Source organism: Pristis pectinata, chromosome 6 (assembly GCF_009764475.1).
Source record: "Pristis pectinata isolate sPriPec2 chromosome 6, sPriPec2.1.pri, whole genome shotgun sequence".
Lineage (NCBI taxonomy): Eukaryota > Metazoa > Chordata > Chondrichthyes > Rhinopristiformes > Pristidae > Pristis > Pristis pectinata.
Window position 1 is genome coordinate 81,063,954 of NC_067410.1, and position 140,395 is coordinate 81,204,348.

The window sequence follows — 140,395 nt, forward strand, 5'->3', positions numbered from 1 at the left end:
ATAACATCGCAGCTCCTGTACTCAATGCCCTGACTGATGAAGGTCAGCATGCTAAATGTCTTTTTCACCACCCTGTCTACCCGTGACACTGCTTTCAAGGAACTATGCTCTTGTACTCCTAGGTCCCTCTGTTCCATTACACTCCCTAGTGCCCTACCATGCATAGCATAAGTCCTACGCTGGTTTGACTTCCAAAATGCATCACTTCACACTTGTCTGTACTGAAATCCATTTTTCACTCCTCGGCCCACTTCCCAAACTGATCAAGATCCCCCCTGTAATCTACGATAACCTTCTTCACTACAACACGACCTCCTATTTTTATGTCACCTGCAAACTTACTGATCAAGCTTTGTGCATTCGCATCCAAATTATTTCTATAAATAACGAATAACAAGGGTCCCAACACCGACCCCTGCGGCACACCTCTAGTCACCGGCCTCCATTCCAAGAAACGATCTTCAACCACCATCCTCTGCTTCCTACCTCCGAGCCAATTTTGAATCCACCTAACCTGCTCTCCCTGGGTCCCCATGGGACCTAAACTTCCAGACCAGCCTACCACATGGGAACCTTGTCGAAGGCCTTGCTAAAGTCCAAATAGACAGCATCCAGTGCCCCACCCTCATCTACCTTTTTGGTTACCTCTTCAAAAAACTCTAAAAGGTTCATATGGTAACTGCCTGAGATTTAATCCTAAATGTTTCTCATTTTTATGTCAAACAAGTCTAAACTCAACTGTGAATATATAATCAGCAAGGATCTGTAGCTGAGTTGCTGTGACATCACTATAAACTCACTGTCATTATAAACTGTTATTTATTCTGTAAACAAATTCCTTGACTTGCATACCTTGGCTGGAATTTCCAGTAGATCAGGCTAGTCATTTCAGCATGGTTCACCTGAAGCTTTCAAACCAGCAAAAAGGTGCAAGGCATTTCAAGTGTAACCTCATGTGGTGCAAATCAAATTTCCATAATCATTGGTAAATTGGTTTATTATTGTCAGATGTACCAAGGTACAGTGAAAAACTTGTCTCGCATACCATTCATACAGACCAATTCATTATACAGTGCATTGAGGTAGTACAAGGTAAAACAATAACAGAATGTAGAATAAAGTGTTACAGTTACAGAGAAAGTGCAGTGCAGGCAGACAATAAGGTGTAAGGTCATAATGAGGTAGATTGTGAGGTCAAGTGTCCATCTTATCGTACTGGGGAACCATTCAACAGTCTTATAATAGCAGGATAGAAGCTGACCTTGAGCCTGGTGGCATGTGCTTTCAGGCTTTTGTATCTTCTGCCTGATGGGAGTGGGTAGAAGAGAGAATAACCGGGAGGTGTGGGGTCCTAGATTATGCTGGTTGCTTTACTGAGGCAGTGAAAAGTGTAGACAAGAGTCCATGGAGGAGTGGTTGGCACTTTTCTACATAGGAGCAAATGAAATTATGAACATAGCAGTAGGAATAGGCCTTTCAGCCCTTCAAGGCTGCTCCACCAAGTAACTAGATTACAGTTGATCTGATTGTAACCTCAACTCCACATTCCATCTATCCTGATAGCTTTTCATCCCCTAGTTTGTCAAGTATCGATCTACCTGGTACTCCATCTCCCTTGGTTCACCTTCCCTATCCTCTCCCCCTTCCCCACCTGGTTCCATCTACTCATCATGCCTCCCATATCTCTTTCCACTATCACCTACCAGTTTCTGTCTCAACACCCTTCCCCCACCTGGCTCCATCTGCTCGTCATTGCCCTCTCATCTGGTTCTACCTATCACCTAGTACCTGTCTCTCCCCTCTGTCTCACTTCTATGTACTGGCTATCTTCCCTCTCCACTCTCAATCCTGATGCAGGGCCCCAATCCAAAACATCGATTATCCCTTGCCTCCACAGATGCCGCTTGACCCACTGAGTTCCTCCAGCAGTTTACTTTTTGCTCTGGATTCCAGTATTTGCAGTCTCTGATGTCTCCACCTGTTTAACTGTACCTTCAAAGTATTCAAAGACTCTGCTTCCACTATTTGAGGAAAAGAGTTCCAGAAACTCATAACCCTCTGAGGGAAAGAATTTTACCTCATCTCTGCATTAAATGGTGACCATTATTTCTAAACAGTGACCACTACTCCCAGATACTTTAACAAGAGGAAACATCCTTTCCACATCCATCTTGTCAAGATCCCTCAGTCAAATCCCCTCTCACTCTTCTAAACTCTGGCATATAAAACGCTGGCTTATCCAACCTTTCTTCACAGTCTAGTAAACCTTCTCTGAACTGCTTTCAATGCACTAACACCCTTCTTTATACAAGGACACCAATACTGTACACTGTGCTCCAGATGTCCGAAGCATAACCTTCCTATTTCTGTATTTAATTCACTTAGCAATGAACAAGATAGCATTTTGTTAGCTTTCCTAATATTACGTTATGTTAGACACTACCCCGTCAACAAAACTGGCCACACCCCTAGTCTTAACCAATCACCATCATGTGTCTATTGTGCCCTTTGGTATTCAGACAGGCTCTAAAAATTAAGCTGTATTTCTGGATACAAGAACACCGAAATTTCCATGAAAAAAGCCAGCAGTTCCCCACAAAACTGTGGGCATTAACTTCCTGACCTGAGGGGAAGTTTGGGACCCCACAAAGCAAGTATGAAGACCCAAACTACTACACAACTGATTGTCCCAGTCAAATCTACTGCACTCAGCTATTGATGCCTTACACCATCCAGCAGTGGAGTGTAAACCTCCTGCAGTTTCCTGCAGTTATGCTGGTTAATCTACCCAGTGAACCTCGGTTAGATCAGCCTGACACAAGTTCAACAACACCACACACTTCACTGGAGATGGTTGGCTGTGAGGAAGAGGCTAGTTTCATGTCATCTACATTTTGTTGAATTGAGTTAGTTCAAATCTATTTTGTTCTTAGTGTTTTCATTTATTTCTTTCGATTTTGCAATAAATCAAAGCATTTTTAATAGATTATTAATTTCTAGTAGTTTATCAATGTTCCTGAGGGCTTGTGAATCTAGTATTTATTGGTATGAAAACCTGCATGTGACTAAGTTTGGAGTTGGCTTTTCTAGGGCCTTGCTTCCGGGGGAATTGCTCATGTTTAGTGGACAAGTGAGCAGCAAGCACGGGGTGCAGGTGCTGGTGGTAGGAATGGAGAGCTTGAGGTGCTCTGTGGAATATAGCTCTTAAAGATATGTTCAATTAGGATACTCATGGGTAGCTGAACACAGTTTTGTCATAAATGCTTATTTTTATAATAAATCCACTTTCAATTGTATTAACTAAACCACATCAGGATTGGGTCATGGGGGAACAAGTGGGGGATGAGGGTGTGATGGTGTTGGCTATGGATGGTGGTATGGAAGGGAGGGATGTCAGTAGGTGGAGACTGTGACCTTGAAATTTGGATAAAACATCAGACATAGGTGTGGGTCAAGTCAGGCTGCAGAGAGTCAGACAAAGTAAGACAGCAGATTAATGCATGTCAAATATGAAAAAAACAGCAGATGCTGGAAATCTGAAATAAAAGCAAAGAAACAGAGAATTCAGTAAGTACCAAGTTGGTGAGGTCACAACTGTGAAGAAAGAAATAGAGTTGATGTTTCAGGTTGACGGTCTTTCATCAGTAACAGTGAGTCCCAACATGTGTGTTTTTACTTAGCATTTGATTTCTTTATTGAAATTGAAACTTATTGCACTTAAATACGATGCAAAACGTGCTCCAATTGAGGCTTCAGCTATTGCCACTGATAAACTTTCTTGTCAGGTTATCAATCTCAGTTTTCTTAAAACTTCCATGTAAGTGAAATCTGGAAGGTTAAGTATAATACAGTTTCCCTTAAGTGAAAGCATTTGAGCATGGATGCCCCATTAAGTTTTCTTACCAACGATATAACAATCATTCTTAAAGCTTCAGAAAACTCAGAGAAATGCAAAGCATCTCAAGCATGAATTGTAGATTCATACAATGTGAACAATGTTGTATCAAGATTGATACATTTACAATCAAGAAGAGCAATGAAAAACAGAAGAGTAATGAGGGCCAAAATGTACTGATCTTTCGATTTGCAAGATTTGCAAGACAGCCACTCTCGAGGTCCTCCTTTTGGGTTTGCGCTGTCCTGAATACAATACCTGAGCATTTCTGACCTCTGTGTTGCAATGCATGAGAGCGTGTGCATTTGCCTCCTCCAGATACCAGGGGCAGATCATCAGGGACATTTAAAAATAACTGAAAAAGCCTTTCACTCATGATGTCAAAAGGCTATCAGGGCATTCTGGGTAAAGAGCCTCATAATCTACATCCTGACGCCTGTTCACTGCTTGTGGACCAGTCCAACTTGTGTGACAGCCGTGGCAGTGAGACATCCAGCTCAATGGGGTCAATGGGACTGTACAATGTTAGGTCAGTTGTTGGGACTGCACAGGCAGTGAATGTGAGGTGCAGGGTGTGACAAACGCAATGTGATCCGTCCTTTGTCGGTTGTACCCCCTCAGGAAATGATTTCTTGTTCAACTCTCTATTAATTGTTATTCACATGATGAAACTCTACTTGGATTGTTTGTCTGCACAAGTAGCTTTTTTTTCATATATCAGAAGTTAGATATTTGCTTGGAGTGAAGAAGTCTGAGCTAATATATTGCTAAAGGGAATCCATGCAATTCAAGAGGGAAGGAGCAATGTCAAGAGAGAGAACATGGTCAGCACCAATTTCACAGATGTTCTTCTTTACTCAGAGACCACAGCAGCTGGGCTTCAACCTGAGGAAGCAGTGGATTTTAAGCATGAACAATTATTCTTAGCAAAATGAAATATTTTCTTCCAGTTAAACATATTCTCAGAAATACATTCACTTTCTGAGTATGTTGTTTCTTTATAGTCTTCCTATTGTGCCAAGTTTCAAGTGCTCAGATGTCTGGCATGTGTTCTATCAAAAATTGTGAAAAGTTTAACTGTAAAACTGCTGCATTTCAGCAGGGTTGTGAATATTATTCACTAAGCATAATTTTTATAGGGGTCTGAACTGGACAGTGCCAGAAACTGGGATTGTGATGTTCCCAGTATTAGAGCCCCAAATGTATGCTGTCCGCTCCATTGGGCAGACCATGTTGTTCACTTGTTATGCCTGTCACTAGACTCCTGAAGTAGTCATTCTATTTCCAGCCCTGCCTCAGCAGGATATTACCGTGGTAGACAGAGGAAATAACTCAAGGATATTCTCAAAGCTTCCTTGAAAAAGTGCAACGTCCCAATGACATGTGGGAATCCTGACCCATGTCCACTCAAAATGGAGGAGCATATATGGTGGAAGGAGTGCACAACCTCACGAATTGTCCTGGCAAACACCTCTTGTCCCACCTGTGGCAGACTCTGCGGATCCCACATTACCCTCAGCAGCCCCAAAACCCACGTGGCTCAACCCCGAGGCACTGCGTAAATGGGAGATCAACTATTTGCCCTGTGTTTTTGGGTAGGATATCAAGGTTATTGATAATGTTAGTGAAGTGAATTGGGAAGTTACCACATTCCTAATATTTCAACCACATTTATACTTTGTAAGCTGGTAACTTCAGTTGATCTCTTTGTTGATAAATCAAATAACTTGGCTTTCTTTAAAAAGACAAATCTACTGAAAATATTTTTAAATTTTGATATTGTTAGTATGTATTATTGTAAAACAGTAATGGTTTCAGAATACTTAAATTTGAAATTCTATCCAATATTAGCTTAAAATGGTTACAAATTTATGGTGCTTTCCCAAATAAAACCTGATGTGCATATTTAATAGTTTATATTGATAAATGTAAGGCTACCTGATAAATATTTCTGTATATTGCAGAATAAATTATGTAAATGAGCTGAACTGAATTGGAATAATCAAATTATATCTTCATTTGCTTCAAGTCCAATATCTGACGGCATGGTCCATGCTCCACCAGTCACAAAAATGGCCATCACTAAATGTAGCAATTAGTTGATAGGCTTTACCTCAGTAAACTCTTCCATGTGTTGCTTCAAATATAATATCACTATTCATGGATTCAAATGGATTCTTTTGTCAAACCGCCCCAGATCCAAACCTACATTTTTGGAATGCACCAGAATGCAATCTTGAGACCCAGAAGCAGCTGAATAACAACAGATGATTTTACTTTAAAATTGAGGCTTTAACTTATTGGATGCTGAAGAATAGGAAAATAATACTTTTCTTTTTAAAGCTCATAGAATTTTCAGTGTGCTTTTCATATTCCAGAAATCTGTTTGTCAAAGTTACATATGATTTCATTGGTCTCTTTTTTTTCCCCATTATCTTTAGCTGTTACATGATAGGATCTTAAAGCAAATTGGGAGTTACGCAGTTAATTTGCACTGTAAATAACAAACAAGATTTTTATTTCCATTTCATTTGAAGACTTTTATTTAAAAAATGTACTTTTTGTTTTCATCCATTCATCAAGTATTTTAAAAATATTCATCATTACAAACTTTAAATATTTTAACTAATTTCATAATGTGACCTATACAGTTTTCATGGCTACAAGGAATTATTTTGGAAGATCAATTTATTTTTGGTGTAATTTGGCAAGGACAAGCTCAGAATTTATTGTTGGTTTTATTTTATTGTCAAAGTAATTCTCAATTGAGAAATCAGAATAGATATTTGATATACTGTATCAGTAAAGTTATATAAGAATTAAGATAGAAAGAGGAAGTTAATAGATATGCAAATCAAATTTAAAAAGTATAAAATTTGTATTGGATGGATTACATTTATGCATATTCAAAGAGGGCAATAAGGGAACAGTGTCAGAATTGGTAGGAAGCTAAAGTAACACTTGTCTTTATAAAAGACAGAACAAATCTAGGATGGTTCAATGTCAATAGGATAAATAATGGAATCTTTACTCAAAGTTTAACAGAAAACTTTCCAGAACCCAAAAATATAAGAAAAGGATATAGACAACACAGATTTCAAAAGGAAAGGGTGTGCTAAGCCATCTGTATTGAACTCATTGAAGCAGCAACAAGTATATAATGGTACTGCAGTCCTATTGGCCTGGAAATTCTTTGGCACTTGAAAATGAGCATTCAACACGTAGTGCATGGCAAGCCAATAAATATTCTTATCAGGGCCCGTCACTGCAAAGTCCTGTTGCATACAAGTCAAAAGTGGTTTGCCAACGGACTTCATAGCCAGGGTCTTGCTGAGGTTCCTTTCCTGTAAGTTATGATGAAGCAGGTCTCACATATGTTATGAAGATGCATTTCCATATGATTGCCAAATCAGTGGGTTTGGAGAAGAGCACAATAATAATGTGCAGTAAGAGATTAGAGTTGTGGAAAAGGCATATATTTATAAATGGGGTAAATGAGCACAGGGATCTGGAACAGAGGCACCAATTATCAAAACTTGAGGTACATGTTGATAAAGATTAGAAGTGAATCCCAGTGGTTTGCCTGGATATTTTTAAAGGAGACAGAATTGGAAACTGTAAACAAAAATGACATAGATGTCTAGTTAGAACAAACTTGTAAGTAATTTGTATCTCCCCACACTAAAAATGGAAGCATACAGGCACTGCAGAATGTACAAGAAAGAATTCTATGCAAGTGGACTTGAGAGTGATAGTATTTGTCAGCAAGCAGTTCCGTGATTTGTCAGAATCATTAGGTTAAACTGTAATTAAAAATTATTACTGGATTTATATGAATGCATAACAAATTTGTATTCTTTGCAGAAAATACATGGTTTAAGTTTGAACCTAATATATTGAAGCATGTACAAGTTGATTTCTTTCTCAAATAACAGCACCTTGAATTTGGAAACAGATTTATTTTCTTTTTACAGCTGCTGCAATCCTCTGTTTGATTTCACTCACAGATGATGTCCTCCCTTTAGATGGATGTTGTACTGGAATGACCGGTAAGGTAGTGCATCCAGCACTATTTAAGGGAATGGCTTTTGTTGGGAGTCCTTGAAAACCATTACCTTTAGACCCACTGCTGTTAGAGGGAGATCTTTGAGTCTTGTGTGCCTGATTACTTGCAAGTGAGGAGGAAGAGCTGAGACTTCTTTGGCTGACTGTATGGTGTGAATGTGGAGGTTCTCTACTGAGTCTTTTTAAATCCGTCAACTGTTCTCTGGCTTGACTAAGAGCCTTGGTGAGCTCATAACGTTCCTCGCACTCTCTGCGCACAGTTTCTGCAAGGAAAGTATTCTGCAAGTAGGAACATACAGAGGTTGAATAAATTGAACTGGAAATCTGTACGTTGTGAAACGCAAAAAGAAGCCAAGATTACAGTTAAAAGTTGTTAAACTACCCATACTGTCCATTTTGAATCGCATACTTAAATGCATTGGACTTGTAAAATAGAATAACTGTGTTATTTAAAAATATCTATTTCATGATATCACTGATAACAGAATGCATTTTCAAAAGAAATCTGTTTTCAAAAACTGGGAGAATAACAAATCCATCCCCCATTTTCTGACCTATGTTTCCATTGAGGAAGACCATATGTTAACAATAGTATCTCAGAAAATGTACCTTAATCTTTATTTAGTGATGCATTAAAAGATTTAGAGAGGAAAGCTAGGCCAGCAACCAAAATATATGGAAAGTGGAAAATAAAAAAAATTGGAGCCATTTGCATGCTGGATCAACATCTTATCTCTCTTTCTACTTTACTAATCAATAATCACTTAACTCTTCCTCATCTCCTGAAGATATTGAGCCTTACTAGAAAACTATACTATACAATTCACTCTGGAATCATACCTTATGTGTGGCCATTATTCAAGTGTAAATATTGGCACGTTATTTGACTGACAATGGCACCCCCAGCAAAATACATTCAGTCCTGTCAATATGTTAACATAGTTACCGTCAGCAAGAAAAAACACTTACATATGCTTAAAGATTCATCTCTGGGAAATATGCTACATAGCAGCAGCTAAGCACCCTGCTTCTGCTTCTTAAATTTGGCTCCTCTGAAATCAATAGATACAACATTTGGAAAGTAATGATATCACTTCACCTAATGTTTCAGATGCAGTTAACTTCATGATTGCTTGAAATTATTTCCATAAACACAACATTTTAAGATGTAGGTTGTATTTTCCTCCTAATGTAAAATTACAGCAAGAATATAGAACAATATAGCACAGGAACAGGCCCTTCGGCCCACAATGTACTGCCGAGCTAATTAAACACCTAACTAAACTATCTCTTCTGCTTGCACAATGTCCACACCCCTCCAAATTGACACACACATTCCTGTGATAACCTTTCATTAGATTGGAACTTTGGCATATCACTGTCAGTATCCCTCATCCTCCATAAGATCAAGCACTATTGAATATTTTGAGCAAGGCTTTGTGGGATGCCCACTTAACTTTGAAAAGTTGAGTGGGAGAAGGGGTGAGAATGCAAGACTTTGGAGCTTTCTTCTGCTGGCTTTAATCAGAAATCATTTCAGAAATCAACAAAAGTTATCAATATCTTCCCCGAAACCCATAAATTCTACCCCACTTAAGATCCCAGCAACATCAGAGACTAAGGACTCTTGTTTGCCTTGTTTGGGGAAAACAATGGAAATTTGCTGTAGTACAATTCCTTACACTTACAGTGGATAATAATATGCCCATTCATATTATAAGCTTGTACTTGAAAGTACTGTAATTACAATAAGTTAGAGGTTGGAAACCCAAACTCAATTTTTGCTGTTATTGACAATTGTGCCACGAAACCAATTTCCTCAGTCCCCTTCACTTTCAGATAAATTCTCAACTGCTGAGGACAGAAACCTGTGCATTCATAAGCATTTTTTATAATACCTATGTTTGAATGACTATCTTTAATGTCCTTACATATGTTGACAACTGATATCAAAACATGGATGCTCCCAGTGATTAGAACTCAGCACACAGAGGGTTAAAAATTTGAGTTCCTGTTCTGTGCAGCACAACTACTTTACAAGTAAACTTGTTGAATTGTTGGGTAACTGTCTCAGAAAAATATTTTTAAGGGAAGGGTTTCTTATAAATATATGGAACCATACCTCTTCTCAGCCTGGCCCAGCTCCTCTTTTAGTTGCAGTATCTCTTGTTGTCTTTCTCTTATCTCTACAGATTTCTGCTGCATTTTCAGTCCTCAGTTCCTCATTCATGGATTTCTACTTTGTTCTGTTCTTGTTTTAACTGAGTCTCCAGCTGCGAGATTATTTTTACCAGTCTACTGATTCATCATCTTTGCAATGCTCTTTCTGCGTTATCTGGCACTGGGTCTCCTGAAGTTTTGTTTCATCCTGCTTACTTCCATCTGCAATTTACTGGTGGCAGCACTGACTAAGTCGGGAACCTGATGATAAAACATTGAAAAACCTTAACTTCCAGAAAGGTAGCTGAAGTGATTATAAAACAAGATTTCCCATTGCTTGGATCTTATTGCCTCCAAGTTACAATTAGATAGATGTGTACAATTGTTTTAATTATAATCTCTGAAATACTAATGATTCAGCAGACGTGTTTTTCAGTTAACGAGGAATAGTTATCATTTTTGGAAGGTATCATGGTCATGGATTAATGCTAAAAAAAAACAAACAAAAATAAAAATAGAAAATGCTGGAAACGCTCATAAGGTTAGGTAGCCCAACATGAAAAGAGAAACAGTTAACGTTTCATGTCAAAGTCCCTTTGTTAGAAAAATAAATACTTAAGAAAAATAACTAGATCTTAAAATAAGAAATGATTATTTTTGACATAGCTCATAAAAATATAGTAAAAAATCTACACTTCATCAAAGAACACAGCATATGTTTTACATTATCTACAGATCACTCAAAGAGTGAAAGGTTTCAAGTCCAGTTTACTAATACTCTAACTTCTTAATATAATGGGGGATATTGTTAAAACTTCCTACTGATTAGCTTGGCGCTTCTTCATATGAATCATTATTTTCAGCTTTTGGAATTCAGTTACACAGAAAGTATTGAAATCTGGAACAAAGAGCTAAATAAATGATGGAAACAACCTAAAGAATGAACTGAATTATTTAAACATACATTCAATTAAAGAAGCTGTGTAGAAATCAACTGAGGAAAATAAACAATATATCAAGGGAAACTCTGAGAATAATTGAAAAGCAGACTGCATTGGCGGCCCATTGTTTTAAAATATATTTTTAAACCATGGGCAACATTTATGACTTCAGCAATACTACCATCTTTTATCTTATGGCAGTTAATAAGCTCTTGCTATTTCTAAACTCTGGCTATGTCATGTATCCCTCCAGGGCAACGGTGCCCACATTGTTCATGAGGTGCTTTAGAAATCCTGAGGATGTGACAGCTCAACATTTTTGGAGTTTTTTTTCTTTTCCTCTTAAATGACCAACAAGATTTCATAACAAATGGTTCAAAATTTTCAAAGTTATTTTACTATGCTAAATACTTAAGACATTGTCATTCCCTAAAATTTTCTTCAGCAAGCCTTGTGATGTTCATAGATTGATGATGAAGTTATGCTGTGATGGTGTAATCTCTATCAAATATGAAAAGTAATTTATGGAGATTGCAGCAGGTACAATATAATCCTAATGTAAAATCTTTTATGAGATTTGTGCACTTTAGAAATTTGGCTGAATAAAAAAGACATTGAGACAGTAGTCATTTTTTCACACTATTTTCAAACACTTCAAATGAACATTGAGGACTAAGGTGAAGAAATTCATCCTTGGCCGTTTGCACCAAACAAGCATGTATTAATAACTATAGAACAGAATACAGTTGTTGAGACGACAGGATGTTAGAAGCCATTTTGATCAAAATGTGTTGAAAACCTTTGCCTGGAGTGTGCTTATATTCTTCTCTGTATTTAGTTATGTAGCTCCTGATGTCTTTTCTCTCTCAATATCTATTTCAAATTTTGCCTCTTCCTTCATTTGCTGTGTTAACTCCTTAAGCTCTATGGAGTGTTTCGGCATGCTGCTTGGATAGCTCTGAATCCATCTGGAGACAAAGCAATATAGAATGCTTACTGATTAGCTTCATGCCCTTACAAGTAATCACCATTGCATTTTTGTGCTAACAATGCAAAATTTACCTAACAAGAGAAAAGTTTTCCTTAAGTATTTCCTTTTTACTTTTGCTATTGTTACACAAACAGATAATTGATGCATTTTACCAATCAAAGCTTGATTGTGATTACAATTACATTATCAGTTATACTCGAATTAAACTAGTAGTTATTTGTTTGTTTGTATGAATTAGGGGGAAAAATGTTAAATACTCAAGTGAATCACCACGGTCTAGAAATTATTCTGTGCTGCTAAAGCTGTTACAATGGCAGTGCATAAGAAGTCTATGTATGTATTGTAGGTGGGCTCCTTTCTGCAATTTCTCACTGCACATTGAGGCCCAAGACATCACACTCAATAAAACCAAACTTAATCTGCTAAAAGCACACAAACATTTACAGTACCCTCCATTAGCTCCATTGTGTGGAGTTCGCAAAGGAATTCGGGCAGGGTTGCAGCTAAGAAAGGTTGGGGTGTGCTGGATAGGGAGGCTCAGAACTTCATTTTGGGGGAGTAGAATCAGCACCTCTTTGGGTCAGGATAAGATGATTCACAATCAGCCAGAGGTGGGGAGAAGTGTCAGATCATTATCAAATACTGGATAGGGGAGGGTGCAGTAGCAAATGAGCTAGTTGTTGGGTGGCGATGTACTCTGAAGAGGTTCTCAGTGAGGCTGGAGCCCATGCTTGGTCGGTTGCACATTCAGGAGACCTGCTTATACAAGGGAATTTGGCAGAAGTGACATCAAAATGTGCATTTACTGGCACAGAGGCACAGCTAGTAGAAGCAGCTGCCTCATTGTGCCAGAGACATGACCTTGGGTTGCTGTCTGCATGGAGTTTGCACATTCTCTCTGTGACTGCGAAGGTTTCCTCCAGGTTGCTTTGTTTTCTCCCACATCCCAAAGACATACTGGTTGATGGACTTGGTAGGCTGAAGGGCCTGTTTCTGTGTTGTGTCCTTCTATGACTTGACTCCATTGTGTAATACTAGACAGTTCCCTATATTAGCATATTCCGTTCACAGAGAACTCAAAACCAATTTGTTGAGTGAAAATGGTAGAGTAGGTATTCAATCATATTTTCTGGTTGGGATTTTTGCTTAAATTTATTTATGCAACTTACAAAACATATTTGCAATATGCAAAAGAATTTCACTTCTAGACCCTGTTGTTGCATCTGAATAATCATAGGTTTTCAAAGGCCCACCACTGGGAATATAATCACACAGTATGTTTCTCTCTTTTCCTAATATTTATTTTCTATTTTTTATTATTCACCATTCATAATCACACAGGATACTGCCTTTCAAACTCAATTACTTTTGCCTCAAGGTTTGGGCAATCACATTCCCCAAAACAAGTTCTACGTGTAGCATATTTTGAGTATGTATATACCTTTAAGAATTGTATGTCCCATATAGTATGACTTTTGATGCATTGTACTTTTGTCAATGCAAGTAGATAAGGTGGTAAAGAAGGCATATACGCATGCTTATCTTCATTGGTCAGGGCATTGAGTATAAAAGTTGGCAAGTCATGTTGCAGCCTTATGAAACTTTGGTGAGGCCACATTTGGATTTTTGTATGCAGTCTGTTCGCTGCAATTACAGGAAGGATGTGGAGGCTTTTGAGAGGGTTCAGAAGAGGATCACCAGGATGTTGCCTGGATTGGAGAGTATTAGCTATAAGGACGAGGTTGGACAACTTGGATTGTTCCGCTGGAACTTAGGAGGCTGGAGGGGCCATTTGATTGAAGTAAATTAAATTTTGAGGAATACTATGACAGATGGTCAGAGTCTTTTTCTCAGGTTGGAATATTAAATACTAGAGGGCATAGGTTTAAGATGGGGGGGGGGGTGGATTACAAGGAGATTTACAAGGCATGGTATTTTTTTTATATACACAGAGTGGTAGGTGCCTGGAAATGTGCTGCTAGGGTAAGTTGTAGAAGCAGATATTGATAGCAATGTTTAAGAAGCAGTTAGCAGACAATGAACGGGCAGGGAATAGAGGGATATGGACCTCATGCAGGCAGATGGGATTAATTTAGATTGACATCATGATTGTCACCTGTTCCTGTGCTGTACTGTTCTACGTTCCATATTGTGTTAACCACTAAGGTAGTTGAAACCATGGACTTGTCTCTGGTCTTTTTTTTGCACTCACATTCTTGTTTTTTGCACAGTTATTTTTTCCTCTCTCTTCACTGTCTTGTATATTTATGTATAATTTTATATTCTGTGTTTGTCTGTACCTATGTGCCTGTGATGCCGCTGCAAGCAAGATTTTCATTGTACCTGTACCTCGCCATACTTGACAATAAACTTGACTTGAAAACATGTTTCATGAGAAGCTTTGTGCCTTAATAAATAGAAACACAGAAGAATCTACAGAAACTTACAGATGTTACACTATTACATTACTGACACAGAAAAATCACCAAAATATTAATGGTGCTGTTTTTACCACCTAGCACAGTACTCATCTCTGAATTAAAATGTTAAGTATAACAAATGCCGTGCCCGATCTATGCCACAGACCCAGCTTGAACAATGTTTTTGATTTCCATAACCATTGTTAAATGTTCACACTTGAATTATTCTTACATTCTTGATTTGAGCATTAACAATTCTGCAGCATTTCATTCTACTTAATTCAATGAGTTCACCCATTCTGCCTGAGCTAAAATCTGAGCAAAGCACCTGCTTCCTCCTCCCTTCCCAAAGATAAAGCTGGAATGCTCAATAACTGCCAGTAATGCTTCTAAAATAGAAGTCCAGCCACAGGAATGGTTGCATACTTAGGGGTGCTTTCAATTTCCTGTTTTCACCTTCCAGAGCTGAATTTTAAAAAGTATTATGGCTAAAGATTTACAGGCAGTAGTGTGAAGCAGGAAGATGAATTATGCTGGAACACAGCTAAACTAGCTCTTAAGAAACTCTAGAAACTCTGAGAAAGATTAAAGGACACATCCATGCCCCCTTGAAACAAAGTAGTAAAGGATTGGATGGACAACATGGTGTGATTCCATTTTTTTTTTCTCTCTCCATTTGCTTGGAGTTTTTTCTCCCCCAGCAGAAGCCAGTGCGCAGGCGCGGGAAGTGGCAGCAGCGGGACAGAGAGCGGAGAGGTCACCTGGCCCGGTGAGCTTTTTTCTCTCTCCTTGCTTGGGGTCTTAACCCATAAAAGAGAGGTAGAGTCTAGCGGATCGGCCATCGTTGGAGCGGCTATCGTTGGAGTGGGAAATTTAGAGGCTTCGACAAGAAGAGGTCGAAGCAAAAGAACAGGTAAAGAAGGTAAGTTTGTCCTTTTATATGGCTGCTTTGGTCTTACATTTCCCTTAGTACAGTGTAGGGAGGATGGCAGATACAGCAATGGAATGCTCCTCCTGCAGGATGTGGGATTCATGGAATTTGATGGTCTCCCTGATGACTACACCTGCGGGAAATGCAGCCAACTTCAGCTCCTGGAAGACCAGATTAAGGAGCTGGAGCTGGAGTTGGATGAACTAAGGATCATTCAGGAGGCTGGTGGTTACACCCAGAGTGCAGGATTCAGGTAGTGGATGGGTGAGCACCGAGAGAGGTAGGGGGGAGAAAGAAGTCAGTGCAGGGTCCCCCCGTGGCCATTCCTCTCAGCAACAAATGTACCCCTTTGGATACTACTGAGGGGGATGACCTATCTGGGTAAGGCAGCAGCAGCCAGGGCAGTAGCACTGTGGTCGGCTCGGAGGCTCAGAAGGGAAGGGTGAAGTCAAGCAGAGTGATAGTCATATGGGACTCGATATTAGGGGGAACAGACAGGAGATTCTGCGACTGCAAAAGAGATGCCAGGATGGTGTGTTGCCTCCCGGGTGCTAGGGTCCTGGATGTCTTGGAGTGGTTGCAGAATATTCTTAAGGGGGAGGGTAAACAGCCAGAGGTCATGGTGCATATTGGTACCAATCACATAGGCAGGAGAGGGGTAGAGGTCCTCTGCAATGAGTATAGGGAGTTAGGAAGGAGGCTGAAGACCAGGACCTCCAAGGCAGTAATCTCCAGATTAGTCCCAATGCCACAAGCTAGTGAAGGAAAGAACAGGATGTTAGCACAGACAAATGAGTGGTTGGGGAGATGGTGCAGGGGCAGGGTTTCAGGTTCTTGGATCATTGGAACCTTTTTCTGGGGAAGGGGTGACCTGTACAAGAGGGACGGGTTGCACCTGGAGGGGAACCAATGTCCTGGCAGGGAGGTTTGCTAAGCTACTGGGGAAGGTTAAACTAGCTTCGCAGGGGGATGGGAACCGGAACAACAGATCAGTAAGTGAGGGAATGGCAGGAGGGCTGATGTCAGGGAATGTAGTATTAGGAAGATTCCTAATAACAGATGTGATGGAACGCATGGTTTGAAGTGTTTGTACTTTAATGCTAGGAGTATTATGGGCAAGAGTGATGAACTTAGAGTATGGATCAGTACATGGAACTATGATGTCGTGGTCATTACAGAGACTTGGTTGAGGGATTGAGGGAGGGACAGGAATGGGTGATCGATGTACCAGGGTTTCGAAGTTTTAGGAAGAATGGGGGGGGGGGGCGCGGGAGTTGCAATACTAATTGCAATAATATATCAGCTGCACTCCAGGGAGACATAATGAAGGCTTGGACACAGAGACTATATGGATAGAACTCAGGAGTAGGAAGGGTGCAATCACTCTCTTGGGGTGTACTACAGACCTCCCAATAGCCACCAGGACATTGAAGAACAGATATGCAAACAGATTAGGGAAATATGTAAAAATTACAGGGTTGTGGTCATGGGAGACTTCAAACTTCCCTAATACAAATTGGGACCTTTTTAGTGCAAGGGGGTTAGATAGGGCAGAATTTGTTAGGTATATCCAGGAGGGGTTCTTAAATCATATGTTGACAGTCCAACAAGGGGAGAGGCTATTCTAGACCTGGTGTTGGGTAATGAGCCTGGCCAGGTGACTCACCTACCTGTGGGTGAGCATTGGGGAACAGTGACCACAGCTTATTAACTTCAGGATAAGCTATAAATAAGGATAGGTATGGGCTAGCGGGAGGGTTTTAAATTGAAGCAGGGCTAATTATGAAGACATAAGGCAGGAAATAGGTAGAGTAAACTGGGAACACCTTTTTGCTGGCAAGGCCAAGTAGAACATGTGGAAAGTGTTTAAGGATCAAATACATAGGGTACGGGATAGGTACGTCCTGATTAGAAGGAAGGACATGAATGGCAAAATAAGGGAACCTTGGATGTCCAGAGAAATGATGAACTTGGTCAAGAAGAAAAAGGACAAGTATGTAGCACTTTGGAAGTTATGATCAGATAGAGCACGTGAGGACTATAAAGAAGCTAGAAATTAACTTAAGAAAGGAATAAGGAAAGCCAGTAGGGGTCATGAAGAGTCCTTAGCAAGTAGGATTAAGGAGAATCCAAAGGCATTCTATACCTATGTAAGGAATAAGAGGATAATGAGGGAGAGGGTAGGACCACTTAAGGATAAAGAAAGGAACCTATGTTTGGATGCAGAGGGTGTGAGTGAGGTCTGAATGAGTATTTTCTCTTCAGTATTTACCCAGAAAAGGGACATACAGGATGCAGAAACTGGAACTGAAGGCGTAAATACGTTAGGGCATGTGAGGTCAAGGAGGAGGTAGATGTTAGGTCTCCTAAACAGTATTAAGGTGGATAAAGTCCCTGGGGCCAGATGGGATATATCCCAGGTTACTGAGGGAGGCGGGAGAGGAAATTGCTGGGGGCCTTGACCAGTATCTTTGTGTCCTCTTTGTCCACGGGTGAGGTCATGGAGGACTGGCAAGTGGCTAATGTTGTTCCTCTATTTAAGAAAGGATCAAGGGAAAATCCGGGCAACTATAGACCGGTGAGTCTCACGTCAGTTGTAGAGAAATTGATGGAGAAAATTCTTAGAGATAGGGACATATGAGCATCTGGAATCCAATGGCTTGATTAGGGAAAGCCAGCATGGCTTTGCGTGGGGCAAGTCGTGTCTTACTAACCTGGTGGAGTTTTTTGACAAGGTGACGAGAGAGAGACTGACAAAGGTAGAGCTATGGATTGTCAGCTTTCTAGACTTCAGAAGGCATTTGAACAAGGTCCCACATAATAGGTTAAATCAAGAAAGTTTGGATGCATGAGGTCAGTGGAGAATTGGCTGTGTGAATCAAGAACTGGCTTGAATCAAGTGGTGGTTGAAGGGACTTATTCGGGCTGGAGGCCTGTGAGTAGTGGTGTTCCACAGGGATCTGTACTGGGACCTTCTGATGTTTGTAATGTACATGGATGACCTGCTTAGTAAGTTTGCAGACGATACCAAGATTGGTGGAGTTGTGAATAGTGTAGATTACTGGCGGTGGATACAGCGTGATATAGATCAGTTGCAGATGTGGACAGAGAAATGGCAGATGGAGTTTTAACCCGGATAAATGTGAGGTGTGGCACCTTGGTAGAACTAATGTCAAGAGGCAGTACACTCTTAAGGGAAAGACCCTTAACAGGGTTGAAGAGCAGAGAGACCTTGGGGTGCAAGTCCATGGTTCATTGAAAGTGGCTACACAAGTAGATAGGGTGGTTAAGAAGGCTTATGGAATGCTTGCTTTCATTAATCAAGGTACTGAGTATAGGAGTCAAGAAGTTATGATGCATCTCTACAGATGCATCATAGGATGCTGCTTGGATTAGAGAGTATGGATTATGAGGAGGACACTAAAGGAGCTAGGCTTTACTCATTGGAGAGAAGGAGGATGAGGGGAGACATGATAGGAGGTGTACAAAATATTAAGCGGAATAGATAGAGTGGACAGCCAGCACCTCTTTCCCAGGGCACCAATGCTCAATACAAGAGGGCATGGCTTTAAGGTAATGGGTGGGAAGTTCAAGGGAGATGTCAGAGGGAGGTTTTTCACCCAGAGAGTAGTTGATGCATGGAATGCGCTGCCTGGGGTGGTGGTGGAGGCAGATACATTGGTCAAGTTCAAGAGATTGTTAGATATGCATATGGAGGATTTTAAGATAGAGGGATATGTGAGAGGAAGGCGTTAGATAGTCTTAGGTGAGGTTTGAAGGTCAGCACAACATGGTGGGCCAAAGGCCCTGTATTGTGCTGTATTGTTCTATGGTTCTAACTCTGTTTAGGCCGCATTTAAAGTATTGCGTGCAATTCTGGTCACTTCACTATAGGAAGGATGTCGAGGCTTTAGAGAGGGTGCAGAGGAGGTTTACTGGGATGCTGCCTGGATTAGAGGGCATGTGCTATCAGGAGAGGCTGGACAAACTTGGGCTCTTTTCTCTGGAGCGGCAAAGGCTGAGGGGTGATCTGTTGGAAGTCTGTAAAATTATGAGGGGCATAGATTGGGTGGACAAGCAATATCTTTTTCCCATTATTGAGCGATCCAATACCAGAGGCCATGCATTTAAGGTGAGAGGGGATAGGTTCAGAAGAGATGTGAGGGGCACGTTTTTTATTGAGAGAGTGGTGGATGCCTGGAATGTGTTGCCTGATAGGGTGGTGGAGGCAAATTCATTAGGAGCTTTTAAGAGAGGCTTGGATGGGCACGTGATGGAGGGATATGGGCATTTTGTAGGTAGGAGCGATTAGCTATATCGACACAACATTGTGGGCCGAAGGGCCTGTTCTGTGCTGTACTGTACTGTTCTATGTTCTAGTTATAGTATATACTTTTGATGGCAAGAATCCCTGGAGAGAGGGTAAGGTCAGAAAGTTATCCCTTAAAAGTAAAGTCCTTTCAGCATGTACTGTATATAGAATGCATTTTGTCTATCTTGTAAGTAACACTGCAAGAAGATGAACACATACCTAAACAATGCTTTACATGGAACTTGCATTTTCTTACATATGTAGTTTATATAAAAGACACTACTTTGTTTAGCTAGTCCCAGTCATTAAAACTTAAATTGCAATTTTGACTAATCATAGCAGCTGTTCTCCAGAAAAAAAAATTGAAATAGCCAGTCAATAATCACAAGACAGAGGCTTTGAACAAATCATGGGAAGGAACTTAGAGAAAGAATGCCACCATCTCCCCCTGGAATAAGCCTGATGTTGGAACTTCAACAAATTTTATATATCATAAAAACTGGCACCAACCCCCTTGGCCCAAATTAGCCATTTCTTTGCAGTAGCATTTTATTTAATTGTAGCATCCTAAAGCCTGGCTGCACCTTGAGTCTGTGGATAGAGGAGATTATAGGGTGCACAGCTAGCTCAATGAAAACAAACTCTACAAATGTTGCTACAGCTCCTTAGTTTTACCCTTAAATATAAGATGCTGAGAATATGTCTGGATATTTCTCAAACTTAACAAAAAGGAATCACTGTAAGCATAACTTAATTCTTACTCCGGTCTATATACTGAAAAGCAGAAAAACGTATCATATGAGGTGTTTATTTAAATCAGTATAAACGGGTTATGAAAGTAAAATCGAACCGTTTAAAAGGAGGGCGCAATAATATACTGAGGGGTGGAAAAGAGATTTATAATCCATTAGTTTTAATATTTATAATGACATATTGTATATGTTTTCATCTTCAACTATTTTGTTTCCAATTATTGTATATTGACAAAACACATAGACTTATTGTCTGTAAATACAAAATATATTTATGCAAATATAGCCTTCTAAATCTACCCATTTGTTTGCTGAGGCTAAAAGAGCAGGTCATCCTGTGACATCTGACTCACCTCCTCACAATCCATAGCCCACAAGGCACTATCAGGGACAAATCAGGACTGTGATGGAATACTCTCCATTTGCTTGGATGAGTACAGCTCTGAAGCCTGTCAAGAAGCTGGACTCCAACCAGAACAGAGCAGCCTGCTGTATTGGTATCCCATCCACTGCCTAAATATTCATTCCCTCCGCCACTAGTGTCGTGTACCACCTAGAAATGCACTGTAGTTACTCACTTGGGTTACTATGTCAACACTTCAACCACCTGTGATCTCAACCACCAAGAAGGACTAAGAAATATATTTCAGTTTCTTCATTGCAACTGGGTTTGTTTATTGGAACTTCCATTCCACAAGCATTGTGGAAGTATCTTCACCAGGAGGACTTTAGTGGTTCAAGGCGTGGCTCACCACAACTTTCTTAAGGACAAATAGGGATGAACAATAAATGCTGGCCTTGTCAGTGAAACCAAAGTCTTAAAAAACAAATAAAAGAAAAATTCCTATTACTGGACCTTTTAGACTCTCCTAAGTCAAGAAGTCCATCATTAAGGACCCTCAACATCCAGGATGTGCCATTTTCATCAAGGAGGAGGTACAGGAGCCTGAAGACCCACACTCACTGTTTTAGGAACAGCTTTTCCCCCTCCGCCATCAGATTTCCAAATGGTCCATGAACCCAGGAACACTAACTCATTATTCCTCTTTTGCACTATTTACTTATTTTTGTAACTTACAGTAATTTTTATGTCTTACACTGTACTGCTGCCACAAAACAACAAAGTTCACGACATATGTCAGTGATAATAAATCTGATTCTGCTTCTGAAAAATATAAGGAATTTTGATGAGAAGCCACAAGCCTCAGTAAGGCAGCTTTTCTAACAGCTCAATCATTTAATATGTCCAATGGAAAATCAGTCAGGCTCAATTATGGTTCATATGGTCTTCTCTGCATGGTTTTTCTGTATTGAATGTGCCATCCAATCCAACAGTTCAGAAGTAAGAACAAGACAATCCGTCCCAGTTCTTACTTGTTTATATAAATTCTTTAATCTGCCAGTGAGGAGCATTCTATTTACGCACACTATTTAAAATAATCTATAAGCAATCCATTAAATCACTAGTTTAAAACCAATTGAACTATTAAATAAAACAATCTGGGGCAGAATGACATTTATTATATGGCATGAAAGATAATCTCTTTGTTAACAGGCTGCACTCTTTCACATGTGAAATTAAAAGTAATGTACTAGCAGAATAATAAAGTCTACCCAATTAAATGTAATTTTTGGGATACATTAAGATGTAGGTTCTTACGAATATTTATCTGGTGAAGTAGAAAGAAAGTGTTGTTATATTTTGTATTTGACTTCTTTACTTTCTTTAATGCAATCTAGGGACACCATCAATATCAAAGATCACTCACGATTACCTCACTATAATTCAACTTTAGATTTATAATACAACTTATTTGATCATTTTACACAATTAAATATGGATCACTTATTTTCATTCATTGTGTCATTTGAGTTCAATTTTCAGTAACATTCAGGTTGAGTTAGATATGGAAGTAAATTATCTTGTGGCAGTAGAAGTAATTTATCCTGATTATGGTTATGATGATTGAACCATAGTAGGGTGCTAAAGTTTTGCATGACCTGGTTCAGTAACTTACTAGGAAAAGGTAAGAGCAACACAGACTGTACACTGTGAGTTTACAATGAAGATTACAGGCAATGGCTCAACCCTAAATATTCAATTACAAAATGCTTGGTGTACCCAAGACTTTATTTCAGTGCACACATAATTGTGTGCGAGATTAAAAGGAGTATAAGAGCATTAGATTGGTAGATGGACTTATGCAGTAGCAGATCAGAGTGCTGAGGACAGCATCACTAAGGTAAACCTACTTTCTACAGAACAGACTGTAGCTGTGAATATGTTTAATTCAATGCAGATGCAGTTGTATTTGCGAATGACCTGGAAGGGTACTAATTGGGCAGAATCATCCCAGCTGTGGCCAGTGGTTCCAAATGGAATAACTATTGAATCAGAGCTTGAAGTAATTTTCAGAATTACTTCAGTAAATTGGGGTCTGAATATCCCACTACATGCTGTTGCTGGATTCCCCATGGGGTCGAAGACCAGGGACCAGTCTTGCTGGGGTTCCCCAGCACTGTATTGAGGAATTGCCTTGAGAATTAGGTCAGATAAAATCATAGAGTCAAAATTGTACAGCACAGAAACAGGCTCTTTGGCCTACCTTGTCCATACCAACCATGATGCCTATCTACACTAATTCAATTTGTCCACATTCAGCCCGTATCCCTCTCCTTTCCTATCCAAGTACCTGTCCAAATGCCTTTTAAAAACTGTAATTGTATCATTTCCTTTGGCAGCTCATTCCATATAACCACTACCCTCTGAGTGAAAAACTTGCCCATCAGATCATCTTTAAATTTCTCCCCTCTCACCTTAAACTTATGCCCTCTAATTTTAGATTCCCCTAGGAAAAAGCTTCTGACTATCTGCTCTATCAATGCCCTGCAAAAAAAGTGGGTCCAAATCCTCATCGATTGTAATGAGGATTACAAGCCTGCAAATTAGGAGGCAGATGTCGAAGAAATTTTAAAACTGTCATACTCCAATGACAGATTTGACAGAAGGCCAAGCTCTGCCCCAGTCTTGCCTTCAATCAAAGGCCAGCATGTCATTTCAGGGCAGGACTCTGCACTACACTGCCGATGATCTAGTCACCATCTGTATCTTGGTGGCTGATTTGAGGATTCAGAGGGCAAGTGAGATAGATCTTCTGCATCTAACCAAAATTAATATGATTTGGGCAGCAGGCTCAGCCCAAAATAGTCTAGCCCATGGCAATTTTAGCAATTTTGTTTTGAAAATCCAAAGCAAATTCGAACTTTTGATGTCTCATATTTCCTTACAACACAGTAGGAAGCCATTGTACCAGCTGTCAGAGTTATCCCATCAATCCCATTCCCACTCTCATGTGCCCATTAACACCCCCCAATTCTCCCACCAGACACTTACAAAAGGGGTAATTTACCCTAACCTATTCACCTAACAGCCAGTACATCTTTGGGATGTGGGAGAAAAGTGGAGCTCCTGAGGGAAAACCATACGTTCACAAGGAGATTGTGCAAACTCCACACAGGCAGCCCTCAAGGTCAGGATCAAAATCAAGACACTGAAAGTGTGAGGCTACCTACAGTGCCACTGTGTTGGCCCATAACAACACTGTGCCAACTTGATCTTGTTCATCTTAAATGGACTGCAAAGAAAATTCTCTTTTGCTAATAATTCTAATTTTTCTTCTTAAATGTTAATCTCGGTTTTATATTGAGACTTGCTATTATTACCTCTAGAAAATTACATAACATAGATTTCAACTCAATGGAGATTCAAATCCAGCTCCTTATAACATGGCCATTCCTCACTAAAATGCTGGGGAATACTGGCAAGACTGAGCCCTGCTGTTGGATTCCATGAAGAAATCCAGTAATAGAGTGTCGGAGTAGATTCAGGCAAAATCTGCTGGAGCATATGAATCAATGTCAAAAAACTGCAGATGCTGGAAATATGAAATAAATATGAAAATGCTGGAAATACTCAACAAGCAGGCAGCATTTGTGGAGAGAAAAACAGGGTTAATGTTTCAGGTCAATGATATTTCATGTGCATCATATATCAGGCACATTTTGAATATCACTTTCAACTCATAACCACGTTCCACAATTATATGTAGGATGTTCATATCAATGGCGCTGAACATTTTATGATGGAACACTTGACATTTCTTTTCGATACAGGATGCATAAATACTAGATGGGGTCAGGGCAAATCTTTATTTATATATGTGGATTAATTAAGATTTCCTGAAAAGCAGAATTTTGCAGATGTCAGTGTAACATTTTCAGATTTTTTTATAATGAAGAAACGAATCACTGAAAATAAATGTTGGCTTATATGTGTAAATTGTTTGATAAGGGCAGCCCTAAACACTTGAACAGTCATTCCAGAGCAGCAGTGACATTGGGTCCAGGTGCTCTAAATCTAAATGTCTGCCAGTGAAAGTGAAATATGGCAGCCAGGAAGAGAATTATACCAATTAACCAAGCTCTTGTAAAGGTTACTATCAAAATAATGATATACAGAAAAATCTGGTGTCGCAGGGCTGTTTACTTCACTCCAAGTGGGACCCTTCTGGTCGCACTTGCTAAGCTCCCTTCACCCTTGAACAGGGTCACCTAGATGTCTACTCTTAAAATTAGAGCTTCAGTTGAGTTATAGATACTTTACACTGTATAGGAATTACTGATTTGACAAAGGAACCAAAAAAAAAATCACGTTATAATACTCACATTGTGACAATACAAATGTGGAAAAAAACTAGCAGGTTCCTTACTTTTTCTCTCCAGCTTTCTTCATTTCTTAACTTCTGTCTAAAGCTTTCTTGTAGTTGCTCAATCCTGTTTTGATGTGAAATTATCATCTGTTCCCTGTAAGAAGGCAATCAATTCACTGTTAAAATTCAAAACTAACTTGCTCTTAGCATCATATTCAATACATTATTTAACAAAATAAGTAATGCAACAATCATTTGTTTAACCAAAACATTCTGCTGAAAAGCAAATAGAAGGGTAGCAACTCAAGTTAACAAAAGATCAGTGGAAAATGTTGTTCAATGGATGGAAAAGATGGTGTACTATTGGCAAATGATTCTTAATGTAAATAAGTATGAGTTGGTTCTGTCTAATTGGGCCAACGACTTATTTTTGAGCTGTAAATTCTATGTGAAAAAAGTAGGTTGGAACACAGTTGATTGAGAATCTTTCAGTTTGTGGGGATGGAGGACCCCTTTTCTAAACCCAGTTGTTAAAGATCTTGGATGACAAGTATGAGAAATACGATTCTCCAGAGAAAAAATAATTTAATTTTAGGAAAACTCAGTCTTAAGATGATAAAAAGATTAATGGGAAATGACCAGATACATCTAACAGAAGGACTGGTGATATGGAAACTTAGGTTTGCCAAGACTACAAACACACATGGTTAACATTGATTAGAAAAAAGGAAAAAACAGCAGAGTTCTTAAAAGGATAGGTTGCTATAGACACTAGTTTGCATTATGGCTGCTTCTCTGAGCAAAGAGCATATCGATTTCACAGTGAAACTGCAAGAAACTTAAATCTGCACAGGCTCTTTTTTAAAGATCCTGAACAGGAGATCTCCTCCAACTCCACAGGACTTGTGACACTCCAGGAAGCAATCCATGTGGCAGAATGAATCGTTTTGACTGATTACATTCTAAATTACGTGACCAATTTTAATGTCTTAAAAACTGGACCCATTTGTGCAGTTCATTTTTTCTGCAAATAGCATAAAAAAGCCACTTTGTACCCAATAGATCATGTTAGGTGATTTTTTCAGAGACAATTAGCAACCATCAGGAAATTGACCAGGCGCTCTGTAATTCACAGCTAGTAATATCATTGGTGGGCCAGTACACATTTCCCCTACAACAACCAGAAATTGAACCTTCTGGAAGAAGCCTGTGGCCTTCATTGTTAATTCACAAAGAAGCTAAAAACACATCCTGCAGAGCTGGGAATAAGATGACAAAGGATCTGGAACATAGAACAGTACAGCACAGGAGCAGACCCTTCAGCCCACAATGTTGTGCCAAACTAATTAAGCTAATGACACCTAATCCCTTCTGCCTGCACATGGTCCATATCCCTCCATTCTATGTATATTTATGTGCCTGTCTAAGAGCCTCTTAAACACCTCTATCGTATCTGCCTCCACCACCACCTCTGGCAGCACATTCCAGGTACCTACCGTGTGTAAATAAACACCCCACACATTTCCTTTGAACTTTCCCCATCTTAAATGCATGCCCTCTCATATTAGGCATTTCAAACTTGGGGAAAAGGTAAGGGTTGTCTACTCTATCTATGCCACTCATAATTTTCTAAACTTCTATCAGGTTTCCCCTCAGCCTCTGCTACTCCAGAGAAAAAGACCACAGTTTGCCCAACCTCTCCTTGTAACACATGCCCTCGAATCCTGGTAAACCTCGACTGCACCCTCTCCAAAGCCTCCATATCCTTTCTATAATGCAGTGACCAGAATTGAATTAAATATCCCAGATGCGGCCTAACTACAGTTTTATAAAGCTGCAACATAACTTCCTTACTCTTGAACTCAATGCCTTGACTGATAAAGCACGCATGCCTTACACTTTCTTTACAACCCTATCGACTTGTGCAGCCACTCGCAGGGAGCTATGGACTTAGACTCTAAGATCCCTCTATACATCAACACTGTTAAAGGCCTTGTTATTAATAGTGCACTGTCCCTTTGCATTTGATCTCCCAAAGCGCAGCACCTCACCTTACGACCTTAGATGCTACCATTATGTGTTGCAGTGTGCCCATGGCTAAAATGGTCATCGGCCAGTTGTTGCTATAGCATTGGGCAGCACTAGAGTTTCCAGGCCAGTGTGATATTAAAAACTAACGAGATCATCACTCCAGCAAGTTAGTTAACCCAAGTGGGAAGATGATGACTTGATGAGGAAATTCACTGACCATAAATGGAAACTGTCCCTACAGGTAACTTGAAGCAGTCCAGATGTGGTGCTCCACAAGCTTAAATGTCCGAGTTACTTTTATATGGCTGTGTACATTTTCAAGACGAATAGCCTAAATCTAGAAGCTTGTAAGTTTATCAATAATTTGTTGGCTATAAATTGCAGCATATCCTTGAGATCATTCTACACTTGTGGACATTTAACATAACTCTGCAATGCAGTTATAAATGAAAACCTTGCGAGTGCGAATGAACAACAATGTACATAAACCACAATGTCTACGTAATGGCTTAGACTATTCAGGTAAATCTGTTCAAGCAATTTATACACATCCAAATGCCAAATCTTCAGTGGTCTCAATTGTATTGAATACACTTGTTGTCAATTAAAATAGATAATAAATGCACCTCTGTATCCCATGTCAATTTTGACTGTGGTGATTACAAATTGAACTTCACAATGTTGTACTGTGTCCCTATTTGGGTTTTCTGCAACTATTAACACACATTGGACTGCATTGTGTGAAATAGTTCAAAACTCAGTTCAAGAACCTTCCCAACCTAGAAATGAATGTAAATTGCATTTAATGATCAATTATGTTAGAATAGAGAACATTTTTGATACCTTTTAACTAACATTCTGAATATTATATAGATTTACTATATAATACACATTCTTACAGTGTTCATAATCCTGCACATTGCTGACATACCAAATACTCAGTCTTATTGGTCTGAAGAAGTACTGGACAGAATATAAGCATTCTCCATGATAATTATAATTAAGTAGTCCAGGCAAACTACACAAGATATACATCACTCAAAAACATATATTAGTTAATTTAAATAGCTTCTTAATATCAATGTTTGGTTTATTCCAAATTTAATGGATTTTCAGATAGCTGAGAGATGCTATTTGTGGGTAATACTGTTTGACAAAGATCAAATCCTACTGGCTTAATAGATAGGTTCACCAGCACTGATGCCTCTTAGGGTGGATTAAACAAATTTTGAATGGGAATTGCTCTCCATGGCTCAAATGAAATAGGGATCCAGAGGATCTGCTTACGTTCACTTGATAGTAGATCACGAAGAGCTACAGCTTACCATTAAAGGTGATACTCTAATGGTGACAGAAAGTGGAATAATTTAAACTTAGGCAAAACTTTTCCTTCTTTATGTTGAAAAATTAGAAGTACAGATCCTTGGAGAGTTGCCATATTTGTGCCTGAAGGTCACCATCCAGTAATTGCAGAGATATAAATCACCGCGAGATATCTCTGGCCAAGTTAATACAGTCGTGCTGGTCTCTTTCTTGTGGGTTGCAGATGAGAATGATTTTTGCTGCTATCAAGAGAAAGTGAATATTCTTCACCTTCACATACACTTTTCGTAGGAATCCGTACACCCTTTAGTAGGCAGCTTTTTAATTGCTGTACATGACTACATCATTTTATGGTACCTCTTTATTTGCCTAAAAGCAAGACACATCTATTTTCCTGCAAAGAGAACTAACAGACACGAGACAGTAAATAGACGTTAAAGCTTCCACGCCTATACTTTCCTCTGCTCTTAAACTTGTTAGCAGGGTCAGCACCCTGAATGCAGGTCAATAACAGTTTCCAAAAAGACAATCCCTAGATTTACTGAAATGAAGACTCTGCCAAGTACTGCATAATGAAAGAACTGTGACCTCTTCCTGAATAATGGATATTGCCACATATAATAAAGTTTCTATGATCAGATACCATTTTAATGTTAATTCAGTACAAACTTACTACTGTTCATGCAGGACATATGAGGAGTCTTGCAATCAAAGGAACAATGTTATCAGGTAGAAGCACTGTGATCTAGTCACCTGGGGCACCTTTTGTTCTCAATATAATGGGTACAGAATTTTGCTGAGACCCTAGGTACTGCTTGCAGTTTCGGTCTCCTTGGTTAAGGAAGGATATACTTGCTTTGGAGGCAGAACTTGGGGTTTTGATGAGGATAAATGCTGTATGGATATTTTCCCTGGTGGTGGTGGGTGGGTGTGTCTAGAACGAGGAGACATAGATTCATAATAAAGGGATGCCGAATGAAAGAGATGAGAAATTTCTTCTTTCCGAGGATTGCAAATCTTTGGACATGTGCACATCAAGGGACTAATTATTTTAAATCTGAGGTAAATAGACTTTTGAGCTAGAAGCCATTAATCAGATCAGGAATGACCTTGAATGGAGGAGCAGGCACAAAGGGGGAATCTGGCCTACTCCTGCCCTGGCTCTGTTTTAATGTTCCATTGTAAAAGCAATGGAGGTGTTATCCCTTGTACAATTTGTTTTTGTTAATTGCTTTATGCACTAACTATCCTTGAATTGAATTTGAGGAATTCATTAGCATGAAAAATTAATTTTATGAAGCTTCATCACTTCTATGAGGTTTAAATAAACTCTGCAGAACACTGCAAGATTGTCACATTCAATCCTCTGAAGCAACGGCATGGATAAAATTGGCACTAAATGATAGGGAGTTGTAGGATCTCTAAATGGAGGTTTCTGGATAGATATGAGCCTAGACAAAATACATCAGATGTGTATGCACTTTAATTTGCTAGCCTCCATGAATTTATCTCCATCATCTAAATAACGCTGCCATTTTTGAAGCACCAGTGGAACTTTCATTCTCTTTACATTACATGATAGAGGCTTACATGCTAACAAGAATGAAATGAATGGGAAGTGTTGGTGAACAGAGGAAGTGTCAATGACTATGGAAAAAAAATAGTCAAATGTAGCTAAACATAATTGAAAAAATAAAAAAACCACTAACTTCTGCAACTGAAACTGTGACTCCTGGTGAGTTCAGTTTATTTGGGCAAAGGCCAGTTTATGTGGCAAAAGCTTTGGCTTAACTCATTGGATTCTCAGTGGAACCTTAATTTATAAAAATCATAATGTTTGACAAAATATTTGACAAATTGAGGTATCAGAGGACGACCACAGTTTATGAAAAAGTAAGGGGGCAATTACTTTCTTGGCTATGGGTGAGAGGAAGTGATAATTGAAGAAAGAAATCAAGAAAATATTATAAAATGATTACTGACAGCTTCATATATGTTAAATTGATCAATAAACCTATTTTTGTCACTGACATCACTGAGATAGTGATCCAAGTTTTTCCCTGCATTAACCAAAGAAGTAAGCACCACCTTCTGTGTGCAGAGCTGATGCCCCTACAGGTATCAATGGTGCTGAGGTGGAGATGGTTGAGAGCTTCAAGTTCCTAGGTGTAAATATCACTGGTAGCTTGTCCTGGTCCAATCACATAGATGCTATGGCCAAGAAAGCACACCAGTGCCTCTACTTACTCAGAAAGCGAACAGAATTCTGCATACCCCCATGAACCCTTACCAATTATTAAAGATGCACCATAGAAAGCATCCTATCTGGATAAATCACAGCTTGGTATGACAACTGCTCTGTCGAAGACCATAAGAAATTGCAGCTTAGTCCATCATGAAAACCAGCCTCCCCTCCATTGAGTCTGCCTCTAGAAAGTAACCAACATAATCAAAGACCCTTCCCACTCTAGATATTCTCTCTTCTGCCCCCTTCCATCAGGCAGAAGATACAAAAGCTTGAAAACACGCACCATCAGGCTCAAGGACGGCTTCTATCCCACTGTTATAAGACTCTTGAACGGACCTCAAGTACAAAAAAATGAACTCTTGATCTTTCAATCTACCTTGTTGTGGCCCTTGCACCTTATTTGTCTACCTGCACTGCATTTCTCTGTAACTATAACACTATATTCTGCATTCTGTTATTGATTTTCTCTTTGTACTACCTCGATGTATTTATGATTTGGAATGATCTGTATGGATGGCATGCAAAACAAAGTTTTTCACTCGGTACATGTGACAATAATAAACTGATTACCAATTACCCAATTTTCACCCATTGTATGAGGCATAGCGTTTGAGGGATATAATTTTGTTTGAGATATGGAACAATTGAGCTGCCATTTTTTTTCCTAGATCTGGCATTGCTACCAACAGTATGACTAGAGCCAGTTCAATGTAGGACAGCCCTATTTTGACAACTAATCTCTTAATCCCAAATACTTCATTCTATGCTTCTGACCTGCACTTTTTGTCTTTAATTTATAACTAGCAACTCACTTAATGTTCAGGCATCTGGTCAAAATTATCTCACTGATCACCCAAAATGGCCAAGTACATCAACATATGGACTTTGCATAAGAAACATTAACAAGTTTAAACTGAACATTTACAGCCACAAAGGGAAATAACTGTTTCAAGAAGTAGCTGATTTTCCTTTAATGCCAGACGAATGGCTAACCACCAAGGACACAAAAGTCAAAAACATTCATGTCAGAAATTAGTGTTTTCCTTTTAATTTTTTTTGCATATTTACACTAAAGCATAGAAAGAATAGTAGAAAGTTTTGTGACTCAGTGTCCAAACAAGGAATAAAAGAAGTCTGAAACAGAGGCTATTACCGATAGTGAGGTTTTTATCCAGAGTTAATGACAAATGAGGCATATAAACACTCCACACTATAAATGTATGTTTTGCATCATTTACTATTACAGGATGGAAGGATGTAAAAAGAATTCCAAAAAATTACTCCTGCTGTCAGTGTAAATCGAGGATGTCATGACCTAGGATATGTGCTTTATAGTCTTGAGGAACACTAGAATGGAACTATGTACCTTTGGCCAAATCACAAAATGCTCATGCTATCAAATCTTCACATTTGTAATTTTAACTTTGGATTGAGCAATAAGTGGAGAAACGTTAACTATCTTTGTTCAATGGAAATCGGACAGAGATGCAGTAAAGTTTAGTTACTGTGGAAAAATTAGTCAGTGGATGTTTAGACATAAAGTGGGAGACATTTTATTCATATCTATAAATTAAACTCCTTTTAAACTGAACTTTAATAAGACATTGATGGCCTTTTAATTGCAGCATTATGTGAATGCCCCAGTCGGTAATTAATGTGCTAAAGAATGAATAGGCCACATAAAACAAGTGTTACGCTCTCTGTTACGGGAACAGAAGAAGCAAGACTGCTTATCCATAGCCCCACAAGGAAAGTATTAATCTGTGCTTCCCAGATTTCTTTTCACCTTCTCACTTCTAAGTCCCTTGGAGACCATGTCCCCACCACACTGTCTTCAGATCTTGCAATTTTCTCCAGCTATTCACCCACTAAAATGTTCTGAGTTACATCCAATTTACAGCACTTTTAGGTGAAATGGGTTGGAGAGCCGATATGACATCTACACTCCCAAGATCCTACTCATATCTATACCTTTAATGATTTTCTGGCATAATTTCTGCTGGACACTGAAAGTGGCCATCTGAATATGGGTAGAAATTTTCAAATAAGGCAGTGTTGAAATATTCAAGTATGGAGGTTAGATCAAAGAAACGATGTCAATCACATTTTCTATCATTACTACCTTAGCAATATCAGATGCTTGTCGTGCTAATAATTTAATGATGTCTAGCATTCCTAGAGACTGGTTGCCGAGTACAGTGACAAAATTTAACCTGGCCATTCCAATTCATAACGTAGAGTCCAACACCATCAGATTCTTCTGGGAAAGGAACAGACCAAACATTTCTCTTTATAAGGGTGATTTGGGTAAGAAGGCAGGAGGATGCTCAGGTGGAGAACACCCGCTTGGACTGGCTGAGCCAATGTCCTGTTTCTGTGCTGTATGTCCTATCTAATCCTGTAACTGAGCGCTTTCCATTGCTGCAGAAGCTAGAGTCTTGTAGAACAAGGAATCATCTGTTTTGATCATTCACTTAAGTGTTATGAGTGAAAAGGCAGGAATATGAATGAAAATCCATCAAAGCAAATTTTACTCAGGAGGGCTGTGAAGGCTCAGTGACCGAGTATATTCAAGTCGGAGATCATTAGTATTTTTTGGATATTTACAGAATCCAGGGAAATGAGGTTAATAAAGGAAAAGTGTCATTGAAATAAAAGATCAACTGTGATCTTATTGAATGATAGACAGGCACAAGGGCTGAATGGCCAACTCCTGCTTCTCTTTCTTATCATAGTCAGTTTCAAAGTAGGTGAATAAAGGTCCTTCCTACCCTACCACGTTTTTAGTAATTCTTGCCTCTTGGTACAAGGGAAATGGAATATTGTAAAGGTAGAGGTGAACAAAATTAAAGCATTGGTATCAGTAGTAAGAGGTGGGCATGCCTCTTATTCCACTGCAGATTTCACAATCCAGGACATGGCAAACTAACAAGCAAGCAAATTAAGATAATAAAACAACATATATTTTAAAAATTGGATAAATAAGAAAAATCCATTTCATTGCTAGATCTCTGATATTGGCCTTTCAATAATTATAAACCTCTGGAAAAGATCTGGAAATGATCTTACATGCACCTAATGTAGAAGAAATTTTGTTCTGTGGGGATTAGGGCATGACATTTAAATATGAACTCAATGTTTTGGGAAGAGTCCAAATATATCTTTACCCTTTCAAATGAATTAACTAAAGCCAAATAAAAATGGTTTCAAAGCTAACTGGGGTTGAGAATTAACAGACCTACAGATGTATATGGTCTTAAATGTCAGGCCCTTCAGTAAGTCAATTGATCAAAGCAACCAAATATTATGCATACCTGGACAGAAAATGACATATTAGGGGTTGGGACCTGAACAATGCTCTGATCTTTGTGGGCAATGACCTTCTCAATTATAGAAGAACAATTACTGGATGCTCAAAAATGGAACTTTGCCAAGTTAAGTTAATCCTTAATATAGATCAGTCAGACTTCAGATGGCCAGAAGGCCCTTCTCGTGACTCAGCCTGATAATTCCAGCAGTGCAACCAAATCATTATTTTTGCAGAAATGCCCCCTGGATATTGTCAACATTTTGGTCCTGATGCAATGCTTAACCCTGTTGTGAGTTTTATTTCATAAATCACTCTTCAGAGGAAATAGCCAATCAGGTGCTACATTTGTCAACCAAAGTTTGAATCCAGAATCTGGTCATTAGTTGATTTATTTTAGATCTACAAAAGATGCCAGTTGTTTATCAAGACTAGTAGGTTATTGTTTTAACCGATGATTTACCAATTAGTCTAATCTTAGAAATGTTTCATGCATTATAAGTGTGTTTAGACAGATAGATTTGACTGAAAACTTGTGCAAAAATTTCCTTCCTGAAATGCATGGAGTTTGCTGGAGGTTTGGGAGACATCTAATTTAGACGTCAATCTAATATGTTTTTTAATAATTTATCTATGGATATGCAAGTCAACAACATGTGGATACTGAATGCATATTAGGGTTAACTTGGTTCCTGTTACCAGCCATAGTGTTCTTAAAATAAGATGAAAGATCACCCATCTCTGTTTCTGCCCTGGGACATCTCCTGGTGAGACATTCATCTGTGCCTTCATTACCTCTGGACTTCACTACTTCAATGCTCTTCTAACCAGCTCCCACCTTGTACTCTCTGCAAAATCGAACTCATGCAGACCTATTCATCATTCATATCCTAATTTGTACTATGTCCTATAGACTCTGTGCTTGTTGATCTAACAGCTCACTTTTTAAAATTTCTGTCTTTATTTTCAAATTCCTCCATAGCTTTACTATTCCCTTTTAATGTAACACGCTCCAAAAAACAGTCCTCCAACAGTCCAAGATCTCTCTACTCCTTCATTTCCAGCTCCTTGCTCAACCCAGCCACTGGCAGCTAGCTATCGTTTTATGATAATATTTCTGTGAAGTTCCCGAGGGAATAATGGACCTGATTGCGCTGGACTTGGCCTGTATCTTGCCTTCACCTCTTGCTTGTGCTGTCAGAAGGCCTTGTTCTTAGTTTCTAAATGACTCTGATGCCTACTAATGACACTTAGGAATAATTGAAAAACATATAAAAGTTTTTTAAAAAATAGCAAGTAATAAATATATTTAACGTCACATTCAACATCTATAAATTAATTAGAATCATTAGTCCTAATGAAAGTTTTTTTTAAAAAAGACCAAGCTTCCTTTATTGTTTTAGTGAAGGTCAGCAACCCCTCTGCACGAGACATGCCATCGATGACTGGCATAGATTTAAGGGGCCAGATATAAAGTGTACTGCCCCCTTCAGCTCAGTACGTTATGGAGACCAGCAGATTCCAGTGGTGGTCTTGGAGGTCAGATGTGTCAACTGACCTCCAGGTCAGTCTGTACCTCTGCACTGCAATGTGCTGGTGCGGATGTCCAAAATACATTGACACACACTCAGCAGCTGGCTGGCATTTCTCTAGTGAATTGCAGGCAAGCATTGTTGTGATCTCACCCTTTATTATATTGAAAGTAGTATATAAATGAATATAGTATTTATCACACTTTATCACACTGAAAAAGATCCAATTCTTTTCTCAAGGAGGACCAGAAATATCAAATATTTGGGATCAAGATTACAAGTACAATCCAATTTTCATCATTCTAAGTAGCTGCTGGCATAACTATCATAATTTTGGCAATCAGAATTGAAAATAAAGGAACTGTCTGTTTTGGAGGAAACAGCATCCTGCCCCATGTGGACTGCATTAATGATGAGTATTTCAGCCCAGTACTGAGAAACTAAGAAGTTTTTTGTGTTGGAATTGAGTACTCTGTCACACTCCTGACTACCACATCTGATCCTGCTTATGCATTAGTTTGAACATTTTCTAAGGATGATGTGAGCACTGGATTTTTACCCTGAACATTATACAGTATTTGAAGCTTAGTAAAAGCAAATTTTAAATTCTGTAATGAAATAAAAAACATATAGGAGTTATAATCAGAAGTCTTCAATTACCACTAGTTACTACATCAGTAACCCTGATGTTTTGTTTATCTCAAGCATTGAACATCATGTGCACTATGCTGTTTTGATTATTTGCAGAAACTGCATCTTATTTAATATTGAGAAAGCTCTACAAAAATAAGAGAAAAGCAGAAAATGAATAGTATCATGATGCTAATAGAAAAAAATGGCACAGATGAACTTATTTACTGAAGTCCAAGAAGATATTATTATTGTTTGGAATAATATATGGTATAGATAAGGCAGCAGTAAGCAGGCTACATAACAGGTAATGAAGATGAAAACCACAGGCCTCAAGCAAGAATTTTTAGAAATTTTTTTCTATGTTTGGGTATGCGATACCAACTACCAGAACATTATAGGCTAACTGATGTCTTTAAAATGAAAATAGATCATGTACTGCAGGTAAAATAAATGAAAGGTCACAAAAATATAGGGAATCTCCTATGACATTTCTCAAAGAATGTGCTATTTTGTTGGAAATAAACCCTCTAAATCGGATGTCCCTTTAATGCTAGAAGCTGTAATTGCTATCACTTCTAGAACTAGTGACAAGGTGAGCTGAGTATCTAAATTTTGATTTTGTTTTCTCTTACTACAATTAAATAGGCCCCTGGTGAGACCCTACATAGAGTATTGTTTGTCATTTTGGTCCTTTTCTAAGAAAGGATTTATTTTCCATCAAGAAAGTGCGGTAAAGTTTCACTAGTCTGATTCCTGGGATAGCAGGACTGCAAGACGAGGAGATCTTGGGTCAATTAGATCTAGCATTTGGAACAATGAGTGGGATTTATCTGAAACTCAGGGCTAGACAGACTGGATGTAGGGAAGCTAGTTCCCCTCACAAGAACAAGATTCACAGTCTTAGAATATTGGGTAAACTATCTAGGACTGAGATAAGGAGAAATTTCTTCTCTTAGAGGCTGGTGAACCTGTGGAATTTATTGGCATAGAGATCTGTAGAGGCAAGTCACTGACTTTGCAACAACTACTGAAATGTCCTGCTATCTACAAGCAAAGTGTTAGGAGGACTACATGAGTTGCTTATTCATGCGACAATTTGGAAGTGGACAAAGAATTAAAATGCTATTTTGGAGAGTTGAAGCACTTGCTATTGAATTTAGAAGATCTTGCTCATTATAATCCAGCAAAGTAATTGCTGCTGCACTGTGATGCATCAGTTTAACACCACTGTTGTAATTTTGTCTCAGTCTGTGAAAAATGAAGGTAAGCAATTAATTTGTTTTGCTTTCAAGGCAGAGCAATCCTATTAGACAAGGCAAGTTTTGCTATTGTCTGCAGAGTAACCAAGTTCCATAAACATTTGTATAGCTAGAAATTTATAATTTTCACAGACCCTATGCCTCTGTAGGGTATTTTTGGCATATTCATGGACCTCAGGTGGCCTTAATGAGACCACAGAAATAGACGTTAACATTGCAAATGTCTACATTCTGGAGAACAAAAGCAGACAGTACAAACAGAATGTGGATGCATTCCCTTGACTGCCAGTTGGTGTACTTGTATGTGAGACACCAGCATCAAATGAGATTGTGTTATTACTGGAATACATGGACAGTAGTCCAGTCACAAGCCAATAACTTGCTACAATAACAAGATATAACCCAACACTAATGGGTGTACAAACATATCTAGTATGGATATGAAGGAGAATTTGAAGATAGTACATTATTACCACATTATAGAAGATGGTATGAACTAAGCTTCTAGAATGACACAGTTGTTTGGAGACCTAGAGTTGCTGTTCCATCAAAGGGAAATGAAGATATTCTGAAGCAGTTGCATGAAGGGGACACAAGTATATATCATATTGAGTAAGCTGCCAGAGTTTTTGTCTGTTGGCCTAGAATAGACAGGCAGTAGGAAAACACTGTGAAAGAATGTCGAAGTCCATTTATGGGAAAAATGACGGTGACTGTCATAGTGGCATCAGCTTAAGTGACAATTTCAAAGTCGAGAAAGCTCTTCGCCAGAAATGTTCTTTCTGAGTTGCTTATGATGGACAATAGAAGTAACTTCACTCATGCTGAAGTTGACAAATTCCTCATAAGGAACAGATCAAGCACGTGCATATAGCTCCATATTACCCACGTTCAAATCGTTTGGAGAAAAGAGCAGTTCACTTGGATTGATGGATGATAAAAGGTGAAATTGAGACAAAAGTTGCACAATTCTTATTTCACTTCTGGAATACATTATAGACAACTATAGAACAGTCAACCAAAGGGTTACTGATAGGCAGATATGTCAGACTGCAACTAGATTTGACAAAGCCAGAGTTTAGTGCCACTGCATATTTTAAAATAGACAAAGCAGAAAAAACGATGAGGTGGTAAAGTTATGATCATTATTTCAAGTAGATGATCCTATACTTGTACGAGGTATACAAAAGGAATCTGGTCATTGGAACATTTCTGTGATTGCACTGGACTGGTCTCATTTGTGGTTCATCTAGACAACAAGAGATACTTGATACATCACATGACTGATGTAAGGAGGGAGGACATACCTCCAGATGTTATCATCAACATTGTTTTCAATAAATATGAAAATTGCCAAATACATTGAATTTGTATGTAGGGAGATGTGAGTTTATTGTTAGTTTTATGAATGTAATATCTTATGTATAATCTTCATCCAAATTAAAGGGATTAAGACTCACATAAACAGTGAGGAGGACAGTTAATTATCGTAAATGCTTTCTTCCACCTTTTGTGTGAAATTTGGTCAAATACTTTCTGGAAGATCCATAGAGATGACATTCACTGCATTCCCCTAATCAAAATATTTTGTTCCCTAAATTTAAAAAAAAATCAGATTCTCAAATGTAACGTCATTAAAAAGTCCAAGCTGGCTCTGCTTTATTAGCTCATACTCCTCCAAGCACTTATTGTTTTCTTTATCTCTGATTATTTTTTAAAAGTTAGGTCACCAACCAAGTTAAACTAATAGGTCTGATATGGCCTCATTCTCCTTTGGTACAAGGGTGCCATGTTTGTTTTTCTCCAGTCCTCTAACACCTCTCCGATAGGTAGCTGGATTGGAATATCAAGGCAAACTTTTTTGCAAGTTCCAGTCCAATTTGCCTCGGCAGCCTAAGATGGATCCCATGAAAACCAGTCAACGTTAAGTATAACCAACATTTCTAATACCTGCTCCTTAACAATTTCCACCTTATCCATTATCTCTATCACCTCTGTCTCTACAAAGATTTTTAGCAAGAAACTGTTTCTTAAACAGGGAAATAAGTGTGGAATGGGATTAATGGGATTGTTCTGAGCCAGTATAGCCTTGATGAGTTGAATGGCCACTTCCTAATATTGTATGGAAATAAAAGATCTTAAAATAAAAATTTCACAGGTAGAGGCTTATAAAGTAGTGTTAAGCACCCCAGTCCTATTCTCTACCCCAATGTTATGTAGCAGGGTACAGCAGCAAAGTTTAGTACAAAATAAAGATCAAAAATTAAAAATCTAGTTATTAATAATATGACCATGAAGTTACCTGACTTTTGTAAAAACCCATCAGGTTCCTCAATATCCTTCAGGAAAATATATTTGTTATATTTTGCAATTTAAAAGGCATAAGGGTTGCTTTCTTTTTTTAAATGAGGCACAGAATAAAACTGCAGAGAGTTTATGCTAGAACTTTAGACAAGGTGAGTTATACCATAACTTGAATACAGGTTATAGTTCAGGTCACCACATTACAGAACCACTGGACAGGGTATAGAAGAGATTCATGACAATATTGCCAGGACTGGAATAGTGCAGCTATGTGGAAAGACTGGGAAAGCTAGGGTTTTATTGGAATAGAGGAGGCTGAGATGTAAAAGGTTATGAAAGTCCTATAAAGAGTAAAGAGGAAGGACCTATTTCCCTTAACAAAGGAATCAAAAAAAAAGAGGATAGATTTAAAGTAATTGGTGGAAGAATTAGAGTGGTAATCAGGAAAAATGTTTGCAAACCAGAGGGTGATAGGGGGATAGAGCTCACTCCCTGAAAGGGTGGCTGAAAAGTTTCTTAAATGCGATGAGGGTACTTGGATGTTACTTGAAAAGCCATGATCTGCTGGGCTATGGAATTATGCTGGGTAGAATTTCAACTGACTAACACAATGAGCCAAATGGCCTCCTTTGGTGTCATAATTTTTTTATGATTCCATGATTACCTCCTTGGTATCTAATCAGTCCCACCTCTCATTTTACCAACCAGTTACTGTTCACATTCACATAAAATATTTTGTGTCTTTTATGTTAACTGCTATTCTATTCTAATATCTTCTCTTTGCCTGACTACTTTTTTCCTTCCACATCATTTCTCAGCTTACTATATTCTGCCTTGTTTTCATTTTAATTATCCACCTGGCATGCATTGTACATCCCCTTTTCATGTTTTATGATATTCTCTATCTCTTTTGTCATCCAAAGAACTCTTGGTTTGATCCCCCCCACCCTTCTGTCCTGTGGGAATCTCACTAGCCTATGCTTGAAACTTCTTTAATTAAGAAGTTCCTCATTAGATTACTCCTTACCTTTCTCCATTATCAATCTGAATATAGTGATAAAATGATCATCCTTTCCCAAATGTTTTCCCACTGACACGTGGTCCACTTGGCCCATTTAAATCCTCAGCACCAGATCCACCAATGTCTCTTTCTTTGCTGGGCCAAACCATACTGATCAAGTATGTTTTGGCCCAGCAAAGGACAAATGTTTGATGTCCACATTTTGAAACTTCTGCCCCTCCTTTGACCTCTACTCTAACCACATCTCAATCAATACTGCTGTAACTGAAATTGCCCAGTATCATCACTGCACATCTCTGTAATTTCACTGCAGTTTTGCTCTCTCAACCCCCGCCCCCCCCCCCCCACCACCCCTTCACATTCAGTAGCCGAAAGAGTGCCCTTCTTAACTTCAACTAAATGAATTCTGTCCCTGATTCCTCTGGAACATCTTCTCTCCAATACTATAACATCATCTTTAAATCAAGACATTTACCCCTTAGTGGAAAACAAATAAAAATGTAGATGCTGAAATCTGAAACAAGAACAGAAATGTCAGAAGAATTCAGCCAGTCAAACAGCATCTGCGAAAAGAGAAACCTGTCAACATTTTGAGCCAGTGACCCTTCCTCATAAGTGTTTTGACTGGCTGAGTTCATTCAGCATTTCTGTTTTTGTTGATATTGCCTCCTATGTTTTCTGTACACCTTGCAACCAGGTACACTATGCTCAGCCCTGCTCTTCTTTAGTTTCTTTCATTTATCACTGCTACATCGTATTCCTACTCAACTATTTTGGTGATGAAACTGGGTTGCATACATGATCTTAACAACACTCAGGCAAGGGCTGAAATGGCATGTAAAATTTGCACTGCACAACTGCCATGCAATGACCATCTCCAAAAAGTTAGCATTTTACTGATTCTGCAACATTCTATAACACTATCATCTCCAAATTCTATCACCAACATCCAAGACTAAAACACAAACTCAGCCATAAACCTGGGCAAGGAAAATAACTATTTGAGGTATAATATTTTTGGAAGGGACAGAATGGGTAAGAAAGGAGAAGGAGCTATTAATACTGGTCAAGGATGAAATTCGTATTTACCTTTAGTCCTCTTCTAATTCTGGTAGACATGATCAAAGTCTGCATTGTGCTGTTTCTAACAAAATCCTGTCCAGGACTGCAATCTGGATCCAATTTCATACAGGACCCCAATTTATATATTGAAAAGGCCCATTATCTGAAACTGATGAGCACTTTGGACATTCATTTTAGGAATATTTGTAAAATGGTATGAGACACATTGCTAATGATAACTATACGTAAGCCAACCCCCACCATTCTGAGGTTACATTGCACTGTTAATATTTAATAAGAACACTTAAAATCATCCCAATGTATTTGAAGAACACAGTTGAAGGGATTGTTAGAGTAATACATTGCCCTTGTTGTCAGAAGGGCCATTTTTAAAGTTTCTAATTGGTAGTAATACCAAAAGTAAAATGCTATATAGTTAAAATCATGCAATCATTCAACTGTTATGCCATGAAAGGAGCCCAATCAGTTCATCACATCTACAGTATGTTGGCTTCTAGTCAGTCAATTTCTTTCTAGCTGCATTCCAATCACCTTATTATTATTTGTTCCATTATTTGTTCAAACCTTGATGTGAACATCACAAATGTTGATAAAGGAGATAAATGGCAAATAAAATGATCTGGAATGTTTTAGCATTTGACTAGTGTGTTTGGCTTAATTTCTGCTCTTCTAACAAGTTCCTTTATGATTGAATTCCAAAAAATAAATTTGCATGTTACCTGATCAGTTAGAGGAAACTTGTACATGACCCAGATTTATACATGACCAAGTTAACTGTAGGAGATTTGTAACATACAGTGTATAATATGAATAAATTTGAATTTTGTAGTCTCAAGAAATTACAAGACTCAAAGACTTGAGTTTCAAGGAATTTGTTATAGAAAGTACGCAAATATAATATGCAAATTGTGCAAACATTGCAATTTATCATAGGTAGATGGATGGAAAAGTGGATAGCTGTTAGCATCTACAGGCATGAGGTAGGGACTTGCCAAAGTTGAAGTAATTTGCATGGATAGAAAGACATGCCATGATATAAATGATCTTTTTACATTTTGATGATTATTTCCTTATGTGACAGCAAAGTCACATGACTGTACCTTTCCTGTTTTAATGCAGCAAGCTTCTCTTCTGCTTGACTTAGGGCAGCCTTTAGAGTAAGAAGTTCACTTAGTGATTTTGAAGTTTGGTTTTCTATTTCTGTCTCCTCACGGACTTTCACTTCCAGTTGTTCTTCTAAGCTTTTGTACTTCTGTTCACAATGCAGCCACTTTTCTTCTTTTTCTTTTATTTCTTTACAATATCTGTAAACAAAAACAGGAAAATAAAGTGCAGGCAAGTAAAGTATAGGCAACCCCCCACATCACAGGGGGTGGGGTTGCATTCCTAGAAAACAGGTCACATCGCAATTTTCCATAACACAAAGCCACATCATCTGCGCATGTGTCAAGACATGCGAGTTGAAGAAAATAAAATCTGTGTTGATTTATTTACTTTTTTTATTCACACACATTCGGCAAGAGCAAATTTTGGGAAGTGACTTTTTAATTCTGTAAGGGCAAGTTTCCGTAACCCGATCGGCCATAATATAGGTGTTACCCGTAATCAATATTACTTTATGGGTACATTATTAGTAATACACAACTGCAAATGAAGATCTATCATGTACCTGGATCGCTGTTCTTCATGTGCACACTCGAGTTCATTTATTTTTGACAGAACATCTGCCACTTCTTTTGATTTATTCCTGTGATGGGTGTAAAAGGAACAATGATTAAGTTTAGCAACACCAACATTTTTTTCTAAACATTCATCTAAGAGCTCTGCTTTCCCTAATTCTGGACTCCTGTGCAACCTAAACTTTTATGCCCTTGCCATATCTGAGCCTTACAGTAAGGAGGTTCCTCCCTCATCCACCTTGTTTTTCCATCTCCATCTCATCTTTTAAATTGCTGTTTTAAACACAACTCTGACCAAATATTTGGTCGCTTGTCTAATGTCTAATTACATGTGTTGTATAGTTTCTTTGATTATGTTCCTGTGAACTTCTTTGGGATATTTTACTATGTTAATGATGCTACGTAAATGTAAATTGTTGTTTTCGCATTGTATTTGCAGAGAAGTTCTAACAGTGAGAACTAAAATTCTATGTTTAAAATTATAGCGTGGATAATGTTAGGCAAATACAGAACACTATTGTTCTAGCTTGTTGATATAAATGAATTTTGATTTGTTTAATGATGGGAACAGGAAGGTACTTGAATTGCTTTAAAACAGCACAAGGAAGCTAATCATAGCACAACAATTAACGCAAGAGCATAATGCTATATTCAGAGCAGAATATGTTAATAAAAATTTTGGTATGGATGCCAAACACATTCTATTTATATAGACGAAGTGTGGCATCAATAAGGGTACACACAATGGGCTGGATTTTGCTGGACCATGGATGCCTGTTAGTTAAACTTGCAATTGCATTAGTTTTTTTTATCCTTAGGCATTCAGGAAGTGCAAGCTGATAATGTAAAAGCAAAGGCAACAGGGTGTCTGAGGTCATAGGATAATGAAGTAAACAGAGTTAAAAAATGAAGAGTTTGAATTAGAATGGGTGAATCTGATGTTAAGTCAAGCACAAAAAAGACAAAGTAAGATAAAGAAAGATTGCATTAAGAGAGAGAAAAAAGTTAATGGAAAAGGAAATTAAGACATAATACATTTCACATTTATATCTGCTTACTTTTCGAGCTCATGAAGCTGTGACACTTATGAACAATTATCATGTTGTCAGAAGAGTGCTTACACTCATAATTACTAGATAGCTTGCTTTTGTGAGTTTAGTGTACTATTCACGTGCAATTTGCAGCAACTCCAGAAAAATCACAGTGACTTTCAATGTAAATTGCTATTTTTGCAAAGCTAAGGCATCACAAGGCAAGTTTACTAGCAAATAAGGCTAAATGTCCTGCCTGATTCACAACAGTTTTCTGGAATATTTGGAAAATTTGGTGGGAACATAAGACTGGCATCAAAAACACAATTTACAAATAGACATGCTAATTATACTTTTAAGAGCAAGGACATCTGAAGGAAAAAGATTCCCTGAAGTACCCATTTTAGTTCATAGTATGCTGTTAAGACTCTTTTACATTGGAATGAATCACCCCAGGTTATGTATTACAGGCTATACTCATGAAACATAATGTACAACTGAGGCAATCAAACAGCAGTCAACACAAAAGTCACATTATTTCTCCCATAAAGCATTTTAAATAACTTAACTGTTAATTTGGCTTTACACTTTTCAAATTTTAAGTTCTATGCATATGCAATATTTTGTTTTATTTTTGTAAAGCTTTCTTTCTACCTTCCCAGTATCTTTGTGTGATGCAGTATCAAAAAAGAAGCCATAAGTTGGCATTTATCTCTGTAACTATGCAGAAGTTCTGAACTTCTGCACAGTTGATACCTAATTGTGCTTCAGAATTGGACTCGAGCGGAGGTGTGTGAACTTCTGCACATTTCCAAGCAATTATGCTTCCCTCCAGTTACAAATTGTGATTGTCCTTTTATTGAAGTTGGGAAGGGGTAGACTTAAAATTGCAAACTAAAAGCCACATGCATTTCAGGTAAAGGCTAAAGGAATCTATTGAATATTTATGTTCTTTTGCCATCTTACAGGAGAGACAACATGGATTTACTTTTAAAAGTGTTTCTTAATTCATTTATGTTAATATCACACACGTTTTTTTCTGCACACACACACACACACACACACAATCATTTTTTCTTCGCTGTTCTTTAAAAATAGGTGCAGCTGTAAGTTAAACATGGGAAAATTGGATATTTTAGAGTCTTTGGCAGTTGAGTCTGAGTGTGCTGACTGCAGGGATGAATTGTTCCTGCAAGTTATACTATTGGTATGAAAAATAGCTGGTAAAAACTCAGCAGCTGTACAACCTTCAAGGAAAGCATACATGCTGACACAATGTACTGGATTTGAGCTGGCTGTAGCCAGTAGTTCCAAAGAGAACCACCAGTGTTCAGCTGCTCTCACAGAGCTAGGTCTTGGACTTGCAGACCCACTCTAACGCAGCGACTTAATGAGTGATACGTTATGCTTCCTGTCACTCCACTCTGTATAGAGTCCAGCAGCAGTGCCCAGTCATGTTGGGGTCATTCACTATTATCCTGGGAAACACAGCTTTCCATTTATCTGCCAATCAGATCTGGCTGTGAATCACATTTATTTCAATAGGGATTCTCTACCTGTTAAAGAGGAAGGTAAATATCTTATTTTATTATTTTGCCTTACTTAAGTGTTTTTTATTGATTGGTAAGTGTTTTAACAAGCTAGATGATCTGACCTGCCAGTTCCTGTATTTTTGCATAATATTGGCTGTGATGCCATAACAACATACCAATGGAGTTTGGCCATCTACTTCTCTGTAAATGGTATTTGCAACCGCCATTGACACAATTTCCTTCAATTCAGAGGTAACTGACAATGGTGTTTCTCAGCTGTGCGCTTCTTTGGGATAGGGGTCAGATATCTGGCCACTTATCTGAGCTCAGCTCTGCACAGTAAAGCATTCAGTAGGGCAAAAGAACAAGGCACAGCATTGGGGTCACTTTGAATATATGGAAAGGAGGAGAAAGTTAAAAACTATTTAGGCCCTGAAACTGTCTTGTTTTAACCATTTCGCCAAAATACAGGTCCTCCCCAGGTTAGGATAGGGCTCCGTTCCTGAGAACTGTTCGTAATCCAAACAGTTGGTAAGTCGGAAATGTGACCGCGAACCAGAAGATGCCTGCAGAGGTGGATTATCCCACAGGAATGGATAATCTGGACAAGCATTTTAAATCTCATTTTCCCATTCTTAATAATAAATCTTATATTAACAAATTTAGCCTGAGCCTATCTTGGGCTAATACTGATATTCTTTTAAAAGATTTTACCGAAGACAAGGTTTTAAGTACTATTTACAGTACTGGCCCAGACAGCGTGTCACAAAATGGACATCAACGTCTTAACCAGAACGTTTTTTTCTTGGGTCAATGAGGCAAAATTCCAGTTAGTGTCAACAACAGTCACCTGCAGCCCTGCAGCAGCCAGCAAATCCATCCCAGCAGTCTCCCAAACACTCACTTGTATGTACAGACTGTACATAAGTCAGGCATTTGCAACCTGGGGAAGACTTGTACCTCTGACTGGTTGGGTGGTTATTTACTGGTCTCTTCTCAGATATTGTCTAAATGGGTTTTGGATAATGGCAAGTGGAGACAAATAATGCTGGAGACATCATTAACAGATAAGAAATTTCATTTCCCCACTCTCACCCATAACCCAGGCTGTGCTAAAGACCATTCATTCCTGAAACTCACTCAGCCAGAGGCCTCAGCTATTCAACAGTCAAGTGAGCCAAAGAATTTTGGCACTGCCTGGATTGCCAGTAGTGGAGGCTACCCGCTGATACAAAGGCCAAGAGGTTCCAAGTTCTATGTAAGCTCAGCAGTGCAATGAGGGATGAGCTTGAATTACCTGAGGCAGGTGGAAGGTGGGAGGAGAAGCAATCAGCATACACCTCCACTGAGGTGATCATCTTCCACCTTTAGTGCAGGTAAGTTCCAGCAGTTACTTTCATAATTATTGGTCAGTGGGTCAGTTAATCCAACTCAATATGTATGCAATGAACTTTGTTTTTTTTTATTATTTTTAAGGTTTTTTTGAGTGCTTACATCATTGATAATGGACATTTAAGAATGATTAGAACAAAAACTTCATAGGCTTTGACAAAAGGTAAAACACAATCCCTAGCTTTGCCCATGTCAAAATCTGTCAGGCATTGTGGAAGTGGAGCCAGAACACTTGAGGTCTGCTCTTCACTGAGGGCTCACTTTACCTCAATGCTATGAACAAAGCTATGCTGACTATCCCTAATCCAAATGTTGGATCACCCGTTTCTGTGCTGTATAATTCTATGAATCTCTATGAATAAGATTGGCACTCTGCATCCAAACTAGATCAGTGCAGGAGGTTAGGGTCCTTGGGTAGTAATTTCATGTGGCATTCTAGCCTCAGTACAATCTGGCCCATTGTTCGTTTTTGCTTCCTATTCCAAATGATTTTTCTACTGTTATCAGATGGGCACAATATTTTCTACATTCTTGTTCTAGCTGACACTAACCCATGCTGAAGTACTGGACAATATGCATACATTTTGCAGAAAAAGAGTTTTTCCTAATTTTTTACTTTGTTATACAAAATAGTGAATAACAATCAGTTTTTGTTGGCTCTTGCTATTGCATTCTTATACATTTGTGATGTAGTGCCACATTCTAAACTGAAGGCAGAATGACAGTAAGGCACTCTCTTACACTTCTAAATGGAATATGTTGGCCTCATTTCAATGCTAGCACTCTCTCGACTCAGATACGATGGATTCAAACTCTGTTCCAGGATTGAGCATCTAAATTTGAGTTCCTAATCTAAGATGATACTTCAGCGCAGACAGATGAGACAATAAACTGTGCCACCATCTGCCTATTCAATTAGATACACAAAATCACTAATTCAAGACAAGCGGGGAGAGGGCAGGGGAGTGGTGGAGGGTTCTTGTTAAATGTTTAATCTTTCAATAGCAAGCAGGTTATCAGGTCACCTCATTATTGTTTGTGGGGCCTCTCAAGGTGAAAATTAGTTACCATTGATTACACATATGTAAAGGTACTGTGCCATTGCAAAGCCTGCACAAAAGGCAAAAAGCTTCTTTTCATTTCCTTACCACCCACATTCTTTGTATCATCACTTGAATGTCAAGGAAATTGACAAGCAAATAGAAACCTATGAAAATAGTAGAATGTCTTGATAGCTCTTAATTATTCCCAAAACTCTGATTAATAGCCAAACATAGTTTAATTTCACTTTTTTCATCCATTACATAGTAGTATAATACATTTTCTAGTGAACCTGTTGAGGTTAAAGGAAACGGAAAATTGGACCCCCATTCTGGTCGCAAATCCAGTCACATTCCTGACCCCTGGTGTTCCAGACCCCAACCTGGCTCCAGCACAAATCCAGTCCACAGTGTGGACGCTGGCTCCGGATCTGGCCAGATCCATTGCTTCTACTCTGGACCCCCAACTCATATTCTTGACTAATGAGTGTGCCAGATACCAGAGCATTAGGATTTCTGAACAATTGGATGCCAGATTATTGGAATTTATATATATATATATATATATATATATATATATATAGATATAGATATATATATATAGATATATAGATATATATATCAATACCTTTGAATTCAGTTCATACTTTGGAAAAGTAATTCTAGAGAAAAATTAATTATAGTTATTTATGGTCATGCTCTAAGAGTGATACAGCTTCTGCAGGGCATCCTGTGCTGCAGCTCAAGAAGATTATAGGTGTGCCATCCCATTTGCCATAAGGGGAATTATAGGCTGTGCTGCAACTTCCTAAAATACACATCCCATAAAGGCTGCTCCCAGTTTATGAGTGGAGAGTGAACTACAGTTTAATTGTCTGTGTAAAGAACTTCATATTTTTCATCCTGGAGGTGTACAAAAGAACTCTGCATTGGTTACAAAATTTTCAGTGGTCTACCTTGGTACTGTTGCAGTATTGTGATGGTTAGGAGATACATGGGGGCTGGGATTTATAAATCCATAATCAAAAAGAGCTAACCAGGAATATCTGAACTTACTGATGATAAATACTTAAATTCTAGAAGCAAACACCATAACCACAGGATTTGATAAAGCCCAATATTTCTGCCTCCATTATTTGTGAAAAAGTATCAAAATGACATGTTTGTAACAAACTTTCTGTGTATCAAGAAGTTAAAAGAAATGGATTTGTAACATACCATGGTCAGGTGACAACAAGAAATTGATTCACAGATCTTTTATTTTTGTATAACTAAAATTTTTAGATGCATACTCTGCACTCACAATAACAACTCCTTGTAATGTTCCATTTCTTCAGTAACTTTTTGGAAATTGAGCTGCTGAGTAATAAGTTGATTTTCTATATCTGTTGGAAACAATAAATGCCAATGTTAACAACATTACAAATATACACAGAAGCATGGCATATGTGGCAGAATTAGGCTCATTCAAGATCACGTAAAGAAGTCTAACCTTTGCATTTCCATTTAACATACTATGACAGTCTATGATAATTCACTGTGAATTAGCTTGTGTAACAGAACATTCTCCAAGTTCACCCTTGGCATAGAGAATTCTCATTGACATCTATTATGACATATGCTTCCGTTTCACTCATCAATGAAGCAAAATCACAAGCTGTTTTCTAATTCTTAATTCTTCATGTATTGTAAGAAATCAGTAAATTACCATCAACAAAGAATTGTTGTGGAATAAGCTAACACAAAAGGAAGTTATATGACTTATTTTGCTTCTGTTAGCTCTGTTGAAAGAGCTTTCCAAATAGTCCTATTTGCTCTTTTTTCCTCATAACCCAACAAATTTTCCCCTTCAATTATCTGCCCAATTCACCCAAGGTGGATTAAAAATAGTGAATGATGAAATTCACCTCTTCTTTCCTGATTCTTTTACTGATCAGATTAACCAACCCATCCACCAGTGGGAATAGTTCCTCTTTATTTACTCCATCAAAATTCTAACTGAAGTTCCTAATTAAAAGTATCATTCAGGTAAATTTCTTCCATGACCACTCCAGGGCCTTGACATTCTCTTCCTTATGTGCAGTGCCAGAATTAGATATGATACTCTATAAATCACTGGTTTGGTATTAGTTAGGGTGCAGTATGACTTCCTTTTAGACACCTTGAGAACAACTGTAACCCCTAAAGATGCGCAAGGAAAGTGGGACAGGAGAAGTTAAAAATCAGAAAACCCAATGCCAATCTGCCTACAACTTCTGCTTTTAACAGAAATGGGATGGAGTGCCTTAGATTTTATCTCTGTTCTGGCTGACTCCATTTCCTGGACCCCAGAAATGAAAGGAAGTGAAAATTATTGTATAGAACAGATAAATGTTTCTGCATTGTTTCTGGACCAAGTAAAGCCGGACCTAATAACCTACTATACTTGCCTTCTTTGGTCCCTCAAATCTGACTCCATCCCACTCCTAATCCTACTCCCAATGTCTGATTTTTTTAAAATGTTGTCTTGGTGCTAAACCTTCCTCCAATCCCCTGTTATTGATGGCGCTTATGCTACTATTTGTAAAACCAAGAGTCCTAAATACTTATTTATTGCCTCATTCAACTTGACCTGATTCAGTCAAAGAGTTGTTCATTTGAACCACCAAGTTTTCCTGTTCCATTCCATCTGAAAATGTATCATTTAATTTATTCTCTTTGTCTTCATTCCTTCTCCCAAATGCATCACCTTATCAGTTAAATTACAAATTGGTGGGAGGGAGAAAGGAACACAAGTGGTGTGGGTTACCGGAAGTTGGATTTTCTGGTCCACCAGTTCATCTAGGTTCTCTCTCCTTCCATTTCCCCCTTGCACCCCCCCCCCACCCTGTTAACTGGATTCGTCATCCCTCCACCCCACCCCATCAACCACACACTGATTCACCTAGGTTTCTTCCCCCGACCTTTCCTGTCCCCTACCCCATCTGGTTCCACTTATCACCTTCCAGCCTCCATCTCTACCTTCCCCTCCCCTTCCCCCAACTGGTTTCATCTGCCAATTATCACCCACCTGCTTCTACCTATCACCTACCAGCCCCTGCCTCACCTCTCCCTCCCAGCTTTGTGTACTGGCTATCTTCCCCCTACACTCTCAGTCCTGATGCAGGGTCTCAACCCAAAACGTCAACCATCCCTTTGCCTCCATAGATGCTGCTTGAGACGCTGAGTTCCTCAATCATTTTGTTTTTTTGCTCCAGATTCCAACAATTCCAGTCTCTTGAGTGTCCTGCTCCCACATTCAAAGATTAAATCTGAGGAATAATGCAAATGTTGTCCAACCTTCCACCCTTTCCATTCTTCCCTTAAAGAACCATGTAAGACACTTTAAAGATACAATTTCATTATAAACAACTGTTACTAATCTAGAAATTGAAAATCAAGAACTACAGATGCTGGAAATAAAAATGGAAAGTGCTGGAAAAATTCAGCAGGTCAGGCAAAGAGAAACGGAATGGAAGGAATGAAAGGAAAACAAATGGAAAGAGAAACAGCATTAATGTTTCAAGTCAAAGACCCTTCATCAGAACTGGGAGTGTGAAAAGAGAGGAAGGGGGCAAGATGGATAGCACAAAGAGAAAATTTCTGATAGGGTGAGGCCAAGGCCACAGTTTATGGAGCTGTCTGGCTGCAGGTCAGAGCTGTTGCTGAACCTGAAACCACAAAGGGAATACTAGAAATGTATGGCACATTAGGCAGTCTTTGTGGAGAAAAACTGCATTTCACAGCTTTACAAGTCCCTTTGTTCGTTTTCTTTCTCTCTCCCTCTCTCTGTTGCTCACCACCCTCATTATAATCAGACAGCTCAATAAACATTGAAATCAGCTTGGCAAACCTGGCTTCGTCCTATCAAAGATACTCTGTTTGTCTTATCCATCCCTCAACTACTGTCTCTGCAAATCACCTTTCCCAGTTCTAATGAAGGGTTTTTGACCCAGAATGTTAACTCTACTTCTCCTTTCCCCAGATGTTGCCTAACCTGCTGAATGTTTCCAGCATTTTCCATTTTTATTATTAAAATAATGTGCAAATGAATGTATTTGCAATAAATACATGGCAATTGATTTTGCATGTTTTGTTTATTCTGCTTTGAACTGCCTTTTACTTTGAAATATGCTACCAAAGTATCTTGTTAAATTCTGATAGCTGCAGCCTGTATGGTTAGCTCATAACTGATGGAAACTTGTTACTAAGACTATGTTGGCCTTAACACTAAAACCAATGCTTGGATCAAATTCTTATTTGCAAATTCTGTGCACTAGATACTAGTAGCAGGGCAAGTTGCCCTAGTCTGGCTGGGACTTCCAATAATATTTTGTATAAAACATTACTTGCTCTAAATGCCAAACAGCTGTGAGGACAGAGCAACTGGGTTAGTTCCAATACCAGAAGCAACAGTGCAGTGTTATGAGAATCCTATTATTACAAAGACTAACTTAGAAGTAAATCAATTTCGCAATAAGGACCAGCCAAACCGATAACCTTGGAGAATCATTTCCCATTTTAAACAGCTGTTAACATAAAAACTTTTCATTAACATAGGACTTGTGTCATGTTTAAGAACTAAATTATTTTTGAAGTTTTAACCATAACATCAGCAGTTTGAGATCTACACACAGCAGAGACGAAAGTTTTTTCACCTTACCACTACCTGAATGAATTTTGGAAATGAAATAAATGTATACAAAGATGTAATCCTATGAATGAAATATTCATTGAGATTCCATCGGCACATACATGACACGAAATTGTTACTTTTACAAATTTTTTCAGCGGAGAGGTGGTTTGAAACTTGATGATAGTTTAATTAGTTATGCAGATGTTTAGAAGATACCATTGAAGTAGGACTTCCAGACATAGGGAAGTAGTAGGGCTAGACATGGGGTAGCAGTAGTATGTAGGGCTAGCTTGCATATGAAAAATGAAAAAAACACAGTAGGAGAAAAGTGTTTTTCTGTCTCACCAAAGTCAAACTTGATTTATGTGACTGAGATTTCAAAAAACACGATTAAGACAGAAACTGCCCACTGGAATAATCTCTTGAACTCGATGGAGGTCATAGGATTATGGCAGTCATTGCAGTAATATCCATAGTTAATTAGGAGCCTGGATCAGCAAAAAGACATCTTAAAGTAAGACACCATAGACGTAGATATAAAGACTAGATCAACACTGTACACCATGTTTTCTCAGAACATATAATGATTGGTCCTGTTCCCAGAAGAGAAGGCACCTAAAAGATTATGGAAAAGATATAATTGGCCACTGTGGGTAGATAAAAAAAAATTGTCCTATGACAATTAATCTCTGTAGAAATGCAGAATGAGGTGATAAGTCTGTTGAACACAGGTGGGCACCAAGTGGAATGTGGCTAGTAACACCAGGACTACTGGCCTCTGGGAAGACATTGTTACTAATCAAGGCATTAACTGATTGAATAAAAAGGGATGCTTGTCAAGGGACCACTCAACACTAAGCAAAGCCAGGGTTCTCTAAGGCACATAATTATTATTCAGGGAGACTGATGTCAAAAGATGCTGATCATGCACCTTTTTGCTTCAGATTGGTTAAGAGGTATTAAACTGAACCTCTATACTGTATATAGGTGGAATCAATATACCTCATTTCCAAAATGTGTATAAACATGCCATCAGGGAGAGGGCACGGACTGTACCCTTGAGGTGAATGGGTCTTCCTTCTCCGCTGCAGTAGATAACAAAGTACTCCTCCATTTGACCAGAGTATGAATTCATACGAGTGATCCCTTTGCTGCATAACACCACAATTCTAATATCATTCCATCATGTTTCCCTCAGTTGTAGGCACCACAAATCCAAACGGCATTCTTTGTATACTTAATTTCACAAAATGTTTTCTGGTCACTGACAACCTTAGTGCACTGGGATTTAGGCTTAAGCTTGCTGCGTTTTTAAAATCAGACACATCTTACATAACTAAGTCCATATTCTTCAGCTGAATTTTCACTTACCAACTGCCTTTTCCTGTAGTTCATGACATCTGATTTGAAGTTCAGCCTTCTTCTGTGCTAAATCATTAATTTGATGGGTTTGTAATGCAACTGTATTTGTTGAAAGATGTAGCTCTTTTACTTGATGCTGAAGGACAGCCACCTCTTCATTAGACCTCTTGAGACTTTCTTTCAATCCAAACATTTCTGAAAATAAAGAAAAAGAATTATAATATTATCATAGTCCCTTCCATTTTGTTCATCTTCAATCCTGCTTATATGCAGATTTTGATTTATGGCTTTCTTGTACAAATTCAAGGAATGATTCATAAGTAAGTATCCTGATACTAATTCATGTAGGAATGATCATTTGGCTAATTGTGCAGTGCACTGGCCTTTCCAGCTGAGAAAAAAAGTCACTAGAATATCTCCCTTCTATGGCAAGAAACAGACGTCATTATTTGTCATAGTTTCACAGTGCTTTTTCGCAAGCAACATATTTAAGTATGCCCTGTTGTCCAACCCCTTTCATGAATCATGACTTAAACAAGTATTCTCGAATGTGGCATCCGCCTTGTAAAATGGGATATACACAAATAATAAACGTGAAACAATCATGCCCAAATTCAAATTGATATTTTTTTCACATCTAATGTCATGGTACCAAGACATCACTATTAAAATAAAATTATTTAAATGAAACAGGGCAACCTCTTTAAAACGTAGGTTGTCTTCTGCACTAGTACACCATATTTCCTTTCTTCACATCTACCAAGCCCCAATCTTTTGCTTCCTTTCTCCCAAATGGTCTCTAGGTTCAGCATCCTGCCACTGGTTTTACTGCCCAGTAAATGGTCTGCTAATTTGCCTAAACACCAAAGAGGAAATGGAAGGAATAAGATTGTAATGAGGTCTTGTTGTTAAACTTGGCAGGATCTGTGAGTTCTCGGTCTCCATGCTTCTCTGCAACATTCCTTTCATCCTGGAATACTGGAGCCATTGTATTTGTGCTGTTTTGGTGGACAGCAGCTGTATACATCAGGTAATTAATCTGAATATTAACTCCGGTTCTCCCGCCACATATGCTGTCTGATCTGCTTATTATTGTTTTCTGTTTTTATTTCAGTTTTCCAGATACCACAGTTTTTGAGTTTCAATATGTAGTTCCATATCAGGTTATGACCTGATTCAAAATCATGTTTTTAAGTGCGATGGAATGAGCAGTTTTATTGCGACAACAAAAGACAAATCCTTTTTAGGGTCAAAAGCTGCAGCAAACTGACAGTTCCCAAAAGCTAAATGAGTTTTATTTTCAAAGGAAACAACAATCTGGAAAAAACATATAACATTAAGAAAAAGAAATAAAATCCATCATTCTCCATTCTCCTTCCAAATAAAAACAAAAGATTCCGAATTACAATTAATGCATCATAATAGCTGAAAGAAAGAATCAAAACATTATTACTTTGGCAACAATTGGTCTGGGCAATTTTTCTGTAAAATATTTTGTTTACTATGGAGAGACTTTAGCACTGTAGGTATGAGATTCTATTCCAAAAAGAGCATTGTAATGATCAGTATTATTGTTGTAAACAAGTTCAAAAAATGATTTTCATCTAAATTTTAGATAATGTACAAAAATATGGTTTTACTGTGGATCAGCTATTTATGATAGGATACTACTTTCATCTATCTACTAACCTATAATGTATAAGGTATTTATTTATTAATCACATGTACATTGAAACACACAGTGAAATACGTCTTTTTGCGTTACTGAGAATCTGCTGGGGGCAGTCTGCAAGTGTCGTCACTCTTCCGGCGCCAACATAGCATGCCCACAGCTCCTAACCTGTACGTCTTTGGAATGTGGGAGGAAACCGGAGCACCCGGAGGAAACCCACACAGACACGGGGAGAACATACAAACTCCTTACAGGCAGCAGCGGGAATTGAACCCAGGTTGCTGGTACTGTAATAGCGTTACGTTAACCGCTATGCTACCGTGCTGCCCCAATGTATTAATGTATTAAGAGTGTTGCACTGCGCAGATTTCCTCCTGATGTATTTATTCCCTTTGTCGTGATTTAATCTGTTGCTGCAATTCTCAAAAAGTGTGTCATTTTGCAGTAACACTTTAATATTACAGTGTCTAGAAGCACTTTTCAACTGATGAACATTCCATTATTTGTCTTGAAGGCTACCACTACCAGGAGGAACTACTGTCCTGCCTATTCCATCTCCCATGCGTTCTACCTCTGTGAGCATCATTTTTCAGTGCATCACTTACACCTACTTCTTTCTAGCAAACAGTACCATGAGTGTGCTCACACACACACACACACACACACCCACACACACACACACACACACACACACACACACACACACACCAGTGTAGATGGGCAAAAAATGTCAGCATGAACACGGTGTACCGAGAGCCCAATTCTGTCCTGTATGACTCAATGATGCATGCAAGTAAAGAATCAAATAAGCAATAGTTATATTTCATATAAAAAAGCTCCAAAATTGGGTCTGTACACCCATCATGCAGACATTTCATATAGAAGTGCTCAAACTGATTCCATTACAAGTAAAATTGTTTGACATTCTAAGTCTTATAAAAAAGACAGTATTAATCCATTGTCAGAACAGAGAAAGGAAACAGTAGGATGTTTGCATGGAACCAGGATATTAAAATGCACATACTTCCTGTAAACTGAGCAAGGTGAAATGGAGAAAGATCAATTTGAATGTATTATTCAAACTATGTGCAGTCTTGTTTAAAAGGGTACAATGCAAAAGTCTCAAAATCTGGAAGAAAGCCAACTTTAAAGATATTTGCCTCTTTAAAGTCATAAATCCACCTTATCTACCTATTCATTTTCCCATTTCTTTTCTCCTTTACTTCACCCCTCTGTGCATGTTGCATGAGAAGAAGAACAAATTGTCAGTGACTCTGCACCCTCTTCACTGCAAATTTATAGCTGGAACCCTTGCCACCATGATTGGACTCCAAGATCATTGTCATATCAGCTCGGGTCCTAATTCTTGTGGAAAAGGGTTAACCATGCTGAGAGGAGTTTTTTTTAAAGAATGACTTAGTGTAATTCTTAAGGTAACAGGCTCTGGTTTTCTTTTCTTATGAACCTAGAAAGTGCTTAGTGCAAAGTTGAGGAAAAGGAAACACGAGCTCTATGTACATCTGGATGGCAAGTTGAAAGTCTATACAGACTGATAAAAATGTACTTAAACTATTTATGTAAAATGAATTATGCTAACCAAGTATAGACAACACACAGTGGCTTAAAAATTCAAACATGCAGCTAATGTTTATGTGCTAACAACGGAATATGTTTGAAAACCCGATCGGGTACTTTGTACATTGGTGGTGCATTTCTGAATTTTTACAAGCTCCACTCATGTATAACGTATATGCACACAGAGGCCATTGGATGTCAGTTACATAATGGTATACAGCATTCGTTTCGATGTTGATCATGCAAAGTTCTACCATGCAAATGAGCCCTGTAAATAATATGTGGATCCAATATTATAAGAACCCTGCTGGGGTCTTAACCGAATGGTATATTTCAAGGGCCTGTCCCTACCTGTCTTTAAACCAGTTAAAGGGCCTCTCTCTACGTGGCCACTCCTTGGACTTCGTTGTCTTTGAGGTGTGTCACTTTACAGAGCTCATACTTAGTGACTGCCACCATTCCACTTTCCCTGTTGACATCTTCAGTACAAAGGCATTACACAATTCCTCTACACACCAATCTCTTCTCCTTGAGACAATCCATCCATTATAGGTATTAGTTTGGTGAATCTTCCCTGAACTGCTTCAATGCATTAATATCTTTGTTAAATAAGAACAATACTGTATACAGTGCTCCAGATGTGGTCTCACCAATGTCTTATAACTGAAGCATTACCTCCCTACTTTTGTATTCAGTTTTCCCAGCAGTAAATGATAACATTCTGTTAGCTTTCCTAATTATTTGCTGTACTTACATTCTAGCTTTCTGCACCTACTATATTGGATCTTTTCTCAGAGCTCGACAACCTCTTACCATTCAGATAAAATACCTTTTTTTTAATAATTTTTCCTGCCATATTTTCCCACATTGTACTCCATTTGCCAAAATCTTTACCCACTACTTAGTAAATCTATATTCTTTGTATCCTCCTTACAACTTATGTCCTCTTCACAACTTATTTTCCTTGTGTCATCAGCAAATTTAGCAACCATATTTTCAGTGCCTTTATCCAATATAAGTTATAAAAAGTTGATGCCGTAGCACTGATCCCCATGGCACATCACACATTACAACTTACCAGACAAAGATCCATTTACATAGGCTTACTCTATTACCTCTTAGCCAGCCAATCTACTATTCACACCAGTTAGAGCAATTGGCCAAAATACATTGGTTTTAAGGATCATCTTAAAAGGAGGAAAGAGGTCTAGGCAAAGGAGAAGTTTAGTGAAGAAATTCCAGAGCTCAGGTTCTTGGCTACCAATGGTGGAGTAATCACAACTAGGGACAAGATGATAAAACTGCACAAGTGCAAGAATTTAGGTGGATTTTAGGGGTGGAGATGATCATTAAGGTAGGAAGATAGGAAGAAGGCAAGTCTTCTTCTGGAGAAACTGAAAACACAAAGTTAAAATCGAGGTGAAACTTACCTGGGCATTAACATAGGTCAGCAAGCACAGAAATGAAGATAAATGGAAAAGTGCAATTTAACACACAGGTAGCAAATTTTTCAATTGTCTGGAGTTCAGACGGTGGAAATTGGACGACCCCAATTGATCAAGTCTAAAGGTAACAACAGAATGGATGAGGATTCCACTGGCAAATGTATTGAAACAGGGAAGAAGTCAGAAGATTTTTGAAGTTTGAAACAGTTGGCTTTAACAATGTCACAGATATGTGGTTGGAACCCCAACTCAGCAGCAAACACAACTCCAAAGTTAATTCTGCTCAAAGTTACCAGGGACAGAAGTCAGTAGCTTAGTAATAGTATCTTTTGATGTAGATAAAAGAGAATGGCTTTGATCTTTCCTATAATTAGTTAAAAAGACTCCTCCAGCACTAGACTTGTAACAATTTAAAGTCAATGGAGAGTTTAAGAAAAGGAGCAATGAGATTGAGTTGGATGACATTATGGTATAATTGGTAAGTGATTATTTTTTAATGGAGCAGTAATTAAATGAGAACTAGGAGGTAGGCAAGAACAGATCATCAGGGCAATGCTGCAACAAAGGGGAACAGTCTGGATGAAGGGTCTTAGTCGAGAATACAGGGCAAGACATTTAGGACTGAGCTGAGGAGAATTTTATACACAGAGTGAATTTGTGTAATTCTGTACCATTTAAGGCTATGGAGGCCAAGTTGCTGAATATACTTAAGAAAGACCTAGGTTTCTCAACACAAGAGGCATTACTGGTATGGGGAGAGTATAGGAATGTGGTACTGAATGGCAGAGCACACTAAAGGGGCGAGTGACCTGCATACTCCTGCTCTTATTTTTAATAAGTTCCAAGGGTAATGAATTAATACTTTTTTGTCAAATCATTGTCAAAGAAACCAAACCACAATTCAGGATGTTGATATCAAATTATTAATGGGCAGGATGATTTAACAAAGGAGTAGCAAAAGTTACATAGATAATTCAGTGTACTGTAAATCAGCATGACAAAAGCTGTATATTAAATATCATAGTAGCCAGAAATGGAGATTATAAATTATTGTTTTCTAAATGTACAGGTCTCCCCGAGTTAACAAAGTGGTTAGGTTCTAAAGAACTGTTCATTATGCAAAAATTCAAATTGCGAGAGATCCAGTAAACCCTTCATGGGGGTTATCAACTGTTGTGGATGGTACGAAGTCAGAAGCTACTCAATCCCTTCCCAGTAATGATGCAGAAAATGAAAAGCAAACTACACTTATTTTAATAAGCTGAAACTTGCAAATCATTCATAGTCAATCATTAAAGAAAAAAAAGTGCTGGAAGTACTCAGCAGGTCAGGCTACATCTGTGGGAAGAGAAACAAGTCACTCATCCAATGAGGTTTTCTTTCCATTTTGAACAGCTGATTTATTTCACAAATTCCTTCTCATTAGTCTGATCAAAAAGACTGTTAAATGCTAGTGATTTTCATGCACCTTCGACCTGTGTTTGAAATTCAATTTCCAATTACGTTCCTTCATTGTAGAGAATGAAACTTTCATTGAATGACAAATTAAGTCTTGTTGTAAAGATCCTTGAAGTGAGCGTTTGCCAGTCTGGGGAGATCTGTAATTTGTTAGATATCTGACAAATTAACAGCTTTACATATCCAGTTTACATGGCTAACACAATTACTTCATCTGAAGTGGGCACCTGCAGATGAAAAGGGTTTATGAATTTCTCACCTACCTACATATACATAAAAAATGACTATCTTCTCAGGAGAAAGTAGTTTTTTTTAACTGTTAGACTGCTGAAAAATTTAAATTGAAAAGATTTTTTTATATTAAGCAATTTTTTTAGATTTAATGAACATGTGACTTGAACCTACACATTTCTTGCTTAGCGAGCCCTGCCTTCCTGTGTGCTTCTGAATAAATGGACCACCTACCATAGGCATGTGAAAGCACTGGAGAGATAGCAACAACGCTGTCTCCACAAAATCCTCCAAATCCACTGGAAGGATAAGTAAGCCAATCTAATATCCTCTCTCCCAGGCCAACATCACCAGCATTGAAGACCTTATTACATTCAGTCAGCTCCAATACACATATGTCATTTTCATACCGGCATGAGATTCCTGAAATGGACTCCTTACTTTGAGCTCCATCACAGACAGAGGAAAAGATCCAAGGGTGTTCTCAAAGCCTCTTTGGAATAGTGTAATATCCCTACTGACCTCTCCTGACTCATAACTGTTCAAAATAGAGAAGGAATATTCTTACTGCAAACAAAAGCAGCACACCACCTCATAAACTATCCATCAATGAGAACACAAGAAAATAAAAGCAGAATTAAACCACCTAGGCTTTCAAGCCTACCCAGCCATTCAATATGATCATGGCTGATCTACTTCAAGCGTTAACTCCTCCTCTGTGCCAGATCCCCATAACTCTCAATCCTCTGATCTTTCAAAAATGCATCTACTTCCATTTTTAATACTTTTAATGAGATAGCCTCCACAATTCTCTGGGGGAGAGAATTCCAGAGATTCCCTACCCTCTGTGAGAATAAATTTCTATGTACTTCAGTTTTAAATGACTGGTCCCTTATCTGGAAACTATGTCCCCTTGTTCAAGACTCACCGACTAGTGGAACCACCTTGACATCATGTGACACTATGTCATGTTTCCATAAGATCATTCTTTTTTCATTCTGCAGAACACAGACATAATCTGTTTAGTTTCTCTTGATAGGATAATCCTCTCATCCCAAAAATTAGGCTGGTGAATCTCCTTTGGACTGTCTCCAATGCTACATAACCTTTCTTAGGTAAGGGGAATAAAACTGTGCACAGTACTCCAGGTGTGGTCTCACCAAAACCCTGTACAATTGTAACAAAACTTCCCTATTTTTAAATGCCATCCCCTTTGCAATAAAGGCCAATATATCATTTCTTAATTATTTGCTGCACCTGCCTGCTAGCTTTTTGTGACTCATGCACAAGAACACATAGATCCCTCTGTACTTCACTTATTTGCAGTTTATTTTCATTTAGATAATAGTCTGTCTTTTGATTTCTCCTACTAAAGTGTATGACTTGACACTTGTACATTAATCTTCATTTACCAAGATTTTGCCCACTTACTCAACCTATCTATATATCTATAATACGTTGATAATGAACATTGTTCTGTAACCGGCAATGTCAGTTTCATGAATACATTACAAAGGGAAGCTTTTCGGTGCCCCTTACAAATGACTGGAGAGGGTGCAGAGGAGATTCACCAGAATGTTGCCTGGCTTGGAGGATTTAGTTACGGGGCAAGATTGCTTTGAAAAGTTGGTTTGTTTTCCTTGGATTGAAGGAAGCTGAGAGGTGACCTGATAGAGGTATATAAAATTATAAGAGGCATAGACAGAGTAGATGATCAGAATCTTTTTCTAATGGTTAGGGGTATGAAGAACAAGAAGGCATATGTTTAAGGAAGGAGTTTTAAAGGGGATTTGAAGGGACTTTTTTTTGCATAGAGAGTGGCTGATATCTGAAACTTGTTGCCAGAGGTGGTGAGGTCAGATACAATCACAACATTTAAGAGACATTTAGGCAGGGCATAGAAGGATAAGATCCTAAGGGGGCTTGACAGAGTGGATGATGGGATGCTTTCACTAGTGGGAGAGTATCGAAAAAGGGGGGATAATTATAAGATGAGGGGATGGTCATTTAAAACTGAGGTGCACAGACATTTCTTCTGGCAGAGGATGGTGAATCTCTGGAATTCTCTGCCTGGTGGGTGGTGGAAGCAAGATCATTAGAAGTATTTAAAGTGAAGGTGGTTAAATATTTGATAGATTGAGGAATAGAGGGATATGGAGAAAATGCACAGAAGAGGAGTTGAGGCCAGTATAGATCAACCATGATCATATTAAATGGTCGTGCAGGCTTGAAGAGTGTGATGGCCTATTTCTGCTCCTATCTTCTTGTGTTGTTATGAAATGGACCTAATGTGGGCAAATGGGATTAGTGTACATGGGCAAATATTTGGCATGGATTTGGTGGGCTGAAAGGCCCATTTCTGTACTGTACAACTCTGACTCTAAATATGTGCATACATGCATAAATGTCCAGTAACTAACTGTTGATTGTAAGTCAGCAAATGTGTAGTGATTACATTACAATAATTAACCTTTCAAATGAAGGAAATCTGCACACATTAATTATATAAAGAAATTGCTGGAAGCTTTCAACAGGCCAAGCAGCATCATTGGCAGAGAATAAGACAGTCAACTTTTCAGGTCAAGGACTCTTCATCAAATCAGAAAAAAAACAAGTGTATCTTCAGTTGCAAAGAGGCGAAGTTTATTAGAACAGAGGTGATGCCTACAACATGGTGCAGACCAGAGTTGTCAAGATAACAAAAAAATATTTAAAAACTACAGATATTGGAAATCTGAAATTAAAACAGAAAGTGCTGAAAACACTTGGCAGTTTAGGGAGCATCAGTGGAAAGATAAACATTAATGTTTCTGGTCGAAGACCCCTTGTCAGAACTGGGAAAAGAGAAAAAAATAAGTTGTAGTGGAGGGGGCGGGAGGCAAGGGGATGAATATCTCCAATAAGACCAAGGGTTTCATGAGGATAAGCTGTAAACAAGGCTATACAGTCAATAAGTTAATGCAGGCAGGCAGGCAGGCAGGCAGGCAGGCAGGCAGGGAGGGAGGGAGGGAGGGAGGGAGGGAGGGAGGGAGGGAGGGAGGGAGGGAGAGAGAGAGAGAGAGAGAGAGAGAGAGAGAGAGAGAGAGGGGGGAGGGGGAGGGGGAGAGAGGGGGAGAGAGAATCTGAACAAAGGAATATATAAGCTATGAAATGAATAAATGAAAACAGTTAGAGAGTAAGAACACGAAAAAAGAATGTAAAAATTGCAAAATGCAGGTCAGACCATGCTAATGGAGAGAGAAAAACTGAGCCAATACCACAAATGGACTGGCCAGTTCTGATCTAGATAGAAAAATGGAGTTACCTGAAGTTATGGAATTCAACATTGATTTTGGAAGATTGCAATGTGCTCAGATGCAAGATTATGTACCGTTCCTCAACATATGATGGCCTTGTTATAACAAGGCCATGGACAATAGGTCAGAGTATGGCAAGAGAAAGCTCAAGCTGCCTCGGCAGACTGAAGGTAGGTGTCCCATAAACCAGTCACCTGATCTGCATTTGGTTTCTCCAATGTAGATGAGGCCACATCTACAGTACACTAGACTGGAAGTGAAAGTGAATTGCTACTTCACCTGGAAGGATTACTTGTATCCCTGGATAGTGAGAAAGGAATAGGTGAAAGGACAGGTTTGTATCTCCAGTGATTACTGGGAAAATCTCTTAAGAAAAAGAGTGGTTGTCAAGATAACAGTTAATTTGAAAACCAGCAGTTAGAGATAAAAGGAGAAAAAAAAACAAGTTGAAATAGAAAGATACAACAATATTTGTAAAGAGAGAATTATTAAATTCAATAGTAAGTCTTTAGGGCTATAAAATACCCAGAGAAAGATAGGTGCCAAGCTTGTATTGAGCATGGCTGGAGCAAAGCAAGAAGCCAAAGACAGAAAAGTCATTGTGGAAGTGACATGCAACAGGCAGCTCTGAATCACCTCTGCACACTGAACACAGGTGTTCTGCAAAAGGGTTGCCCAATCTATGTTTGGGTTCTCACATGTAGGGGAGACACATCATGAGCACTGAATGCAATACACTAAATTGGAAGGAGTGCAAGTAAATTGCTCTTTCACCTGGATGGACTGTTTGGTTCCTTGGATGGTGGGAAGAGAAGAGGTAAAAGGAACAATTGCTTGGTAAAGTGCCAGAAGAAGAGGAGGTAGGGGTGGAAGAATGAACCATGAAATAACAAAGGAAATGATCACTTTGCAAAGTTGAATGGTGAGAGAGGGGAAAGTGTGTCTAGTTGGGGATGGCAGAAAGTATGCATTGAATGTGGGGTCTGGTGCTGTGGAAGGTGAAGACAATGGGAACCCTATCATTGTTTTGGTGGGAGGAAAAGGGGTAAAAGCAGGTGCAGAAAGTAGAGGAGACACAGTTAAGAGCTCTGTCAACTAGAGTGAAGGGAAAGTCACAGTTAGGAAAAAAGAATGACATCCTAAATGCACAAATGTTTAGAAGTCTCATCATCAGAGCAGATAAAATGGAAATAGAGAAACTAAGAGAATAGTATGGAATCTTTAGAGAATGCAAGGTCGGAGGCATTGTAGTTGACATAGTTGTGCGTGTGCGTGGGCTTATAATAGATATTGGTAGCTAAACTACCACTTGAAACGGAGTTGTCAAGAAAGAGATGGGAACAATCAGAAGTGGACCACATGAACATGCAAACAGGGTGGAAATTGGTCGTAAAGGTAATGAAATGTCCGAGTTCCACATGATTGCACGAAGAAGCACCATACAGCCATCAATATAATGAAAAAAAGAGTTGAGAAAGATGGCCTGAATAGGACTGAAACAAGGAGAATGGTGGTGGAAGAGGGCTGGTTGGGCCTGTCTGTGGAAGAAGTGAAAAGATGTTAGATCATCCTGGTGTGTGAAGGAGGTACAGAGGGATTGGAATCTATGGTGAAAGTGAGTTTGTTGCAACCGGAAAACTGGAACTTGACTGGAACTCCAAGTCTGGAGACTATGGACAAAAGATCTCGCAAGGAAATGAAATCCGTGACTGTCTGAGAAGCAACAATCTGATATTCAGTGGTGATATTATCGTCAACCATAGAGGGAGACTAAAAACTGAACTAAAATCAGAAAATGCTTCACAATATTCATAATTCATATGTAAAAGTATATGAAATGTCAAATATCAAGGATTATTTGCTACTATTAGAATATTTAAATCATCCACTCACACCAACAACCTCCTCAAAATTATCCAAACCTATTATTCTGCACAGTAATCTATGTTTACAGATCAAGAAGCACTTATCTGAATCTCTGAGTAGGTCTGGATGGTTTAGCCTGTATCAAGGTCATCACAGCCTCAAATTGCTATTGGTTCCTTCCTAGCAATGGAAGGGGCCATATATCAAATTTTGCAATCAACAGTTCATCAAGGAAAGCAACTGCAACATATGAGAGTATTGCATATTTTCTGTTTTCAGACATTAATAATGACCAGCAATACACAGAGACCAGGCAGTAAACCAAGGTTGATGAACCTAGTACAGAAAGGAATTTTGTTAGTCAACCTGGAATCAATGAGATAGAATCATATAAAATTACAGCACAGCATTTGGCCCATTACATCCTTATTGGCCAAACAGAACAGTTCAGACATCCCAGCTTGGGCAGGATACTTCACATCAAGTACTCATCAACACTCTTTTTAAATGAGAAAGGATTTCTACACTGATACCCTTCAGACTGAGTTCCTGACACCTGACCACTCTTTGGAGAAAAAGTAGTTCCTGAATTTTCTTCTAATCCTCTTATCAACTGCATTAAGTCTATGTCCCCCCGTTATTGAAGTCTTCCACAAAAGAAATTATATCCATCCTGTTAATTTCATCTAGGTCTCTTATAATTCTATCCACTTTGATTAAATTTTCCCTCAGTCTTTTCAATTCCAAAGAACACAACCTTAGCCAAGACAATCTCTCCTTAGCTCTGGCATAAGTCTCCTCTGTACCCTCTTCAGTACTATTCTTCCTGTAGTGTGATGACCAGAACTGTATTAAGAACTTTAGTTGTGATTTAACAATTGCTTTATAGAGTTTCACAATAACTTTCCTGTCTCCTTCTCTCCACCTTTCTTATGATTATTTTTTTCACTTAAACATGTGGACACAGGCCTATTCCCTAATATACTCATCTCAGAAATGCACTTCACCCAATATCATCAACAATAGACAATAATACATTCAGGTGTTTTTTTCCTTGGTCTCACATGTTTCAAAAGATTTTTAGGGCACAAAAGAAATAGGATAAACCTATTTAATCCTCAATATTATAAAGTGCATCTCTACAGCAGATAACTGAAGCTTTGTGTTATGATTTTTTCAAGCCATTAACATGATATGCTGAAACAACTCAGAACATCCATCAGAGAAGGTATGTGTACTATTGTCAAATGAAGCTCTGCTGCAGATGGCGTTGGAATAATCATGCTGTCCACGGTGCTCTGAAGTTTTTCTAAGCAGTCATGTATCTTGGTACAGATGCAGCTAGTTGGATTCTTTCATTTGCCCTCCACTTTTAACATTCTCAAATAGAGTCATAGAGCAATACAGCATAGAAACAGGCCCTTCAGCCCAACTTGTCCATGCTGACTAGGATGCCCATCTAAGTAGTCCCATTTGCTTGCATTTGGCCCATATCCCTCTATATCTTTCATATCCATGTACTTGTCCAAGTACCTTTTAAATGTTGTTAATGTACAGCTCACTCCATATATGCACCACCCTCTGCATGAAGAAGTTCTCCCTCAAGTCAATTTTAAATCTTTCCCCTCTCACCTTAAACCTATGCCGTCCAGATTTTGATTCCCTTTCCCTGGGAAAAGACTGTGTGCATTCATTCTATATATATCTCTCATTATTTTATACATCTCTATAAGCTCACCCCTCAGTCTCCTATAAAGTCCCCTTTGAACCCCAGAACCTCAAGCAGCCACTCCTGCCCTTGTGACAGCCAAGTCTCTGTAACGGCCACAACATCGTAATTCCATGTATTGATCCATGCTCTAAGTTCATCACCCTTATTCTTAACACTTCTCACATTCACATTTCAATCCACTTAACTGATTGCATTTATGCCCCGTCCCCGGCCTATCCTTCCCCACCTTCTCTGTACACATCACATCTACTTCTACACCAACTGATCCATCCTCTAATCCGACACTCCGGTTACAATCATTAGCTCTGATTCAATTTGCACTCATGAACGAGGGCCCTGTTTGTTTCCCGTTGGAGCTCTGGTCACCAGGTCAGAGATCCAATCTGAAAATTGAAGCAGGCAGACACAAGCAACAAGCTTCAAGTCTGTTTGCAGAATTAGCTCTATTGCTAATCTGTTTTTAGATGCAAACAGGGCAACAGGGACTTGAAATTATCTTTGTGTTTTGTAGCATCAACAATGTGTAACACTTTCCAATTTAAATGAAAAATATCAATGGAGTGAAAGTCAATTGAAAGCGAGGAACTACAGAAATTCATTTTGAGTGAACTTCACATTAATTTTCTTTAAGCAAATACATATGTTATTTTGTATTCTTTGCAGGGTTTTCATCCCACACTGTATTAGCTAACTTTGCAAGTTCAATAATAAAAACATTATCATATTGCCTGAATGAAGAAAAGTGATTAAATCCAGCATGTGCACAAGGAGCTCTCAAGGGTATATTTTCTAATTCAAAATGATCAATTTGTGTCCAAGTTTTGTTTAATTCATTTCACTAATAAAATATGGTGGGTATAAAATGCTTACCATTTACTGAAAGTTATTACTAATCCATGAACCATTTTTTTTAATGTTTTAGAACCAAAAACAGCATTACACTCACCCATCTGTACAGAACTGTTAGTGACCTTCAGGCAATGTGCCAAAGTTTTGCTGAAAGGGTCCCATATCATCAGATTGCCCCTTACATCCTCCTTAAGCATAGCTAGCTCAATCCTTATTCCTTGAAGGAAAGTGGCTGCTTGCTCCACAATGTGTCCTTGTTGCTTTGTTCTTTCCCTGTGAAATGTCATATTGATTCAGATCAAAGACAGCTTCCTTTCTGTTAATTTACTTACGCCAGATTTTAATGTGGTGCTAACTTAAACTCAATTACATAAACACAATGGTGTCAAATAGTCAGTCTAAAGGAATTCAACACTCCCACCTCAAGCAAACCTAAATCTGAGTATGTTCAAAGTAAAAATATGGCCTGTGTCAATATAACAAAAATACAACATGTCCATGAACCCACACAAATACTTTGATTTTGTGAAGGAAACTGCTGCCTTTAATTATTTGTGCTGATGCTGTAAGCATGCAATGTGTCACCTGTTTTGTTTGATCCTCTTATCCACTGTAAACCAAAAGAATCTGCATGCTTGCTGGGACATTATAATTGTTTGAAAGTTTCAAAACAGCCAAACAGTTGTTAACCATCTGCTGCCTTTTTCCTGTCATGCTATCCGGATTATTTATTCACATGCCATGGATTCTCCAAGCAACATAATGATACTGTGGATTTCAGTGATGTTTTAATTTCCAATATTTCAATAATTGTTTATAGTTTTACTGATTTCCTTACCTGACAAGTTTTAGTTGGCGCTGGGCTTCTATAAGCTGGCCTGAAACACCCTCCATTTTCAGGAATGTGTCCTCCAGTTCTTTCTGTTTAGCTGCAAGTTGTCCACTCAACAAGTTCAAACTGAAAAATATGAGAAATGTAATGTACGATACCATGCAAGATAGAGAATGAAGGAATACTTTGAACAAAAAGAATGCCTGTGATTTTTATTTAATAAACTTATATATTGCAGCAATGACTTCCACTTACTTGGTGCCTTTGACACAGCATCACATCATAAGGAAATTCATAAGAACATTATCAATCAAGAAATAATGCCAAGCACTTAAGATGATATTATGACAGAAAAACAAAAGCTTAGTTAAAGGGATGGGTTTTAAGGAGTTTCTGGAAGATAGACAAGGAAGTAGAGAGGGGTACAGAGTTAGCATTTTGGCAGCTGATGGCACAGAGCCAAAGGTGCAAGAACTATATTCAGGGATAATCAGGACACTCAGACTAAATAGCTCAGTGGATTATGCAGCTAGAAGAAATTACAGAAATAGGGAGGTTAGGGGTATTTGAAAACATGGGTGAAATTTTAAATCAATGTATTGCTTAAATGAGAGCAAATATAGGAATGATGGGTGAAAATAGACAGAACAGTTTCAAATGACCTCAAGCTGATGGAGAGAAATATAAGGCAGGCCAAGCAGGTGTGCAATGGGACAGTAAAAATTTGAGGTAACTGAGATTTTAAGTTATAGATGAGTCAAGACAGGGTTGGTATCAGACAATGTTACAGAGGCAGCCTCACTGTTGGCAAGGATATGTGTTCTGAAGCTTATCTCAGGGTCAAATATAAAACTTAGGCTGCAAATTCACTGGCACTATTTCAGCCTTTACCGGGATAACAATTGGAGATGCAATCTAGAGAACAGAATTTGTGATGAGGATCGTGAACAATGGCTTTGGTTTTCCCAATAATTAAATTGAGGAAATTTCTGGTCTTAAATTGTGAAATGTTGAACAACCAATTCAACATTTTCATAGGGGAGCCAAAGGAGACAGTGGAGCCAGATGTCAGTGTACATGCACAACCTGAAGCTGTTTTCACATGATATTACTGAAGGGTAGCATTGTTGACGGGGCCCATAATCAGTTATGTGGCGGAAGGGTGGGGGTGGTGGAAGATCTCTCAGAGGTAACAGGAAGAGAAGCTATTGTAAGTCTCTTCCTACAACCGTATGGACATGAATGATACGAATGAAACAAGGATTACAACAGAGAGACATTGAAGGAGGTCAACTGTGTCAATTAAAGTAAGCACAGATTATCTTCATCACCATAATGCATGATATCAGTAGTAGCTGGTTTGGTATTATGAAAGGATTGGACACCTTATTAGAGGATTTAAAGAAGGGTAAGAAAGGATAGTTACCAGAGACAACTCAATGGCTGGTCTGAATATTGCTGACAATGACGTGCATGAGATTCCTTCATTTGTTGTTAGAGCAGAGAGTGAAGGAAACAGAAGAGAAGTTAAGAACCATATTCCAGAGGCGAGGTGAGGTGATTGTCCTGGAGATCAAGGTAGCATTTGACTAAGTGTGGCATTAAGGAGCTCTGGTAAAACACAAGTTACTGGCAAACAAAGGCAAAAATTTCCACCGGAAGTAGTCATATCTTGCACCAAGGAAAATGGTTGGGGTGATCAATCTTCTTAGCCTAGGATGCAACTCAGGACAAAGTCCTAACTCAGCAATCTTCATCTGTTCCTTCCATTACAGATAATAAATGAGAATGATTGCTGTTGATTGAACAATTCACAACTCCTCAGAAAATGAAACATATACGTGCATACAGTAAGTCTTGGACAACATTCAGGCATAGTCTGATAAGTGACAACTAATATCTGCACCATTCAAGTCAAAGCAATAGCTATCAGCTGCAAGTAAAAGTCTAGCTACCTACCCTTGACATTCAATGATATATCCATCATCAGTACCTCGGCAGAGTCATCATAGAAATTGCCATTGACCAAAAACCTAACTAGACCAGTCATGTAAATATAGTGGCAGATCAGAGATTGAGTATCCTGCAGCAAGTAACTCTTCTCTTGACTGTCAAAGGTTCGTCACTATCTACAAAGCACAAATCAGGAGTACGATGTGCCTCTCCAATTGCCCAGATGAGTACAGCTCTAACCACATTCAAGACACTTAGCCAGAGCATAGCAGCCCATTTGATTTGTACCTAACTTTGAGAGATTATTTTCTCTGGAGTGTCAGAAGCTGAGGGGCGACCTGATAGAAGTAAATAAAATTATGAGAAGCATAGATAGGGTGGATAGAGTCTTCTTCCCCTCCCAAGGTGGATATGTCAAATACTAGAGAAGATAGTTTTAAGATGAGAGGGGTAAAGTTGAAAGGAGATTTACTAGGCATGGTTTTTATTTTTACACAGAGAGTGGTAGGTGCCTGGAATGCACTGCCAGGTGAGGGGCTGAAAGCAGACACAATAGCAATGTTTAAGAGGCATTTAGACTGGCACATGAACAGGCAGGAAATGGAGGGATATGGACCATGAGCAGGCAGATGGGATTAGTTTTGTTTTGCATCATGGTTGCCATAGGTATTGTAGACCGAAGGGCATTTTCCTGTGCTGTACGGTTACCTACCCATACAAATGGACAATTTACAGTGGCGAACTAATCTATGAAACCTACACATCTTTGGGATGTGGGAAGAAACCCACACAAGTCATAGGGAGAACGTACAGACATCACTGGAGGTCAGGATTGGATGTGAATTACTAGCACTGTGATGCAGCAGCTCTACTAGCTAAGTCACTGCGTTTCCCTGTAAATTATACTTTTTTATATTTACCATGATTAAAATTTGCTTCAGCAAGACTTGATTTGACATAAATCACTGGATTTCTGTAATCATATCACTTTTGAAACATAATTGCATATGTATGAAATCTCCCAGTATATAGCTTCAAGGACAATTATAGATATTTAGAAACCATTAATTTTGCACCAGGTAAAGCCAAGTATGATAATTTCTGTACTTCAGCCAAATTTCACATGATGCACTCCACATGAAAATACACTCAATGGTTTTCTGCGGCAACTTTGATTGATTTAAGCAGTCAGAGAGGAAATTCACTGAATTTTTCCTGAGTCTGTTTGAATTTTTCTTTCGTTTCCTTTCCTCTTAAGGTATCAATTGTAACTGGCAAGGGTAGTTTCCAAGGTTGAACCTCTAAAAGGTACAATGAGCATGGATGTGCATGTTGGTGCTTTCTAACATTTATTTGTATATGTTCATGAATAGTTATTGTATCAAAAATTTGCCAAATTTATGACTTGAATTTGTACTGATCTCTGGGGCCCATGAAACATGTTGTTCTGCTTGGAGAATCTATCCTGGGCCCAACACATTGATGCAATCACAAAGACGGCACACCAGTGGCTCTACTTCGTGAGGAGTTTGAGGAGATTTGGTATGTCACCAAAGACTCTTGCAAATTTCTATAGATGTACAGTGGAGAGCATTCTGACTGGTTGCATCACAGCCTGGTATGGAAGCTCCACTATAAGATTTCTGAATGGTCCATTAACCCATGAACACTACCTCGTTTTTTTTTGCACTATTTATTTATTTTGTCATTTATGGTAATTTTTATGTCTTGCACTGTACTGCTGCTGCAAAACAAATTTCATGTCAAATAAGTCAGTGATCATAAACTTGATTCTGATAATGAGGACTTGGCTGTGCTTTGATGAAATTAAACATGTTGCTTTTTATATGTAGCCCAAGACATACACTCGTATCTAAAATAGTAGTCCAGTATAACACAAATTTCTGAAGTAAATACAATTAATGTGAGGCTCATCAAATCCACTACTTTCATAGCTTTAAAAAGATCAGCACTTAAAAACTTAGAGCTGGCGACATTCAATGGGATCTGTGTGGCCTTCTACATTAATCACTGGAAGTTAACATGCACGCACAACAAGTAATTAAGAAGATATTGTATCTGTCTATATTGCAAAAGGATTTGAGCTCAAGGGCAGAAAGGTCCTGCTCCAATTACTGATCAGCAAGGGGGTGGAAAGTTATCTAGAGTAGGTGAGGATGCAAAATTGAGGTTACAATTAGATCAATCATGACCTTAATGAAAAGGTTGAGCAGGCTCGAGAGTTGACCTATACCACAGAAGTTCACTGCCTAACTGGTAGCAGTCTGCTGTCTGAATACAACAAAGTTCTTCCAGTTATCAGCTCTCTGCTTGTATAGAACATCGGTCTGCTTCCAGGTGACAGCAGATAGAGATTGATTAGAGCAGCCTGAGACTCCACTGAGGCACAAAGACTTTGGATGGTCTCTGTCTGTGCCTCAACAGCTTCTGAGGACAGAGGATTCAGGCACCCAAAATTAGTGTTGTGAGGGCCGACTCTCTGGGTACACAGATATCACAATTAGACAGAGCAAATATGTCTATGGCCATGGTTAAATGTGTTAATTAACAAAATAAGTCTGGTCTGTAAGCTTCCTTGATCTCAGTCACTATAATGCAAAATAACTAAAGGTTAAGTTATGATGTCAGCTAATTAAAATAGCCCTATTGTCTCACATTTGGCCGATGCGTAAGAGAATGTCTCATGGTCATATCCGCTTACAAACCATATTTCTTGAGGCAGCCAGCCTCCTGCTATGGGTCGGTACCCTGTGCTCCGGAGACAGTACTGTTTGGTTACATAACTGTCCTTTTAATTTCAAAACTAATTACTGCTTGTAATTTACATTTGAACAGGTTTCTCCTGAATACTGGTTCTTGTTTGTATTCATGCCTGCTATCCACATAACTCCATAAATCCTGATAGTCCCTAACAGTGGGTAAACAAGTAGTTTTTTGAAAAACTAACCAAGAGGATTGACAAGGGCAAGGCAGTAGAAATAGTCTATATTGTCTTTGGCAAGGCCTCTGACAAGGTCCCAGAGGGTAGGCTGGTCTAGAAGGTTAGATCACAGGGTGTACTAGCTAATTGGATACAAAATTGACTTGGTGATAGGAGTCAGAGGGTGATAGTGGAGGGTTTTTTTTCAGATTGGCAGCCTGTCACCAGTGGTGTGCCACAGGGATCAGTGCTGCTCCACTACTGTTTGCCATCTATATTAGCAATTTAGATAAGAATATACATGGCATGTTTAGTAAGTTTGCGGATGGCACCAAAAATGGTGGTATAGTAGACAGTGAAGAAGGTTATTTACAATGCGTTATTAAAGTGGACCAATGAATAACAGATGGAATTTAACTCAGACAAGTGCAAAATGTTTCATTTTGAGGATTAAGCCAGGGCACGAATTACACAGTAAATGGCAGGGCCCTGGAGAGTGAAGGGTGGTGAAGAAGGTCTTTGGTATGATTGCCCTCATCGGTCAGGGGACTGAATACAAGAGTTGGGATGTTATGTTACAGTTGTACAAGGCATTGGTGAGATCCCATTTGGAGTACTGAATGCAGTACTAGTCGCCTAGCTTTAGGAAGGATATCATTAATCTGGAAAGGGTGCAGAAAAGATTCGCAAGGATGTTGCCAGGACTAGAGGACTTGAGTTAGAAGGAGAGAATGGATAAGCTGCAGCTGTCTTACCTGGAGCATAGGAGGCTGAGAGGTGACCTTATAGAGGTACATAAAATCATGAGCAGTATAGATAAGGTGAATGGTCACAGTCATTTTCCCAGGGTAGGGGAATCTAAAATTAACAGGGCATAGGTTTAAGTTCAGAGGAGTAAGATTTAAACAGGACCCGAAAGGCAACTTTTTCACACAGAGGGTAGTGGGTATATGGAATGAGCTGCCAGAGGAAGTGGCAGAGGCAGGTACAATTACTATGGTTAAAAGACATTTAGACACATACATGTATAGGAAAGGTTTCGAGGATTATGGGCCAAACGCAGGCAAATGGTACTAGTTCAGGTAGGCATCTTGGTCAACAAGGACAAGTTGGCCCAAAGTTCATGTTTACATGCTGTATAACTCTAGGACTCTTAAAAATATTCTACCTACCCTATCTATGCCTCTTATAATTTTATATACCTCTGTCAGGTCACTCCTCAGCCTGGTTCACTCCAGGGAAAACAGCCCATCCTTAGTGAATATCAAGTTCAGAAAGTAGCTCTTAGTGAGGGCAATAATTTCATGATCAACAGTACACACAGAATAACTAAGGTTGATGTGTGTTGCTAATAAGAGTAAAGTCTTAGAACCATAGAACCATAGGAAAACTACAGCACAGAAAACAGGCCATTTGGCCCTTCTAGTCTGTGCTGAAACATTATTCGGCTAGTCCCATTTACCTGCCCCCAGCTCATACCCCTCCAGACCTCTCTCGTCCATGTATCTATCCAATTTACTCTTAAAAGTTAAGAGCGAGCCCACATTTACCACATCAGATGGCAGCCCATTCCACACTCCCACCACTCTTTGAGTGAAGAAGTTCCCTCTAATGTTCCCCCTAAACCTTTCCCCTTTCACCCTAAAGCCATGTCCTCTCGTACTTATCCCTCCTAATCTAGGTAGAAAGAGCCTACTTGCATTAACCCTGTCTATGCCCCTCATCATTTTATAAACCTCTATCATTTCTCCCCTCATTCTTCTCCGCTCCAAGGAATAAAGTCCTAACATGCTCAATCTTTCCTAATAACTCAACTCCTGAAGACCCGGCAACATTCTTGTAAATCTCCTCTGCACTCTTTCAATCTTACTGACATCCTTCCTGTAGTTCAGCGACCAGAACTACAAACTTTCAAAATATTTTCTCTGTATCATTTAGAAATGTTTTGACATTTGTGGTTTTGTAAAGGCAATATCCCTTCCCCAAATAGAATGCCTATTTAAATGCACTTCAAACTAACGATTAAATTTTGCAAACCTGGAATGTTGTTTGCCAGTTACCAGATACTTGGTACAAGCATAAAAAGAATTAAAAAAGAGGCAGTCAGAGTTTTCCTATAGAAATCACCGTTTGTCATTCCCAAATGAACTGCAGCACTGATGGCAATTATGGGGAGTATAGATTATCTTCTTGGTAAGGGACAACACAAGGCACTTACTGTAAAAGGGAAAAATTAAACCAATACAATGCTATTGCATGGATTGTTAGGCCAGAAGAATATTTTTTGTAAATTAAAAGATACTCAAACTAAACTATGTACCAACCTTTCTTTCTTCTCTTGATTATCATTTTTCAGCTGTTCCATACATTGGTTGATTGAACAAAGCTCTCTTTGCAGTTTTTTTTCCCGGGCTACACTGTCACGGTAAAATTCCAATTCTGCTTCCATTGCTTTCAGTTTTTCTTCCATTAATTTGAATTCATGATGTATCAGATAACTAACTCCACAATATTTACAAACTGTCTCATTCTGAGGCATCTAAAGTAAGCAAAGAACAGTGCAACACAAATTACTATCAAAATACATAAGTGGTAATGGTTATATGCATGCAGTTTATCAATATATTTCCCACATTATTGAATAAACTCTACTTCTAACTTTTCCTCAGAAAATATTGGTGCACCTGTTAATAAACAAGCTTTTGTAACATTTGCACTGCAAGGGTATAGTAGTCCAGTAGTTAAATTACTGGACTGGCAGCTAGATTTCTGAACCTTTTATCCAGAAGCTGGAGTTCAAACCCCCCCAATGGCAGATGGAGAATTTAAATACAAGTAATTTTTTAAAAATCTGTAATTTAAAATAAAAGCTAATCGCAATAACAGTAGACATGAAATTACTACATTGTTGTAAAAACTCATCAGATTTGTTAATGTCCTTCAGAGAAAGAAATCTTTATCCAGTCTGGCCTATGCATGACTTCTCATCCTTCAATGACTCCTAATTGGGGCAATTTGGGATGGAAAATCATTGCCAGTGATGTGCTAGAAAAACTCCCAGTGGCAAACAGTCAAGCGGCTGCACTTCTTGCACAGTAGAAGTCAGGGTCACCCCGATCTCAGAATCTTTGCAGGCTGTCTCTGCTAAGATATGATACTGCAGCTCATTACTGGATTGCAGAAGTTAAACACTCAACCAGTGAAGCGAGGAATCTTTTATTTTTTGATAAATGCAATCTTTGCAATCATACTTGGAAGGAGCATTTGACCATACACGAGGCTTCTAAAAGTGCTGGAATTCATCAAATGCGCTCGTGCCCTCCCTGACATCTCAATGGTAACTTCCTGGCACAAATGCTACCTATTTTGTTGGATGGTATTTCTTTAGATTTGTATTTCTTCACAATCTGATATATTGGCAGCTCAATATTCCAAGATACAGATGCTACAGGCATGACAGAGATATAGGTAAGCGAGGAGGGGGTGTTGCCTTTTTGATAAGGGAGGATGTAACACCAGTACTTTAAGATGACATTCTTGGGGAATTGTCCAGTGAGGCCATATGAGTAGAACTTAGAAACAAGAAGGGGAGGGTCACTCCAGTAGGGCTGTATCATAGAACCCCCCAAACCCCCAATCATCAGCGGAAACTAGAGGAGCAGGTGGGTCAAGAAACTGCTCATAGTTGTAAGAATAATAGGGTTGTATTAATGGGAGATTTTAATTTCCCTGGTATTGACCAAAACTGTACACAGAGTGTTAAGAGCCTGGACTGGAAGGGCGGGGGGTGGTAGGGGGGAGAATTTGTGAAATGTGTCTAGGAAAGTTTCCTGAATCGATATATACAGGGCCCTAATCGGGAGGGTGCAATACTGGACCTTCTCTTCGGGAACAAGGTAGGCAGGTAACTGAGGTGGCAGTCAGGGAGCACTCTGGCTCTAGTGACCATAATTCTATTACTTTTAAGATAAGTGATAAAAAAAGAATAGGACAGGTCCACGGGTTAGGGTCCTAAACTGGAGCAGGGCTAGTTTTGGGGGAATTAGGCAGGATCTATCAGAGGTCAACTGGGTGAGCCTGTTTGAAGGGAAAAGAATGAATGGCAAGTGGGAGGCTTTTAAGAGTGTGATATCATGAGTCCAAGATCAGCTGTTCCTGTTAGAATGAAGAGTAAATCTGGCAAGTTTAGAGAACCTTGGCTGATGAGAGATATTGAGTCTCTGGTCAAGAAAAAGGTAGCATATATTGTGTTTAGGAGGTTGGGGGTGAATGAATCCCTTGATGACTATAAAAAGATTAAGAACACTCTCAAGAGGGAAAACAGGAGGGCAGGGTATGAGATGGATCTGGCAGGTAAGGTTAAGGTTAAGGAAAATCCCAAGAGGTTCTATAGTTCTATTAAGAGTAAAAGGGTGGCCAAGGAGAGAGTAGGTCCCATTAGAGATCAGCAGGGCTGCCTATGCCTTGAGCCAAAGAACATGGGTGGGATTTTTAACAAATATTTCTCCTCGGTATTCACTATGGAGAAAATCATGGTTGCTCAAGAGATGATCGAAATAGTGAAGATGTTTTGGAGGACATCCATATTACCAGGGAGCAGGTATTTGCAGCCTGACAGCGCATTAAGGTGGATAAATCCCCAGGGTCTGACCAAGTGCATCCTAGGACTTTGTGGGAGGCTAGAGGAGAAATTGTGGAGGCACTCGCAGAGATTTTTGCTTCAGCGTTAGCCACCGATGAAGTTCCCAGAGACTGGAAGGTGACTAATGTTGTTCCTTTGTTTAAGAAAAGTAGCAAGGATAGGCCAGGAACTACAGGCTGGTCAGCCTAACATCAGTAGTGGGGAAGTTACTGGAGGTAATTCTGAGGGACAGGATCTACCAGCAGTTGGATAGACAGTCTCTGATTAGGAGGAGTCAGCATGGCTTTGTGTGTGTGGAAAGTCGTGCTTGATGAATCTTTTAGAGTTTTTTGAAGAGGTAATCAAAATGGTAGATGAGGGTAGGGTAGTGGATGTTGTCTATTTGGACTTTAGCAAGCCTTCAAAAAGGTCCCACGTGGTAGGGTGGTCTGGAGGTTAGGTCCCATGGAATCCAGGGAGAGAGAGTTAGGTGGATTCAAAATTGGCTCGGAGGTATGAAGCAGAGGGTGGTGGTTGAAGATTGTTTCTCGGAATGGAGGCCGGTGACTAGAGGTGTGCCGCAGGGTTTGGTGTTGGGACCCTTGTTATTCGTTATTTATATAAATGAAGTTGGATGTGAATGCACAAGGCTTGATGAGTAAATTTGCAGATGACACGAAATTAGGAGGTGTTGTTGATAGTGAAGAAGGTTATTGTGGATTACAGCAGGATCTTAATCAGTTAGGGAAGTTGGCGGAGGATTGACAAACAGATTTCAATACAGATAAATGTGAGGTGACGTATTTTGGAAAGTCAAACCAGCATAGGACTTATACTGTGAAGGGTAGGGCACTAGGAAGTGTCATGGAACAGAGGGACCTAGTAAACAAATGCATAGTTCATTGAAAGCATCGTCACAAGTAGACAGGGTGGTGAAAAAGGCATTTAGCATGCTGACCTTCATCAGTCAGGGCACTGAGTATAGGAGTTGGGACATTATGCTGCAGTTGTATAAGTCATTGGTGAGGCCGCACTAGGAGTACTGTGTACAGTTTTGGTCACCCTCTTATAGGAAAGATGTAGTTAAACTGGAAAGAGTGCAGAAAAGATTTACGAGGATGTTGCCAGGACTGGAGGGCCTGAGATATAGGGGGAGGTTGGCCAAGCAAGGTCTTTATTCCTTGGAGCATAGGAGAATGAGGGGTGATCTTATAGAGGTTTATAAAATCATGAGGGGCATAGATAAGGTGGATGGTAGCAGTTTCTCCCCCAGGGCAGGGGAGTCCAAAACTAGGGGACATAAATTTAGGGTGAGAGGGGAAAGATTTAAAAGGGTCTTGAGGGGCAGCTTTTTCTCGCAGAGGGTAGTGAGTATGTAGAATGAGCTGCCAGAGGAAGTGGCTGAGGCAGGTACAATAGTAATCACTTAAGAAGCACTTGGATAGGTACATGCAGGGGTGGGGCTTGGAGGGATAAGGGCCAAACTCAGGGAATTGGGACCAGCTCAGTGGGCACTGTGGACTGCATGGACTTGTTGAGCCGAAGGCCTGTATCCGTGCTGTATTGCTTTATGACTCTATAAACATGACACCATTTTGCTTTTTGCAGGATTTCTTCTGGCACTTCTGGCCACTTCATTAATGAAGCCACCCAGGGGGAACGTGGGACTAGGACTCCAATTTGGGTCAGTCTACTTGCAGCTTGTTTTACAGAGAGTTGAGCACCACTCTGCCTTTAACCTTTAAATAACATTCCATTTCAGCTTTCAGTGTTATTAATAACTTTGTCCTATGGAGAATGACAGTTATGATTTAGGCCTACATGGTTAAAAATGTTGCCAGAAACAAAGTTTGGGCACTCTGTCACTATTGACATCATTAGGGTAAGCCTGACACCAACAAAAGAGCACTAAGGTTTATAATATTTTTTTCACCAAAAAGTACACCCTTATTAACGACTGGCAATGTCACAGAAACAAGTGCAAAATTGGGGCTCACTGTGTTAATGCAATTTTCATCTTCACCAAGACTGCATTTTGGGTGTTACGCTAACAAATCTCTAGATCTAAGTGTTTAAGCAGCACAGTTCTTCAGCAAACCAAAATAATAATAATTTTCTGGAATTTGGAGTGTTCATCCATCACAACCACAATACCCACCTTCTTTCCACACCCCTTATTAAAATAGAGAGGGGAGAAAGAAAATGAGGGATTAGAGGATCCTGAGCAACTGCAAATTGGAGATAAGAGGTTGGCTCAATAGAGTGGATGAATCAAGCTGTTTTTTTCCAATCTGTCTTTATTCATTGAGATCCTCAAGTGTGTTGTGATCTTCCAGCTCTGCACCAGCTTTCCTTCAGTACCTTTTCTGAATCCCTCCTGTCCATTCTCTATTCATGCCAGAGCACTGAGACTACTCCAGCAAAAATAATCAACTGCACCCCATGTGTCTGTGATCATGACATATTATTTCTTTTTATGCTCTCAACCTCTGAATAGGATTTGTTTGGCATAATTTGTCATGCTGTCTTCTATTGGGTCTCTTCCTTTACCCAATTCTATGGAGCATCTTGATCCATTATTAGATATGGGCCAGTCAGTACATCTCCACCAATATCTTCTCCTTCATTTCATGCAGTCACCAATGAATCAAAAGGATCTACTGATGGTCCCTTCTTGTTCCTTATCTATATATTGCCTCTTGGTGAAATCTTCTGCATGTAATAGATTAACATTCAAAATAAACGCAGCAGAACCAACAGCATTTATGGAGAAATGTTAATCTTTCAGAACAATGGCCTTTCATCTTAAAAGCTTTGATCTAATGAGCATTTTCAACATTTTCTATTTTTATTTCACATATCCTGCAGCCACAGTATTTCCCTTTAGCCTTAGTTTTACCTGCCAATGAGACTTGGATTATTTCTCTATCACTGGTCCTAAATCCACTACCGGCCACCTTTCCACGTACCATTTATATGGATCTACATCACATCCTGTTCCTCAATTCGAAATTTAGATTAATACCCACTTCTTCAAAATCATTCATAGCATCATGTCAATGTTATCCCTGAAACAAGAGCCGGTGTACTCCTTAAAACCATATCATTCAAAAAGAAACATTAAGCTTACCACAAGCTGTATGTGGAACATCAAACTACTTTTGGTTATGGTAACAGAGAATAAAAATTAATGCCCTATGTTAATTTACTTGAAAATATTGATTCAATTTATGTTGAATTTCTTAGGCTTTTAAGCACTCCCAAAATATTTAGAAAACTGCTTGCCTTTAGTTTCAAAGGAGGTTGAAATCTGCTCAACCCTGAGGTCAGCCAAATACACATACAGCACATATTTCTTCCAGTAACTCCCTTTCAGCCAAGAGACACAAGAAGTAAGTTTCCTTCTCGCACATTGGGGACATTATACACACCCTTCCATCATTTAAAATATGGTTTATCGAGCTGTTTAAATGTTAAGAGCCCCAAGCAGTAAATTTATTCAAAATATTTCAGTACTTTAGCAAACTCAAGATTAAAAAAAGAGAAAAGAATATTTAGCATATCCTGCTCATTATTACATTTAGATTTACTTTCATGATGAATGTAATTTTTTCCATTCACCAAGAACCATATAATCTGATAGTGACTATGTGCACCACCCCATATTAAATCAGGAATCTTTGGCCAAGTCCCAAGACACATCAGCCTATACAGATGGATACATGGCAGTATTCAAAGAAACGCAAGGAATATTCTCAATGACCCGCCCAAAACTTCTCTCTCAATCAATGCCACTAAGACAAATTATTCAGTCAACTATTTCAATGTTGTTTGTGGGACCTCGATTTGTACACATTGACTGTTATGCTTACCTCTATCATTACAGTGACTACAATTCAAAAGTATTTCATTGGCTGAGAAACACCTGGGACATATAAACAGAAAATGTTGGCAACAGTCAGTAGGTCAGGCAGCAAATTGGAAAAAGGCACAGAAAATCAGAGTTAACTTGTTAGGTTGAAGTATCTTTGTCAGAATTAGAAAAGAGAAAAAACAAACTGGCTTTACGTTGCACAGAAGGTTGGGGAAGCATGAATAGGATAAAGAGAATGTCTTTGATGGGTGAAGCCAGTGTTTTGTGGAGATAGGCTAGATAGAGGATGAAGTTATCTGGTTGATATTTTAATGATGGGTGTTTGAGAGTGAGAATGTAAGCAAAGGAGTTTTAAAGCTGCAAAATGGAGAGCTGTAGAAAAGGTCCAGCAAGTCAGGCTGAAAAAAAAGCAAAGCTAATATTGAAGAATTTCATCAACAGCCTATACCCAAGCAACCCTGGCCTCACCCAATCAAAAATATTCCTTTTGTCCTGTAACCCACCACACTCTGTGCAATTTAAAACTAACTTGTTTTCTCTTTCCCAGTTCTTCAACCAGAATTCTGTTTCTTTTTTCACAGATGCTGTCTGATCTAATGAATGTTTCCAGCATCTGTCATTTTAATAAAATTTGAGACACTGCAAGTATGTGAAATACACCATGTAAATAATAATTGCCAATTTAGAACCATCATTGTTTAATTACACAATTTGAAAACAACTTTCTTCATTTCAATCACAAATCGCTCAAAAAAAATCAAATATTCACTCATCATACATACTGTAAATGTCAATCACATTACTTATCAATTAGGTTAAATATTTGAGGAATTCCACTGATCAGGCTAAAGCTGTCCTTCCCACTGCTTTGATTGATCACCTTTGATTAATGTTTTGCTTCACTAAACTTGCAACACTGTTAAGCCTAACTTCTCTAAAGGTTTATTAAACGAAAAACTGCAGATGCTAGAAATGTGAAATAAAAACACAATTTTGAAACACTTAGCATTTCCAATATTTATCCCCATGAGTAAATATGTACATCATATTCAGTGGTATACTGAATTATACAAAGTGCATTCAATTTCTGGTTTGTCTTGAGTAATCCAACCTCAATTTGTAACAATCTGGGAATAAAATTATCTCCAGTGTTCTTGGGTTGGACCAGGAAAAAAAATATCAAAGTTTTCATTCCTGATTAATAATAAGGTGACCCTTGCTGTCAACTAATGGAAGAGGAAGTAATTGGGATTGGTTATAATGTGTTCCACATTGCTGATAATAATTTTCTGGATTGACTCTGGCATATTTAGGTGAGGAATTGCAGTATAATTCAGCATCACACTTCTGATGATTTTAAAGATAATAATATTGCTATTAATCATTTACATATGAATATACAAATTAGAAGGCCACTCAGCCCTTGAACTTGCTCCAGTGTGGCTGAACAGATTATTCTACATTCCCATCAACCCTTGGTAACCTTTCATCACTTTGCTTATCAAGAATCTATCTATTTCTAACTTTAAAAATATTGCAAGAATCTCTTTGAGGAAGACAGTTCCAAAGATTCACAACCTCAGAGAGAAACATTTCACCTCAATTCAGTCTTAAATGGGTAACCGCTTATTTTTAAAAAGTGACTGCTCATTCCAGATTCTCCCAAGAAAACAAATATCTTCTCCACATCCACCTTGCTCAGAGTTCTAAGAATCTTATATGTCTCAATCAAATCCCCTCTCACTCAGCTAAACTCCAGTGGATACAAGCCTAGCATGGCCAACCTTTCCTCCTGAAACAAACCAACTCACCCATTTCGGGAGCAACAAATAATCTGTTGGAGGAATTCAGCAGTCAGAAACGGTGCATCAGGACTGTTTGACCTGCTGAGTTCTTCTAACAGACTGTTTGTTGCTTCAGATTCCAGCATCTTGTGTCTCCACACATTTCAGGTATTAGTCTCATAAACCTCTAAACTGCCTGCACTCCAACTCTTTTAATTTAGGAGAACAATACTGTACACAGTACTCCACATGCGGTCTCACCAATGTCCTATATAACTGATTCATAACCACCCACTTTTAGTGTTCAATTCCTCCAGCAATAAACATTCTTCAACTTTCCTATTTGCTTGTTGTCCCTGCCTTTTGTGAATCACACACTCAGGCTTGCAGATTCTCAACATCTCAGATCTGACATGAATTTGTTGTTAGTAACGAACAAAATATTACCATTGAACCATGCTTTTTTTTTAATCATTCTTTGAGTTAATGACAGAATACTTCCTTCCCATGAAGAGAGCTGTGTTTAGAGGCCTGGCATTATCAGTGAATTACATTAATTTTCAGCTCCGTTATAAAATGATCCACTAACACTGTGGAAATAAAGTCATGTCTCCAAAATAATTAACATTACTGCAAGTATAAAATAAACACAATTTCTTAGGTACTAAAACTGACTTCCCAAAACAGGCCATACAATTCCCTCATGATAAACAAAATCATTAAACTGAAATGATGCATTGACTGAAAAAGGGAGGACAGAGCCACAATGTTAAACTCCCTCCCACCAAAACTACTTACAGAGTACCCTGGAGTCCATAAATATAAAACAAGACTTCTACTTCATATGAACTGTATTGTATTTGTACTGGCACTTCAGTAAAAAAGAAAATGTTCACGTCTTGACAACTGTCAACCATCGTCCATTGATTAAAAGGATATTTCCATTTAAGAATTTAAATGAAATAATGTGCTTGTACAGAACAAATGCTAGAGGTGATTATCATTGCATGTCGTCAAGGGAAGGAATGTTTCTGAGAACTCAATAGTATCTATTTAATATGCAATTGTTTGTAATATTTTTCTGGAAAATTTAGCACCTATTCATCCTTAATTGCTGTTGCCTTGAGCAATGAACAGGTAAATAAGACTTGCTATATAGATTAAACAATACTTGTTACATATATCAGAGTATTGAAGCATCTGCTATTAGCTGAATGGAACCATTTCTTAAATGTACAGTTCAGGTTTTAAAAAATCCTTTTAATAAAAATTAAATTGTATAGTTTTTAAACTTGTACCTTCTCTGTTAATATACAAGGCAAATATTTACTGAGTTTGTCCTTTGTCAGAACAAATAAATAAAGCACATATAGGGCATAAATTATTAAAATGATATTGTTTGAAGGTATCTAGTTTGTGGAGAACATTACTAATTGATAACTTTTAACACCCTTATAACTCCGTTCCTGTGATAAACATTATTCATTGCTGGTAACGAATCTGACAAATTTACATAAAGCAAACAATTCAATTTTGCCAGAACCAGTAACAACTATTTTGAAGTCAAGCTTCGAATCAAGATACAACCTCCATAAAGCTATGAGGGATGCCAAGAGACAATATCAGTTCAAAATAAGAGTCCCAGACCAGCTGTCAGCTGTGCCAGGGCTTACATGCTATAGAACATAGAACACAGCAGCACAGTACAGGCCCTTCGGCCTACAATGTTGTGCTGACATTTTATCCTGCTCTAAGATCTATCTAACCCTTCCCTCCCACATAGCCCTCCACTTTTCTATCATTCATGTGTCTATCTAAGAGTTTCTTAAATGTCTCTGATGTATCTGCCCCCACAACCTCTGCCGGCAGTGCGTTCCATGCACCCACCACTGTCTGTGTAAAAAAACTTACCCCTGACATCCCCCTTATACCTTCCTCCAATCACCTTAAAATTATGTCCCCTCATGTCAGCCATTGTCGCCCTGGGAAAAAGTCTCTGACTGTCCACTCCATCTATGCCTCTTATCATCTTGTACACCTCTATCAAGTCACCTCTCATCCTCCTCTCCAAAGAGAAAAGCCCTAGCTCACTCAACCTATCCTCATAAGATGGGCTACAAAACGAAGTCAGGCAACACTGCTGACAACAGTGCATCCCTTCCCGATGAGTTTAATGCATACTATACACATTTTGAACAGAAGGGGATTGGAATGTCACCACCCACCCCAACAGCCTCCAATGCACTGAACCCACAGTCACCGTTATGGACATAAGATCAGTCTCCTGGAGAGTGAACCCGCGGAAAGCAACATGGCTGGATGGTGTCCCTGGCTGTGTCCTTAGTTCCTGTGCAGATTAGCTGGTGGGGGTATTTGCAGACATTTTTAACTTATCCTTGCTTCAATCTGATGTTCCTACCTGCTTCAAGAAGACCACTATCATCCTGGTACCCAAGAAAAACAAGGTAACATGCCTAAATGACTATCGCCTGATGGCTCTGACATCCACCATCATGAAGTGCTTCGAGATGCTGGTCATGGCATGCATTAACTCCAGCCTCCCACACAACCTCAACTCACTACTATTTGCCTACAGCCGAAACAAATGCCATCTCCCAGGCCCTACACTCATCTCTTGAGCATCTGGACAGTAGAGACTATTGTTAGACTATTGTTTATAGACTACAGCTCCACCTTCAATATTATAATTCTAAGCAAATTTATCTCCAAAGTCCTAAACCTGGGACTCAACTTCTCCTTTTGGAACTGGATCCTTGACTTCCTGACCAACAAACCGCAATCAGTAAGAATAGGCAGCAACACCTCCGCCACAATTATTCTCAACACTGGCACCCCACAAGGCTACGTCCTCAGCCCCCTACTCTCCTCCCAATACACACACGACTGCATGGACAGATTCTGCTCTAACTCCATCTACAAGTTTGCAGATGATACTACTATAGTGGGTATATCTCAAATAATGACGACTTGGAGTACAGGAAGGAGATAGAGAGCCTAGTGACATGGTGTTAATGACAACAACCTTTCTCTCAATGTCAGCAAAACAAAAGAGCTGGTCATTGACTTCAAGAAGGGGGGCAGTGCACATTTAAATCAACAGTGCTGAAGTCAAGAGGGTTGAAAGTTTCAAGTTCTTAGGAGTGAACATCACCAGTACCCTGTCCAAGAAAGCTCACCAGTGCCTCTACTTCCTCAGGAGGCTAAAGAAATTTGGTATGTCCCCTTTGATCCTCACCAATTTTTACCAATGCACCACAGAAAGCATCCTATCCAGATTCATCACAGCTTGTAATGGCAACTGCTCTACCCCTGACCACCAGAAACTGCAGAGAGTTGTGGACATAACACAGCACATCACAGAAACCAGCCTCCTCTCCATGGTTTCTGTCTACACTTCTTGCTGCCTCGGTAAAGCAGCCAGCATAATCAAAGATCCCACCCACCCCGGACATTCTCTCTTCTCCCCCCTCCCATTGGGCAGAAGATACAAAAGCATGAAAGCACATACCACCAGCCTCAAGGACAGCTCCTATCCCATTGTTATAAGACTATTGAAGGTAAGATTGACTCTTGATCTCACAATCTACCTCGTTGTGACCTTGCATCTTACTGTCTACCTGCACTGCACTTTCTCTGCACTGTAGCACTCTATTCTGCACCCTTATTGTTTTCCCTTGTACTACCTCAATGCAATGTTGTAATGAATTGATCTGTATGGACAGTATGCAGGACAAGTTTTTCACTGTACCTCAGTACATGTGACAATAATAAACCAATTTACCAATTTAGGATCAAAATCATATGTTGGGCCCACATGTCATGAATTAGTTTGGAAATAAGGATGGAATCACTTTTTTCTGATGAAGGAATGCAAGATCTATCGTGATTTTAGAGTCCTGAGTTCTCCAGATGAGGAGTGATAAATGTTGTGCATTAAATATCCTTTCTATAGCCTACCATATCTGGACTGGTGAATTTTAGCAAATTCTATTGAAATTAATACAACAATTATAAAATCTGATTAACCAATAAGATATTTATATTAATTGAAGCTATGGGAAAGTATGGCTAATAAAATTACAATATATTATATATATAATATAATATATATATAATATTATATATATATAATATATATAATATAATATAATACAATATAATAAAATTACAAAAAAAATAAAATTTTGTGGCTGTTACAAGCCACAAAAGAACAGTGCAAACCCAAATGAAAGCCTAAATGCTCTAAAATCTTAAACCAAACTCTTTTACACAGCTTTGAATTTTTTTATATATGGAATAATTTAGACAATGGGTTGAAAATTATGAACAAAACTTGCAGAATATCAGAAAACCCGAGTAAATATATGGATGACAAAAAATATTAAGTAATTTTGGCTTAATAAACCAACGATAATTTTGATCACTACCTTTAAAAAAATCTATAATTTATGACATGTCCCTAAAACATAGAAGTCTAAAACCAGAGGGCATAGGTTTAAGGTGAGAAGGTTAGAGGGGACGTGAGAAAAAAAAATCACCCAGAAGATGGTTGCAATCTGGAATGCACTGTCTGAGAAGGTGATGGAGCAGGTACTCTAACAACGTTGAACAAATATCTAGATGAGCACTATATTGCCAAGGCATAGGAGGCTATTGACCAACTGCTAGTAAATATAACAAATATAGATGCATTGTTCTGTTCAGTTTATGGTCAGCATGGAAGAGGCTGTTTCTGTGCCTGTCTGACTCTATGATTCAATGGGGATGTTACATTTTTTCAAGGAGGCTTTGAATACATCCTTGAATCTTCTCCTTTGTCCATCTACTAATCTCCTCCCATGACAGAGTTTGAAATAGAGGGTTATCTCAGGAGCCTGGTGTTGGGCATGTGAATGACATGGCCTGCCCAACAGAGCTGACTATGGGCATTTAGGGTCTCAACACTAGGAATGTTAGCCTGGGAGAGGAAGCTGACACTGGTTGGCTTATCCTTTCAGTGACTTGAGGATTTTAAAGAGACAACATTGGGAGGAACTTTCTAGTGCCTTGAGGTGCCTACTGTAGGTAGTCTAGGACTCAAAAGCATTTAGGATTGCAGCAATCACACCTGTCTGGTACAACAGAATCCCATGCCGGGTCTGGGGTCAAAAACCCTTTTTCTCAGTCAAACCAAAGGCCTAGCCTCACACTATTCACACTCTCTCTTTAATTGGCTCAATTATTTTTTCATCTCACAATCTTGGAACAGTACAGCACAGGAACAGGCCCTACATCCTACGGTGTCTGTGCGAACCATGATGCCACGCTAAAGTAATCCCATCCGCCTGCACAAGGTCCATATCCTACCTTTGCCTACCTTCTTTTACCACCCCATTCTTCTCTACTTTCTACAACTTCTCTCTAATATTTAGTGGCATTGTGCTTTTTTTCTCCTCTGTCTCTCTTTTTTTTAAAGAAGTCCCATCCCCCTGTATGCAAGACATGCAGGTTGTGTAACCTCCTTATTGTTCCCAGAGGAATGCTGTAGCAATATAAACATGACGTGACATCATCTTATTTCTAGGTGTAGACTCACCACAGTTAATGCATTATAGGAAAAATAGTCTTTCAGAATTTTCTCATTTTTACTAAATGTACTATTGAATGAAAATGATTTGTTTTCAAAATTATTTACTTTTCAAGTCATGTCAATTTCCATAACAATCCATGCTAATAACATATTTTGAAAGGAAATAATATAAGAACTAGTATTGATGACCAAAATTACAAGTAGTTCAACAAAAAAGCAAAAGATAATTAACATCACAGCGTGTTTTCACTTCTGAGGTATCAATATACTCCCACCACAAATGATAATTATATTAATACTGATTTAAGAATAATACTGTACTAATTTATTAATATTGATTAGTTCCCCAATATACTTAGATGATTTGAGTTATATTCCGTAAATGTCAAAACAGGTAAAGTGGATGATGGCTATAATGGAGTGGAACTGGGAACAAGAATGCCTGGACGAGGGCATACCAAGGTGAAGTTGGAGTACTCTACAACTAAACAAGATCACGTAGATATAGAACACAAAAGTAAAATTAATATGTTATTATGAGCTATGATTTTAAATGCTAGGATAAATAATGAAGGTTGTGGTGATGTACACTTATGGAGAGTTTTGAGCATACAGACCCTAATGATGGATTTTATGAATGAGCAAAAATTAAAAATTGATAAAGGATTTGGGAGTAAAGAGAAACAAATCACCAAAGGAGCAATGCAGTTTAATGCCTTAAAAAGCCAACAAAGAACTGGGGTTCATTTTTAGAGCAATAAAATAGAAAGGCAGAGAAATAATATTAAAATTCTGTTGTTATATTACACATGGTCTACTCTGAATTCTGGTCATATAGTAAGAACTGCAGAAGTCCTGGAGAAGGTGCAAAAATTAATGATATGATAGAGTAATACAGTCCAATGAGTGTACAACAACCATCAACCACTCATTTACACTCATCCTACATTAATCCTATATCTTTTATTCTCTCCACATTCCCATCTACACTCGCCAAATGCTACCTCTCACCTACACACTAGGGGCAATTTACAGAGGCCAATTAACCTCCTAAGCTACATGGCCTACCTCTAAATTTGAGATGGTGATTCTTGTTTCTGGATACCCCAGGCAGAGAAACATTATCCCTGTAACTGACCTGTATAATGAATTAACCTCTCATTCTTCTAAACTTAAGAGAGTACAGGCCTAGTTTGCTGAATCCTTCCTCATCTGATAAACCCATCAGTCCAAGAATCAACATAGCAAACCTTTGCTGCACTTGGTCTCTGTACCACCTGCATATTAACTCTCAGTAATTCATGGGCAAGACACGCAGGTCCCTCCAAATTCATTTTTTAATCTCTTAACATTTAAAAGAAACTCTACATCTTTATGTGTTACACCAAAGTGGAGGACTTAACATTTTTCAATATTATTTTCTAATTGCCATATCCTTATCTATTTAACCCATTTATGCTTAATCTGTCTATATCCTCCTCAGCCTTCTTTCCATCCTCCTCATAACACACAGTGCCACCTACCTTAGTAGTATCAATAAACCTGGGCGTATTACACTTGATTCCTTCATTCAAATCACTCATTATAGAATGTGAACAGCAGGGTCCCGGACACTGATCCCTATGGCAATCCATTAGCCCCAGACTCTCAACCCATAACTGACCCATTTATTTCTATCCTTAATTATGTCAAGCATCCCTTTCATGAATCTACATTGACTCTGCCTAATCCTATCCTCATTTTCCAAGTGCCCTGTTACTACTTCCTCAATAGTACAAACTAGCATTTTTTCTACCACTGATAGCAAGGTAACTGGTCCATAGCTTTTCCTCTCCTCTTTTCCTCCTTTCTTAAATAGTGAAGTCATATTTGCTATTGTTTAATCTGTGGGAACCATTCTAAAATCCAAGGAATTTTATAGTGATAGCCAGTGCATCCACTATCTCCAGAGCCACTTCCTTCAAAATTCTGTAATGCAGTTCATCAGGACCTGGAGATTTATTGCTATTCAGCCCTATTAGTTTTTATGTGTAGGCCTTCTCCATTACCAGGAGGTTTTCCGTGAAGTCACACACAAAATATTTATTTAATTTCTCTGCCATTTCTTTATTAATCCAACACAATTTCTCATCTGTGTGTGTAAGAGAGGGAGATGCCCACATTGACTTTTTTTTTTCCTTTTTACATATATATGTAGAAGATCTTGCAAACTGTTTTCATGTTTGTTACTTGCCAACTCTCGTATTCTGCTTTTGTTTTCCTTGTCGATGCTTTAGTTCCCTCTTGCTGAATTCTGAAATGTTCCGAATCCCCAGGCTTCCTGCAACTTTTGGCAAAGTTACAAGCTTTTTCCCTTGATCTAATACTATCTTTAACTTCTCTTGATAGCCATGGCTGAACCATTTTTCCAGCTTGGTTTTGTCTTGCCTTAAAAGGAAGGTACATATATATGTGTATGTATGTATGTGTGTGTGTGTGTACACACACACACACACACACACACACACACACACACATTATATTATATATATACATTATATTATACACACACACACACACACATATATATATATATATATATACACACACACATACATACACACATACAGTTATGCAGTATACTATATCTTGTAAATTTTCAATTCTTTAGAAGTTAGCCATTGCTGGTTTACTGTCATCATTTTTAATTTGTTTTTCCAATCTACCATAGCCAACTCATTCCTCATATCATCATAGTTTGCTTTATTCAGATTTAAGACTCATTTCCAAAAAAGGACAACAGGAGGAGGCATGTCCTCAGCTCCAGGTGTGCAAAGAGCGCTCACCAGAGCAAAGACAATGAGGAGGAACAGGAAGTGCCTGGTGAAATATCACCAGGCATGACTCGCGACACAACTGGGGGCAGTGCAGAAAGAAATCCTTTTAGGTCATTGGATTTGCTAAGGTTAACTGTTAGAACTGTACCTCGGAAATGTATACACACCTAAGCGCACACGCACGCACACACACACTCACACAATCCTCCATTTCTCCAGCTACCCACTTATATTCTTCACATTCTTCAGTGCCTTATGCCTTCTCAATAATTTGTACAACTCAAAGTTCATAGCTCAAAGCCCACAGACAGATATACACACAGAGGCAAATTCACAACAACTGAACAATGAGATTAATCAGGCCATTAAAGTGCTTTGTCTTGCAGGATAAGATCTTCCACAACTGGCCCCTTCCCAAAAAATCAAAGAGGATTCTTTTCAGTACCAAAGTCTTGGCAGAAGAAACTGGTATGCCAGCTTCCTAAAGTTTGTCACTAGGTTGCAAGGAGTTAAAAGGACAGATGAGCAAAAACTTCTCAAAGGTTTTGGTTTTAAAGAGCATCTAAAGCAGGCAACAGAAAGAGAGATACGCAGAGCTTTAGGGAAGGAATTTCACAGCCTAGGGCCTTGGCAGCTGAAGCTTGATCTAGAAAGGTAGAGTGATTAAAACCAGAGTGCCCAAGGGACAGATATCTTGGAGGTCTGTAAATTGTAGGAGAGGTAGGGATAGAGGCAAGGCAAAAACAAGGATGAGAATTCCAAAAATATTTTCCCATGTCTATCTTATCAATCCCTTACAAAGCTCCACACACAAAAAAAACTATTAAGCAATGTACCTCTTCAGCTGAGAAGTATACCAACCAGCACTGCCACAATCTTTATAAACCTTTTCATACCTTCTCCAGTTCCTTTGTGTCCTTCTTATTTGATAACCAGATTTACAGAGTATCCCTTTCCTTGTGATCTAACCAATTTTTAACAGGTATAAAATTGTTCTTCTAATATTAAATAGGAACTCTCATCTTGCCTTGTGTAAGTGAAATAGCAGCCAGAAGCAAGACTGTTATAAGAAATGGTGGTGTGACTAAAAATATTGCTTTGAAAATACAAATAAATTCTTAGTAACAATACAATATTTCTGAAAATGCAGATAAATTAATTTCAAAGTTCAAAGTATCTAAACTGTTAGACCAATTTTACATTCTTTATATAATCAAGCTCTTAAACTTTCAGGCCATTCATACAGTGGCATTCTTGTTTTATATGAGATAGATGGACTGAAAGAGGAGGCCTCTCCCAAAACATGATCTGGCACGGAACCTGTCACCATGCATTTGCATGGTATTTGAGCAGGTAATGAGACTTGTGCTTGACAGCAATCTGGCTTCTAACACTGGCCTCTAACAATCTTTCTTAAATTTGATGAGAGACTGTAAACACTGTGAATCCCCAATCCCCATTCTCATACAATGAACCTCAACAGTGGTATCAGAGCCTGTCAAAATTGGTCAATACATTTATTGAAGATTGGAAAAGGTATCACCCCCCCATCCCCCACACTCCCCATTATGGTTGCTCTTATTAACACTTTGAGACTTACAACTATCCTATCAATGACCACAATAAAAGAGATTAAAGATATTGGACATAAATTTAACCCCCAGAATAGATGAAGTTAAAGCATAAAAATTATCAAGTCCTAACCCAATCTGCTTCAAACCAATTCACTTACAGGTTTGATAGACACAGATGGAAGTTCAGAAATTCACTGAAGCTGAGGATACTTACATCAGACTTTATCTCTCCTCCAGTTTTAACATTGGGCACTTGGGTGAATAAACCTGAAGGCTCTGTCAGCAGAAGTAAAAGCACTCTCCCCAAGGCCCTCCAATCAAAGATGTTTTACACTCTTCCACAGAATCAATGATCCAATTCTCAAAGACCAACAACCATCTCTCCCCTGATCTTTCCCTGACCAACCCCACCCAATCCAAGATGAACCCCAACCAACGAAACCACACTGTACCTACCAAAAACTACCATTCATCTCATCCTACACCTTCTAGCAATCTCCAGCTCCGCTCCTGATCTCTTGATCTTCAAACAGCCTTTTCTTCAATCAAACCAAAGGCCTAGCCTCACACTATTCACACTCTCTCTTTAAACGGCTCAATTATTTTTTTCATCTCACAATCTTGGAACAGAACAGTACAGTACAGCACAGCACAGGAACAGGCCCTGGAGCCTACCGTGTCTGTGCCAACCATGATGCCAATCTAAAGTAATCCCATCTGCCTGCATAAGGTCCATATCCCTCTACTGCCTACCTTCTTCCAAGGTGATCTCTTCCAAGGTGTTTTCCGCTCAACAGAAAGCAGAGCCCACCAATCAGTCTGGCCTCCAAATGGGGAATTTGTTTAAAAAAACTTAAACTCTGTTATATTATAAATCCTCCTTTTGTCAACCACAACTCCATACCAGTAAACATCAGGGACACTGCATCTCAATGTGTTGTGTCATATGTTATCAACCAGCACAGTGGTTGGCACAGCAACAAACCTTGCAATGATCATTGCAGTTATCAAAATATGCTTTTTAAATTTTGTTATTTGCCTTGTCTATTTATACTAAAAATACATACTACAAATAGTTAAAATTTGGAATCTCACTTTTTAAATCACAAATTGCTTGAGGCATTTCTATAAAATAATGATCTGCTATCAAGTAATAATAAGAATCAAAAGTTCATACAGGAAGTAACAGATGGTGTTCACAATCAAAAGTTACTGATTTATTAACATTATGAAATTGAACTCCTGTTTTATATTAAAAAATTCAAACTACACACTGGATTTGCCCTCAGTTCTTATGTGCCATTGAACCTGAAAATTAATAATTGCCAATACGGAAAAATCTGTAATACACAGTCTATTCTCATTAGGAAATGAACATTGAGAACCAAACATTTTTAATGTTATAACAATGTGTGCATCCGAGTAAATGTCCTCTGACACAATATAAAATGTACAAGCTGGGCAAACTTACGACATCCATTTGTAAATTCTCCAAATAACATTAATTTTGAGTTATTTGTCTACTTTTACCCCACAATACTCTACATGGCTCCATCCAAAGCAGCTTAAGGAATGCAAAAAATATCTGAAAACCTGTTTTCCCTTCCAGCCCTCAAAAGATACATTGTTCAGTGTTAGTGACCCTTAAATACAAAATAACATGATCAAAAATCTCAGTGTAATCTCAGATGGCGTTGAGGAGGCGTATGGGAGTGAGATTGGCTGGTGAAGTGGTGTCGCAACAACAACCTCACACTCAACGTCAGCAAGACCAAGGAATTGATAGTGGAATTCAGGAAGGGGAAGTCGGGAGAACACACACAGGTCCTCATTGAGTGATCAGTGGTGGAAAGGGTAAGCAGCTCCAAGTTCCTGGGCGTCAACATCTCAGAGGATCTATCTTGGGCCCAACACATTGATGCAATCACAAAGAAGGCATGCCAGCAGCTCTACCTCATTAGGAATTTGAGGAAATTTGGTATGTCACCAAAGACACTTGCAAATTTCTACAGATATACCGTGGAGTGCATTCTGACTGGTTGCATCATTGCCTGGTATGGAGGCTCCAATATGCAGGTTCGAAAGAGGCTGCAGAGGGTTGTAGACTCAGCCAGCTCCATCATGGGCACAATGCTCCCCGCCATCAAGGACATCTTCAAGAGGCGGTATCCATTATTAATGACCCTCACCAGCCGGTACATGCCCTCTTCACGTTACCACCATCCGGGAGGAGGTACAGGAGCCTGAAGACCCATACTTAACGTTTCAGATACAGTTCCTTCCCCTCCGCCATCAGATTTCTGAACTGTCCATGAACACTATTCCTCGTTATTCCTCTTTTGCACTATTTATTTATTTTTGTAACTTATTTATGTCTTGTACTGTACTGCTACCGCAAAACAACAAATTTCAGGACATGTCAGTGATAATAAACCTGATTCTGAAAATGTATGCAGAAAATGACTTCTACAATTTTCATGTATTTTTGGAAAAGTTAATTTTGCTATCAAAAAGTACTTCAAAAGCCAAAACACAAGGAAAAATAAGCAGCAAAGGTATAACATAGCCTAAAAAAATTAAACAACTGATAGAAGCAGGATCCATTGTCAGGACTGCAAACAGGTCACAGATCTATCACAACTGATTTAGAAAATTTCCCCTCTGGATACATTACTCTTTGGAGAGGTGGAGACAGGAAGATGGCTCCCTGTACACCTTTAGGAGATCATGCCTGTGGACATGAACTCTTCTTCCCCTCCTTCCCTGGGGTCCACCAGCAAGTCTGACCTGCCTCTGACAACTTCAGTTTGTGCAGCACACCCAGTGGGATTACCATGCATCCATGGGAAAGGAGTAATTAGCCTCTTACATCACCAAGCAGCTTCTAGAGTGTTCTCCAGCAGAATGCATATTCAAGTGTCAAGTGCAGTGAATGGAATGCTGAAAAAACATGGTTCCATGCTAGTGACCAATGTTTTTTCAAACCAGAAAAACATGACACAATTTCAGATGGCATCATTCAGTGCATGCCCTATACACAAAATGTCTAACACAAGTTGCAGAGTATCACAACTAGAGGTGCCAGGTCAAATACCACAAATTACACAATTCTCACAGAATGATCGTGTTTTCACTTTTTACTCATAAAAAACACTGAAATAAAATTGCAGAGCACATGGAAACATGCAATGGGATTTAAATTTTAGGCATTGAGGTTTTTTTCAAGCCACTTCTGGATTTATCATGAAAAAAAGATTGTTATAGAGTCATAGAGCTGTACAGTACAGAAAAAGACCCTTCAGCCCAACATGTCCATGCCATCTGTGACATACATATTTCTAGTTGTCTGTCAGGAAGTTCATCTTCTCATTCTTTGCCAGATTATCATTCTTGTTACAACTATTTTTTTCTTCTTTAAATGCCCCCAAATAATATCAACAATAATGCAACAAAATACAAAATTTGTTTTCAGTGAAATTATATCATCCACACCAGTTTGAAAAATGACAACCAGATTTACCAGCTTTATTTCCCTTGAAACCTAAAAGGATCAATACTCAAGCTGCATTCTTTATCCTCACCAAGATCTATGAAGCCTATGACCTCAAATATATCCACATATTTGTGCCTTGATAGTTTAGCTCATGGAGGTCAAGGTCATAGATGCCCTCAGTTTCCTAGTCTCAGATTCATTCCAAGACACAGCTGATGATATCTGCCACACTTTGCTCTTCATCACTGCATTATAAAGCTTATCCAAATTCCATATCCAAGGCCAACTTCACCTATTTTTCCTTCAACTCACAAGAGTAGGAACAGGCATTGCCAGCATTGCAGGCTTCCCCAACTGTATAACTTAAGAATACTAGAACATGAGAAATAGCAGGAATAGGGCACTATACCCTCATGCATTTTCTGGCCTTCGATAAGATCACAGCTGATTTTCTACCTCAGCTTTTCCACCTTTCTATAAATAACACCATATCCTTTGATTCCCAAAATATCAAAGCCCTACCTTGAACCTACTCAGCAACTGAATCTCGACAGTCCTCCTGGGTAAAATTCCAAAGATTCATTCTCCTCTGAGTAAAGAGATTTCTTCTCATCTTAGTCGTAATAGCTCACCCCTTGTTTTGAGTCTGTGAAGCTTAGTTTTGGACACCACAGCCCGTGGAAACATCATCCCTACATCTATTTTATCAGGCCCTGTAAGAATTTTGTATGCCTTGATGAGATTGTGTGTCATGCTTCTGAGCCCAAGAGGGTTTAATCACAAATTGCCCGATCTCTCCTCATAGCAGAATCATCCCTCACTCTCCCAATAACCAATACGGTGCAGTTTTATTGCAATTCCTCTACTACAAGTCTATCCTTCCTTAGGAAGAGAGGCCAGGCCTGCACACAATATTCCAAAAACATGGCAGATGGAAGATGTGGAAAAATGTGAGGTCATTCAATTTGGTGGAAAAGTATAAATGAGTACTTTGTAAGTGTTTAAGAGATTAATAGATATAGGTGTTTGGAGGAGCATGAATATTTTTTCATATTTTCTAACAACATGTAAGGAGTCCATTCAGCTGGGCCCTATACAATTTCAATAAGACATCATTATGTTTGAATTCAACACCTCTTCATTAAAAGACAACATTCCATTCTCCTTCCTAATTGTTTGACGTACCTGCATACTAATTGTCAGTCATTCATATACAAAAACACCCAGGATGCCACAGTGGGTGGGGATGCCGTCTCAGATCTCCAGTGACCTAATTCAATCCCGACCTCTGATCCTGTCTGTGTGGAGTTTGCACATTCTTCCTATGACTACATCAGTTTCCCTGAGTGCTCTTGTTTATTCTCACATCCCAAAGACATGCTGGTAGTTTAACTGGCTACTGCAAAATTACTCCTAGCGTAAGTGGATGGTAGGATAATCAGAGGCAAGATGAGGAGCAAAAGAGAATCAGTTACATGAGGAATGGGATTAATGAGATTGCTCTGAGATTCAGCATAGACGTGACGGGCTGAATGGCCTCTTTATATGTCATGAAAAAATATAGTATACTATATGTAATAGCTTGCCTCATCTTTTCTGCTAGTTACAACCTCAAAAAAACTCCTAACAGACATGTTAAACATGATTTTCCTATGTTGACTCTGCCCAATCCTATTATTATTATTTTGTAAGTGCTGTTACTACAGGCAGCCCCCACATTACGGAGAAGGGGATACATTCCCAGTAAACGACCCAAACCCTGATTTACCATAACGCAAACCCACATCATCAAGAAATACAAATTGAAAAAATTATATTTTGTGTTTATTTATTTACTTTCTTTCACATAAATTTCATAGGGACAATTTTTATTCCGTATCCTTGAACTTTTGGTTGTGATTTGTAAATTGCACAGGGGTCAATTTCTGTTACCCACCCTGCCATAATGCAGGGATAGCCTGTACTTCCTTAATAATTGATTCTAGAATTTCCACTACTACTGATATTAGAGTAACAGATCTGTAGTTCTCCCTTTTCTCTTTCCCTCCATTTTAAATAATGGGCTTATATATTTACTGCCTTCCAATCTGTGTGAACCAATTTAGAATATATTGAATTTTGGAAGATGGCAACCAGTGCATCCATTATTTCCACAGACATCTCTTTCATAACCTTGGGATACAAGTCAGCAAATTCCAGTAATTTATCACCTTTCAGTTCCATTAATCTCTCCAATAATTTTGTTCTTACTAATCCTAATTTCTTTCAGCATTGATAGACTCTATTTTTTCAATATCTCCCCACCAATCTCCTACCAGATAGTCCGGTTGTGGCCCTGGATGGTCTCCATGCCCTTCGTGCACAAAGAACATGCCCCCTGTAGGCACTGTTCATGTATTCGCTGCCCAGGTTCCACTGGGAGCACTCTCCCACCCTGCTCCCATCATTCATTCAGCAGCATCATTCCTCTGTGGCTGGAAAAGTGTTTCTATTATCATGGGAAATGTCCCTTTAAGAGCTGAATGCTTACAGCTATGAGAACTTCCAGCACATCAATATGAATTCTCACACTGAAATGTTAGTTTCAGCACAGGCAAGTTTAACAAAGTCGTTCTGTGAGCTTCATAATTAAAGATCTCAAACTGCATCTGACTTTCACAAGTGGCATTAGGATGACCTACAATGTTGCTTCAACAGTATTAAAAGAAAGTGATGCAATTTCTAACCTATTATATATAATGTGCCTGACATTCCAGGGAAACTAATATTTTCATTGGAGTAGAATTCACCAAGATAAGCCAAGAAAAGAAACAATATTTGGAAAAAATAATGGCACTAAGCAGAAGATGCTAAATAAATTAGTAAATCTGAGGCCTAATTCTTTCTTTCCTAACTAGAGATACAAAGGAATCTGAAGTTATGGCAAGTAAATCAAGTTAAGGTATATATCAGCTTTGAACACATCGAAAGGTGGAAGAAGCTCAAGAGGCTAAATAGCTACTTCTACTCTTATGTAATTTTTGGAAATATAAAATCCTGCTATTTTTCTCCCTATATCTGACAAACTAAGAAGATACACAATAAACTCATTCACAAACTTACATTATGCCCAACTAACAAATATGTACTCCTGGACACTGGAGCAATTGGCTAAATTTTTATATTTGGCTTCTATGTGGTACCTCCCTAGAGAAATGAAATAAGGAAATCAATATGCAGAAAAATGAAAAAATACTGCTTTAACATTGATCTAGTCCATTTTAGGATTCAAATATTGGTATTTCAAAATGTAAACCACATCAATCTTACAGGCATAATTTATGAAAGTAACTTTCCTAGAAAATGAACTCAACCTTATTTTGATAGATTTTTCCCAGTATCATCCATAGGTTGTTTTTCTGAAATTACACTATTTAATGCTACAAAAAAAGGGAACGTCAAGTGATTTTATTCTGTGAATAAAAATCTGTGAATAAAAATCAAGTACAAGGGACAACTTAAACCAGGCTGATGATGAAAAGAACACTATGTTCTTACAAGCTGTCACTTCTTTTCTTTCCGAACAAACAGGCTTAGATGTACATACTGGCTCCAAAAACTACTGTCTAGAAGCAACCAACCAACCTTTCATAACTAAAGTACTTCAGCCAAAATTCTTTGTACTTTTATTCCAAATATACAAATCTGACAATTAACACTTCAATATCCTTTCTAACTTCTCAACTGTAATCAACTGTTAAAGAAATGCTACAGATAAGAAAGCAACAGAAAATACAGATATAACCTTTCTTGGCAAGGATAGACTAGGGCCTGGACATACCCACCACAATGGTATTGTACAAAAGACCAATGCCAGTCTGTCCAGCACCACTTGTATAAGTTTTTGTACACCCACCTTGTGCAGAAAGGCAGATGATTAAGAGGCACTATTATGTATATTTTCTGCATTTGCAAAGAAGAGTCCTAGATCCCAGCTGAAACTACCCTGTGCCTATGAATTCACCACAACATCATCACATGTTTTACAACAATTTCTAGTAATCAACATGTATACCTAATGATCATATGATCCATTAGGCATTTAGATACTTACCACAACTGAAATATTCACAGATTCATCTCACACCTTACTTACACCCCAAATGCATGATAATGGGGAAAACATCACAATATGTGCCTGCTATGCTCTTGACTCTTTGCATAACTTCTTATTCTTATCACTTATTATAGATGGTGGGCATCACTAGGAGGTCAGCATTTATTGCTCATCTCTGACTGCTCTTAAGGGTGATGAGGCATCACGTTCCTAACCTACTATGGAATTGGTGGTGAGGGAATTTCAACAGTGTTATCATGAGATCAGATTCAACATAGTAAATGTGTGTGCAGACAGGAAAGGGAAAATGTATTTCCAAATGGGGAGGTTGTATGTCTTGGAGTCACTCATGCATCTGATACAATGCCTGGAAGTATAAACCCTACATGGTATAGATTGAGCTTTGCCCATCTATTAGGAAGAAAATTTAGACAAGCTACTTCTATCCTGGTTGGTATATGGCACATACTGCAGGTACTGATTAATGCTGGACTGCAATGAAAGTTCAATAGTTAACAAGAATGGCAGTGCAATGTCAGCTGCTTTGTGCTAAATGAAGTAAAGATCCTTCAGTATCTTTGCAGTCATAGAGACCTTTCCTTTCTAACTTGATGTTATAAAAGTTTCATAAAAGGTGGATTGGCTTCCAGAAGTAAGTTGTCCCTCATTTCAAAATATAAGGCAAGATATCTCTATTAGTCACATGTACATCGAAACACACAGTGAAATGCATCTTTTGCTTAGTGTTCTGAGGGCAGCCTGCAAGTGTTGCAACACTTCCGGCACCAAAAAAGCATGCCCACAACTTCCTAACCCATATGTCTTTAGAATATGGGAGGAAACCAAAGCACCCAGAGGAAACCAGTAGACACGGGGAGAACATACAAATTCCTTACAGACAGTGGCCGGAATTGAACCCGGGTCGCTGGTGCTGTAATAGCGTTACGCTAACCGATCTTGCAGTCACTGCAATTAAGTGCCTAGTGGGATAATGGGCAATTGTAATACTATTTGTTGTCAAAGGGAAATGGTGAGATTTCCACAATGAAGGTGGTCATCATTAGACCAGAGTCAATATTAACTTGTCCCTTTTGCACTCCAAGCCCAAATGATATCAGGATTTTGCTTGATTCAATTATACTCTGCTTCTCTGTGTGAAGCCTAGTGTAAAGGATAGAGCTTACCCTGATAATGCTGTCTTTGTTATACTTCGTGCTTTCATCTTCCTCCTGTTGCTCCTCTTCTTTTTTGCTCCAGCACTGCAACAAGGTCCAAAGCACCCCCTGATTACCAGATTGTAAATCATGCAGTCAGTAACAACAAAGTAATGCAGAGTACCTCCCACAAGTTCCAGGCAATGGAAATGAACATTCAGGAAGACTGGAATCTGGGCAGATCTATCTGCTTGTGTACTAGCTCATACAGTACTTTCTCCTTCAGCAGAGAGTATTTTTAATTTAATTTTTTTCATTTTTGGGGATCCGAGTATCACCCAGAAAACCAGCTTTTATTGACCATCCCTAATTGCCCTTCTGAAGGTTTCAACTACTGCAGTCTTTCTGGTGAAGACATTCCCACGTTGCTGGGGTAGGTTTCCAGGATTTTGACTTAGCAACAAAGAAATTCTGTTATATTTCTGAGTTAGGATGGTGTGCAACTTGGAGGAAAACCTGCAGGTGGTGGTGTTCCTTTGCGCCTGCTTCCCTTGTCTTTCTTGGAGGTAGAGGTTGCAGGTTTCAACATTGCTGGAGAAGCCCCGGTGAGTAACTGCAGTGTACTTTATAGATGTTACATGGCTCAACAACTGTGCAGGAAAAATGGACAGGGTGGCGGATGGGATGCCAAATTAGTGGGCTGTTTTGTCCTGGATGGTGTCAAGCTTCTTGAGAGTTTTGGAGCTATACTCATCCAGGCAGCTGGAGAATATTGCATCACACTCCTGATTTGTGCCTTGTAGATGATGTGGAGTGTCTGAAATTGAGGCACTCACTTCAGGATACCCAGCTTCTGAGTTGCTCTTGTAGCCACATTATTTATGTTGATGGTCCAGTTGAGTTTCTGGTCAATGAGGAATTCCAGGGTGTTGATGTTGGGGTACTTACTTGAATTGAAATCCTGCTATCATTTGGGCTTGGAGTGCAAAAGGGACAAGTTAATATTGACTCTGGTCTAATGATGACCACCTTCATTGTGGAAATCTCACCATTTCCCTTTGGTAAGTCTACTGAATGTAAAGAATAGGTGACTATACTCTCTCTTGTCAGAGAGAGTCACTGCCTGACACTTTTGTGACATAAATGTTACTTGCCAATTATCAGCCTATGCCTAAATGCTGTTTAAGTCTTGCTATGTGATGGCATGATCTGGTTATTTTGCTGAGTAGTTAGGAATGTAATTGATCATTGTGTAATCATCAGCAAACATCTGACCTTATGATGGAAGATCATTGAAGAGCTCAAGCTGGTTGGGCCTAGATACCCTGCAATGACATAATGGGGCTGGGATGATTGAACTCAAATAACTAGAATCGTCTTCCTTTCTGCAAGATATAATTCCAATAACTGGAGTGTTTTGCAGTTGATGTCCATTGACTTCCAAATTGGATTCACCTTGCTTTTTAGAAGCAGAACATACCTTGACAATTTTCAACATTACATAGGAGACGCCCGTATTGCAACTGCTAGGACTGCTTGGTTGAAGCTGCAGCTAGTTCTGGAGCACAGATTTTTAGTACTACAGCTGGGGTGTTGCCTGGTCATAATGCTTTTGCTGTATCCAATGCTTTCAGACATTTCTCGACATAAAGTAGATGAGTCCAATTGGCTGAAGAATGACTTCATGATGCTTGGAATCACAAGATGAAATGGAAGTGGATCATCTACTCAGTAATTCTGGATGAATGCTTCAGCTTGCCTTTAGCACCCACCATTGCTGAGGATAGGAATGTTCTTGGAGCCTCCTTCACCCGTTAGCTGGATAAATGCAGAGCTTTGATCTGATTTGGTTGTGAGATTGTTTAGCTCTGTCTATTACATGCTTTTTTTGCTGTTGTTTGCATATTGCCCCCTGTTGCAGCTTCACTAGGCTGCCACCTGACTTTTTGATATGCCTAGTGCTGTTCCTGGTATCTCCTTCTGCATTCTTCATCTAATCAGAGTTAGGAATTGAATCAGGCTAGGAAATAATAGGATAGTCCAGTTGTCAGGTTACAAGGTCACAGATTATGAAGAAGTACATTTCTGGTTTTGCTAATAATCCAGAGTGTCTCATGGCTCAACCAAATCTATTCTGAGTCTATCCCATTTAACATGATAATGCCACATGACACTATGTGAAAATGGGACTTAGTCTCCACAAGGATCATACAATGTACAGATACATCTGCCAGATGTAGAATGGTGAAGATAGGTTTATCCGATCTGTTGGTTCACTCACTTTTTGCCATAAACCCAGTCTTGCAGCCGTATCCTTCAGGTCTTAGCCATCTCAATTGTGCTACCAAGATACTCTGAGTGATGGATAATGAAGCCACCACCAGGAGTATATCTGAGTCCTTGCTACTTTCAATGTTTCTTTCTAGTGTTATTCAAAATGGAGGAATACCGATACATCAGCTGAGCTATGTCAGTGGGTGATAATCAGGAAAAGGTTTATTTTCCCATGTTTGACCTGATGTTATAAGACATAATAAGGTGAGAAGTCAGTATTGAGGGCTCCAAAAGATACTGCTTGATTCCACCTGTGATGCCATCTGTGATTGAACAGTCTTGCTTGTTGAATAGGGACTATGATAGTGGAGTCTAGCACAACGACTATAAGGCATGATTCTGTGAGTATGACTATGAAAGGCTGTGGCTTGATTACAATACAAGAACACAAAAAATACAAGCAGAAGGATACCATTAGGCCTCTCAAGCCAGCTCTACTGTTCTACTAGATTGTGGCTGATCTTCTCTCTCAATATTTTTTTCCTGCCCTCTCCCCATATCCCTTGATTCCTCTAATATTCAGAAACATATCTTTGTTTTGAATGCAATTAATGATTGGGTCTCCACGGCTCTCTGGGGTAGAAAATTCCAAACTTTCTCCTTCTTGCAGTACAAAATAGCCTTTCCTTTATTTTGAGACCATGACCCCTCTTTCTAGACTCACCAGGCAGGGGAAACATCTTCCCATGCTCTACCCCATCTAATCCTCTGAGAATTTTGTGAGCTTTCCCAGTTTAGGTGCCAGTCCCCAGATGACTGTGAGGTGGATTCTGCAAAGTTGGCTAGGCTGGGAGCAACTTCCATGCCTCAGTTGATATCAGGATAACAATGACCTTCACGCCTACAACCACTGGAATTAAGGCCCACGTGCATGGTCACGGACGCAGAACACGAGATTTCCAAACATTGCAGCCTTTGAAAAATTTTAGCTTTAGAAACATTGCTGCTTGGACTGGTGGCAGCCAGCAGAATACTCTTGGGGTAGGTCCTCCTGACCAGAGGTCTGCAGCCCCTGCTCTTTCTCTCTCCTTCATTACTGAAACCTTGCCTTCAGTTTGCTCCTAGTCATGCTGGAGAATTAATGGACCAAAATACATGTTTTTCTCCTCAAGAAAATTTTAAAAATTTACCTCCAACGTGGTCTGAAATCTCCAGAGTTGTTGTAGTTCTAAATTCCATGTTGTTGACTCTGACAAGTTCTGCACCAACTGATTCCCCTACAATGCTGCAAGTAATTAATAATCCCTTTAAGTAGGGCAGGTGCACGACTTGTTCCTGCTCTTCTGAATTGATTTCTTGTCCTTGGCCCACAAGGATATTTGTTTCAATTTCATAACAAGGTATCAAATGGGCATTACATCACGACTTATGTTCCCTCTGCATGCTTGAGGCGAGGGCACATAACATACACATAAAAGAATGATCAAATCTTTCAACATACATGAGATTGCAATAAACTACCTATCATGATTCACAATCAATTTTACACTGCAGTTCAGTCTTGTAGTTCTTAAAATCATGGGCTATGAACTCCTGATCCCAGAATTCCATGTTGATTTATTTTGCCAAATAACATTTTTGATATACCACAGTTTCTAAAATAAAAATATTATGCTTTACAGTTCCCTCAGATAAACGTTGTGAAACAAACTCTTTGCTATAATGTACTTCTTTAAAAGAAAAAACACAATGATGCTGGAGGAACTCAGGCAGCATCCGTAGAGAAAAGCAGGCGGTCAATGTTTCGGGTCAGGACCCTTCTTCAGGACTTACTCGGATATTGCCTGGCCTGCTGAGTTCCTCCAGCATCATCATGTTTTTCATCTAGATTCCAGCGACTGCAGTCCTTTATTTCTCTCATACTTCCTTAAAAGATCCCCAAGACTTAGACAGCTCAAGAAAATTTGATAAGTTGTATCTACACATGACATCTACCTGAATAAAAGCAAATTCTGAAAACCATTCAAATTTTATTTTTACTATCAGAAAAACAATGTACAAAAAATTTTGCACAACGATGAATTCTCATGATACTCTGGAACAAAGGATGGATGTTCTGTGAAGGTGCTCTCTAGTAAAAATTGCTAAGTGAGTCATTTACGTGACATCTGGACTACATACAGATTTTCTGCTCTTGAAGCCTATCCTAAATGGTCATGAGTCACAACACAAATTTAAAATAAATACACTGAAAGCATTAAAGGAATTTACATTTTGTATGAATGCTTGAAGGTATCAAGGAATCTTTGTTTTATTTAGTCATTTTTTTCAGATCACAGATACTTGACTTCCTTCCCCACTTCCCCACCCACAAACTTTATCCATAGAAATTTAGCAGTTTCTCACTGAATAGAAATATGCACATTTAAACCTGACGTCCAGAAAGACCTGATGCCTATCAGCCTCCTGAGATGGAAGTTTGTTAATAAAACTTGTTGTGAAACCCTCCAGTTTTAGATTCCCCTATCCTGAGAAAAAAACAGTGACTATCTACCCTATCTATGTCCCTCATAAATTTTATAAACCGCTATATGATCTCCCATCAGCCTCTTTTGCTCCAGGGAAAACAGTCTTAGTCTATCCAATGTCTCCTTATAACTCATGCTCTCCAGTCCAGCCAACATCCCTGTGAATCTTTTCTGCGCCCTGTTTAGCTTGATCACATCCTATAGCGTGATAACCTGAACTGCACACAATACTCCAAGTGTGGCTGAACCAACAATTTGTACAATCGTAACAAGATGTCCCAACTCTTATACTCAATGTCTTGCCCGATGAAGCCTAGTATATCATATGCCTTCTTCACCATTATGCCTACCTGTGTTGACACTTTCAGGGAACTATGTACTTGTACCTCAAGGTCTTGCAGTTCAGTAACACTTCCCAGGGCCCTGCCATTCACTGTGTATGTCCTGGCCTGGTTTAACTATGATAGTGCATCACTTCACACTTGTCTGAGTTAAATCCATCTGCCATTCCCTTGCTCACTTTCCCAGTTAATCTAGATCCTGTTGTAATCTTAGACAACCTTCTTCACTTCTTCACATATATTACTGATTTGGAAGAGAATGTAGGTGGCATGATTAAGTAAGTTTGCAGGTGACACCATTAATTTTGGTGTCACCTGCAAACTTACTAATCATGCCACCTACATTCTCTTCCAAATCAGTAATATATGTGACGAACAATAAAGGACACAGTACTGATTCCCACAGCACACCACTGGTTACAGATCTCCAATCTGCAAAGCAACCCTCCACTACCATCCTCTGCCACCTACCACCAATTAGCTATAAAATTGGCTAGCTCATCCTGGGTCCCACCTAACCTCCTGAATGCAGAACCATGCAGAACCTTGTCAAAGGCCTTGCTAAAGTCAACGTCAACAATGTCTACTGCCCTGCCCTTGTCAATCCTCTTCTCAAAAATCTCAATCAAATTTGTGAGATATGATCTCCCATGAACAAAGCCATGCTGACTATCCCTAATCCTTTCCTTTCTAAATGCAAATAAAGCCTGTTCCTCAGAATCCCTTCAGTAACTTTCCTACCGTTGATGTAAGGCTCACTGACCTGGAGTTCCCAGTCTTGCGCTTGCAGCCCTTCTTAAATAAAGGCATGACATTAGCCATCCTCCAGATGTTGTCACCTGTGGCTAACGAAGATACAAAAGTCTCTGCCAGGACCTCAGCAATCTCCTCCCTTGTTTCCCACAATGTCCTAGGATATATCTGATCAGGCTTCAGGGATCACCTTTATGCACTTTAAGACCACCAACACCCCTCCTTTGTAATGCTGATACACTTCACTGCATCACTGTTCTCTCCCCGAACTCACGAGCACATGGCACAAGGAGTAATCCAGAGATCACAACCCTGGAGGTCCTGCCTTTTAACCTCCTGCCTAATTCCCTATATTCACTTTGCAGGACCTCATCCCTTTTTTGACCTATGTTGATAGCACCAATGTGCATCGCCCTCCCCCATGAGTTCTGCAATCACTCAAAGACATCCTTGACCCTGGCACCAGGGAGGCAACATACCATCCTGGAGTCTTGCTCATGGCCACATAGAGTCATAGAGTCATAGAGCAATACAGCAAGGATACAGGCCCTTCGGCCCAACCAGTCCATGCTGACCATGGTGCCCACCACAGAATCTCCTCTCTGTCTATCCTTACATTACAAAATTAACCAGAATTGAATAAACATTATATTGGCTTTGTTATGCTATGAGAAGTCTTAAGAGCAGGAAAGGTACATATTAATGCAGGTTTTTCTGCATAACTGTTCTACAATAGAGACATAAGAGACTACAGATGCTGGAATCTGCAGCACAAGATAAACTGCTTGAAGAACGCAGTGAGTCAAGCAGCATCTGGGAAGGTAAAGGGACAGTGGACGTTTTGGGTCAAGACCCTGCGTCAGGACTCCACAATGACATACAAGCTATGATCCTCATCAACAGATCCAATACAGACTGGGTTCATGAAAGGCTTGGTCATCGCATCAACCCTCTTCCCAATCTCCTTCACTGCAATACTTTACCTCACTTCCACCAAACTCTCTCTAATAACAGAGCTAATAGAGGGCAAGCAGGAAACTTTATCACCTCAACTCTAGTAACAGGATCATTCCAACCTTGGGCTTCATGTTACATGTAGACAACATTTATATATGCTCACACTCTGAGGTTGTGCTCTATTGTTGATTCCTTCAAAGAAGTGAACAAGAACATAGGCTTTATATTAAACATCTGGAAGAGAAAGGACCTTTACCAAGATGCCCCTGCAAGATAATACTGGCCTCCTGTCAATCAAAATCAATCATGAGGCCTGGACAACTTTCCATAATGCAGGAGGTATAAATCAGTGAGGGCAAATGTCAACAATAAAACCCAACCCAAACTCCAGTGTACCAAAACAGTCTTTGGTTACTAAAGGAAAAGAGTTTGTAAAAGCCAAAACCTCAAACTTGGTACCAAGTTCATGATTTCCTGAGCAGCCCTCTCTACCCCAAGGAGACGCAGACAATTTACAGTAGGCACTGAAGAGGTACTACCAATGTTGCCTTTGCAATATCTTCCAAATCCACTGGGAAGATATGCAGACCAATATCAGTGCCCTCTTCCAGGCCAACATCTCCACTTCTGGCATCTGCTTGTGGTCACATCACCCACATGCCTGACACTAGACTCCTGAAATAAGCACTCCACTCTGATCTCTATAACAGCAACCAACTTCCAGAAGGATAGAGAAAACACTTCAAGAAATCCTCAAAGTTTAATTGAAAAAAGTTTAAAAATTATGGGATTACTGGACCAAAAACCATTTAAACTGATAGAAAGATATCAAAAAAGTCTTCTTCAAGTAACTCCAAGTCTCTCCAAGTGCTGTATGTAGAGTGCATGTACAAACAACAATCCAAACAACCCACCCCCACCAGTCCCATCAAGCACCACCTGCCCCACTTCTGGCAGTCTGAAAATCCTGCAGACTCACCAGTCACCTGAAAACCTACAAAACTAGAATGGAATTGAATCATCCTTAATCCCAAGGAACTGCCTAAGAAGAAAAGAAGCATATTTTCCTACATTATACGTTAACTAGAATTCCAAAGGCATTACATTGGCTTTGATATGCTCAGATCTTAATGCTGAAAAAATTCTATATAAATGCTATAAATACTATATGATCTTTTAAATGTAAAACAGATTCTACAATGATATTTACAAGATAAGCTGGCCTGAGGGAAACCAATAACAAGAACCATTGCAGAGGAGCTATTATTATTTCCCAGCTTTTATTTGTTCCACACATCATCTCTGCAGGGACAAGATAGGTAGACAAAATACTAATATTCATTTATCTTAATATAGGTCACCTCCATTCAAGATAATTGGAAATTCAAACTACTCCCTCAGCTGCAATAAATTATCTAAGCTGATTCACAATTTTTTTTCTTTCTGCCGATAATTTACACCTTTGTTATTTTCCTTACTGAGAACTAAAAGGATTAATTTATAAGCAAACATCTTATTGAAAATTATTCAAATGTCCTTTCTTCCTAGGCCTCTTTGATGTATACTCTGAATGGTTGAATGCCAACCAGTAAATTTCACTGCTATAATCCTACAAATTTATTAATGTATTGCATTGTAGCCTTCAGATCATTTTTATGAAGTTCCAACTTAGTTATTGTAAAAGGGTTAATGTTCACATCAAAGTTAGTGATTCCAAGTAATAAGTAGTCTTATTGACTTCAATTTGTCAAAGTTCATATCACAATAGAAGTTGCTTTAAACAATCTAGAAACAAGAAGCGTTATACGAGGCCTCAACTGGATTTGAAATTAATGATGTATTGCAGTTAAAAGCAGGACATTTGCAACACAGATTTTCAGTGCATTTATAACACCAAAAGTAGAGTTTTGTCTGGGTCACTCATATAGCTGGATGTGCTTGTTATTTTTTTAAACTTGTAATTCAGATTTTAACAAGGCAAGTTACTTTCAGTTATACGGTCACTCAGATGTCTAACACTAATGGGCATTGGGCTAGTATTGGCTGTTATAACAACCAGGTCGAGGATTCCTTTTACTTATAGAAAGAAAAGTATTTTTTTTTACAAGCAAGGCCAGATTTAGTGAATACACGATCCAATGTACATTCTGTTTGTACACTCTCCTCGTAACTGCGTGGGTTTCCTCCGGGTGCTCCAATTTCCTCCCACATTCCAAAGACGTATGGGTTAGGAGTTGCGGGCATGCTCTGTTGATGCCGGAAGCGTGGAGACACTTGCGGGCTACCCCCAGATCACACTATGCAAAAGATACATTTCACTGTGTGTTTCGATATACATGTGACTAATAAATAAATCAAATCAAATCAATGTTTGTTTTCATGAACCTGGAAAAAATTATGAGTCAGATTTAATATTGACCGATATTTATAGCTTTGCAGTTGCATTACTTATTATGAAACACATAAAATTGGACTAACACTGGGACTTAGAACAATAAACCTAAGAGTGATCTAGCAACTGTTACTCAATGTCATGACAATTCTAATTATCATCTTGATTTTTGCTATAATAATACAATTAAATAAAATCAACATCCTTATCTCTTTATAGAAATTGAAAAAATTGTTGAATTATTTAAAACTTCAGTGGCTGAAATATGCCAAGTTGGCCTGTATGGAAGGCATCTGGTGTAGACCATAATCATAGGCTATGTTTTGTACTTTCAGTTCCTGCAAAACCTGGCTAAGCTGAATGTGCATACAATATGTGAATCAATCAATCCCACAAGCAGAATAGCCAGTTCTTTCAGAACATGAGTACTATGGTGCATTACTATCACTTAAAAAAGGCATGTCTACTAAAACGTAAATCCCAGTGCTTAAGCATCTGTTATTACCAATCAGTGACTTCACTGAGGAAATTTCATCTGCATATACATATTGTCCGGAATTCTGCAAGGACCATTTAAATATATGATATATGCAAGAAATATTTTGATGTGATAACAAATAGGCATGAATGAAGGGTAATTATTTTCATATAGTTTGCAAACTTTTCAATATATAGATAATGTAATTTAATTTTAAGAAAACATTATGGTGTTTTTACCTGCTGGATATCTTCAGGTAAAGGGTGAACTGGGATATGGTGTTCCATGTTGATCTGTTTAGGCTGAAGCTCAGAACTGCTCCACATTACCATATATCTGGTGCTGCTCCTGTGACAATAAAGAAAGGCTTGAGTTTTAATACCAATTTTTCTTGACCACTGAATGCCCCAAAATGCTTTACAGCTAAGAAGTAAGTAGGTAATATAGAAACACTGGCAGCCAATTTTGCACAGAATTTCCAAAAAAAAACAATGTGATAATAACAAGATGTCTTGTTGTTTTACTGGGAGATGGTTTGATTGAGGAATAAATATTGACCAGGACACCATCAATATCTCTCTATTCAACTTAAAAATAGCAGTATAAGATCTTTTACAAAAAACAAACTGCTGGAGGAACTCAGCAGGTCAGGCAGCATTGTAGAGGGAAGTGGACAGTCAACATTTCTGGTCGAGACTCTTCATATGAACTGAATTATGGGGAGATAGCCAGTATAAAGATGTGAGGAGAAGGGGTGGAGCAAGAGCTGGTAAGTGACAGGTGGATCCAGCTGAGGAGGGGTGATTGGTAAATGGAGGAGGGAAGAGTGGAAGTAGCAACAGAGGCTGGGAGGTGATAGATAGAGGCAACAAAGGGCTGCAGACGATAGAATCTGATAGAAAAGGAAGGTGGAGCATGGACCCAAGTAAGGGAGGTGGCTGGGCAGGTGGGAACAGTGGTGGGGGGGGGGGGGTGGAAGGGAATATGGAGGAGTGTGTGGGTGATGGGCAGATAGAGGAGGGTAAAGAAACTGGGTGATAGGAATCTGGGATGGAGAGGTGGAGTATGTGCAGGAGGAACTGGTTAGATCAGGAGGATCTCTCACCTAAGAAAACACAGAGCCTCTGTTTGTTGTCTCAAAAGATTGCAGCTCCATCTGTGAAGTACTTTCTCAGTGCAGCTTGAGATTATCAGCCTAAATGTTTGTGTTTGGATCACTGGAGCAGGACTGGAACCCACATCTGAGTCACAGCTGACTCAAATATATGATAACAAAAATGTGTAGATTGCAAAGTAAATTGCAATTTTAGCGAAGTTGTCTGTGTCACCTTAAGCTTGACTACATCATTGCTTGAGAGTAGAAGCAAATTAAGTGTACTGCTGTGAACTGAAAACTCTTTGGCCAGACAATTGCAAATCACAGTGCAAAATAGCAACGTCTTGGGCATGCCACAGCTCAGTGAAATATTCCAGACTTATATAAAATTCCTGCACGATAACAGTCATGGAAGTTGAAAATTACAGAGTACCTTAAGTTTTAACAGTTTACTGACAAACTGCTACATTACGTTATATACATTTTTGACAGCTCTTGGAAAGGCAGCAGGATTATTATATTGTGGCATATGACCTGACAGCTAAACATAAAAACAAACAAGAATTGATGTTTGTAAATGAAGTCCTTTATCTGGCTGCTAAACTAATCTTTGGATATTTATTAGCAAAGGTGACTGAGTTTACACATTATTGACAAATTCTGAAAACATAATGGAACATTTTATTTATCATAGAAAAATGATCATAACACTTTCTGGCATTTTTCTCACTTTCACTTTTTCACTTCTCAGGGTGTCTTCAGATTGCCAAACTTTTCACAATATTGCAACAAAGATAATCAATACATGAACTAGCATTATTTCCCCTTTTATTGGACTAGGTTTAGGAAATGAAAGTATGATTCAAGATGTAAACAAGACCAAGAAATCAGTGTGAAGAATAATGAGTGAGTGTTAACAAGCTGATGTGAGAAATGTAGCAAGATGTGGAGTGCTGAAACATTGCAAGAGCTGAAATACTATAATCAGCTGCATGGAGATGACAGATCTTTCAAAAATCTTTTAAAAATACAGGCTGCAGTCAAAATTATTAGAAGATAAATCATCCCAGAAATTATTATGGAGAAAATCCCCATTGTGCAAAAACATTTAATCTTGTCTGCCAGATGTTATGCTAATTATTTCTGTATCTGTGTATCTTCTTAAGTGCTATCACAGAATATTGTTAATAAGAGTAAATGCAACATTCAATAGCTAAGTAGCTAGAATGACAGTTAATACGCATTACACAAAAAAAACTTGTGTTGTTCACAGTGGTTTGCACTCCAGAGCCTAATGGCATAAGGTTGCCACGACTGGCATATTAAGATTAATTACAGTCAGCAACTAACAAGGTGTTTAAATCATCTTCAAATGAAATCCCAGAGAGTGGTGACTAACACGCGGTAACTAATTGGTAATAGTTTATGGTAGACTTAAGGGTCAATCTATCTTGGTTTTTTTTTGCCATATCAGTAACCAAAGTAAATGATTAACCTTCAGATCACGGTGGTTAGAGTGGCTCTCTCCATCTTCCCCGGAATGAGACATTAATATTTAGTGGTGTTGCTGACACGCATAGCCACGCAGACCAGGCTAGTTGTTAAATACACGCCAGCCTGCCGCTGGGCTCTCACCACCAGGACGGCTCTGCCGCTTTCTGCAGCGCTCTCGCACCCCAGCAAGTGCGCAACACCCATCAATAGGGCAGCTCACCGCAGGGTCGAGAAATGTATTAAAATAAATTAACCACTTTTAGACTTCAGTGACGTGGGACTCCCAGAGCTGGAGCTCGGATGCAGAACTCACTTATCACCACTGCTGACAGAAAGCCGGCGGTTTCCACCTGAGGACGGCTCGCATAGACTCGCCAGGCCGCTTGTGGGGTAACCAGGGAGACCACGCAGCGAATGGGGCGGGACATCAGGGGACGTACGTACGTCGGGAGCGAACTGTCAGTCATGCCTCTGACCACCCTGCCCTCCATTAGGTTGTAGTGCTACACCAGTGCGAGAAACATTTCTTTTTCTCTACTAGTTTAAAGTTTTATTTAATTGAGATGATTATTTTAGAATAAAAATGTGCATTAGCATTCTACAAGACTGTGAAAATCCGATAATAAAGTTAGCAACTCAAAGGAAAAAAAGTCCTTAATAAAAGTCAAGACACAAGAAATTCTGCAGATGCTGGATGTATCTGGAGCAATACACAAAAAGTGCTGGAGGAATTCAGCGGGTCGGGCAGCATCCATGGAGGGAAATAAACAGTCGACGTTTCAGGCCGAGACCCTTCATCAGGACTAACATGATGAAGGGTCCTAATGAAGGGTCTCGGCCCGAAACGTCAACTGTTTATTTCCCTCCATGGATGCTGTCTGACCTGCTGAGTTCCTCCAGCACTTATCGTGTATTGTTCCAGATTCCAGTATCTGCAGAATTTCTTGTGTCTCTGTTTTGCTGCTCCACTGCAAAGTCTCTTCCAGGGATGCCCACACTGAAGAACTTTTCCTCCTCAGTCCTGATGAAGGGTCTCAGACCAAAACATCGACTGTTTATTTCCTGAATAAAGTTCCATGTTCAAGGCCACTTGATCTGAAGTAACGTCAAACCAAAAGATTAGCTTTGTTCCTCACTCCACAGATGCTGCCAAATTTGCTGAAAGTTTCCGGCATTTTCCAGTCATATTTCTGATCTGGAACATTTTGTTTAATATGAAAGCAGGTTGTTATTGATGCCTCATTCAAGTCACTTTATTTCTCAGTGGGTATTTTTTCTTTCTAACATCCAGATCTCTGTGGCCTTTCATACTATATAATGTGCATCAGTTTTCCCCCATAGTCCACTTTAGCTGTCCCTCCCAATTTTCCCTTTATTTTTCTATAGTTTAGATTGTCTTGTAATTCCATTATGATTTAGCTTTCTCTATTAATTCTTCTAAGCTGACATTCCCAGCACATTCATCTTTCCATTATTTTGCACCTTTCAAGTCTTTTAAATTCTGAGAGTATTATTATTTATCAGAGGTTAAATAAAACCTTGCAATTCTCAATTAGCTAAATGGATGTACCACCTTTCCTGATTTGTACGAAACTTGAGGGCTCTTCATATTTAACAGGAACATGGAAAATTGTCACCAATCGGTTTTCATTGGCTGTATTCCAGTTTTACAATTAGCAGGCTGGTTACATTTTTATTATAAAGACGGCTTCATGGCTTTGATATGCCACAATATAATTAGTTGTAGGCTATCCTTATCAACAATGTGGCCTAGAAGAATGCAAAACCTTTTCTGGACAACCTGCTGTCATGTGCACATGCAATAAAAGGGAACTGAACCAACCAATCAAGGAAACCACAGATGATTGACATGTATGAATCATTTAGACCATGTTGGTAATAGTTTATGGCAGTCTACTGAATCACTTAAGGGTCAGTCTATCCTGGAGAGGAGTTAGACCACTTGGCCCAATGAGCCTGCTTTTACTGTGTAAAGATTCTTCATTATGTCTGATGTTTTTCCATGTTCCACATAATGAATTCCACACTTTATCTGGGCCATGATTATAAACTGTCACTTTAAAATTCATAGGAAATAACCTCCATCAGAAAGTTACCAGCATTGATTTCCATAAATGTTTAATTGTTTAACTGGAGATTGAGGTGGAAAGTGTTGCAAGGTATGATGGCTTTGATCCAGTACTTAAGCATCTTTTCTGATTTTTTTGTGCACCTTCCCATTGTGCAACTGAGATGAAAATTGATCCACTTGCAATTCCAGTGGCTGCAACTATTCCTAAAGGCCAGAAGAAACTATACCCACTCTTATCCACCCCCTCCATTTCCCAATTTACTGGCCTAATTTCTTTTAGGCTCTTTATTCTGATCGGTTAATGTTTCAAAGGACCTTCTTGTGGTCTCTTCCTGAAACTACGTAGATTCCACATCTCTGAACTTTTTGGGTAAAGATGTTTCTCTACATCTTTTTCATTAAACTTGTAGCGATGAACCCATATTACCACCCCCTTTCTTGCTCGAAGCAGCCAGTAGCTATCCATACTGTTGAATCCTTTAAGAATCCTTAACATTGTTATATCTCTGCATAATCTGCATTACTCTAACAGAAGTCTCAAATTTACAAGTCCTTCTTATTTGAATTTCCTTATAACATCCTAGTAGATTTTCATTTACCCAACCAAATGTCTCAATATGCTTTCTTTAATTTGAACCCTAATATAGCACAAAATACATCTTAACATTTTAAATAGGCTCATTGTTTTGTCTTTACCTTTATTTTCTTGTGTTAAAACCTCAATTTCCACCAGTATGTTATGACCCTATCATCCACAAGTGCTGCTCTTAATGTTCTATAAATGTACCTTAAATTCCTCTGCTCTTCCACATCACAAGGTGAATTCCATCCAATGTAAAATTATTGCTTTTATTTATTCAAATAACATGGATAACTTTACATTCAGAATTCCATTTATCAATTTTAGTAGGTTCCACATTTTAGTTCCTATTCCTACTCAACCACTTTTCTTATTCTAATTGTTAATGCAATTTATTATCTCTTTTCAAATTCATTAATCATATCTAATTACCTGCCCTATAAACTTCCCTTCAGTCTATGCACAATATGTTTTCCCACATCCATTAACTTTCTTACTTCCTCAGCAAATTCCATAAGGGGTATCAAGCATGATATCTTTTTAACTCTATGCTTGATAGTTTCTTTTTACTAAATGTGGTAATTTCAAACTTTAAATATTCTGAAACTTTCCTTATCACAGATGTCAATCCAACTTCTCTGTAGTTATCCGTATTCATTTGTATTTGCTTAAAAATGTGTACTAAATAGGAACAACAATAACACAGAATTATAGTTGTATAGTACAGAAGAAAGCTCTTTAGCCCACCATGTCCATGTCACACTTTCTTCCCCATCTATACTAATCCCATTTGCCTGCATTAGTCCTTCTCTTTTTATGCCTTGCTATTTAAGTACCCAAGTGACAGTATCTGACTCCACCACCTCCCCTGACAGCGAGTTCCAGATATCAACCACTCTGTGTAAAAATCTTTCCCCTCAAATTCCCTTTAAAACTCTTTCTTCTCACCTTAAGTTTATATTCTAATGTTTTTGATACTCTTACCATGGGAAAAACATTCTATCTACCTCTTATAATTTGTATACCTCGATAAAATCACCCCTCAGCCTCCAACTCAAGGGAAGCAAACCCAGTCTATTCAATATCCCCTCTTTCCAGTTACCTGGCACACTCAGTACAGCCTTGGTACTCAGGGCCTTTACAACTTATCTTCATTTTCACCAGGATCTTAGAATGGTTCCCTTTGGGAGCTGACACTTTGCCTTCCTTCAGCATAATGGTCGATCTAAAATTTTCCTTTAAGCATCATGATATGACTGATAATATATGCAATCTCATTCTCAACAACTTCAGCATTCAGCTCTGCCCAGTATTCTACTCTCTACTAAAGTCCCATGGAGATTAAATGGCTCAGTCTTTTTTTAAATTACATTTCACTCTGTCCAGTTTGAATGGTAGCTGGTGTGCAATGGCCACCCCTGGTTAGAAGAATCCACACAGGCATCCTTCACTCTTCAGAAATGGAGTGGAAACAAGTCATCCTTGACCCCAAGGGACTACCTAAAATGAAGAAAAAGATTTATATTGTAAATCATCTGGGAAATGTACCTGCTGATCCTGCAAGGGTTTGATCTGGAGCAAGTTCTGTTGAAGGATCCCAGACCTGGAATGTTAAGTGTTTCTCTTTCCATGCATGCTGCCTGATCTGCTGAGTGTTTCCAGCATTTTATGTTTTTAACCCAAGAGGTTTCTTAATTCATAAACTGAAACTAATTAATAAATGGGTGTATCTCAAAAGAAAAACAGCATATTAACTCTTCTGGATCTCTTATTCTGATTGGAGGGGTATGGGACCAACTAAAGGCATGTTTATAACATTCTGTATCTCCCTTTTAAAGTGTGATCCCGATCTTTGGAGTAAAATTTGAAACACATTAATAAGTGATGACAACTGAATAGAACAGTAGCATTTATATCTTTGTCATTTAATTTTAACCTCTTTTGCCAGGCGAAAAAATAGTTGAGAGCAAATCAGCTGCTGGTATCGAATCCTGCCCAACCTTCTTTTTCTATTTTTCAGTGTCCTTCAGGTGATATAAGTTATCCCCAAGGAAGTTAGCCAGAGATCTACTGGTTTATTTTCTTTTCAATTTTTGTTTGTGAAAGAAATGCTACTTTGGAGATATCAGTGCAAGTTCCTTCTTTACAGTTCCATAAAGTGGCTTTAGTCACCAGTTGATTCACATCTAGCCATGGTTCGAAAGCTTTATTACATATTTTACTCTTTATTTTTGCAAGATGTGCAACATGTCGGAGGACATCTAGATTTTCCCAGATATTGTGTTGTCAAAATAAAATATTAATGGATGTTTTAAATTATCACAAAATTGTTTTGTTAATGTGTGTTTTGTATTAGAGTGGTTCCTTGTACCTTGAATTATGAAATAATTGTAATAATATCAGGATGAGTACTTGCTTATTTCATAGTGAATTTTCAACCGCAGAAGCCATGTTACTGAAGCCAAATGGCTTCCTACAGTGAAGGTATTTCTAAAGCCACACTCATCCCAGCTTGCTACTATGGTCCCTCCTAGGGAATTGTCTACTCATTACATTGTACACTGAGATATTATGAATTGTTTCGGGATTTTTAGTGAGGAAAAAGAACGTCTACAAAGTATTTTTAAGATTTGCTGTGTTGTAGCTTTAAAAGTGTTTTAGTACATGTCTGGATTGGACCAAATGCTGAATCCACATACATATGCAATGTGGTGTGGTTAAATTCATTATAGATTCCAAAGGACCTTGATCAAATACCTTTTGGAAGTCAAAGTACACAGCATCATAAGATTTACCACAGTTGGCTTTGATTGTCACTTCCTCAAAGAAATCAAAGTAGTTGTTCAGAATGTTATCAATGAGGGTTGCAGTTTATTGGATTGATGTGTGGATAACCTTTAATAGCATCCAGATGTCCTGGCCAATGTATCCCTCAATCAACATCACTAAAGCAGATTATTTGGTTACTATTTCACTGCTATGCGTTGGTTCTTGGAAATTGACTCCCACATTTCCTGTATTAACCCAATGGAAATTATACCTAAAATGACCTAGTTAGCTTTAAAGTGTTTTGGGATGTCCTGAGACTGTGAAAGATGTACTACAACTGCAAAATATTTATCATCATCTGTGAGTAAGAATCTGTATGCCATTAGATTCTTTTGTAGGTTGAGAATCCCGCTGAAGGATTTCCTGGTCACAGCAAGCCGACTGCACTCACGAGTTGCACACGCACTAAATGCACTTTACCTTGAGTGATTCCATAAGACCATAAGATATGGGAGCAGAATTAGGCCATTCGGCCCATCGAGTCTACTCCACCATTCAATCATGGCTGATTTTTTCTTAACCCTATTCTCCTGCCTTCTCTCCATAACCCTTAACCCCTTTACCAATCAAGAATCTATCAATCTCTGCCTTAAATACACCCAATGATGGCCTCCAACGCCCTCTGTGGCAACGACTTCCACAAATTCACTACTCTCTGGTTGAAGAAATTCCTCATCATCTCAGTTTTAAAGGGACCTCACTTTATTCTGAGACTGTGCCCTTGGATCCTAAACTCTCCCACAGATGGAAACATCCTCTCCATGTCCACTCGATCCAGGCCTTTCAATATCCAGTAGGTATCCAGTGAGATCTCCTCCTCATCCTCCTGAACTCCATCAAGTACAGGCCCGGAGACATCAAACGCTCCTCATATATTAAGCCTTTCATTCCTGGGATCATTCTTGTGAACCTCCTCTGGACCCTCTCCAGGGCCAGCACATCCTTCCTTAGATACGGGGCCCAAATTACTTTCAATATTCGAAATGCGGTCTAACCACTGCTTTATAAAGCCTCAGCAGTACATCCTTGCTTCTATATTCTAGTCCTCTTGTAATGAAAGCTAACATGGCAATTGACTTCTTTACTACCACCTTAACCTGCAAGTTAACCTTAAGGGAATCCTGAACGAAGACTCCCAAGTCCCTTTGCACCTCTGATTTCTGAATTTTCTCCCCACTTAGAAAATAGTCTACACCTTTATTCTTCCTTCCAAAGTGCATAACTCCACACTTCCCTGCACTATATACCATCTGCCACTTCTTTGCCCATTCTCCCAACCTGTCCAAGTCCTTCTGCAGACTCCCTGCTTCTGCAACACTACCTATTCCTCCACTTACCTTGACATCATCTGCAATCATGGCCAAAATGCCATCAGTTCCTTCATTCAAATTCTCGGCTTCCGGAATGAAATCCCCAACCTGAAGTTGTCTCCTTCCTTCCCAACAGGCAGCAACACCCCTCACCTTGTCCAATCCAACCTCCACTAACTGGCTGTTTACTCCTTCCAAGAGCGAGGGCCACCACCATCTACCAACATCTGCTCTCTTCAGAGCCACCACCAACTGCTGACCTCTTCCCTCTTTCCTCTCAACCCTCACCCCCACCATGCACCCAAGCACTGCCACCTTGCCCAGAATACCAAACTTTTTCAGAAAATCAAGGGAGAATCTTAATTCCAAGCCCTCCACCCAGTGCAGCCAAAGGTGGGCAGATTGTGACCTCCCAGTGCTCTGCAGGCAGTTTGGTGGATCCCGATGTGGATTTCCCAGTCAATGGAGGTGGATTCGAACTACAGGAGTGGCTACTATTGTCAGTCAGCATATATAATGATTCTATTCTCACAAGGCCTCTGTCTCCCAAGCTGCCCCTAAACTCTCTTTGTTTGTGCTACAGAACAACCAACCCAGAAGTCCTAGACTGACATTTAACCCCCTGCTACCTCCCGTGCCAATGGGGAATACCTCACATAGTCACTGGAGGACGGGACATGGCATAGCATTGTACTCAGTAAATTATAGGATAGCAGAAATAGAGACAATGTGTACATGGCATGAGGACAAGAGATAAATAAATTAACATTATATGTACAGTGCAATTAGTTGAGACTTTCTAATGTCTCTTTTTCTGGTTACGCCAGTAGTTATTTGGATATGTTAAAAGGGTGAAACAGATATTTTGAACCACTTTGAATGCTGGGGAGCAGAGATTCATCTGTTGAAGTATTTTTCTGTTAACTGCTGATAAATAAATGTGCAATAGAAATGCACTGAACCCCTTTGTGCTCTTCAATGTCTTTAGAATCCTCCCTTTACTGAAGCTGAAAGCCCTCTTCAGCATGCAACCAACACAACAGCAAAACACTTTCGGAGGTCTAAAATGGAGGTAACCTTGTCAACTGTGGAGGAATTAGTATCACAGTTACAAAGATTTTCTTAATGAGAAAGCTGGCAAGAAGTGCATCTAGTTATGTTAATATATAAACAATTGTTTCAACATAGCAATATCAGAATGTGTGATTTTAAAATTTGGAGCAAATGATATTCGTAGATGCTGGTCAATTATTCCCACTTTAACAACACTTCCATTAAAGACTATATTTGGCCTGGATTCTTCATTTAATACCCTGACACCCATTCACAAGGGGCAAAGTTTGGGAAAAGCAAGCTCTAGCCTAGCTTTACTTTTTGTCAAAGCTGGAAGGATATTTTTTTAACAACTTTTAAATACCTTGAGTATTATGTGATATTTAAAAACTAATAAAATTGCTGCAAAGTACTAAAACATAACAATGTAAACATATTTAAAAATAAAACAAAATTAAGGAAAAGCACATTAAAGCACCAAACAAAATTCTTTTCTTTACAATATTTTTATTGAATCCATGAAAAAAATAGAGTACATGCATCAAGAAAGAGAATAAAAATACTATTGAATACAATGTATTAAACCATACTTAGATTACAATAATCTAAATTAATAATCATATATAGAAGTTAGTTAATTAATAAAGGAAAAAAAATCAAAATATTTTATTATAAAATAAATCTACTCCCACTACCAAAACCCGAAGCTGTTAGATGGAAAAAAACAACAAGCAAAAACCTTTAAAAACATAACCGTGTCAGCCAATATCTGCATTTTAGTCCCCAAATCAGAGATTTTGAAAATAATTCAAAAAGGGTCCCCACAGGGTTTGAAAGTCTAGGTTAGATTCAAAAACTGAACAGCGAATCTTCTCTAGATTCGAGTATGACATAACATCCTGTAACCATTGAGCATGAGTAGGCGGAGTAACTTCCTCCCATTTAAGCAATACAGCCCTCCTGGCTATAAGAGAAATAAAAGCCAGAATATGTAAATCTTCTGAGTTATAAATCTTCTGAGCCTTCAAAGTTATATCTTTTTCTCCAACAATCCCAAATAGTGCAGTCAAAGGATTAAGTTTAAAATTTATTTTGAAAAGTACAGAAAAAGTATGAAAGACCTCTGTCCAATATTTTTTAAGACTCTGACACGTCCAAAACATGTGAATTAAGGAAGCCACTCCATTATTACATTTGTCACAGTAAGGAGATATAGCAGAATAAAAACGGGATAATTTATCTTTAGACAAGTGAACACACAAAATTAAAAACATTAAAATATAATGTAAAAATTAAGTTACATAACTTACTTTTTTCCTTCTAATCTTCAGGCTGAGATTTCTGAGTCAAATAAATGGAAGCTCCAAACCTATCCAGTATCAGAGGTGAATTCCCCAGCAAAATGCTGGGAAATTCCGGCATGAATGGCTCCATGTTGAACTCCATGTGGAATTCAGCAATGGAATGACGTAACAGCTGCACGAACCATACTCACAGTGAGTCTGCCTCTGTCCAGACTTACCTGGCAACATGATTTGGCCCCTTATGTTAGAAATGACAGTTCTCTTAACTTTGTTTGATAGTTTCTGTTGAACAAAAGAATTTACCTATGTAATAAGAATGTAAGAAACAGGAGCAGGATTAGACCATTCAGCTGCTTGGGTCTACTCCACAATTCAGCAAAATCCTGACTGATCTTCTATGTCAATGCCATTTTCCTAACCCATCCCCATACTCATTGATTCCACTAATTTCTGAAAATCTATCCATCTCTGTTTTTAATGACGTTATTGATTGAGTTTCCACAGTTCCTCTTGGTAAAGAATTCCAAAGATTCACCACTGTCTGAGTGAAAAAAATGCTCATTTCAGTCCCAAAAGACATAATCCTAATTTTGAGACTCTGGCACTGAGTCCTAGGCTCCTCGGCTATGAAAAACATCCTCCCCATGTTGCACATTTCAATTAAATCACCTCTTGTTTTAAAGTCTAGAGAACTGAATACTAGCCCACTCAATCTCTCCTCATATGACAGGCACCCCATCCCAGGAACTAGTCTGGTAAATCTTCACTAGACTCCTTCTATGCCAAATATATGCTTGTTTTGTTAAGGAGAGCAAAATTGTACACAAAATTGTCCAGGTGTGGTCTCACCATATATAACTGCAGTTAGACATCTTTACTCTTTTATTCAAATCCACTCGCAATAGAGGGCAAAACATCATCTGCCTTCCTACTTGCCTGCATGTTAGCTTTCAGAGATTAGTTTACAATGACACTCAGGTTCCTTTGAACCACCACTGTTTCCCAATCACTCGTCATTTCAAGCAGATTCTGAATTTCTGTTTTTCACCATAAGTGGTTAACCTTGTATTTTTCCAAATAACATTTAATCTCTCATGTTGTTGCTCATTTACTTAACTTGTTCTTATTCTCTTGAAGCCTCTTTGCAACCTCATTAGCAAATTTAAAAATGTCATGTTTGTTCCCCTCAGCCAAATTGTCAACATAGAATGTGAATAGTTTCTGAATACCAATTGCGAATTTTGTCGAATCATCCTGCCTTCTTGAAGCATCGTGTCAATTTTGTAACTCTCAGTCTATAATCAGTAGTGCAGAGAAACTTATACTTTAACCACCCTTACTATTCTGCTTCTCAAATTGACCTAAGTCATGTGGAAGTATTATCGATATATAAGGGCAGATTGCAATACCTTGAAATTGGGGGCCAATTATATCCAGGCACACTGGTCTAATAATATGCTACTTTTTAACTGCCTTTCAAACACTTATGTCTTACTGCATCTTTAGCATTGAAAAAGCTCCCACGACACTTCACAGGAAGATAATCTGATAAAAATGGAAACCAAGCCAAGGGAGATATTGGGATGCAATTAAAACTTTAGTCAAAGAAGTAGGTTTTACCGTGGGTTTTAAATGCAAGGAAAGGTCAGTAGAGGAGAGTTTTAAGGAAGGAATTCTGAAACTTGCAATCTTCTGAATGGGGTGAAAGAATAAGTGAAAGAGATGGCTAACTTTTAAATCATGATGTAGATGCGCTTAGAGGCAATCCGTTATTGTGAAGATGCCAGAGTCCATAATCAAGGAAAAAACAGCTAATCATTCAGAGAAGCTTAATTCAATCAAATCAACAGTTTTATGAAAGTAAAATTGTGATTTTGAAAATTTGCTGAAGTTCTGAGGATGTAGCAAGCAGAGTCAATAGAGGGGAACTTGTAGATGTGGTGGATTTGGATTTCTAGAAGACACTTAAGATTGGCACAACATCATGGGCCGAATGGCCTGTGCAGTGCTGTGCTGTACTGTTCTATCTTCTATTTAATATGGTGCCACAAGAGAGGCTGGCGCATGGTATTAGGGACAGAGATTTGGAATAAATAGGTCTTATTCAAACTGGAAATATATAACTAATGGAGTTCTTGGCCCTCAATTCTTTATTATCTATATTAATGGCTTGGTGGAGGGAACAGAGTATAATGTATTCAAGTTTATTGATGACATGAAAATAGGCGAGAGGACACACTGCACTGTAGGTATTTGGACTCTGCAAGGGTATATAGAAAAGAGTGAAAGCTAGGCAAATGGGGTTTAATGTGGGAAAATGTGAGGCCATGTATTTTAGTAAGAAGAATCTAAAGGCAGATTGTTATCTAAATAGTCCGAGACTATAAATGCAGATGGATCTAGGTGTTCATGTACATGAAACACAAAAACATTAGCAAATTTCTTGGTGCAGCAAATAGCATATTAGCCCTTTTTGCTAGGTTTGGGATTTAAAAAATAGAGAAGTATTGCTACAATTGCACAGGATGTTGGTAAGGCTGCATCCAGCGTAATCTCTATTGTTTTGGTCACCTTATTTATAAAGGATATACTAGGAACTGTGGCAGTCTAGAAGAGATTTTTAGGCTAATTTCTGGATGAGTGTGGTCCTTTCAAAAACAGCCAAAAAAGGTTAGATCTGTATTCTTTCAAATTTAGAAGAATTAAGGATGTTCTTGCTGAGACATATAATATTGTCGGGGGCATGATAGGGTACAGGCTAATAAGTTTCCACTAGTGGGAGAGTCTTGAACAAGGCAATTTAGTTACACAATAAGGGGACAGACATTTAAAAGGAATATCTTCCTGCAGAGGGTGGTGAATCTCTGGAATTCTCTACCACGGAGGTTTGTGATGACTAGATCACTGGGGTATTTAAGGAGGAGGTTGATGCACTTTAGGAAGATCAGGGAACTGAGGGCCATTTGAATTTGTGGAGGAGCTGAAGCCAGGGACAGACTGGCTGAGATGATATTGAATGGGAATTGCAGGCCTGAAGGCCCAGGTGGCCATTATTCCTGCTCCTGTTGTGTGATGGACGAATGGAACTTGATTCAAATGAGGATGTGAGATGGAGTTTAGATCTTAAACATGAGAAAATGGAAGGCAGCCAGAAAGCATTGAAATGATTATGTCTGAAGCTGATGAAAGAGACAATATCTTTTCAACAACAGATGGGTTGTGGCAAGGACAAAGTGGGGCAAAGCAACTGAGATGGAAGTGTGCCTTCTCTGTGATGCTGTGGATATGGAGTTGGGATCTCAGTTCAGGGAACAGAGTCTGTGACGGAGGCTAAAATAGTTACATCTTTGGTCATCCCAGTGTTTAATTGAGTTAAATTGTGGCTCATCAAAATCTGGCTATCAGACGATATTTTGTCTTCACTTGCTGTGTGCAAAGCCATCAGAGATTACTTATTATATTGCAAACCAATAAATGGTGGTGAAAAGTAAGTTTGAAAATAAGGCAACATATGTTCTTGAAGGAAAAAGTTCAAAGGCAACTTCCTCAGTAATGATGCCCTGCAAAGTTCCTTTTATTTCAGAAAATGTGAGACCTTACTCTCAAGTATTATTACAAACAAGTATTAAGCACAAAACGTGTAACTATTGATTTCGTCAACGAACTGGATTAAACACGTAGTTTATGATTAACGTAGATTAATTTGATTCCTGAAAAAAATACCATGCACTTGTAAATCAAATGCCAAGACATTTCTTTCGTGTGAAAAACAAATTTGATCTATCTGCATGCAAAGCGGATCCTCTCCTGTATCCTCTATTGAGGCGACGTGCCATGTCGATTAAGGAAGTGTGATCACAGCAGCTGCACCTAACTGACCCTGCGTGTCTGAAGTGAACTGCTTTGTCTGGAGATCTGGGTATTAACCCCGCAAACTCCTGGGCACGATATCTACTACACAAACACATGCACAACAGCTACCGGAAATTATAGAGGTCACTAAACCAAAGTTAAGCCTTCTGCAAACTGCACGAAAGAATGAGTAATGTTTAGATAGGACATGGGTGGCGTGCAATGGATCAGGGAAAGGCAAGGACAGGCGTGCATGTAATGCCGAGCAAATGCAAAGCCAGGCTGAGACTACTGTAGAAAAACGCATTTTCCTCTGTGCTTATAAGACTTATATTAACTTGGGTCTTTTGTTATATGTACCAATAACCGATGGCATTGAAATCATGGGATCACTTCTAAACAGAACCCTATGCGCACAATATATGATATCAACTGAACTCGCTGATGAGCGTCACCGAGGTGTCGATGAAGCAGCTCCAGCAACTATTACGTGCGCGGCGACCGTGACTCCCCCACAGGAACCCCGCAGACGTGCAGCTATGCCTCTGGAACAGAGCCGCGCCACCTCTCTCAGTATGGAATTGATCGTGTCTTTAACATCGCGCCTCTCAATTTGAGAAAGTCAGATGGCGGCTAAATGCAAGGCTCAGCCAAAACACTTCGCACGCCACTGCATTTACTATCGTGACAATGCTCTGAGAACTGTAGTTTAAAATAACCGCAGGCCACCAGTGAACGAAAGCAGTCACGCAGCGCTTGGAAGCCAGTCAGCGGGGCGGGGGCAGGAAGCGGGTATGACTGAGACGGTGCAGGTGCTCAACTGCGTGCAAGGGCAGCGCTTGCACATATTAATGTGCGACTGGGGAGTTGTTCCGTGCGCATTCACATTAATCACAGCCTCCCAGCTGGAAACTTAAAGGCTTTTTTATGGTTGGACTTACAACTTGTTGCAGATAACTTATCACATATAAATAAGAAATCCAAACCATTCAGGAAATTGTAACATAGAATAACACACCTAGAGGCAATTTAGAGAAAACTTTTATTGTGCCGCGCCGTTTTTGCGTGCCACGGTGTTGTCAATAATGTCAATGAAAAATAAATACAGATACAAAATAAATGCCAGATACACAAAGTTGTTGATGTTGTTGAGCTTTACACAGGCCACTCACGCAGGTGTTCACAGTGGAATCCAATGTTTGGAAGCCTCTTCAGGTAGGTTACCTTTACTCACCAGGTCTGGGGCCCCCACGCCAATTCACTGTATTGACCCCCAACTGCCCTAGCTTGACTCACACTTTGGCCCTCAACCATTCGTCTGCCAACCTTCCTCTTCACCGCAAACCCCCCCCCCCCAAGATATCTGACAGTTGACCTTTGCCCCCTCAGCCAAACTCCCAACCTGAAATTCCATACCCCCACCCTCCCTCCGGTTACATCCCTTCTACCAAGTTCCTGGTGCAAACTGACCTCAGCCCAATAATCCCTTTTGCAATTACAGCCCAGTCTCTACTCTTCCAGTCCTGGCATCTGTTCTGATATGAACCCTCTTCCAATCTCAGCCTGACCCCTAACTTTCTGATCCTGTGACCCAGCCCTTCTGTTATTCCTCACCCAATTATCACCTTTTATCTCTGACCACCTCGCTCACTTCTGGCCTCTCTCTTCTCTGCCATTCTGCCATTATGAAGGGAGAGGCCTTTCCTCATACAAGGCCTGTATGCATCAGGCCCTTGAGTAACCTATTCACTGGTCCAGCGTGCACTTAAACAGGCACCACTCAAAGTAGACAATTTTAGTGGAGCAGATATTGTGCCTTTCGAGGCTGGTCATCATTCAAAAAGACATAGCTGATCCACTCTTGGCCTCAATGTCACTTTATCTCTGCAGCTCTCTGGGTAGAGAATTCTGACTCCCCGACCATCTGACTGCCATTCTGATGTCCTGACACAGGAGAAGTACCCTTTCAGCACCCACCTTGTCAATCCCCTTCAGAATATTATTTGTTTCAATAAGAACGCTATTACAGCGCCAACAACCCAGGTTCAATTCCCGCCGCTGTCTGTAAGGAGTTTGTACGTTCCCCCCATGGGTTTCCTCTGGATGCTCCGGTTTCCTTCCACATTCCAAAGACGTACAGGTTAGGAGTTGTGGGCATGCTATGTTGGTGCCGGAAGAATGGCGACACTTGCAGGCTGCCCCCAGCACATTCTCAGTAATGCAAAAAGACACATTTCACTGTGTGTTTCGATGTACATGTGACTAATAAATAAATACCTAATATCTAAAATATCTATCATCTCTCATTCTTCTATGTCCAATAAGCATCAGGAGAGAATAAAATGGGTTAGGGTGGGATTAGAGTTAAAATGAGTGCTTGATGGTCAGTATGGATTTGGTCGATTGCAATTTCCATGGTGCATCTCTCTGTAACTCCATGACAAGCTATTCAGATTTTCTTCTTACATCAATCCCTTTCATCCCAGGAATCTATCAAGTAAATCTTCTCATACTGTTTCTAAAACAAGTAAGATAAGATAAGATTTCTTTATTAGTCATATGTACATTGAAACACACAGTGAAATACATATTTGCTTAGAGTGTTCTGGGGGCAGCCCACAAGTGTCACCACACTTCCAGTGTCAACATAGCATGCCCACAACTTCCTAACCTTTACGTCTTTGGAACGTGGGAGGAAACCCACGCAGACACGGGGAGAACATACAAACTCCTTACAGACAGCGGCCTGAATTGAACCTGGGTTGCTGTCGCTGTAAAGTGTTACGCTAACCACTACACTACCGTGCCTTCTTTATGTATGGAGACCAAAACTACACACAGTACTTCAGTAAAGTTGCATCAGAACTTCCATAATTTCTCCTTCATATCCCTTGCAATTCGATTTGCCTTCCTAAGTACTTGCTGTACCGATATACCAAGGTATTTGTTTCAATAAGGCCTTTGACAAGGTCACTGGGACACTGATCCAAATGGATGAGAGCTCATGGAATCCAGGCAAGTTGGCAAATTGGAGCTAAAATTGGATCTAAAATTGAGTGAGGGTTGCTTTAGGGATTAGAAGCCTGCAACCTCGTGTTCTGGGACCATTGTTATACACGTTAATAATTTGGATGCAAATGTAGGATGTATGATAAGTACGTTCTCAGATGACACAAAGATTGGCAGAGTATTGATGATAAGCGTGGTCTTCAGCTACAGAATGATATTGATGATGGTGAAATGGGTGAGAAAATTTAATCCTGAAAATGCAAGGTGACGCAGTTTGGGACGGCCAACAAGGTTAGGATGTACACAATGTATGTTAGGACCTAGGAAGGACTGAGAAGCAGAGGGACTTTGGTGCACATATCCAAGGATCCCTGAAGACAGCAGCACAGCTTAGTAAGGTGATTGCCTTCATTGGCTGCGGCATAGACTATAAGAGCTGGAAGGTTATGGTAAACATCAGGCCACAGCTGGGTTACTGTGTACTATTCTGGATGTCATATTTTTGGAACAATGTGATTATTCTGGAGAGGCTGCAGAAGAGATTCCCCAGAATGTTGCCTGGGATGAAATGCCTCAGCTTTGTGGAGAGACTGGATAGGTAGGATTTGTTTTCCAAAGAGCAGGGAAGGTTGGGGGGACCTCGACTGAGGTATATAGAATAGGGTAGATAGCGAGAAACCTTTCCCCTCTGGGTGGCATAGTGGCAGGGCTAATAGAGCTGCTGCCTCACAGCTCCAACAACCCAAGTTCATTCCTGACCTCGGGTGCTGTCTGTGTGCAGTTTGCATGTTCTCCCTATGACCTCGTGAGCTTCCCTTGGGTGCTCCAGTTTCCTCACACATCTTAAAGACATATGGTTCAGTAGGTTAATTGGCCACTCTAAATTGCCCCTAATGTTTGGGAGAGTTTATGGGAATGTGGGGAGAACAAAATGGGATTAGTGTAACTGAGTGCATGATGATGAGCCAAAGGGCCTGTTTTCAGGCTTCATGAACCTATGACCCCACTTATATATAACCAGAGGACACTATCTAGAGATGATTTAAGGAAGAAATTTTTCCTCCGAGAGGGTGGTTAGAATCTGGAATGTACTGCCTGAGAGTGTGGTAGAGGCAGCATTCTTAGTATTAAGATAAGTATCAGCTAGTAGTATTTAAGTAAGCACCTGAAACACCATGGCATAGAAGGCTATGGGCTGAGTGCTGGAAAATGCAATTAGTATTGATAATTACCTGGTGGCCAGCATGGGCATAGTGGGCCAAAGAGCCTGTCTCTGTGCTGTATGACTCTATGGTTCTATATTCCTACAGTATTTTCCATCCAACAACTTAATGTAGGAAAGTAGAGTCATAGATTCATACAGCATCCACCTAATGCAACAAACAATCTGTGGAGGAACTCAGCGGGTCAAACAGCATCTGTGGGAGGAAATGAATTTTTGATATTTCAGGTCAAAATCCTGCATCAGGACTAAGTGTGGACAATTCCTTTCCCCGCACAGATGCTTCTTGACCTGCTGAGTTCCTCCAGAAGATAACTTTTCCTCCAGATTCCAATATCTGCAGTCTCTTGTGTCAGCATCCACCTAACAACTTCTTGCTCACTTTCTTACCTTTGCAGGCTCTATGTGCCCTCCTCGCAATTTGCTAACCTACCTATTTTTATATCATCAGAAAATTTGGCAACAGTACTCTCAGTTCCTTCATCCCAGTCATCAGTATAGATTATCAATAGCTGGAGCACCAGCACTGATCCTTGTGACAACCCACTATTTACTGATTGCCATTCTGAGAGTGACCCATTTATCCTGACCCTAGGTAATCTGTTATTTACCCAATTCCTTTTTCATGGCAATGTATTATCCCAACCTTGTATATTCTTGTGCAGTAATTTTTTGTGTGTCATCAGGAAAACCAACTAGACTACATCTACTGATTTTCCTTTCTCTGCTTTGTTACCTCCTCAAAGAACTCTAGCAAGTTTATCAACCTTGATTTCCCTTTCATAAAACCATATTAGTTCTCCCTAATTGTCTCCTATTTTTTTTAATGCCCTGCAATTGCTTCCTTAACAACAGGCTTCAGCAGTTTCCCCAATAATGGATGTAGGCTAATTAGCCTATAGTTTCCTATTTTTTTGTTTCCCTCCTTTCCTGAATAGTTTCTGAAGTTTTTAATCTTATGTATTAATCACATATTAAGCAGCTAATAGTAAATCAATCTTCAAAAAAGATGTGGTCAAACTGTTTTTTTTTGTCACTTATTAGTCAATGGTGTTGGTCAGGTAAGTCTCTGTGAGGTCAAGCAGTTAATTGATGTTAATCATTGCTCATGCACAATATTTTGTTAGAAATCTGTATTTATATTTCTGTAAATTGCTTATCTTTGTAGCTGTATTTAAACTGTGAAAACTTTGTTCATTACTTTGAGGAAACAAATATACCAATGTTTCACATATTATTAAACATTAGGACAAGGATTCTGCTTTAAACTGCAGAATGTAAAGGTGATGTTTTAAATTTCCTTAAAAGAGACAATATTTTGCATATTGTACCTTTTAATATTTGGGAAGTTTGTCCTTTATGTTTTATTATAAGTGGGGTCTTTATATTACCATAAAGCTGCATTTATGCCATTGGGCTTTTTAAACTGTATTTTTAAATTATATATGTTTGCCATTTTAGTAACATCCACTCAGCAGATACTGGAGCAGACTGTTTTCTGCCTTACCTGCAGCCCCCATCCTGGGCTTTCTTGTGGACCTTCACATTTCTGTACCTGCCTTAACCCATCTGCTCCAGGCTGGGAAATTGTAGATAGGGTTCTCCCAGTTATCAACAGAAATGCTGAATTTCTTGAGAATCTAAATGACCTTGTTACTATATTGGAGCTTTGTCCTTCTGCAGTTTGAGCAGTTATTGAATTGGCCCTAAAGCACATTCAAACAGCTGACAGTTCGAGGCACGTGCAATAAAAGCTGCAAACCCTCAGTGTAGTCTATATTGGGATTGGTTTATTATTGTCACTTGTACTGAGGTACAGTGAAAAACTTGCATACCATTCCTACAGATCAATTCATTACACAGTGCATTGAAGTAGTAGAGGGTAAAATTAATAACAAAATACATAATAAAGTGTCACAGCTGCAGAGTAAGTGCAGTGCAGGTAACAAGGTCATAACAAGGTAGATTGTGAGGTCAGGAGTCCATCTCATCATATAAGGGAACCGTTCAATAGTCTTATAACAGTGAGGTAGAAGCTGTCCTTGAACCTGGTGGTATGTGTCCTCAAGCTCCTGTATCATCTGTCTGATGGGAGAGGAGAGAAGAGAAAATGTCCTGGGTGGGTGGGGTCTTTGATCATGCTGGCTGCTTCACCAAGGCAGCGAGAGGTATAGACAGAGTCCATGGAGGGGAGGCTGGTTTCCGTGATATGCTGGGCTGTGTCCACAACTCTCTGCAGTTTCTTGCGATCGCGGGCAGAGCAGTTGCCATACCAAGCTGTGATGCATCCAGATAGGATGCTTTCTATGGTGCATCGATAAAAGTTGGCGAGTGTCAAAGGGGTCATGCCAAGTTTCTTTAGCCTCCTGGGGACGTAGAGGTGCTGGTGAGCTTTCTTGGCCGTGGCCTCTTCGTGGTTGGATTAGGACAGGCTATTGGTGATGTTCACTCCTAGGAACTTGAAGCTCTCAACCTCAGCACCATTGATGTAGACAGGAGCATGTGCACCACCCCCCTTCCTGAAGGTCAGTGACCAACTCTTTTGTTTTGCCGACATTGAGGGAAAAGTTGTCCTTTAAGGATTTTGTTAGTCTGTCTTTGGTCACAAGTGAAAAGAAGGAATTTTCTGAGACAAGTCTGTAATTTTCACTCCTATTTCAAGTACATGAACTGGGTTTTACAGACATAAAGAAAGGTACTGAGGATACAAGCCTGATAGATGCTCACACATTTGTGTTCAGGGTTAATTTTCCATCCTGGATCCAGGGTTTAAGAACTCTTGAGCTCCATTTTTTTTCTGCAATGTCCTTAGCCATCCCTTATACTTTCTCCCCAGATCACTGAAAGATGATACGCAGGTTTAGCAAGCTAGGACAGCAAATGATGGCCTTTATTTCAAGGAAATTTGCGTAAGTGAATGGAGAAATCTTGCTTTATTTATGTAGAAATTGCAACTGGAATACTATGTTCAGGCCTAAGGAGGATGATTTGAGATTGAAGGAAATTGATTCCTTGAGTGGCAAGTTTGCTGTTTGAAGAAGGATTAAGCAGACTTGACCTGTACTCTGGAGTTTAAAAAATTAGAGGTGATATCATTAAAATATTAAAATTCTTAAAGGGCTTGATAGGGTAGGTGCAGGGATGGTGTTTCCACCACTGGAGCGGCTAAAACCAAGTGTCAGTCAATCAGACAGATGAGAGGAAATTTCTTCACACAGAGGGGAGTGAAACTTTGGAATTCATTACTCAAGAGAGCTGTAGAAGATCAGTGGTTAATTATATCATGAGACAAAGAATGATAACTTTTCAGATATTTAGGAAATAAAGGAATATCGGGTTATTGCAGGAAAGAGGAGCTGAGGTAAAAGATTGGCTGTGATTGCACTGAATGGCAGCTGGCTGAGGGGCCGAATAGCCTACTGCTGCTCCTATTGCTTAGATTCTTGTACTCCTAATTAGGACTAAACGTCAGCTCTATTTTTGGCTGGGGATTTTTCCTCACTGATTTGTAACCACTATTAAAAGGCCAAAATGATTTCCAGAATACACCATGATTTCTTTCAAAAACGGTAAATGCTAGTTATGAATTGCAGCTGTATCAGTTGAGTGTTAGTTTAAAGTGATCACCTTGTTGTTATTATATCTTTTACTTAAATAGGTGTTTTGCGTCAGATTTTGGGCACATTTCAGGCTAAAATGGCAGACAGCCTTCTCCTACAAAACCTGATCACTGTTCTATATAATTATTTGTAACAGCTCAAAGTACATTTACATCTTGCAAATACCATAAATGAAACTGACATTTATAAAGAAACCAAGAACTGAGATATATATATTCTTCTTATAGAATACTGCCAAAATTATTAGCTATAATGAATTGATTTAATTCAGAAATAGTTTCAACTGCTGTTCTAAAAGTGCAATCTGCTATCCTTCATGACTCCATTTGAGAATATGTCCAATCAGTTAATCCCTTCATTATATCCTTAGGCAAAATTCTCAGCCTGACTTGTTGAGACCCAATCTCACCCTTCCCATTACGAAGCCAACTGTAGGAGATTCAGTAGAAGACAACAGCATTTGTCTTGTTCACCCTTAGAAAACTATGTAACAATACTTTGTCAATTCTAAAACCAAAAGGTTGAATTGAATTTTCACTGAAGATTTTCTCTATCCTCCATTTGTGTATGTTTTGACCTTGTGTTTTTATTTTTTTTTGTTCATAAGTAGATTTTTATTATATAATTCTACAGTTATGTTGAAATAACTTTACAAAACACAACTAATTGAAGCAGATATCCAACATCAGAAAAAGAAAACAAGTCAAGCTTTGAAAAGTCAGGTAGAAGGTGTTCTGCCATCTCCAAAGTAGAAACTTTGAAAGACAACTGGATCAGAAACTTAGACCATTTATACACCCACCTAGGTGACAAAGAAAATAGATATTTAATAATAGTTTGCATCGATTGTGGGAGAAACTTACAGGAAATTAACTCCTTAAAAAGGGAAAACCATGAGTGAAAAACACCTCCAGGACTGAAAGAGTTAAAATTTAATTTTTCCATCACATTTTTCTATGACCTAGGCACCAGTCCAGTTGACTTTGTGCACAAGCGTGTTCATACCCATGTAACTGTGGGATGACATTCCTCAAAAACATTTCTTGAGGGATATTTCAAATGATTGAGGGGTTATAATCAGACTACCATCCTCCCCCACCCCTACAGAATCATTGCTTTGGGTATACCAACTTCCTGAATTTGATTATGAAACATTGATGTAGCTTAAGTTTTGCCTTTTATGATCTGATAATTACCAAGGGCATTTCTTGCCGCCTTCAATGATCACCTTGCAAGAATGGAAGGCAATTTGCTCCTCAAAGCACTGAGTTTCAATGATATTGCTCTCATTATTTTAGCCTAGGCTGATGAAGTCTTGATTGTACACATACTCTTTATAATATTTACTGGCATGCTGAAACAAAATAGCCGGTAGCCTTTAACAGCAAGTAGCTGTACTTAGATAAAACTGAAAATGCTGGAGATACTTAGCAGGTCGGGTAGCATCCACGGAAAGAAAAACAGATAACATTTCAGGTCATTGACCTTTTGTCATATGGTATGTATTTTGACGTTAGTTCCAATGAAAGGTCGGTAAACTAAAAGTCAACTCTCTCCACAGGTGGTGCTTGACCTTCTGGGTATCTCCAGCATTCCTTGTTTTTAGTTCAGATTTCCAATACCTAGAGTTTGGTTTATCGAAGTAGCTGTACTTCTGACATATTAGAAATAAATTACAGCAGGTTGGAAATCCCTGTAGCGGTTAGCGTAACGCTATCACAGCACCAGTGACCCGGGTTTAATTCCGGCCACTGCCTGTAAGGAGGTTGTACGTTCTCCCCATGTCTGTGTGGGTCTGTTTTTAAGATAAGATATCTTTAGTAGTCACATGTACATCGAAACACACAGTGAAATATGTCTTTTTGTGTAGTGCTCTGGAGGCAGCCTGCAAGTGTCGCCACGCTTCTGGCGCCAACATAGCATGCCCACAACTTCCTAACTTGTACGTCTTTGGAATGTGGGAGGAAACCGGAGCACCCGGAGGAAACCCACACAGACACGGGGAGAACGTACAAACTCCTTACAGACAGTGGCCGGATTTGTACCTGGGTCACTGGCGCTGTAAAGCGTTATGCTAACTGCTACACTACCTCTGGGTGCTCTGGTTTCCTCCCACGTTCCAAAGATGTATGGGTTAGGAAGTTGTGGGCATGCTATGTTGGTGCTGGAAGCGTGGCAACACTTGCGGGCTGCCCCCAGAATACTCTACGTGAAAGCTGCATTTCACTGTGTGTTTCAATGTACATGTGACTAAAAAGATATCTTATATTGATGGTGATTGTACAGATGAGGGCAGATCTTTTTAAATGTCCTAAATTCATGCATTTCTGACCCATTAAACACATTGTTGTAATCCTCACTGTCCTGCTCCTTCTTTTTAGCAATATCTAAATGTGTGCAGAATACAGGGTATGCATTTAGGTAATCACCATTTATAGGGTCCTAATTAGAACAGAACAGCACGAGAAACAGGCCCTTCAGCCCACAACGTTGTGCCAAGCTAATTAAACGAGTGATTAAAAACACCTAACAAAACTAATCCCTTCTGCCTACACAATGTCCATATCCATCCATTCTCTGCACATTCATGAGTCTGTCCAAGAGCCTCTATCATACTTGCCTCCACAGCCACTTCTGGCAGTGCATTACCAGGCACCCACCACTCTTAAAAAAAATTTGCCCCACACATCTCCTTTGAACTTAACCCCTCTCACTTTAAATGCATGCTTTTCTAGTATTAGACCTTTCGACCCAGGAAAAGATACCAGCTGTCTACTCTGTGGCTCTCATAAATTTTATCAGGTCTTCCCTCAGCCTTTGCTGCTCCAGAGAAAACAACCCAAGTTTGTCCAACCTCTCCTTATAACACATGCCCTCTACTCCAGGCAGCATCCTGGTAAGCAAACCTAATTAACGGGGGAAAACAGTATTCTTTCTGACAAAGGTACTGTCTTCTGATGAATGTTGACCCAAGGTCCCATCTATTCTATCAGATGGACATAACTCTCCTACTGTTCTGGACCATGTTTATTCAATTACTGGAAGTGAAGATTAAAAAATCACATCAGTAGAAGAAATTGTCAAAGTATTTGTTTTGCATGCCAGTCATTCAGGGGGTTCCCTTTAAATAACTTGTTCATCTCCATCCTGCAGCAGTTTTGGTGATACAAAAGTCTGCAGGGAACTTTCAGGCTCTGTTGTCTAAAAAGCTGCAAGAACGATTTAAGTTAGCTTCAGTTATTGACCTTGTGCAAATAATCCAGTAGAAAGTTGACAGTGCAGGCAGAAGTTGACACGGAATTTACAAGATATGCAAATCTTAAATATCAAAGTCAACAGTCATGCAGTAGTCAGGGAAACACTGACAATGCAACATTTGACCCTGAGTTTCACAGAGCATGAATTTCCATGCAGTAACTTCCATTAGCTCACAGGAAGGATATCAAAGTATCAAAAATAAAACAAAACTCTCTGCAATGCTGCTCAGAGAGCAAAAATCATCATCATCTCTCACTGACTTTTATACAGTAGTATATGTACCACAAATACATCAAATCATCAAATACCATCAGGGAGGAGGTACAGGAGCCTGAAGACCCATTCTCAACAATTCAGGAACGGTTTCTTCCCTCCGCCATCAGATTTCTGAATGATCCATGAACACTAACACAACCTTATTATTCCTTTTTTTTGCACTATTTACTTCTGTAATTTATAGATTTTATGTCCTTTGCACTGTACTTCTGCTGCAA

General features: G+C 39.0%; 1 protein-coding gene across 1 annotated transcript; it reads right to left on the reverse strand.

Moving 5' to 3' along the window:
• Window positions 1–10,316: 10,316 nt before the first annotated feature.
• Window positions 10,317–116,127, reverse strand: lekr1 (leucine, glutamate and lysine rich 1). The gene is given in 13 exon segments (XM_052018402.1): window positions 10,317–10,381; window positions 11,861–11,995; window positions 11,997–12,029; window positions 25,237–25,330; window positions 43,018–43,221; window positions 43,587–43,664; window positions 49,895–49,976; window positions 54,617–54,802; window positions 68,829–69,004; window positions 69,570–69,689; window positions 76,782–76,996; window positions 113,422–113,530; window positions 116,086–116,127. Coding segments are annotated over 11 exon segments (1,377 nt in total). The 5' UTR covers window positions 113,515–113,530; window positions 116,086–116,127; the 3' UTR covers window positions 10,317–10,381; window positions 11,861–11,899.
• Window positions 116,128–140,395: the final 24,268 nt, after the last annotated feature.